The sequence below is a fragment of the Engystomops pustulosus genome, chromosome 4, assembly GCF_040894005.1.
Source record: "Engystomops pustulosus chromosome 4, aEngPut4.maternal, whole genome shotgun sequence".
In the NCBI taxonomy this organism is placed as follows: domain Eukaryota; kingdom Metazoa; phylum Chordata; class Amphibia; order Anura; family Leptodactylidae; genus Engystomops; species Engystomops pustulosus.
The window spans coordinates 124469952-124614130 of NC_092414.1; the positions used below are offsets into that span (position 1 = coordinate 124469952).

At 41.0% G+C, this 144179-nt stretch overlaps 1 protein-coding gene across 3 annotated transcripts; it reads left to right on the forward strand.

Annotated features, from left to right (window-relative positions):
- Positions 1-20919: 20919 nt before the first annotated feature.
- FAM107B (family with sequence similarity 107 member B) lies at positions 20920-109523 on the forward strand. 3 transcript variants are annotated; one of them, XM_072147313.1, is made up of 4 exons: positions 20920-20981; positions 103087-103270; positions 104296-104446; positions 105390-109523. In XM_072147313.1, exons 2-4 carry the CDS (start codon positions 103143-103145, stop codon positions 105504-105506), a joined length of 396 nt encoding a protein of 131 aa, XP_072003414.1. In that variant the 5' UTR covers positions 20920-20981; positions 103087-103142; the 3' UTR covers positions 105507-109523. The 3 variants fall into 3 exon arrangements, with proteins under 3 accessions (XP_072003414.1, XP_072003413.1, XP_072003412.1); XM_072147312.1 differs by lacking the exon at positions 20920-20981 and adding an exon at positions 68249-68380; XM_072147311.1 differs by lacking the exon at positions 20920-20981 and adding an exon at positions 100066-100177.
- The last annotated feature ends 34656 nt before the right edge of the window (positions 109524-144179 follow it).

A 144179-nucleotide genomic window follows, 5' to 3' on the forward strand; every position in this document is an offset into this window, starting at 1 on the left:
GTAAACACTGGCGGATTTTGGCCAGTGACCCCTCCGACATTCCGGAGTTCAAAAATCCTCCACTTCTGTCATACAGACGGTCCAAAAACATCAGGGACCGCCTGGTAAAGTCAGATGTTGGCCCTTTGAGGAAAACTATACAGAAAACCCTAACTGGCGCATCCAGAGTGGGTAGTTTCCCCTGCCGCTCATGTGTCAATTGCTCACACATTATTAAAGGAAACAATTTTACTCACAATAATGTCACATACAAAATCAAACATTATCTGGACTGCAAGAGTGACTTTGTGATTTACAAGTTGTCATGCCCATGTAACCTTATTTACGTGGGAGAAACCACTCTTGACCTAAAAACCAGACTGACACAACACAGATACACCATCCGGAAAAAGAGACTTGATCTACCAGTGAGTAGACACTTCTCCGAAAAGGGCCACAAAGAATGTGACTTGAAATGTCAAATAATTGACCACATCCCCCCCCCCCTAGGAGAGGGGGAAATAGGGAATCCATATTAAGGAAAAAAGAACTAGAGTGGATATACCGCTTACAGTCATTACAACCACAGGGGCTAAATATTGAATTTAACCTAACCAATATCATCTAATATGCTTAACTATACAGGTTGATGTCCCTCAGTACACCTTGATATGTCCTTACTTGGCTTCTCCAAAAGTAATAAGTGAATTTATGTAGGGGTTATCCCCCTCCTGACCCTACTATACTAATCTTGTACTTTTGTTTGTTCTACTCTAGATCCTCCTACGGTTGGACCCGGAGACCCCACACGTCTGTAAAATTTCTCGACAATTCAAATTGGTGCCGGCTGCATCGAAAACTTCCTCCCGGAATTCTAGTGACCTCTTCTTCCTACTGTTCTTCTCCTCCTTATTACGCTCGCTGATAGTGAGAACCGATGGGACGATAAGGAGACACATGCGGAACTGCCAACTCGCGGCTCTGTAGTGCTTCATTAGTCCCAGCATCTACACATTGTTCACACAGTGTGTGTCCGGTTCTTGCTGCGACTTCTACTTATACAGACCTGGTCTCATGTTTTCCTCTTGCAATAGGAACCGACGGGACGATAAGCGGGTACATAGGGAGCTGCCACTTAGCGGCTCCTCAATGTCCCACTTGTCCCATAATTACTCACTGTTCACACAGTGGGTTCCGGTCTCCATAATAATTCTTTTATACTTACCTATATACAGCACTTCTATTCTTCTTTTTGGTTCCCTGAACCAACATGGCCGCCCAGCTCCGATGAGGTGCCGTGCGCATGCGCGGCTTGCGGCCGATCAGGTGACACACCTGACTTCCGGTTTCCACCGGAAGTGACATACGAGGCGCTGTTTTCCCGGGTTTGGTATGTTTTCCTTAGCAGCTACAGCCTAATTTGCATGAATTTGATCAATGACGATGGGGCGGTCCTATACTAGTAGCGAACTACTACTGTTTTTAAAATACACTGCACTTTAATGTTTTCACTGTAGCACTTGCACTTTACTTGTATATATCCATCTATGATGTATCACATTATTGTATAAAGAAAATTATATCTGTATTTATTCATGGCACAAACAATTGTCTGACCAATCAGAAAGTGGGTTGGTCCATATATAGAAATGCTGGTCACTATGTTGTATGCTTGAAAAAGGTGGATACACCGAAATGTCGCATCTGAAATAAAGATCACCCTGATTTAAAATCTACCTACTGGAGTGCTGCTGCCTTCCTCGTATATACCACTTGGTCTTTGCCACGGACATGCAGATTTTTGCACCCAGGCCTCCCGGTTGTGCTGCCTTGGACTTCTCTTGTTTTACATATCTATCTATCTATCTATCTATCTATCCATCCATCCATCCATCCATCTCAAATCTATCTCTCTATCTCTTGATTTAGTTGCAAATCCTTACAAAATACACAGAAAGAGATGCAATTAACGGCCCCAAAGTAACATACAAAAATACAACAGTTTATTAGTAAAAGTCATAAAAACATCTAAAAAGGTCCATGTTATTGCACCTAATTTTGTACAATCAATGTATACAAGTAGAGCAAAACAATGTATTCTCACAGCATCACAGTCGCCCGGCGGACGGAGGTCTAGAAAAATGCAGGGATGGCAAACTCCATGCGCATCCTCACTTCGAAGTGACTTCCTCAGGGGTAATTGTCACTTTGTAGTGACGATACAAGTGGGGTTTGCCTCCCCTGCACCCACCTAGACTTCCACCATGCATGTCAGCCTGACCGACCATGATGCTGTGAGAATACATAGTACATGTGTACTATGTGCAGTGTAGTGTGCAGGCGGCGCCAGATTCAGGATTTCTGGCACACGTTCTTCATGAATCTGGTGCCCCCTGCACTTCTTTGACAGACTGCACCAACTTTTTTGGTGCACTTTTAACATGGGGCGTATGACACATTTTTATTGGACTTCTATTGGATCAGTAAATGCAGGGACTATTTTAGCACAGCAGGTGGAAGGAGACTGAAGGCTGAGCTCTCTGTAGCACTGAGTTGTGCAATAACTGCCGCTGTCAGTGCTGTGCATGTGCCTGGCTAGGCCCCTCCCACATCTGCTTTTGTGTGGAGCAGTATAGAGGCTGAACAAGCATCATAATAACAAATAGAAAGGTATCTTTAATTCCAGGTAACCATTACAAATAGATTTTTGAAATATTTTAACCTCTTTGACAGCTTTTTGTAGTCAATTGTTTCGTGGCATAACCCCTTTAACTTACAAATACTGTAAGAGGTCTTATACTAACAATGTCCTTTTGTTGCCTATAACAAACAAACAAATCTCAGCTCTCATATTAATGACCTATATCAAAATAGAAGCTATGCTGTGATTAGTTGCTATCCAGGCTAACTACCACATGAGCCAACAAGCAATGGCTTCTATAGTTTGGCATTAAATTACTAAGTGTATTTTGGAGCGCAGGTTCAAAATCTTCACTCAAAACATAGTCCATAACGTTCTTAGAATCACCGGGAGCATCTGTGCAAAATTTGTTGATTGTAAATGTGATGGTGCAGATTCCTTTTAGTGGACACCCGCACACACATACACTGAGCTTTATATATTAGATTTTCCATATTGTCAAGAGAGTCAATACACCACTGCACACTTTTAGGTCCTGAAGCCCTCTTCAGCTACAAAACTTGGTAGGATATGACATTTGGAAACTTTCTCAATTCTAGCCAGTTCTTTTTGCCAGAGGACCCTAGTATGTTAGACTGATGCCGCATTGTATTTCAGGTATTGAATGTAAAGTAGTTTGGAATTAAAGTGAAATTCCAAAAAGATTTGGGGATGTATCATAAATATGTAAAATAAGATCACAATGTGGGGAATCTATTAAGATTGTCATTTTTGACACCAGTCTTTATATTATACTTCCTGTGCCGCTCTGCAGACTGGATCTACTAAGAGATTCTGGCCTCTCGGCAGATCCAGAAGCAATTTCCTGTTTAGTCCAGGTCTGACCTGGGGGAGATTTTGGGTACAGACTCCTGTGGAGACTATAGTAAATATGTTGGCCTGGGGATTCCTGCCCACCAAACAATTTGGGCATACCAGTGCGGAATTCCAACAAAGGAAACGGGGCTTGTTACATGCATTCTCTGCCAAAAAACTCATCTCCTCTAATGTCACAACTGATTCAGATATTAAAAGTCTATTGCCACTTCTCCATGATTTTTGTCAGTGCTAAGTAAAGATTTGTCAAAATCATTGGTGGAATCAGAATGATGTAATCTCCCATTCATTCTGGTAAACACTTGTAGCCTACAGCCATAGGGGCCATTTATCTGTGTGTGCTCTATACTTACCGTATATACTCGTGTATAAGCCGAGTTTTTCAGCACAAAAAATGTGCTGAAAAACGTTCACTCGGCTTATAGACGAGTCTATAACAAAAAAAATTACCCACTTAAAAAAAAATAAACTTAAATACTCACCCTCCGATGTCAGCGCGGCTCCCCGATGTCGGCGCGGCTTACCGATGTCCCCGATGTCTTGCTGTATACTACTAGGGGCTGCTGTATACTACTAGAGGCTGCTAAATACTACATGGGGGCTGGCAGGCTGTATACTACTTGGGGCTGGCAGGCTGTATACTACTGGGGGGGTTTGACCAATGCATTTCCCACCCTCGGCTTATACTCGAGTCAGTAGTTTTTCCCAGTTTTTGGTGGTAAAATTAGGGGTCTCGGCTTATACTCGGGTCGGCTTTTACTCGAGTATATACAGTATTTCCACATCTAATCTAAAGGGAATATAGGGCCCACATGGGTGTAATATTAAGGCTATGCCCTGACACAGGGTATATCAATAAAGAAAATAACTAATATTGCAAATTTTATAGATTTGATACATTTCATAGCATAATGTCTATACTACTGATCTGGATAGGTTGGTAAGTTGGTCTATTGCAAACCAACAACAGCATACTGCAGCTCACAATTACAAGTAAATTTCAAGGGGCTATATACATACTTGCAAAGGATCTTCTACTTTTCAAGCCACCACCCTTGTCTTAGAAGTTACTAACTTCTGTCTATAAAATACACTAAACTAGACTATTTCCTTTTAGGAAAATACATTCAGGCAAAATGAAATTATGTATTACTGTGAACTAAAGTATAGCCTTTACTTGACAAAAGAAGAATTTTTGAAGGTAGTTATAGAAAATAGCTACCTGTAATTTTCACAACGTATGATTACATTTCCGATGTAAAAGTCACATATTGTATATATAGCCAAGCAATGAGAGCTATGTGATAGTATGCTTTGCTAACCCTTCTGTCTGCTAAATTATGTAATTTATTATAACTGATATAATTACTTGTAAACTGAAGCCATACTATTAACTCCTAAATGACCAGGCTTGTATCTACTAAAGTTGTGTACTATGTAATCTTCAAGGTAATGGGGTAGCATTGTAGTTTAAGGGATTCATGACAATCCTAAACAAAAATTGTGGAAAAAATTGGGTGAAATTCAATCTTTGCAAGGGTTGAGTTCCACTTTCTTCTGTAGCAAAATCACAACATTAAGGCTCCCACATTGCCGGGTACAGGATTCCTTGCACAGAGTCCTTTCTTACCCTTTAATCATGATTACAGTTTGGCACTGATGTATAGTATAGTATTAAGCACCTTTCCTGTCTGCTATCAAAAGACAGAAAGACATCAAAATTAGGTTAAAAGAATTACTTTAGATTGGCAGTTTTGGACTCCAGTCCCCTGTTTGTAACACTTATGGTACCGCAGTGGTTTTATCAAATTCTGATGACATCTTTTAAACCAAGATCCACAAGGACTTTTGGTGGTGGAAAACTTTAAGGTTATATGGCAGAACTCAAATACTGATATAAGTAATAAGTCACTGGGGAAAATATATCACCACATTGTCTAGTTTCTTGTTCTATTTTTTGAGACAGGCCTCAACTAAAACAGAAAAAAGTCTCAAAAAGTAGAACAAGAAACCAGACAACGTAATGATCAATCCCACCCACCACATTTTGCAGCACACAGTTGACACAAGAATTTATGAAAGGATGAGTCGGAAGAAGATATTACATGAAAATTACATATGTGTGTAATGTTTAGATCTTGTACAGATTTAAAGCATGTGATATAAGTTCCAAACTAAGTTATTTGCTTCAGATTAGTAGCTCTGGACAGTTAAAGTGTAACTAAATGTTTGACGAATTTATTTAAGAACTGAATAAAGCAGTTGATAACAACCATAATAATATTAATAACAATTATCACATTTGGTAATATACTTCATTAAGTAAAGCAGCTTCTCTGTGACTTTTTCTGCTTCGTTCTTTGTGCTGTAGACAGCTGAGCTCTCAGCCCCCACCTTTGTGCTCCTATACAGCTCCCTTCTCCTGCTCCTCCAAAGAGCTCACAGCCTGGTGAGCTGACATCACTGATTTCTCTGAGCGCCCCAAATGACTTGTCTACTTTATTCTTTGGGTCGGTACGATCATGGGGATACCAAATCTGTATTCTTCATTTTGCCATGTTCTGGCACTAATAACTTTTTCATACTTCAGTGTACGGGGCTGTTTGTTGCGTCATTATTTGCAACTTTTGATGTTTTCAATGCTACCCTTTTTAGGACTACACAGCCTTTTGATCACTTTTTATAGAATTTTATGATATTTAGCAAAATGGCAAAAAAGTGTCATTTTCGACTTTTGGTGCTATTTTTTGTTAAACGCCAGGAATAACCCTTATTATATTTTAATAGATTAGACATTTTGGGACGCGGGGATACCTAACATGTTTATAATTTTTACTGTTTATTTATATTTATTTCAGTTCTAGGGAAAGGGGGTGGGGTAATTTGAATGTTTAGAGTTTTTTAAATTTACTATGGAGTGTGCAAGAGGCACCATATTCATGAATCTAAATCTTCAATTGTGGCGCAGACACAATTGTGGGGCATGTCACACAGAACTGTGGCACACTTTCCAATGAAGCAAAAACACACCCCTTTTGGTGGACATTTTTCCTATCTTATCAGACACAGTGCAGAGTCAGGTAGAAAACTGGCACAAAGGCTTTAATAAATTTGGGTCTATGTCTAAAAACAGTAGGCGATTACTAGCAATGTCCCCTCTTCCTTGTGCGGCACTGGCCAAATGCAGTCGAAAATCTTCTTAAAGGCTGCATTCTGATGGCCACTGGGGGATGTATTTATGGACGATGTATATGTACGTCGGATATAGGTTCCCCATAGGCCGGCAATGGGCGGCACCTTACCGTTCCATAGCTGGGGAAAATATAGGACATGTCCTATCTTTCCCAGGAATACAGTGCGTGCGCCATGTATCTGTATGGAGAGGGGCCTGGGGGCTACGGCATGGCAGGCACAGGTTTGTCTGAATTTAGCCTAAATTGTATACATTCATGCCAACTATAAAACCCATCCGAATTTGTAACATATTTCAATCTGTTAAAAAAAAGCTGAATATATGCCACAATTCTCATCCGTTGTTTTTGGTTGATGCCACCATCTTGGGCATTGAAAGAAACATGAGCTGGAAGGTGATAATCTGCTTCATAACAATACTGGTAATGATTTATAGGGTATTATTTATTATGTGCCCTGTAGTATGATAAATAACTCCCTATAAATCATTACTAGTATGTTGTGAATGATAGCCCCGCCTCTGCTCTTGCGCAGCCCGATACATCAAGGGGCTCCGGCCTCTTGCTGTATACTGCGGCATCCCCACAGCATTTATTTCTACACCAGGCCCTGTGAAAATTTGCCAGTTGCAGCGAGTGCACAGCTGTGTGGACAGTAACGCCCTGCGTCAGGTGAAAATAATCTCAAATGCTAGCAATAAGCTAACATTCGCTATTATTTCAGGGCTTCTACGCCACTCTTGTGACGCAGAGGCCTTGTTAAATATCCCCTATTGGGTCAATGTCTGTTGACAGGTTCCCTTTAATATTCAAAGTAACTATTGCAGTCAGTGGGGCACATGTATCATAAGTCTGGCTTTTTCCATCTGTGTTTTGAGATTTTTCTTGGCTTTTCTGCTGGTGTGATGTATCTTAACAGTTTTTCCTTATTGATAAATGTGGCGTTTGGACTGTAGTGAATATGAATGTAGCCTCCAAAAGTCACAAACATTTCCTCTAATTTCTACGCCTGGTCAGGGGCAGCCGTAGATTTGGGAACACTGCAGAAAACTAGACAAAGGCGAACTTTGAAGGAAGACCGTTTTAGGCCCATGAAAAAGTCGCAAATGAGCACAAGTCTTAAAAATGAAAGAAAAAGGCAAGCCTAAAGTTTGATACATGTGCCCCAGTCACTGACTAAGGTAAATAGTACAAACTATTAATGGACTTCATGACAGTAGAACAATGGCACTCAGAGTAGATCAATATTTTATTTCCATGATGTAATGACCACACTTGCATATCATTGAAAAGTGAACTGAATGCATGCAAAGTATTTCTATCCAGGTAAGACAAATTTGTATGTATGCTTTGAAATGGAACAAAATGGTAACTGTATCTATGTTAAGTGTTTATAGACATCCATTTGTTAATTGAAAGCACATTTAATTCCATTTTACATTGTAAATGCCCACATTGATCTATAATTGTACATATCAGCTGATGATATAAATGCCTGGAATGAGCAACTGTAAATGTATTGAAGAATGTGATAGTACTGAAGATAGTAGTGAATGTAGAAGCTTGACATTACTATTAAATTGATTAATAGTTCTATACGTATTGAGCTATAATTCACCTTAATATTTGCTCTTCTTCCTCCGCCTGCCAAATATCCAGGAATAATGAGATTTTCAGGATAGGCAATTGGCCATATTCACGACTTTAAAAAGAACCTGTCATCAGGGACCTGACAAATCATGAAATCGTAAAATCCAAGAAAATGGCGCAGATAAATTTTTTCACCAATTTCACTACATTTGGAATATTTTTCCTGCTTCCCAGTGCATGGCATGGAATATTAAAAACAGTCACTATGATGTGCAATTTTTTACACAGAAAACAAGCCCTCACACAGCTCTTTACATAGAAAAATAAAAAAGTTATGGATTTTTGAAGGGAGGGGGGAGTGTAAAATGAAATTGCAAAAGCCAAAAAGGACCTGGTCGTTAAGGGGTTGAAAATATACTTTTATAGCTCAGAGGTTTGTGCTATGGTTATTGGACAGCTGTAGGTAGGTGCAAGATATGATTAGTATAGCCTTTGTGACTTCACATCTGTTTCTGTGGGTTCACAAAAGCAAACCTTGTTACATACCTCAGCAACTGCAATCCATCTTTTTCTGTATCAGTAGTAAGATTGACTATTGTCCAATGATCATAAAAATGTCCTGCTGAAGAAACCATCTGGTGACTAACCAGTTCATGTCATTAAAGGGATATTCCCACAAAGACAAGATTCTTAAATATACAGGCAGTCCCCTACTTAAGGACACCCGACTTACAGTCAACCCCTCTGCCCACTGTGACCCCTGGTGAATGCTTTACTATAGTCCCAGACTGCAATGATCAGCTGTAAGGTGTCTGTAATGAAGCTTTATTCATAGTTCTTGCTCCACTAATAGCAAATAATTTTGAAACTCAAATTGTCACTGAGGCGAAAAAATTTTTGTCTGGAACTACAATCATAAAATATACAGTTTCAACTTACATACAAATTCAACTTAAGAACAAACCTATGGAACCAATCTTGTACATATCCTCGGGATAACAAAATAACACATTCTCTAGTTCATTGTTATTAACCCCTTCCCGACGAGCCCTCTCCATAGCCGGTAAGTCTTTGCTGCATATTGCAGCATAGGCTTACCGGTAACACCTGCGATCGGTGCTAGCACCGATCGCGGGTGCTTTCACGGCGATCGCCGCCGGCAATGCTGCCGGAGGCTTTAAAAAGATGGCGCCGCATGGGCGCCGCCATCTTGCCGCGGATCACCGCTCCCCGATGACGTCACGGGGAGCGGTGATCCGTTGCCATGACAGCATCGGGTCTCACGAAGGCCCGATGCTGTCTCGTTTTAACCCATTCATTACAATGTGCTATCAGCACATTGTATTGAATGAGGAGTAAAATCCCCATATACTGCCATATTGCAGTATGGCAGTATATGGTAGGATCGATCAGACAACCTAGGGTTAAAGTACCCTAGGGAGTCTGAAAAATAGTTAAAGTAAAAGTAAAAAAAAGTTAAAAAAAAAAAATTATATTAAAAAAACCTAAAAATTCAAATCACCCCCCTTTCCCTAGAACTGATATTAATATTAATAAACAGTAAAAATCATAAACACATTAGGTACCGCCGCGTCCGAAAATGTCCAATCTATCAAAATATAATAACGGGTTTTCACTGCGTTTAACCCTGTAACGGAAAATAGCGTCCAAAGTCAAAAATGACATTTTTTTGCCATTTTGGAAAATATAAAAATATTAATAAAAAGTGATCAAAAGGTCGTACAGTCCTAAAAATGATAGCAATGAAAACGTCATCAAAAGTCGCAAAAAATGACACCACCCACAGCTCTGTACACCAAAGTATGAAAAAGTTATTAGCGCCAGAAGATGGCAAAATCAAAAAAAAAAAATTTGTACAGGAGGTTTTAATTTTTTTAAATGTATGAAAACATTATAAAACCTGTACAAATGTGGTATCCCTGTGATCGTAGCAACCCAAAGAATAAAATAGACCTGTCATTTGGGGCACACAGTGAAAGCTGTAAAATCCAAGCCCACAAGAAAACGTCGCAAATGTGTTTTTTCACCATTTTCACTGCATTTGGAATTTTTTTCCCGCTTCCCAGTACGCGCCATGGAATATTAAATACCGCCACTACGAAGTGCAATTTGTTACGCAGAAAATAAGCCATAACAGAGCTCTTTATGTGGAAAAATAAAAAAGTTATAGATTTTTGAAGGTGGGGAGTGAAAAATGGAAGTGAAAAAACTAAAAAAGGCCAAGTCGTTAAGGGGTTAACAAAAATACAGCAATTCACACATATAACCTCTAACAGTCCTCTATCAGTCTCTATCAGAGCATCTCTGGGGAGACTTGAAAATGACTGTCCACCAACGCTCACCATCCAACCTGATAGGATCTACAAGGAAGAACGACAGAGGATCCCCAAATCCAGGTGTGAAAAACATGCATAATTCCCAAGAAAACTCATGTCTGTACTAGCTCAAAACGTGCTTCTACTCAATACTGAGCAAAGGGGCTGAATACTTAGGGCAATGTGATATTTCAGTTTTTCTTGTTTAATAACTTAGAAAAAATATCTATATTTCAGTTTTTTTCTGTCAAGATGGGGGGCAGCGTGTACATTAATGAGCAAAAAAGTGGACATTCATACACACACTCACATACATACACTCAGCTTTCTATGTTAGATATATGTATGTATACATATATATATATATATATATATATATATATTTGGAAGCATATGTTCACATCTAAGCTAATTATTAACAAAAATTTTCCTTTAAACTACATAACCATATTTTCCGAAAGATCAACAATATTACATTTTTGAGGGTCTAAAATCCAGAACCCCCACTAATGTACTGCTCAAAGCGCCACTTCCACTAAATAGGCCTACGTCATCATGATCATTAGTCAAAAAGCCTGTGTGCAGCTCAGTCTCATTAAAGTGATTGAGGCTGTGCTGAGATACAAAGCACAGTCTATATGCAATGTATAGTACTGGTAAGGAGTATTCATCCATATTCTGCTGCCTCTTCATAAAGCTGATTGTTGGGGTTGCTTGCTGTAAGAAAAGTTATTTTTGACTTCCAATGGCATGTATAGTTATGTTCATTGTTCAAAATGCCTATTTGCAGTGAATTAGGCTGAGCTGTATAACAAGCACAGTCACCAAGAATGTACAGTTATGTACTAAGGAGTCAAGAGGCTGCAGTAGACTAAGGATATGTTTTAAATTTTTTTTGGCAAATTATCAGTGGTAGGAATCATTACCAGCAGTAAGCAGCCAGGAAAAAAAGATTGTGCATTATTTCTTCCACACTGTCATTCTCCCGTTGCTTTAATTGTATTCAGGAGCCAGCATTGTTTACGGCACATTACTCAGGAAAAGTCCATTATTGGAATAAATTATTTCCAGTTATTTTTCTATGTCTTACTAGGAGCTGTCTGATTTATTTAGCGCATATTATTTGGCTATAAATTATGGATAATGAGAATATTCATGCTTTCAACATTGTTCAACATCATCAAAGCCATTTAACAGCAACTGCGGACGTCTTGAAAGTGTGTTAGATTTTTGTTGTTTATGAAATATAAATGAAGTTATGGGACCCAATGCTCCATGAATAATATTATCACACAATGCTTTCAGACTCTGCATTATTTAATGTATGTCTTATCTAGTTCAACGCATGGTACCTGAACTTCATGTAATCTTATTACAGAAGTGTCAAATGTAAGGGGATTGTTGTTACCATTCACCTGTCGTTCACTCAGGAGTAACTAAGGATAAGAATAGGCTAAGTTGTAACCAGCAGAAATGTATTTCTAGTTTGTGGATATAACGAGTTGTTAACTAGAAGGAGCCGCTCATCTTATTTCCATTATGATGAAATTTATCCAGGATAGTGACATTAAGGCCTCATGCACATGAATGTAATAGGGACCGTGATCAGGCCCCACAACGTGTAGCTGGATAATAATAAATAATAATAATAATCTTTATTTATATAGCGCTATCAAATTCCGTAGCGCTTTACAAATCATAGGGGACATATACAACTATATTACATTACAAAGAACAAACAGTCATATGGAACAATAGGAGTCAGAGCTTACAGACTATGAGGATGAGGGGGTGACACAAGAGGTTGTATAATGGTCCAGCCATTCTTCATAAGGGACCAATATAAAATAATTTAATAAATAATTTACTAAACAACGATGTTGCTGCTTGAACCAGCCATCAGCCGCCATCTTATTTACAGGGTCCTAGGTGAAAGAGACTGCAGAGAAGCCTGGAGCTTGGTATATATCAGCTGTTTGCCAGATAACAGATGGGAGATAGGACATAGGATGGATTAGTAAAGGGAGAGTTGACATTTCAAGCAGTTAGCGAGTGTGATAGGCTTGCCTAAAGAGATGGGTTTTAAGAGCACGTTTGAAGCTTTGGAGGGTGGGTATTAGTCTCAGAGTCTGGGGAAGGGCATTCCAGAGAATTGGTGCAACTCGGGAGAAGTCCTGGAGACGTGCATGGGAGGTTCGAATTAAGGTAGAGATTAATCTAATGTCACTGGCAGATCGAAGAGCACGGGAAGGGCGATAGACTGAGATGAGAGAAGAGAGATAGGGAGGTGCAGCATTATTCAGAGCTTTGTGGATGAGGGTTATTATTTTAAAGTGAATACGGAAGGTAGCCAGTGCAGTGATTGGCACAAACTGGAGGCATCCGTGTAGCGTTTGGCCTGAAAGACGAGCCTGGCTGCTGCATTAAGAATAGATTGAAGAGGAGAGAGTTTAGTGAGTGGGAGGCCGATTAGTAAGGAGTTACAGTAGTCTAGTCGAGAGTGAATAAGTGCAACAATTAGCATTTTAGAAGTTTCAAATGTCAGAAACGGACGGATTCTGGAGATGTTTCTGAGATGCATACGGCAAGAGCGAGCAAGAGATTAATATATGGTGAAAAGGAAAGGTCAGAGTCCAGCACAACCCCAAGACAGCGGGCCTGCTGCCTCGGTGCTATAGTGATCCCACAGACCGAGATGGAGAGGTCAGGGTTGGTTTGGTTACTAGATGATGGAAAGACAAGAAGTTCAGTCTTAGAAAGATTAAGTTTCAAGAAGAGAGAGGACATGATGTTAGAGACAGCAGAGAGACATTTACTAGTGTTCTGGATTAAGGCAGGGGTGATGTTACGTGCAGAAGTATATAGCTGGGTGTCATCAGCATAGAGATGATACTGGAAACCAAATCTGCTGATGGTTTGTCCAATGGGGGCAGTGTAGAGAGAGAAGAGAAGAGGACCTAGGACTGATCCCTGAGGAACCCCGACACTGAGAGGAAGATGAGAAGAGAAAGATCCAGAAAAGGAGACACTGAAAGTGCGGTCAGAGAGATAGGAAGAAAACCAAGAGAGTGCAGTGTCCTTTAGGCCAATGGAGTGAAGCATCCTAAGGAGGAGGTGGTGGTCCACAGTATCGAACGCTGCCGATAGATCCAGGAGAATGAGGAGAGAATAGTCACCTTTGGATTTTGCAGTGAGGAGATCATTGGAGACTTTAGAAAGAGCAGTTTCAGTGGAATACATAGAGCGGAAACCAGATTGTAGGGGGTCAAGGAGGGAGTTAGCTGAGAGATAGCGGGTCAGTCGAGAATAGACCAAGCGTTCCAGGAGTTTGGAGATGAAAGGGAGGTTAGAAACTGGTCGGTAGTTAGTAGCATTGGATGGGTCCAGTGAAGGTTTCTTTAGTAAAGGGGTAACAATAGCATGCTTGAAAGAAGAGGGGACAACACCAGAAGAGAGAGAGAGTGGCAATATTTACTCATTTACTTATTGAATATTGATGTATTATGATATGTATACCCACTATTGTTATCTGTACACCATAATTGGACCACGATGTCACATTATGAATTGTTTTTTATGTATGTTCACTGATGATGTCACATCCTGCGGGGGATATAAACCCGCCCTGTAACACTGATACCATTACTTGAAAATGGCTACATTGAGATAGCTGAAACGTTGTAACCTCCACCGGTGAAATAAACACCTGTTTGTCACAGAGTGCTGCTTTCCTATTCTTTGCTTACTGGATGTTTGGGATCCTTGAGTCGGACCTTTACAAGCCTGCACCCTACCTTCGGATATAATCCGTATTCACAGTGTCGCTTCACCCCTCCAATTGCTAGAAGAGAGAGAGATTGAAAATTTTAGTTAGGTGAGAAGTGACTGCTGGGGAGAGAGACTGTACCAGATGTGAGGAGATGGGGTCACTGATGCAGGTAGTAGGCCGAGCAGAGGAAAGGAGCCTAGACACTTCTTCCTCTGTGACTGGCTCAAAGGAAGAGAGTGAATAAGATAAGGTACCGGAGGGAAGGGGATTGGAGGGGTGAGTGGATTGAGCAATTATTTCCTGGCGGATACAATCAATTTTATCCTTAAAATAGGTGGCAAGATCTTCAGCCCCAAGGTCTGTGACAGGTGGCTGCACCTTTGGTGTTAGTAAGGAGTGAAGGGTATCAAAGAGCCTTTTGGGGTTGTTAGAGAGAGAGGATATGAGATTAGTAAAATAGACCTGTTTAGCAAGGTGAAGGGCAGAGTTATAAGTTTTTAGCATAAATTTGAAGTGAAGAAAGTCTGCAGATGTGCACGATTTTCTCCACAGACGCTCAGCAATCCTGGAGCACTGCCGAAGGAAACGAGTTTGTTCAGTGTGCCAAGGTTGCCTGCGTGTGTGTTGAAAATTTCGGATAGTGAGTGGTGCCATCTCATCTAGGGCGCTTCTGACAGTGTGATTATAGTGGTTAGTATCCAGGTTTGGACAGGTGAAAGAGGAGATGGGGGACAGTGCAGTCTGTAAGTTTTCTGTGAGTTGATGAGTATCTATTGCACGTGGGTTCCGGTATGAATGATGAGTGGAAGGTTTCTGAGAATGAGAAGGATTATTGAAAGTAAAAGAAAGGAGAATCTGGTCTGAAAGTGGAAAGGAGGAATTGGTAAAATCAGATATTGAAGATGGTCGGAAGAAGACCAAATCGAGGATGTTTCCCTCACTATGAGTGGGGGAAACGCAGAGTTGTGAAAGACCGAGATAAGTAGTCAGTGCTAAGAGCTGAGAGGCAGGAGGGGAAATGGGAGTGTTAACAGGGATGTTGAAGTCTCCCATGATGATGGTTGGAATGTCACAGGATAGAAAATGAGAGAGCCAAGAAGCAAAGTGGTCAAGAAACTGATAGGGTGAGCCAGGGGGACGGTATACTACAGCCACACGAAGAGAGAATGGGCGGAAAAGTCTAAGAGTGTGGACCTCAAAAGATGGGAAAGTAAGAGAGGGTACAGGAGGAATGACCTGGAAAGTGCATTGCGGAGAGAGGAGTATGCCTACCCCACCTCCCTGCCTATTCTCAGGTCTGGAACAGTGAGAAAAATGTAAACCACCATAAGACAATGCCGCAACGGAGGCAGAGTCATCCTGCTGGATTCATGTTTCCGTAATGGCAAGCATGTCAAAAGACTTAGAAAGAAAGAGGTCATGAACTGATTCTAGTTTATTACACACAGAGCTGGCGTTCCATAGGGCACATTTAAAAGGGGTTACAGGTGGAGGAGGAGAAGAGGGGATACACTGAATCTTTATAAGGTTAGCAGGGTTTCTGTGTGAAGTGTTAAAATAAGCAGAAGGTGGGCCTGGGTTAGGAGAGATGTCCCCTGCAGCAAGCAGACGGAGAATGAGAAGAGACAAAAGATGCTTTAGAGATTTATAAGAAGTTATTTCTTGCTTCACAGCAGAAGACTGTGATAAGTTAGTCTGGTTACATAAAGTATAGAGTGTGTGAGTGGTAAAGAAAGGTGAGTGAAGAAGGGAGGCATGGATATGGATAGTTGGTACTGGGGGAATAGATGGACGGTGGGCAAGTAAAACAACCATAGCAAACAGAGAGAAAATGGAAAACATTTTGAGACAAACATAATTGTTCATTTTTCTCTGCCATCTTACCTGTCTCCTGCCCTGTCTAACTGTAATGTCAAACTGCAGTTTCATACTTATCAGAATATTATTGTACTTAGCAGAATATTATGCTAAGCAAACAAGGAATGCAAGCAACCTGGAATGCAAGCATCCTATACTATCACTAAATTTATATCCAGAGAAGACAAGAGACCAGGCCCTCATTTAGCTCACGGTCTCCACATACGCCTATGGCACCAAGTCACGATGTGATGAGCACAAGTTGCCTCACAACACCGTGACCATGTACAAAAAATTATAGGATATGTCCTATATTTTCTAGTATTATGGCGGCGCATGCTGGGCTTTCTTTCTTCGTGTGCATGAGGCCTAAACAAGTATCAGTAATGTGTGAGAGGTTTTAACATGATATGAAAAACATTATAAATAACATTTTAATATTAGTGGTGCAATTCTGCATTGCATCAAAGATCCTTGAATTAATTTACACAATGTTACCCTCATTTATTAAAGCGTTTGCACCAGTTCTTTTTTAATGGCTTTTAACCCTTTCAGGACCTGGCCCTTTTTTGTTTTTTCATTTTCATTTTTTACTCCCCATGATCAAAAATCCATAACTTTTTTATTTTTCCATGTAAAGAGCTGTGTGACGGCTTATTTTCTGCGTAACAAATTGCACTTCATAGAGATGGTATTGAATATTCCATGCCGTGTACTAGGAAGCGGGAAAAAAATTCCAAATGCAGTGAAATTGGTAAAAAAACGCATTTGTGCCGCCTTCTTGTGGGCTTGGATCTTACGGATTTCACTGTGCGCCTCAAATGACATGTCTACTCTATTCTTTGGGTCGGTACGATTACGGGGATACCAAATTTGTATAGGTTTTATAATGTTTTCATACATTTAAAAAAATTAAAACCTCCTGTACAAAAATTTTTGGGGGGATTTTGCCATCTTCTGGCGCTAATAACTTTTTTATACTTTGGTGTACTGAGCTGTGGGTGGTGTCGTTTTTTGCGGATTTTGATGACGTTTACAATGTTATCAATTTTAGGACTGTACGACCTTGTGATCACTTTTTATAGAATTTTTTAATTTTTTTAAATGACAAAAAAAGTGCCATTTTCGAATTTGGGCGCGATTTTCCGTTACGGGATTAAACGCAGTGAAAAACCGTTATCATATTTTGATAGATCGGGCATTTTCGGACGCGGCGATACCTAATGTGTTTATGATTTTTACTGTTTATTTATATTTATATCAGTTCTAGGGAAAGGGGGGTGATTTGAGTTTTTAGGGTTTTTTATTATAATTTTTTTTTTTTTAACTTTTTTTTATTTTTATTTTTAGTACTTTTCAGACTCCCTAGGGTACTTTAACCCTAGGGGGTCTGCACGATCCTTTCATATACTGCCATACTACAGTATGGCAGTATATGGGGATTTTACTCCTCATACATTACAATGTGCTGATAGCACATTGTAATGCATGGGTTAACCAGAAGTAGCCTCGGGTCTTCGCGAGACCCGAGGTTACCATGGCGACGGATCGCCGCTCCCCGATGACGTCACGGGGAGCGGCGATCCTCGAAAAGATGGCGGCGCCCACGCGCCGCCATGCTTTTAAAGCCGCCGGCAGCATTGCCGGCGGCGATCGAGGTGAAAACACCCGCGATCGGTGCTAGCACCGATCGCGGGTGTTACCGGTAAGCCTTTGCTGCAATATGCAGCAAAGACTTACCGGCTATGGAGAGGGCTCAGCGCGTGAGCCCTCTCCATGCACCCGTGGCCGACCCGTGACGTGCTATTACGTCACGGGTCGTGAAAGGGTTAAATGTGGCCACGTCATGCATTGTTTTGCTACACCCTGGAAGGGTTAGGCTGGAAGGACAGACAGACCGATTTGGCAAACTCTGTGCAGCACTGCATAATCTGTGTGTGCTATATAAATAACGGAATTATTATTATTATTAAACACCCTACCATGTTGTCCCTACCTAATTGCCCTACCTAACCTAATGGGAACAGATGTTACACCTACCTGCTCATGATGCTCTTGCAACAATTAAAATGGAAGACAACTGTCTGAGCAGTAGTGGACGCATGCACGGGGATGTGTGTGTATGAGCCTATCATAGTAAAAGTTCATCTGTACTAGCAGCTGCAAAAACAGATAGTACATGTGCAGGAGCCCTTACCTTTCACCACCTCCTCCAACTTCAGCTTTTTGCATCAGTTAATAGGTGTTGCTCCAAAGATGTGTCTGTAATTTTCCTTTGCAATCAATCTTTTTTTCCAGGATATGTATAAATAAATTCAAGACTCTGTGTTATGATTCTGGTTGCCAAAAAGGCTGTGTCTCCACAGTGTCTGACAGTAAGTATTGTTTGATCAATCTCAGGCTTGTTTAGAGACACAACCCTAAATTACCAAAATCTGTAACTACAAATCAACTTGAAAATTAGTAAAACTCTTTCATGTGAAAATGTTTGCTGATAAAGGTTGTAGCTATAGGGAGTACAGAGGTATCAGGTACTACCAGACTCTGAAGCCTGAGGGGCACAAGGCTGCCCGACCATTTAAGGAGATTCCAGTGTTAAAAACACTACATAAGTGCAGGATTTGCAGAATCCCCATTGTAAATTAGATTTCTATTTGTTTTAAAGCAGCTTTGTAGATTTGTACAATATATAAGAAATTGCCGCATTCAGCAGTCAGATGTTTTTATGCAATGTTTGCTTAAAAAAACAGAAATAAGCTAAATGCTTCTAATGCAAGAGTAGCAGTATACCCAGTATGTCCCTAATATTAGAAATATTTCTATCCCTTTAGTATTTTGAATTGCAGTTTTGGAAGCCAAAAGAATGAGTGGCATCAAAAAAGTACAATAAGAAAACCTGGCCTCTATGCTTCCCTTCCTACCCCAACATAATTGGGGTTTGAAAATTGCTCCCACAAGATCTGCAAATGTGATAGCAATATAAGACTACAAACAGATGTATGTCTGATTTTCATGGCCCGCAAACCACTGTCCTACTGCAAACATGGCCAGGAGTAGGGCATACCGTATATACCCGAGTATAAGCTGACCCAAGTGTAAGCCGAGACTCCTAATTTTACCATAAAATACTGGGAAAACCTATTGACTCGAGTATAAGCCGAGGGTGGGAAATGCATTGGTCACAGACCCCCCAGTATATAGCCAGCCAGCCCCCAGTAGTATACAGCCTGCCCAGCTTGCCCCCAGTAGTATACAGACAGCCCAGCTTGCCCCCAGTAGTATACAGCCAGCCCAGTCTGCCCCCAGTAGTATACGGCCTGCCCCCAGTAGTATACAGCATGCCCCCTGTAGTGTACAGCCTGCCCAGCTTGCCCCCTGTAGTATACAGCCAGACCAGCTTGCCCCCAGTAGTATACAGCCAGCCCAGCTTGCCCCCAGTAGTATACAGCCAGCCCAGCCTGCCCCCGGTAGTATACAGCCTGCCCCCCGGTAGTATACAGCCTGCCCCCAGTAGTATACAGCTTGCCCCAGTAGTATACAGCTTGCCCCCAGTAGTATACAGCCACCCCAGCTTGCCCCCAGTAGTATACAATTTGCCCCCAGTAGTATACAGCCTGCCCCCAGTAGTATACAGCCTGCCCCCAGTAGTATACAGCCTGCCCCCAGTAGTATACAGCTTGCCCCCAGTAGTATACTGCTTGCCCCCAGTAATATACAGCCACCCCAGCCTGCCCCCAGTAGTATACAGCTTGCCCCCAGTAGTATACAGCCTGCCCCCAGTAGTATACAGCCTGCCCCCAGTAGTATACAGCCTGCCCCCAGCAGTATACAGCATGCCCCCAGTAGTATACAGCCTGCCCAGCATTAAAAAAATAAATAAACTTATATACTCACCCTCCGGTGGCCCCGATGTGCAGCGCTGCTCCCCTGATGTCAGTGCGGCTCCTCTTCTGGCTTCCGCTCCCGTCTTCTTTCTTCTGCTGAGCGCCGCCATTGCTCTCCCCCGGCCGGCAGGGGCATAGTATGACGCGCCGCTGCTGACATCATACTAGGCAGGCGGCGCGGACATCGGGGGAGCAGCGCTGCACATCGGGGCCACCGAAGGGTGAGTATATAAGTTTATTATTTTTTAAGTATTTTTTACTCTGCATTGACTCGTGTATAAGCCGAGGGAACGTTTTTCAGCACATTTTTTGTGCTGAAAAACTCGGCTTATACACGAGTATATATGGTACTCCCTAAATTGTGGCCCAGGCAGTCAGCTCATGGGACTATCAAACAATGGCCAAGTGTAAGCCCATAATAAGATATGGAGACATGTGCTAGCCGTTGAAACAATGCAAAAAGCATGTTATTGTGCATGTAGCCTAACATCTAAATTCACAAATGAATTGCTCAGGTTCCATTACACATTCTGTTATTAATAGCGGAAAATCTTTTAGTAACAAAAAGTAACTAAAGTTCTATGGGGAACGATTGGTGAATGGAAGACCTTCTGTTTTTAGTTTACGTTATAAACTCCTTACATGAGAGTATAACAGAAATCCCAGGCACACGATTAAAGATTTGTTTTTTCCATTTCTAAACAAGTAGTTGTAAATAAATCACAAACATGCTATTTTTTTTTTACATCAGATATAATTAGTATAATTTTCCCTTCTATCTTCCCTTCTAGCATGGCCAAAGAGAGGAGTCTATCAGTAAACTGGATGGACCAGTTTCTGGTGGAGACGCCTTATCAGGTAAGACATTGTTAAGGCTTCTTATCTGCCATTTCCGCTCTGCTATTCGCTGAATGTGGGATTGGCTCTGTTACTGTCAAGTTAAAAGACTTGTATATCTTTATTTGACTAGAAGAGACATGTGTATGACAGATGACATATAACAGGTTTGAACAAGGCAATTACCTCACAAACCTAGTAGTTTACAAGTGATAGAATTTACTGTTCTTTGAACTATAGTAGAATTCAGTATGATAAACTTTTAATGAAAAATGGATGATGACCCTCCACTTCTTATAAAGACTGCTGAGTTTGCCCATATACTAACTCAAATATCTCATGATTCTGGAGTAAAATTTTCTGCATTAGCTCACAAGCTTACAAATCACAAGGTTATTGGCACATTATCAATATAAAGAAAAAAGATTGGTACTCATTAGAGATGAGCGAACATGCTCGTCCGAGCTTGATGCTCGTTCGAGCATTAGCGTACTCGAAACTGCTCGTTGCTCGGACGAATACTTCGCCCGCTCGAGAAAATGGCAGCTCCCGCCGTTTTGCTTTTTGGCGGCCAGAAACAGAGCCAATCACAAGCCAGGAGACTCTGCACTCCACCCAGCATGACGTGGTACCCTTACACGTCGATAGCAGTGGTTGACTGGCCAGATCAGGTGACCCTGGGATAGACTAGCCGCTGCCCGCGCTGCTCGGATCATTCTGTGTCTGGATGCCGCTAGGGAGAGAGCTGCTGCTGGTCAGGGAAAGCGTTAGGGTGTTCTATTAGCTTACTGTTAGGCAGGAGTGATTCTCCAAGAACCCAACAGCCCTTCTTAGGGCTACAATAACGTTCTACTTTTTTTTTTTTTTTTTTGCATCTAGTACCATTTTGTGAGGAATTAGCAGGGGGACTTGCTACCGTTGTGTTTAGCTCTTAGTGGCACACATATCCACCTCAAACACCAAAGTGGGAAAATTTAGTAGGGGTTGGATTTCAATTAGGCACAGTCTGCCATTTTTCCTTTTTTATTTTACGTTTATTTTGTTTAATAACTCAGTGTCATCTCATCTGGCATAGTAGTGTGCTTTCATACTTGGCTAGAAAATAGCCATAGGAGAATCCAAACGGCTTACGCCTACAGTAGCGTTATATATTTGATTTCTGGTTGATCTGCTGGTGGCTGTACTTGCTGCAGTGCATCTACTAGCCAATTGTCAGCAATTTGTAGTGAGACTTGCGACCGCTGTGTTTTGCGTTTAGTGACGCACATATCCATTGCAAAGACCGAAGTGGGAAAATTTAGTAGGGGTTGGATTTCAATTAGGCACAGTCTGCCATTTGTCCTTTTTTATTTTACGTTTATTTTGTTTAATAACTCAGCGTCATCTCATCTGGCATAGTAGTGTGCTTTCATACTTGGCTAGAAAATAGCCATAGGAGAATCCAAACGGCTTACGCCTACAGTAGCGTTATATATTTGATTTCTGGTTGATCTGCTGGTGGCTGTACTTGCTGCAGTGCATCTACTAGCCAATTGTGAGCAATTTGTAGTGAGACTTGCGACCGCTGTGTTTTGCGCTTAGTGACGCACATATCCATTGCAAAGACCGAAGTGGGAAAATTTAGTAGGGGTTGGATTTCAATTAGGCACAGTCTGCCATTTGTCCTTTTTTATTTTACGTTTATTTTGTTTAATAACTCAGCGTCATCTCATCTGGCATAGTAGTGTGCTTTCATACTTGGCTAGAAAATAGCCATAGGAGAATCCAAACGGCTTACGCCTACAGTAGCGTTATATATTTGATTTCTGGTTGATCTGCTGGTGGCTGTACTTGCTGCAGTGCATCTACTAGCCAATTGTGAGCAATTTGTAGTGAGACTTGCCACCGCTGTGTTTTGCGCTTAGTGACGCACATATCCATTGCAAAGACCGAAGTGGGAAAATTTAGTAGGGGTTGGATTTCAATTAGGCACAGTCTGCCATTTGTCCTTTTTTATTTTACGTTTATTTTGTTTAATAACTCAGCGTCATCTCATCTGGCATAGTAGTGTGCTTTCATACTTGGCTAGAAAATAGCCATAGGAGAATCCAAACGGCTTACGCCTACAGTAGCGTTATATATTTGATTTCTGGTTGATCTGCTGGTGGCTGTACTTGCTGCAGTGCATCTACTAGCCAATTGTCAGCAATTTGTAGTGAGACTTGCGACCGCTGTGTTTTGCGCTTAGTGACGCACATATCCATTGCAAAGACCGAAGTGGGAAAATTTAGTAGGGGTTGGATTTCAATTAGGCACAGTCTGCCATTTGTCCTTTTTTATTTTACGTTTATTTTGTTTAATAACTCGGTGTCATCTCATCTGGCATAGTAGTGTGCTTTCATACTTGGCTAGAAAATAGCCATAGCAATAGGATAGCATTGTTTGGTTTTAAAAACTCAAAAACACAAAAAAAAAAAAAACACAAAAAAAAGTTAAAAAAAAATTAAAGCTATAACTCTCATTTTAAAAATGTTTAACCCGAGGGCTAGGGGTAGAGGACGAGGGCGGGGACGTGGGCGTCCAACTACTGCAGGGGTCAGAGGCCGTGGTCCTGGCCGGGGTGAGACACCACCTGCTTATGAGGGAGCAGGGGAACGCCGCAGAGCTACACTCCCTAGGTTCATGTCTGAAGTTACTGGGTCTCGTGGTAGAGCACTGTTGAGGCCAGAACAGTGCGAACAGGTGATGTCGTGGATTGCTGACAATGCTTCGAGCAATTTGTCCACCAGTCAGTCTTCCACGCAGTCCACCCATGTCACCGAAATCGCCACTCCTCCAGCTCCTGCACCTCAGCCTCCTCCCCCCCAGTCTGCCCCCTCCCAGGAAAATTTGGCATTTGAACCGGCATACTCTGAGGAACTGTTTTCTGGACCCTTCCCACAGTCACAAACCACTTGTCCGGTTGCTGCTGAGCAATTTTCCGATGCCCAGGTTTTCCACCAGTCACAGTCTGTGGGTGATGATGACCTTCTTGACGTAGTGGAAGTGTGTAAAGAGGTGTCCGACGATGAGGAGACACGGTTGTCAGACAGTGGGGAAGTTGTTGTCAGGGCAGGAAGTCCGAGGGGGGAGCAGACTGAGGGATCGGAGGATGATGAGGTGACAGACCCAAGCTGGGTTGAGAGGCCGGGTGAACACAGTGCTTCTGAGACGGAGGAGAGTCCTCGACCAAAACAGGTTGGAAGAGGCAGTGGTGGGGCCAGACGGAGAGGCAGGGCCAGAGCTGGTGCATCAGCGCCAAATGTGTCAACTAGTGAAGCTCCCGTGGCGAGGGCTCTTGCGGCGAGGGCTAGATCTTCAGAAGTCTGGAGGTTCTTTAAGGAAACACCGGATGACCGACGGACTGTGGTGTGCAACATTTGCCAAACCAGGCTCAGCAGGGGTTCCACCACTACTAGCTTAACTACCACCAGTATGCGCAGGCATATGAATGCTAAACACCCCACTCAGTGGCAACAAGCCCGTTCACCTCCGGCCGTGCACACCACTGCTCCTTCCCCTGTGTCAGCTGATAGTCAGCCCCCTGCCCAGGACCCTGCCACAAAAACCCCATCGTCGCCTCCACGATCCTCCACAGCATCCACCAGCGTTCAGCTCTCCATACCCCAGACGCTGGAGCGGAAACGCAAATATAGTGCAACCCACCCGCACGCCCAAGCCCTTAATGTGCACATCTCCAGATTGCTTAGCCTGGAGATGCTGCCCTATAGGCTAGTAGAGACCGAGGCCTTTCGCAACCTCATGGCGGCGGCCGCCCCTCGGTATTCGGTCCCCAGCCGCCACTACTTTTCCCGATATGCCGTCCCAGCCCTGCACCAGCACGTGTCAGACAACATCACCCGTGCCCTGACCAACGCCGTTTCTGACAAGGTCCACCTGACCACGGACACGTGGACGAGTGCTGCCGGGCAGGGCCACTATATATCGCTGACGGCACATTGGGTTAACTTGGTGGAGGCTGGGACCGAGTCTGACCCTGGGGCTGGTCATATACTGCCGACGCCGAGGATTGCGGGGCCTACCTCGGTCCAGGTGTTTCAGGCCTACTATGCCTCCTCCTCCTCCCACCCCTCCTCCACCTCCTCCTCCGAACTACCATCCGTGGGCACGGCGCCATCAGTCGGTAGCTCTAGGCACAGCAGCAGTGCCGTTGCTAAGCGACAGCAGGCGGTGCTCAAACTGCTGAGCCTAGGCGATAAAAGGCACACCGCCCAAGTGCTATTACAGGGCATCACGGCGCAGACTGATCTGTGGCTGGCACCGCTGAACCTGAAGCCAGGCATGGTTGTGTGTGACAACGGCCGTAACCTGGTGGCGGCTCTGCAACTCGGCAGACTGACACATGTGCCATGCCTGGCCCATGTGTTAAATCTGATAGTTCAGCGTTTCCTCAAGACATACCCCAATCTGTCAGATTTGCTCACGAAGGTGCGCCGCATCTGTGCGCATTTCAGGAAGTCCAGCACAGATGCTGCCACTCTCAGGGCAGCGCAGCGCCGCCTCCAACTGCCCGCTCACCGACTGTTGTGCGACGTGCCCACGAGGTGGAATTCAACACTGACCATGTTATCCAGAGTTTACCAGCAGCGCCGAGCCATTGTAGACTGCCAGATGTCAACTTCCACCAGAACTGGTAGTCAGGTCAGTCAGCTTCCTCAAGTCTACAATGAGGAGTGGACGTGGATGTCTGATATCTGTCAGGTGCTGAGTAACTTTGAGGAGTCAACACAGATGGTCAGTGGCGATGCCGCCATCATCAGCCTCACCATCCCGCTGCTTGGCCTGTTGAAAAACTCTCTGATCAGCATGAAGTCGGAAGCTTTGCGCTCGTCACAAGAGACGGGGGAAGAAGATTCCCTTGTTGATAGCCAAAGCACCCTTAGGTCTGTTTCTCAGCGCATATCGGAGGAGGTGGAGGTGGAGGAGGATGAGGAGGAAGAGGAGGAGAATGTTGGCGAGACACAAGAGGGGACCATTGTTGAGTCCTTTACTGTTCAGCGTGTATGGGCAGAAGAAGAGGAGTTGGAGGAGTTGGAGGAGGAGGAAATGGACAGTCAGGCCAGTGAGGGGAGTGAATTCTTACGCGTTGGTACTCTGGCGCATATGGCAGATTTCATGCTAGGCTGCCTATCCCGTGACCCTCGCGTTCAAAGAATTTATTCCAGCACCGATTACTGGGTGTTCACTCTCCTGGACCCACGGTACAAGCAAAATCTTTCCACTCTCATCCCTGCAGAGGAAAGGAGTGTGAGAATGCATGAATACCAGCAGGCCCTGGTGCACAAGCTGAAACAGTATTTCCCTTCTGACAGCGCTAGCGGCAGAGTGCGTAGTTCTGCGGGACAAGTAGCGAGGGAGAGTAGGCGAGCAGGCAGCTTGTCCAGCACTGGCAAGGGTACGCTTTACAAGGCTTTTGCCAGCTTTATGTCACCCCAGCAAGACACTGTCACCTGTCCCCAGTCTCGGCAGAGTAGGGCTGATCTTTACAGAAAGATGGTGAGGGAGTACGTAGCTGACCATACCATCGTCCTAAATGATCACACAGCTCCCTACAACTACTGGGTTTCAAAGCTGGACATGTGGCACGAACTGGCGCTGTACGCCTTGGAGGTTCTTGCCTGCCCTGCCGCTAGCGTCTTGTCCGAGCGGGTTTTCAGTGCAGCTGGTGGCATCATCACCGATAAGCGTACACGCCTGTCGACTGACAGCGCTGACAGGCTGACGCTTATTAAGATGAATAAAGCCTGGATTTCTCATAATTTCCAATCTCCACCAGGTGAAGGAAGCTCAACCTGAATAATTGATCCACTCCTCCTCCTCCTCATTTTCCTCCTTCTCCTCCTCTTTGTACAGTAAAGCAGAGGAAACTGGCTATTTTTTGACAGGGCCCACTGGCTCTTGCTATAGTACTTTATGCATTTAATTTTTCTGGAGGGCCACCGACCCGGTCCTCTGTTTTAAACAATTTTTGGGAGTGCCACATACAGGCACTCAATCTATTCAATTTTTCTGGAGGGCCACCGACCCGTTCCTCTGTTTTAAACAATTTTTGGGAGTTCCACATACAGGCACTCAATCTATTCTATTTTTCTGGAGGGCCACCTACCTGCTCCTCTGGTTTGAAAACTTTTTGGGACTGCCACATACAGGCACTCAATCGATTCCATTTTTCTGGAGGGCCACCTACCTGCTCCTCTGGTTTGAAAACTTTTTGGGACTGCCACATACAGGCACTCAATCTATTCTATTTTTCTGGAGGGCCACCTACCTGCTCCTCTGGTTTGAAAACTTTTTGGGACTGCCACATACAGGCACTCAATCTATTCAATTTTTCTGGAGGGCCACCTACCTGCTCCTCTGGTTTGAAAACTTTTTGGGACTGCCACATACAGGCACTCAATCTATTCAATTTTTCTGGAGGGCCACCTACCTGCTCCTCTGGTTTGAAAACTTTTTGGGACTGCCACATACAGGCACTCAATCTATTCAATTTTTCTGGAGGGCCACCTACCTGCTCCTCTGGTTTGAAAACTTTTTGGGACTGCCACATACAGGCACTCAATCTATTCAATTTTTCTGGAGGGCCACCTACCTGCTCCTCTGGTTTGAAAACTTTTTGGGACTGCCACATACAGGCACTCAATCTATTCAATTTTTCTGGAGGGCCACCTACCTGCTCCTCTGGTTTGAAAACTTTTTGGGACTGCCACATACAGGCACTCAATCTATTCTATTTTTCTGGAGGGCCACCTACCTGCTCCTCTGGTTTGAAAAATTTTTGGGACTGCCACATACAGGCACTATCCAAATTAAATTGTCTCCATAGCAGCCTCCACACGTTGTCTCCATTGCTACCTCCAAAAGTCGTCCATATAGCTGCCTCCATACATCGTCCCTTTATCAAACGAGGTGTGTCAGGCAGAAATTTGGGTTGTTTTCATGGATTCCACATCAAAGTTGTTAACTTTGTCGCCACCCAGCTGTGTTATCCACAAAATATACTAATAAACTTTTATCATTTACCAATATTATTGCAGCGCTTCTTGCGCATCTGTTTACATTCCCCTCACCCGCCATATCCTAAACTTATAAGAACGCTACTACACTTGATCTTATACAAAAGGTTCTTAGAAGTGCTGTTTGGGGAGTAGCCTAGAGACAGGGGCTTGGATTGGCGAAAGCTCGCCTGGCAGCGGAGCGCCAACTCCATGCCAAGATCCAACTAACATAGTTTTAACTGCAGAACCTTTAATCTACTACTAGTTCACTGCCTCCATACATGGTCGACTTATCAAACGAGCTGTGTCAGGCAGAATTTTGGGTTGTTTTCATGGCTTCCATGTTAACTTTGTCGCCACCCTGCTGTGTAATCCACAAAATATACTGGCAAACTTTTATCATGTACCGATATTATTTGAGCGCTTCTTGCTCACCTCCTTTGGTTCCTCTCTGCCACCCATTGGTTTGAAGCCTGAGTCCATTTAGGGTATGTCGCCATGCCACTCTCTAGCCTGCTGCCGCTGCCTCTGCATGCCATCCCCTATAGTGTCAGGGTCAATTATTGCATGTTTTAGATGCTATCTAGCTTCATTCTGTCACTCTGTCATGGCCATGCTGTTGCCCATAATTTTGGCATAATGGTGCGATTTCCGTGGTGTTTCCATCCTTTTCTGAGGTTCCCAGGTGTTTGGCCAAGCTTCCCTGTGCAGAGCCTTGGTCCCCTTGAAAAATGCTCGAGTCTCCCATTGACTTCAATGGGGTTCGTTATTCGAGACGAGCACTCGAGCATCGGGAAAAGTTCGTCTCGAATAACGAGTACCCGAGCATTTTAGTGCTCGCTCATCTCTAGTACTCATATATCAATATTGTTGTGTTCATTATAATTAATGAATTCATTCAATTTAGTATAAAATATTGTGAAGGTAATATATCATATTGTAATAGGGTATTGTGACAATTCAGCAGCTCATTTATGTGACGGCAGTGTGTAAACGCAGCCTTGAAAACATTTTAAGGAGTGAGAATTTATAAACAGAATCAATATTTACTTACTATGTTAGTTTTTACATAATTTCTCATGTTTTAGGAACTTTAATTTTATAAAATGATGTCAATGGCGTGGATCCTCAGTGTGAGTCTTTTATTGTTGCTATCTAGTAACAATAATGTGAGATCACACAACAGACCAATACATTTTAAGCTTTTTATATTTTATATAATAATATATTTAATATATAATATATTTTATATTATGTGTCATAAAGTATATATCCAATTAGTAGAGAACCAATGGTTTGGAAAGTTGAAATCAAACTTGTGGTTGGCCAGACTATCTAAAATGTATGAGCAGTTACAGGGGAGATCTGGTAAACATGCATGAGCTGTCAGCACACAGGGGAAACTGCTATAATATGATTGTAGAAATTTTCATGAACTGTCATTTTGATTTACAAAAATTGATAGACCACAGTATGATACGAATGTATGTTTATACCACTATTCTTAAAAGCATATAGTAAAAAAAAAATATCTCTGTAATGCTGAACTCCAAAGTATCATCTCTTTTCCACTACCGGATGAATTTGATGGACTATAAGTAGACTTATAAGCAACTGGAAAGCAGCTGATTTGTGGCGATAGGTCCATCCTATGTGTAAGATGACAATTCATTTACTTGGTACCTCTAATGGGATCTCATTTATAGACTGTGTGTTGCTTCAGGTCTTATTAGGAGAAGAATGTTTTGTTTCATCTAATAAGAAATACATAGTACAATTGTTTCAAATGTTTTATTCAATACAGACTTGTGAAATAATGTGATTAGATACAGATTTTGGTTTACTGGATTAGAGGTATTATAGTAGTTTGCCTCCAATGACATTTATTTTATCTATGGGGCAGTGGCGTAACTAGGAGAGACTGGGCCCCCTAGCAGGCTACTGCATGGGGCCCCCCTTCCCACTTAGTATACTCACATATAAATACACTCATGTGCATATACACACACATACAGTGTATACAGACACCATATACACATCACAGATGTTATATACAGATTATGCTGGACAATGTTCAGTACAATATGGATATAATGGTGCACGTCCTCCATTCTTTATTGTGTCAGGTCACATGACAGGGCCCCCTGACACTGCGGGCCCCATAGCGGCTGCTATGACTGCTACCGCTGTAGTTATGCCCCTGCTATGGGGAGTTCCAGCTAGTATACATGCTTAATTTGCTTCTATGTGTCTGCAGTAGAAAGAAGCATTGGCTGAGCAAGGACTTCAATGCTCCATCCACACTGGGTATCTGGAGAGACCAATCTACAGCTTATTTCCCTTTGCCATTCATTACACTTGCACTCCCAGGCTAAGCTGAAAATGCATTGGCCCACATCTATCAAAAATAGTGCAATCTGCCTGTAGAGTGTTCTTCATGAATCTGGCGTCCCCTGCACTGCTCTGGAGGTGCGCACCCTTTTTTTTAGTTCACTTTGTTCATGCTGTACAATTGTGATGAACTTTGTACAGAATTGTGGCACACAGTCAGAATAAGCACTAACACCCCACTTTTGGGGCACAAAACTGGCACAGACACTTTATAAATACATGTACAAGTAGTTGGCACGTTCTTTCTAGTGCAAAGTCAGACAAAAAAACTGGTGCAAACACTTTAATAAATGTGGGCTATGGTGTCTAGGGAAATTGGCAGACGAACATCACCCCTGGGTGAATTTTTGTTCGTGGGTTCTGTTTAGTAACACCCATCTCACCTTTTAGATAGGAGGAAAGGTATTTTATGTTTTTCCTCAAAGGACATATTATTTTCATTTGTTCCCATAAAGGTGTGTTCTCAATATTTATAATTAGACTTAGAATTAGTATCGCACCAGCTGGTGTTTGTAAAATGACTTCAGTGCACTCCCTGCTGTACTCTGGCATCTGTTTCTGTTTACCTTCTGTTTACAAAGAATCTGAAAATTTGGGTAAAACTGCACCACATGAAATACCAGTGAGTAGTGGGCTATTACCTAATTTTAAACAGTAATGCTGGTGGTAATCATTCAGCCATGTCACACTTTCCTCCACTGACCCTTTCTGACCTCAGGCCTGATAACATGATAACAAAGTGTATATGATCTCTCCTAATCTTCTGTTCTGTGTACTGCTGAGCATATTAATGCATTATTTGGCAGTGTGGCTAACAGCTAGGATGATGCAGTTTGCTTGTTCATATCCCATGGTGTTAGTGCTAAAAATGTTATTGAATACAAATAATTAATAAAACTTCCCATAAGCCCCAACAACATATAAAGATACATCTAATGTGAAAAAACTAAAAATCATAAAACAAACTTTGTATATATAGTATCACTGTGTCTGTAGAATAACAGTTAAAAACCCACCAAAAATGATGATTTTTACCTGCAATAAAAAGTGATCAAAAAACATATCTACTTCAGAATGATACTGGTGCAAAGTACTACATATCCCACAAAAAAACAAGGCATCAACCAGCTCTGTAGCCAAAAACAAATAAGAGTGTTAAAATGTGTATTAAAAACCTATAGCCTACAAAACCTTATAGCCTACAAAAGGGCGTCAATGTTCTGCAGGACAAAACTGGCAGCTGCAGGGCGCTCCGTCCCTTCTGCGGCTCGCTGTGCGCCCATACAAGAAACCTCCTCATGTGGCATGCTTCCTTACTCGGGAGAAATTGCATAACAAATTTTAAGGTGGGTTTTCTCTTTTTATGTGTAAATTTTAGGGCTAAATTAATGTATTTACTGACAAAATTCTAAATATTACCTTATTGTTTTAATTATTATGCAGCGTTCAAAGGGTTATAAATGTTCCCAAAAGCAGTTTTTAGTAGTTTGAGGGATGTAATTTTGAAAATAGGGGAGGGGGGGGGGTTCATAGGGGGAATATAATAATTTATATTTCAAACTCATTTTTAAAAAAAATTATACCAAAAATTTTGAAATTTTGGAAAAAAAATTAAAATCTCTGTTCAATTTGTAAGTTGTCTTCTGTCAGATATAAATAAAAAAGACTTTTAAAAAATGATGAAAACATAAAATTGAGCTATGGGAAATGTTAGTAAGTAACTCATTTCATTGGTATTGGTATTACTTCTGTGAAGAAAAACAGAATCTGGAACACTAAGTAATGAGTTACTGAGCTTAAAACCCCCCCACAATTTTAGACTATTAACAGCAGCACAAACAGTTATTCCTGAGGAAAAAAAACCTTTTCGTTTGAACACTTCTAACAGGAAAAGAATGACACTTCCCCAGATGAAAAACAGGAAGATTGTTTACACAAAGTCCACGGAAATTGATAACGTCCTACACTTTCTGGTGTTTATTTTGCAGTTGGGAATGGAAACCTTGAAGTTCATACACAAATGAAGAAAAAACTGTGTGTACAATCTTTAGTGATGATGATATGAGCATTATTTATGCAGGGGCAGATTTGCCATTTCTGGGGTCTCAAGCATAGGACAAGGGGACATTAATACACAGCTGCGTTATGAATAGCAGAGAAAGGAGTCTGCTGCCTACAGGAGCACTGATGAGCTGAGTAGAAAACAAGGAGCAAAGAGCCCACCAGGCCAGCAGGCTACAGACCTCAAAACCAGATAAAAGTAAAAAAAATATCCTTCAGTATTCAATTCAATATCACAAAGTGACATTATGGAAGGAGGAGATTGGCACCAGTATGTTGCTGCTGTTTAACCCCTTAACGCTGAAGCCACTTTTCACCTTCCTGACACGGCCCATTTTTTAAAATCTGACATGTGTCTATTTAAGTGGTTATAACTTTGGAACGCTTTAACATATCCAGTTGATTTTGAGATTGTTTTTTCGTGACACATTGTACTTCATGCTGGTTGAGAAATTTAATCAATATATTTAGTATTTATTTATGAAATAAATGGAAATTTGGCAAAAATTTTGAGAAAAACAATGTTTTCCAAATTCAAAATGTTCTGCTTTTTGGAAAGTTGGTCATATCACTAAAATAACTTGATAACTAACATTTTCCATATGTCTGCTTTAACTTGGCATCATTTTTCAAACATCTTTTCCTTTATTTAGGATGTTAGGAGGCTTATAACTTTAGGTGCAATTTTTCAGATTTTCACGAAAATCATCAAAACCTACTTTTGGAGGGTCAATTTAGTTAGAAGTGACTTTATAAGGCCTACTTGACAGAAAACCCCCACAAATTACACCATTTTAGAAACTACACCCCTCAAAATATTCAAAACAACCTTTGGGAATTTTGTTAACCCTTTGAGCGTTTCATGAGGGTGAAAGATAAATGAAAGTGAAATTAGAGAAATGTAATTTTATCTCACTATAGATTCATTGAACACTAAAATTTGCACCTTCACAATGGGTTAAAAAGGAAAATGCATTTTACAATGTTGAGGGCAATTCCTCTTGAGCATGCCAATACCCATTTTGTCACTGTACCCTGCTGTACGGGCACAGGGGGGCACTTGGAATGGAAAGAGCGTTGTTTCGTTTTTGCAGGGCAAATATGGCTGAAAAAGTTTTCATGTGTCAGGATGCATTTGGAGAGCCATAATGGTACCAAAACAGAGGAAAGCCCCAACATGAGACACCATTTTGGAAAGTACACCCCTTGGAGAGTTTAGCAACGTGTAATTTGTGTATTTTCCCCAACAGGTGTTTGATTCAATTAGGCCCCAAAAGTGAAAAAAGGTGAAAATTTTCTCAAAAAAGTTACTTTTACCCCAAATTTTTGTAAGCCACAAGGGATAAAAGATGAAACAACCCCCATAAATGTGTAGAACTATTTCTCCTAAGCACAGAACTGCACCACTTTTGCATATAAAGTGTTGTATGGGTACACAGTAGGGCTCAGAAGGGAAAGAGGGGCTTTGGCCTTTTAGAAGCCAGATTTGATAATCATCCTTTACATGTGTCAGGATGCATTTGGAGAGCCCTAGTGGTACCAAAACAGAGGGGAACCCCAACAAGTGTCACCATTTTGGAAAGTGCACCCTTTGGAGAATTCAGCAAGGTGTGATATGTGTATTTTCCCCTACAGGTGTTTGCTTCAATTAGGTCCCTAAAAGGAAAAAGGTGAACATTTTCCCAAAAAAGTCACTTTTACGGCTAATTTTTGTATCCCATAAGGCATTAAAGATGAAACAACCCCAAAAAATGTGTACTAGCATTTCTCCCGAGTATAAAATTGCCCCACACATGCAAATGAAATGTTGTATGGGTACGCAGTGAAGCTCAGAAGGGAAAGAGGGGCGTTGGCCTTTAAGAAGCCAAATTTGACAGACATCCTTTACATATGTCAGGATGCATTTAGAGAGCCGTAGTGGTACCAAAACAGAGCGGAACCCCAACAAGTATCACCATTTTGGAAAGCACACCCCTTAGAGAATTTAGCAAGGTATAATATGTGTATTTGTCCGTAAAGGTGTTTGATTTAATTAGGACTTAAATAGATAAAAGGTGAACATTTTCCTATAAAGGTCATTTTACTCCTAATTTTTTATAGCCACAAGGGATAAAAATATGTAATAACCCCTCAAAATGTGTAAACCTATTTCTCTCGAGTGTAGAAGTACCCCACATGTGTATATAAAATGTTGTATGGGCGCACAGTAAAAGGAAAGGGGAATGTTTGCCTTTTAGAAGCCAAATTTGACAGAGATGTTTGACATGCATTTGGAGAACCCTAGTGGTATAAAACAGAGAAGAATCCGAAAAGTGACCCTAATCTTTGAATGCACACCCCTTAGAGAATTTTGCAATGTGTAATATATGTATTTGCCCCTACAGGTGAATGATCCAATTAGGCCCTAATCATTAAAAAGGTGAAAATTTTCCTATAAATGTCACTTTACCCCTAATTTATGTAAGCCACAAGGGATAATATATTAAATAACCCCAAAAAAGGTGTAAAACTATTTCTCCCGAGTGTAGAAGTACCCAACATGTGCATATAAAATGCTTTATGGGGGTACAGTAGAGGAAAAGAGGGATGTTTGTCTTTTAGAGGCCAAATTTGCAAGAAATCCTTCACATGTGTCAGGATACATTTGGAGAGCCGTAGTGGTACCAAAACAGAGGAAAACCCGAAAAGTGACCCTAATTGTTGAATGTTCACCCCTTGGGGAATTTAGCAAGGTGTAATATGTGGTGTAGTGTAATACACGTGGTGAAATTAGCATTTTGAACATATAGGTGGTTTCCAAATATGATGTGCAATGGAGTCCAAGATGGAAATTGCAATTATTTCTGGAAAGTTCAGTGCCCGCTATGTGGCGCCCCTTATGAAATAATGGAGGGGTATAGGGAGCAACGGGACATAACAGTTGTTACAATTATTCATTTTACTGAAATTAATTCACAATAGGTTGGGCGTGAATTATGAATGTGTTGCGTATAAGGAGGTAGAATATATCAAGGGACCAACTAAACTTTTGTCACTCTGGAGTTGTCGCAGGTCTCTTAGTAGTATATAGTGTCCATCCTAACTCCTCTTTTGGAACAGACTCTTTATTGAGTCCTACCTTTAGAAGCAGCAGAATTCACCGGGAAAATGCTGTCCTGGCAAAACACAGGAACATCTAAACCAGAGGTACTGGGGCCCCGTCCTTCTTGTCCCAATATTAGTTTCCTAATATGTTCCTCTTGAAAACGGAGAAATGATACGGCAGGACCTGCACATTGGAACAGCTTGTAAGAGTTGTACAGCATCATCTGTACAATGTGCACAGCCAGCGCTTTTCTTCGTTTTAGTAGGGAAATTATCGCCAAGTGTTGCTCTTATTCACCCTAGCGATGCCCATTGTGACGAATATTGCTGCTTTTGGCTGGACCAAATCGACCAGCCAATAGCGGCAAACATGGACAGAGGGGGGCAACAAAACCCCTCTGGACCGCAAGGCAAAATTGGTGGCTGTCAGGAACAGCCGCCACCCTGCCCCGATCACCGTGTCTACAGACATGGTGACCGGTATTACTGACGTCATAAGTAAATTCGCTGCTATTGGCTCGTCTGAATTGATGAGCCAATAGCAGCGATAATAAACTGGGGGTGTGTGGGGGGAACGTAACCCTTCTGGTCCATGGGGCAGGATGGATGGCTGTGAGGAACAGCCGCCGTCTTACCCCGATCAGTGAACAGCCGCCGTCTTACCCTGACCGGTGTTGGAAAGTCACTACTCGCCGCACCGTTCTATAACAACGCTCGTTGGGAATAGGCTATACAATCTTTATTTATTTTTTAAGCAATTTAGACAAATAAGGGCTTATTTTTTGCGAGACGAGATGCACTGTAAAAAAAACTTAATTTTAGTGGGTTTTTAGCTTATTGAAGCAATTTTATTAACTTTTTACGTGTGGAGGAAAATAAAATCTTCAATTCTTGTTTTGGATTTTTAGCATTTTTTTTGGGGGGGTGTTCACTGTAGCATAACAATAATATATTATCTTTATTCTACGGATCACTACGATTACGGTGATACCTCATTTATATAGTTTTATTTTTATTTGTCCAATTTTATTGAAGGAAAACTAGAATAGAAAAAATTGCATTTGTTTTAGTATTGCCATTTTTATAGCGGCATAATTATAGTATTTTTTGGTTTACGGAGCTGTTTGTAAGCTTATTTTTTGCGTGACAAGTTGCTCTTTTTATTGGTATCATTTTGGTGCTTGTAACTTTTTCGGATCACTTTTTAGAACATTTTTTGTAAAGCAATTTGATAAAAAGTTTTAATTTTTGGCAAGTTTTTGGGTTTTTTTTTTTACCACGTTCACCGAGCGGGTCCAATTATGATTAGGATTTATTGTACAGATTGTTACGGACGCGGCGATACCAAATAAGTGGGGGTTTTTCGTGATTTAGTGTTTTTTATACTTTATTACTTGTGTAAAGGGAAATGTGGTGTTTGGGGGGACTTTCACTTTCTTTTATTATTTATTTTTATTGTAAAAAAGCTTTATTTATTTATTTTTACTTTTTTTACAGTAATTGACATCTAAGCTTGAACAAGTGATCTTCTGATCACTTGTTCAAGCTTTTTTTACAGGTTACACAGTGCAATACAGATGTATTGCACTGTGTAATGTAAGACACTGAGCATGCTGCGCATGCCCAGTGTCTTACAGCCGGGTCCTGCCAGAAGGCAGGACCCGGCTTCCGGATCAAGATCTCGCAGCCCCGGGCACCGGCAGTCCCGGGGCTGCGATCGGAGGAGCGGACCCCCCCGGTAAGCGCCGCGGGGGGGTCCGATTCAGTTTTTAGTACCTTTAAATGCCTCTAACACGCCGCGGTCAGCGCGACCGCGGCGTGTTAGGGGTTAACACCCGCGATCGGAGAAATCTCCGATCGCGGGTGTTAGAGGCGGGTGTCAGCTATAATATATAGCCGACACCCGCAGCTTCTGGCGCCGGCTCCGTTCAGGAGCCGGCGCCAGAAGCTTGACGTAATAGTACTGCATTTTGCGGGAACGCACCTCCCGCGATGCAGTACTATTACGTCAAATGTCGGGAAGGGGTTAAATGTTGTGACAATTGTGACATTTAAAAGGTTAATACCCTTGTTCTTTGTCAAAACCAATTGCAGGTGTGAACATATGCTGTATAATTCACCAGACACATGTCTTCAAAGAAATAGACCATTTGAAAAAAAAAACACCTAGAAATAATTCACCTCCGCTCCTCTTGATGTTGATCCTGTCACTATCCTCCACTAGTTTTGACACACCAGGATCACCTAAAAAAGAAAGTTATAGGTAGCAGCCTGGAGCACTGGGACAAGATGTCAGGCACTCTGGGCTGCTAATTATGCATGCCTCCGCACCTCTCTCCCATGCTAGGAGAGGGAGGTGAAATCACATGAGGGGCGTGAATTAATGCATCATCTCCCTTTTCCATGCTCCCAGCATGGGAGAGGAAGGAACAGGGGCATGCAAAATTAGCAGCCCGGAGCGCCGGACATCTTGTCCTCACGCTCTGTGCTACTAATTATAAGTTTGTTTTCTAGGTGATCCTGGCTTGTCAAGATTAGTGGAGAACAGCATTGGGATCAACATCAAGAGGGGTGGAAGCGAGTATATCTAAGAATTTTTTGTATTTACAAATGGTTGATTTCCTTTAAATGGTTAGGAATTTGCCATGTAGATAGATCTCCTGCTGGAATAAACTGTTTAACATTTTCATTTATCAGCCTGTTGGAGACAAAATGGATAATATATAAATGTTGTTTTTAGGATGATAAATAAATGTGTATACCAAGAGTTTCCCCCAGTGTACTGTATATTATTTAATTAGAGCTCAAATGCAGTGAATACAGAATTAAGCTAGTAAGAAGAGAATTTACTTGACCTGTGTGACCTCTACCGCAGTGTGTTAGAATGTGTAGTTTTGATGAATATCCTATAATCTTTTAGGGCATCGACATAGGCTCATTTTTAAACCATAAATGTTGTAATATTCGGCAAAATAGACCTAATTCCAGTGTAATATTTCAGACAGGATGAAAGAAAAGCTTATATTGTAAAATCACAATGATGGAAAATTCTCTCTGTGAATGGCGCTGTAGGTTTGTGGGAAACAGTCTTGTGGTAATGTTCCTATGCAGCCTGGAGGATGCTGGATAATCTGACACAGCTGCGAACATGCAAATAGAAGCTCCGAGCTACATCAGGAAAAGAGGTCACCCTAGGTCTAATGCTGTTCAAAGCTCCGGTCAGGTTGAAAACATTGTTTCAAGCTCCATTTCCGTTACTATATGTACACTTCCTTTTCTATTAGGCGTTTGTACACATTAGAAACCCAAATCAATTTGCTATAAAGCATAACTCAAACAGTAGCTACCTGTTATAATATTGAATGTACCTAATTAAAATGTACAGTACATTGACATTTACAATAATATTAATAGCATTTATAACCACAGCAGATTATTTTAGGGAACTATTCTAGGCTTGTAAAAATCCCCAGGAAATCTATAGAAATTGATGTAGGTCATAGAAACTACACGCACCAATATCTCCACTTTGTAAGAATGTAGCATTATTGATGGTTTGCAAGGTATGTTCAGTGGAGAACATTATCGATTCAGTCTCATTTCCTTTTTTCTGTGCATGACCACATATAGTATACACGCTCACGTGTATATTTATTATAGATCAGAAAGTGGATTCTCTCACATCTATTCTGTAAACAAAGGATCACAATATAAGTTGGTACAACCACTTTAACCCAACTGGGCAAATGTATGCTTGGGGCAATCACCGGCATGGTAAATGGCACAACATTTAAAACACAAAAACCAAAACCAGAATTGCAGTTTATTGTCTATCTTCCAACAGTAAGGGTTCAAGAAAAGTTATTCAACAAGCTTATGTTATTCAAGCTTTATGTACCACATACATGATGCCAATTAAAAAATGCAACTGGTGCTCTAAAACACAATCCCTTATCTAATGTAAGTAGATAAGGGATTGTGGGGGGTAATGTAATGGGCTTAGGATGTAGTTTAACCAATCCTGATTTTGGCTACATAACTGATGCAAAAACTAATGAAACAAGATGTGAACATGTGAACTGGGCCTAAGCGCCCAGGAAATGGGGTGAGTGCTAGCCAATTTTCCAGCAACTAGCAGACGTTCTATTTTACTTCTATGAGCTTATGCATATGGCGGTGGATTATAAACTGCTGGTCAAAAGACGGAGCAAGTTCTATTCCTGGCCAAGTTTAACATTTAAAGTTACAATATTGAGATCAAACACTAGCGGAGGTCAGGGGTCACTTATCCCTATCTGAGGGATTGCTAGTGTGAAACAGCAAATAATCCTGAAGCAAACTGTCGAACAAATGGTAAATGTGGTTCCTTATTCACAACTTTATAGTTCAACTGTGTTTCAGCAGGAAAGTTTGGGCTTACTCCAGAATATATGTGAGGTATAACTCTTCTGAGAGGAATCTCGATTAGGGTAGTCAAATAACTGTGTAACTATAGACATAGCCAAAAAGTCATGCTGCATGTTTGCCTTCTTTCTTTGGTGCAGACCAGTCAGATTATGCTTTCCCTTGGTGATGTCATAGTAGCAGAGAAGGCTGAGAGACCAGTGATGGGACCATTGCCAAGACTCACCATCTGTTGCTATGATAGGACCTCAGGTCTGCCAGCAACTGCAGCATGTGGAAAGGATGCAAAGGAAGCAGGGAAAGGATGTTTTCACAATCTGCTGTCCATCCTTTTCAAAGGGGAAGGGAATGCAGACTCTCATATGAGAGTATCTATATTAATAGTAAATATACTATATGGTACATATATTATATATCAGATAGTATTTGGATTTTTCAGAAGAAAAATATAACAATACATGGTTTGATGAACAACAATGATGAATAAGAATTTATGTGCTAACTACATGACTGCAGGGCAGCTAATATCAAAAGTTTAGGAAATAAAAGGGATTCCTTAGGTCATTTATGTGTATCAGTCTTGATTTTATTGCTCCTTTAATGTCATATATAGTTCTCTTTTTACAAATCCAACTATTAGCCATAACATTAAAACCAGTCAAATCGTGAATAACATTGTTTGCTTTGTAAAAATGGCATCAGTCATCAAAGGGATTTATCAAGAGAACAGCCACTTCTTGATGTTGATTTGATGGGAGACGTTACAATGGAACAGTGTAAAAATGTGAGTGAAACAGATAAAATTGTGACAATCAGAACATCTCTTGTGAGCAGGTCTGGTGAGGTGTCTGTGTTACGCAGCGGGAGGTCAACAGACTGTATCAGGGGCGTAACTAGAAGACAGTGGGTACCATAGCAGATTTAAGAATTGGCCCCCTATTACCTCTTAAACACACATTAAAATACATATATTCAGGATATACACATACAGCATATACACACCATATACACACAAATGCATCATAAACATACATACAGTATACACACACCACACATACATACAGCACATATACACACACATACAGTACCATACACACCCATGGAGCACACATACAGCAATTAAACGCATGCATACAATATTATATACAGACATATATCATATACACACACATACATTATATACACACACATACAGCATAGACCTAATACAAGCCCAATATCCCAGATGCTGGACCCCCTTGCACTGTGGACCCCATAGTGGCTGCTATGGCTTCTACCAATGTAGTTATACCCCTGCACTGTATATCAGGGTTGGCTCTAGTACTATGTATAACATTTCATTACTTTATTCTACCTTGGTAAAAACATTCAGATAGGTAACTTCAAAAACATCAGAGCAAATTGTCCTTAGTTAAAGTGTTTTATACCTCTTGTGTTGCACCCTCATCCTCATAGACTGTAAGCTCTTGTGAGCAGGGCCCTCACTCCTATTGTTTCCTATGATGTAAATTATGTAAAATGTTAAAGAAGATTAATGATAACCATGGTTCATATTGAATAAATAGATCACTACACTAATTAGAATTTGGACATCTATATTGCTCACTATAATTGGGGAACATAAAAATATTCAGAAAGGGGCAAATTATGGACCAAATCAGGAGGCTGTGAGTGGGAACCAAAGTGTCTTTTGCAATACACTTGTTTAGGGGACCAAAGACACACAGATCTTCATATTAATATTAAAGATTTATTGCAACAATATAGTGTGCAGGACATGTCATTTACATATCCATATGGTGTATTAGTAGTTTTTGTCATGTGCCAACTAAATGTACAGCTGGGGGCCATAGTGAAATGCACTGCAGGTAGCATTAGTGATATTCACGTATATACTGTATATACACTATGAATTCTTATTGGAGTAGAAAATATTAAGCATTCTTTATTTTGTTGCTTAGCTGTTAATGGTGCCTATGTGCTAAACTAATTGAAAACCCGGAAGATTCAGTATTTCCTTCTCTCTCCCTTTCTCCTCTTTGTTCTTTTTTATTAATAACCCAAGAAATTGTAATGTACAATTCACCCAGTGCTGATGTATTTTCGGTGACCAGGTCTCACAACTGCTGCACATGAGATCTTGTATCAATTAGTCATCTGTTCTGGCAAGTGCTCTAAAGACAAGAGGGACTAGTCTTCCTATGCTGCACAGCTGTGACACATTGCTTGCCAGAACAAGCGTGGACACTGTCTGGGATAATTTACTTCATTCCAGGGATTTTTCCTTAGTGAATCCATGTTCCCCAAATAGCAAAATTACTGTGTAAAAATATTAATGGGGTATTTATCAAGATGTCCATTGAAAAGCATATGCAATGTGTTATATAATGGCATCTGAGGCCCGGGGCTTGGCATCTAAGAATGTCTAGTAGTGCTAGTAGAGCTTATTTTTGTTAGTGTTTTAAACCGCGGTATCGCGGTTTAAAACACTTTTTAAACTGTATAGCCGGCGCAGGGAGGTACGCGCTCGGCGCTTACCATGCGCGTGGCTCTCCTTCACTTCCTATGTAGCCGCGCGCACGGTCGCGCGCATGGTAAGCGCCGAGCGCGTACCTCCCTGCGCCGGCTATACAGTTTAAAAAGTGTTTTAAACCGCAATACCGCGGTTTAAAACACTAACAAAAATAAGCTCCGGCACCAGCTCAGCCTGAGCTGGTGCTCGGTGTTTTCCTCTGAAACCTGCCACTTCAAGTGGTTTCCTTTAACAACTAAGAAATAAGGCCTTATAATAGAAAACTTTAAATATATAACCAATAAACACTTTTGTGTGTCAGATAGTTACAGATTTACAGAAATACCAAAAGTGTTGATAATTAAAAATGATTTATCCCATGGAAAATTTTTTTTTGTTGAAACATAAGCATTGCCTACAGTTACCTGTTATTAACTCAACTGCAAGTGACATATGTAGATAGACAGAACAAAGAGCAGTAACTTTTTGGCAACCACATGGGACTAAAATTGATCACCCTCCTACTGTGACAGTAAGGTGTTTTGTTTAAAGGAGTTGCGCCAACTATTTAAGCTATCAACGGGATAAGGGGTAACAAGCTGATTGCGGGAGTCCGTCTCCCGGGACCTTCATTGTTTGGGAGAACAGAACCCCCTCAAAACAGACAATGCAGACAGGTTGAGCAATCGCCCTGTCGTGCCATTCAATTGTACGGGAGTGCCGGAAATTGCAGAGAGCAATGTTTGATTATCATTCATTGTCTGGGAGTGCTAGAGATAGACAAACTCTGTCCAACAATACCACATAAATGAATGCAGTGGCATGATGCATAATGTGACGCTGCACTCATTAGTGAGAATGTGACCTCCATTCTTCAGATTGCTGTGTGCCTGTTCTCAAGATCCATGTGCCCTTGTGGCACATAGTTATAATGGGAAGCCTATCTGTATTCATTCTAACCATTAAACTGCTGACAGGTTTCCCTGCAAATTATTCTCTGCCAATCATGCTATAATTATGAATTGACTTTATGGCTTGGGGAGGGGGGGGGGGGGTTTCTTGTCTGTCTGGGACACCAAATTTTCTTGACCTGCTATTGACAGTGAGGCCAACAGCTGCCACCCAGAGACCACAAAGTAGGTGACAGTCTGTCACAGTGATAATACAGTTTATTGTTTTTAAAAACATTCTCTCAATAATCTCATCAGAGGGGACAACCATATTTTGCTTTACCAGAAACTCTGATCTTGGGCATTTAACCACTAAGATTATCACAATTACTGTTTTAGTGTATACACCACCATGTATAAAATGAAATCAATAATACATATGTAGCAAAAATGGCACGAATAAAAATATCAGAAAAAATAAAGAACTAAATATTATTATTGTACAAAGGTAGTACCCATTTAGAAAAGAAAGGAAAATGGAAGTTAACCAATGAGATACCTTAAATGCTTTCTGAGATGATACTATTAAATGCTGACACTGATTTTAAAAAGTCAAGGCATTTGGTATGTGAAAGCACAAACCCAAAAACAAAGTTGGTCAATGAGAGCTATAACAGCCTGGTCATGAAGTAATAAAAGACAACCATCAACCCCTCCCTTATTAGCTTATATCATTATATATTTTCCAAGTTTCTGGAAGCCGAGCTCTAGGCTGTTGTTATATGGATCCCTTATACTAAAGGGTTTCAGTTTCTGTGCCAGCCAGTGCCATAGAATCTGTTCTGTGTAATCTAATTAGGAGATATTACAAATTCAGTTATGTTTAGAACATTGCATTCTTTAGTGCAGCATTAGGCTCAAGCAACATTTACAAGATGGTGTATAGGTTACATAGTGCATTTTCCATATTAAATGCAACAATATACAGTAAATACACTATGCTTTTCTTTCTTCCATGTTCATATTATCTGTCATAGTCACTTGCTATGAGTTTCTAGGCATTCTTGGCTAAATTTCATGCACCAGTCAAAAAACACAAGCTATGTGTTATACTGAAAGAGGAAGTGACACAATACAGAGTTGGTTTATGTTGCCATCTAATTACATAATCAAATTTGTAGATCATTTTTTAGACTGAAGGAAAGCTATCAGGTATGTATCTTTATGAATGTATGTCTATATAGTACAGTATGTTAAGCTACTCTTTTAGGGTACGTAATAACCAGGTTTAAACACTCTAGTAATGATTATAACACCTACATTACATATATTAAGATATATAGAGGGATGAAGAACAATTCATAAATAGATGATGTGAAATAATGGAAATTCAATGTTAGGAGGCAAAATAAAGTTTTAGTTTTACCATGGAAACTCACTAATGTTTCACTAATCATCTAGTACTCAAGCATGGGCAAGTTACAACTGGCGAATGATTCTCATTATATGGAAAAATAACCATTACAGATGTTAAAACCCTTATTTAGGATTTATGTAATAGAATATAACTATGTTTAAAAAAGGCTATTATTTTACTATTATTACATAACTACTTAATCCTAATTATATGTAGCTGAATACTGCTTATAGCAGTTTCCGTCACTAGCTGTACAGCGCTGCATCCATGTGCACCATATGATGACAAAGCTTTCTTAACCCCTTAAGGACGCAGGGTTTTTTCGCTCATTTCTCGCTCTCCACCTTAAAAAATCCATAACTTTTTCATTTTTACGTGTACAGACCTGTGTGAGGGCTTATTTTGTGCGTAACAAATTTTACATTCCCGTATTGTTATTTATTTTGACATGCCGTGTACTGCGAAGCTGAAAAAAAATTCCAAATGTGGAAAAATTGAAAAAAAACGTCACATTCTTGTGGGCTTAGTTTTTATGACTTTGACTGTGCACTCAAAATAACAGCTCAGCTTTATTCTTTGGTTCGGTGCGATCACGGTGATACCAAATTTATATAGGTTTTATTGTGTTTTAATACATTTTCAAAAATTAAACGAATGTGTACAAAAAAGAAAAAAAATCTGAAGCTAATAACTTTTTCATACTTTGGCGCACGGAAATGTGTGAGGGGTCATTTTTTGCGAAATGAGCCGACGTTTTCATTGCTACCAATGGTAGGTCTGTGCGACATATTGATCATTTTTTATTCCATTTTTTATGTGAAGTAAAAAGGTGTAAAAGTCACATTTCGGACATTTGGGCGCCATTTCCCGTCTCGGAGGTCACCGCCGGCCGTAACCGTTTTTATATTTTGTTAGATTGGGCGTTTTGGGACGCGGCGATACCTAATGTGTCTGTGATTTTTACTGTTTATTATGTTTTATATCAGTTCTAGGGAAAGGGGGGTGATTTTAATTTTTAATATTTTATAATTTTTTTTTATTTTTTTAACTTTTTTTTTTCACAATTTTTTAGACCATCTAGGGTACATTAACCCTAGATGGTCAGATCGTTCCTACCATATACTGCAATACTTCTGTATCGCAGTATATGGAATTTCTGCACACTATACATTACAATGAGCCACAGGCTCATTATAATGGATATGCAGAAGCCATGTATCCTTGGGTCAAACGAAGACCCGAGGCTACCATGGCAACCGATCGCCGTCTTTTAAATACCGCCGGCGACTTTGCCGGCGGCAACGGAGGGGTTAATAGCCGCGATCGGTGCAAGCACCGACCGCGGTTATTAGCGGTGGGGGTGTGCTGCAATATGCAAAAACCCCCACCTTTGTATGAAGAGGACTCAGCCCGTGAGCCCTCTTCATACACTCCTTATACCTCTGCGCCGTAGAGCTACGGCGCAGAGCGTTAAGGGGTTAAAGCTGTCATAAAAAATTAATAAATGCTTGGATTCACTATCCACAGTGCTCCAGTAAAATGTTTTATTCTCTAAGTATGTTTGTTTTATATAATGCAGCCAATATTACCTAGTTTTGTTGCATCTTTCTACCTGAAAGTTATTTAAAGGGAAAAGGTCACCAAATTTTTCACAAATACAGCTAGTGGCAAGTTCCCATAGACCCCTTTTTTAACTGACACCCTTCTTTAAGCTAAAATTGTTTCCCTCATATCCCCATATAATCAACTTTATAATTTTATCTGGTTTCCAGTGATTTCTATAGCGAGTTGAGGGGAGTGTGGCCTCCTTGAGCCAGCAACTCATATTATTATTATTATCCCCATGCTTTCTCAGCAGTAATGTAACCAGGATGTGACCAGGGTAACATCATCTCAGGTCCTTTAGTCTCCTAACATTACACCATGCATATATCTGATCACATGAAATCACAGCATAGGCTTCCTCTTGCTGTAATTATTCATGCATTCCTGCCTTTCTCCTTCTCCCCCACATCCCGCCCAAGAGCTGGTGATGTAAACCGTCTCTCAGGAATTCCTACGTGTGTTTGGTCTGTATTTCCAATGTACACCAGCTCTTGGCCAGGATGAGGGGGAGGGAATGAATGTATGAAGAGGAGTTAAAAATTACACAAGGTGAAACAAGCAAAGGCTACTGTGATGTAGACAGTAGCCCTTGAGACTAATTACCATATTTGTACTTTCTTCAAAGTGCAGCATCTTGAGAATATCCTGATTCAGCCGACACACGCCCACCAATAAGTGTGCTTAGCTTCATTTTTGTGTCTCATGGTGTACCATTTCCTTTACTCTTGCCTATGGTTAGGACACCATGAGAATGATGACATGTTTCCTTTAACTGTTTCTCTCAAGATTGTGGTTCATTAGAGCTGACCACACAACAAGAGGAGTTTACTGCAGATTTTCCTGCTATATTTAGTTCTGCTATATTTCTGAAACATTGATGATCTATATGTGTTCAATCTGTCGTCATGCAGAAGGGCGAGTAAGACTGAAAGAGAAGCAAAGAGATAAGGGTGTGTCAAGAGCTGTGTGTGTCATATAGCAGTGGTGAAGAATTTTCTCAACTATTTCCTGTGAACTGAAACTCATGTGTATTTGTATTATACCTTATGTGAAAGCATTTTTATTTTCTTCATTAAATGCATCTAACAGACACAGCATCAGATGTAATTCCAGGAGAAGTGAACACAGTGAACAAATAACTAGATGTACAAATGCTACAACACTCCTAGGAACAACATGTAGTGTTAGGTTTAGCTTAGCACTGCAGCAATATATAAAGAACTTGGGCAGATTTGTGCCAAGTTGCTCATCTTGCTAGGGGAAAATGATGGCACTGGGTGATAGGTCATTTACCTATGCCAGAAAGAAAAAAACCTAGGAAAGTGGTGCAAATATTACCTGATCCCATTTGCAAAATTCTGAAACGGCACTACCAACATTTCTGCCTGCTGTAGCTAAAGCCTTTTTTAGGCCCTGTCATTAACTTGCTGACAAGCTCTTGCCTTCAACTAGAACCCCTGTGAGCCAAATAAACACGCTCACACAGAATCAGATGCTGAAATAATTCAAAATGGGACCTGAGGGCTACATTAAAAAGTTTGGGCTTAGCGGGGGAGAATACTGGTTGACCTGTCTCTACTCTGAGATGTAATTTCAGTAGTCTGAAAATGTACAGCACATATTCAGGGGTATCTGTTCCCTTGTTAGAAAAGTCTGAGTCTAATGGTAAATACTTTTAAATTTTCCCATAAATTTTCCCATCAAAAGGGATACAAAACACTACCACAGCCTTGCACAGATGTAAATAAACACTCAAAAGAGCAATTTCAGTAGGACTGTCCTATCCATAGGCACCATAAACTTCAGAGGGGGTTCAGACCCTCCAGTGCTTGAAAGATATCTTTCTCTAGATATTTAGTCAGACTATGTTTTTTTATCAATGATCAGTAATACTTCATCTCTACCGCACTGACCAAAACAGAAAACATGTGTAGCTGTTCACTCAACAATAAAATCTGAGATGGTGTGAAAGAGTATAAAGTGCTGTACACAATATTAGTGTTACTTGAGAGATGGTTTGGGGCTGTTAGATGCTCTGTAAGGTACCAAATAAGTCTCATCAAACACAGGGTGGACTCCTGGGGGTCAGAGCCTCAGTGGCAGCATTAAAAATTCAGAAACTAAAACAGTCTCCTGTTCCCTAAAATATCCTCTAGTTAATCATTTTACAGAAGCAGTCATGTAAATTTTGTGAATATATACACGTTATTTCAGGTTCAAGCAGGTGATACAAAACTAGGCGAATAGTAGTCTTATATGTTGATTTATATTTTGTATGTTTTTATGTACCATATATACTCGAGTATAAGCCTAGTTTTTCAGCACAAAAAATGTGCTGAAAACCCAAACTCGGCTTATACTCGAGTTAAAGAAATATATCAAAACTAACCTTTCCAGCTTCCCCCGCTGCTGGCTATATACTGGGGCAGGGTGCTGGCTATATACTGGGGCAGGGGGCTGGCTATATACTGGGGCAGGGGGCTGGCTATATACTGGGGGATATGGGCTGGCAGGCTATATACTGGGGGATATGGGCTGGCAGGCTATATATTGGGAGGCAGGTGCTGGCTATATACTATGGGGCAGAGTCCGGCAAGCTATATAATGGGGAGGCTGTGACCAATGCATTTCCCACCCTCGGCTTATACTCGAATCAATAGGTTTTCCCAGGTTTTTGTGGTAAAATTAAAGGCCTTGGCTTATACTTGGGTCGGCTTATACTCGAGTATATGTGGTAGATAATATTGTGGCATTCTGGCCCAGGTGTACATTTCACTTCATGACTTCTGAAATTCAGGATACACTGGACCTGTACGGTATTTGTATTTTTATGTATTTTTACTAGCTAGGACACTATTACTAGTTAGGACATTATTATTATTATTATTATTATTATTATTATACCAATCAGCTCCCTCATAATAATATATAAAACCCCCCTATGGAATCATTACACACAGCCCCCCTCACCCCCATGGATTCCTTATGTGCTGCTCTGGGCCCCGGAACTTGCCCTGGTAGGCCCAGTGCTGGCGCCGGCCCTGGTCAAACGTGCAGCTGAGTAAAGAGTTCATTTTAAAGCAATGTACATGTGTCCATCAGTACGTAGCAGGGATAAAGCAAAGCAAGGCTGCAGGACTGTCGTTTATCTGAAAGAGCAAAAGGTTTCTCATTTAAAAGCACAAGAATTTACAACTTGTTTTATCTTGCTGTCAGCTACACTCATATGCTTGGCATTGTGTGTATGAAATCTCCAAGGGCTTGGTAGGGAGACAGCTAAAGAAATGGATTACATTATTTCCACACAGTAAATTTACACAGCAGCTTGCTGTACTTTACAGTTTACATTGCACTGTTTACTTTTGCTACATTACATGACATAACCTTGCTACTGTTAGTTCATTAACCCCCACTACTTTACAGCAGTTTAATGTGTAAAGAAGAAATGTGATGTGTTTGGTAATAACACTTCAAGACGAGGTTCAGCTATTAGTCTTATGTTATGGTAAGTCCATTAAGGAACAGAATTGCTGCAAATTTTACCAGTTTTACAGATTTATGCAGAAATGGCATAACTAACAGGGTAACAGGCACAGTATAGATATGTGGCACATCAACAAAGGGCGCCCATTTACCTTATAGGAAATTAGTGATGACAATAAAAGGGGGCATGCAAAATGTAATATTACATTCATGTGTGAATTAGTCATGCCTTTACTGCAGCATTAAATGGGTTATTCAGGTCTTTAAAATATTTTTTATATTGCCCAGGGGGCGCAGGGACTTTTTTTTTTTTTTATGACTTTATTTTTATTTGTTTTTTTTAAATTTAATACAAAGAACAACACATATGTGTATCATCTTGAGTGTCATGACATTAAGAAACGTGATACATTGTTGACATATGATACATTGCATATGTAGTATAAACATATATGAACAAATAAAAGAAAAGGTAACAGTGCCTGCTGTTTAATGTACATTAAAGGTATTTGTTTCGGAGTTATACAACATATATAATAAAAGAAATCAGGTTATGTTAAGGTCTGTGCTTGGAGACATAGTCCATCCAGTCCCCCCACTTTTTTGCAAAAGATTTTTCATTTCCTTTATGGTATGCTAGTAGGGATTCCAAATTATAGTTGCTTTGTACCACAGATAAAATCTGGTGAATAGAGGGTACTGTTGTTGAGTTCCAGTTTTTGGCTATTAGGTTCCTTGTGGAATTAAGCATATGTATGATAGTGGTAAGATGAGAAGGGGGTAGTTCTTCTAATCTTAATGATAAGAGGGCTACTTCTGGGCCCCAGGGTATGTGGTATGGAATGATTTCTGTCAGTTTTTTATAGATTAAATTCCAAAGGGCTTGAATCAGGTCGCATGACCACCATACGTGTAATAAAGGCGCGGGGACTTTTAAGATAATAAAAAGCTTTTACTCACCTCTCTCCCCGCTCCTGTACACTCATGTTGCAGCCCATCACTACGGGGGCCAGTGGTGCCATCCCGACCACTGCTGAATTCCAGTGTATATTCCAGTATTGCTACATCATTGTGGTTATATCCCTGCACTGTGACTTGGCTGTTACTATATTATTATTATTCCTGGAAGATGACACAATGGGACAGATTTACTTACCCGGCCCATTCGCGATCCAGCGGCTCGTTCTGTGTGGTGGATTCGGGTCTGCCGGCAATTCACTAAGGCAGTTCCTCTGACGTCCACCAGGTGTCGCTGCTGCGCTGAAGTTCCCTGAGGTCTGCCAGAGTGCACCATCCTATACTTGGCGAAGGTAAGCGCGGGTCCTGCAACACTTTTTTTTTTCCAAATGCGGCGGTTTCTCCGAATCCATCGGGTTATCGTTCGGCCACGCCCCCCAATTTCCATCACGTGCATGCCGGCGCCGATGCGGCACAATCCGATCGCGTGCACCAAAAACCCGGGGCAATACAGGGAAAAACGGCGCAAATATTCGGGCAACACGTCGGGAAAACGCGAATCGGGGCCTTAGTAAATGACCCCCGATGTGTATTCCTGTACTGTGACATAATTCCTCTACTGTGATATTATTGTTAATATATCATTATTTCTGTACTGTGACATTACAATGTGCATTCCTGTATTGTAACCAAAATAATCTTATTTGGTTCAGATGATGCCGAGTGTGTGTGTCAGCAATCTGGTGAGGACTAAAAAGGCAACCGTCAAGCATGGTCATGGTTTGGTGCTGCAAGAGCACTACTGGCAGTGGGGAGCAACAGTTCATTGATGGAACCATGAATGCCAACATGTACTAGCACTTACTGAAGCAGAGCATGATCCCATTTGGAAATTATTTTGCAGGGCAATATTCCAACATGATAAGACCTCAAACACAACTTCATTGCCTTATTAAAGGAACTAATGGTAGAAGTGCTGTAGTAGCCAAGCATGTCTCCAGGCCTAAACTCTACTGAGCATCTGTGGATTATCCTCAAACAGAATATCTACAATTTCCAGAAAACCCTATCAAAATTTAAGGTCAACTTTACTTAAAGGAAACCTACCACCACAAATCTACCTATAAAGGTAGATCGGGTGGTAGGTGAATCAATGGGACGTGAGGATAGCCCTTTTAAGGGCTAATCCTCACGTCCCCGCACTGTTTTATAAACTTTTATTACATCAATATGTTAATTTACTTATGCGGCTACCGGGGCGTGGAGTAGCCGCATATGAGATTACACGAGGCGGCTACTCCACGCCCCGGTAGCCACATTACCCCTCCTACTCACCATGTTCGGCGCGCAGCTGCTCGTAGCTGCGCGCCCTCGTCCGCCGATCCTGACGTCTGCGCATGCGCAGAACAGCAGGCCCGCGCCTGCGCGGTCACTGCTCTGAAGCCGGGGCTGCGCAGGCGCGGGCCTGCTGTTCTGCGCATGCGCAGACGGCAGGATCGGCGGACGAGGGCGCGCAGCTACGAGCAGCTGCGCGCCGAACATGGTGAGTAGGAGGGGTAATGTGGCTACCGGGGCGTGGAGTAGCCGCCTCGTGTAACCTCAGATGCGGCTACTCCACGCCCCAGTAGCCGCATAAGTAAATTAACATATTGATGTAATAAAAGTTTATAAAACAGTGCGGGGACGTGAGGATTAGCCCTTAAAAGGGCTATCCTCACGTCCCATTGATTCACCTACCACCTGATCTACCTTTATAGGTAGATTTGTGGTGGTAGGTGCCCTTTAAATTTAGTTGGAAATCAAGCTATATAACAAAGAAAATAGGAATGGATCATAATCTGAAGACATTTCAGCTTAGTCATTTTAATTTAGTTCACTTCCTCTAATTTTAAGTTGGCACCATTGCAGGATCAATAATTCAAAACAATTTACTTTGGCCAGATCTCTCCCAGAATGTTAAAAGCTAAGTTAATCTACAGTTCTACTAAATTAATGTATCAACTATAGAGGATGAGGAGAGAAGCCATTTATAGGGCTGTATTGTATTGAACTATTGTTTAGTTGAGGAGCAAGCTGCATTTTCAGGGATTTACAGAACTCTGATATTTTGCGGTAAGTTATACTATGTACTAGTATCCAGGGCCGGTTCTAGACAAAGTGGGGCCCTGGGCAAAACTAAAAGTGGGGCCCCAAAATAAAACTATTTTATGACCAGTCACAGTCAGCAAGAGGCTCCTTTAGTATGGTAAAACAAACTGTAATTTGGGAGAATTTTATAGGAGATAGATAAATGATAGGGAGATTTATGGGCAGCATGGTGGCTCCGTGATTAGCACTACAGCCTTGCAGCGCTGGTCAACATCTGCAAAGATTTTGTATGTTCTGTCTGCGTGGGTTTCCTCCGGGTCCTCCGGTTTCCTCCCACACTCCAAAAAATTACTGGTAGGTTGATTAGACTGTGAGGCCCATTGGGGAGAGGGACCGATATTTTCTGAAAGCAGACACTTGCCCCATTTTCAAAATTGCATCAAAGATTTTATAGACATAGGTGCCTTCATGCAATTTTGATTCCAATTGAAACATTTTATTAAAAATACTTAAAATTTTACTTTGATGGCAAAAAATTTGATCCAAACAGAAAATGTTTACCTTCACATCTCCTAAATGTAATACATGGACATTTGTAGAGTTCACAAATGTGCCCTATTGATATGTTCACATAAATAAATCCACATAATATCACTAAAACTGTAATAAATAGATATCTGCTTTTCAGCTAGACATTTTTAGACAGTCACAACCTGCAAAATATATCAATAAAACAGAATAAAAAGTAAAGGCGCCATAAAACCTATATAATTTTGAAAGCAGACAACCAGGCGATGCATTTGGCAATTAACATTCAAAATTTCCTCTAAAATATGTACAAATCCAGAATACTTATATAAAGAAAATCTACTTTCCTAAAACAGTAAGATGCAAGGAGAGCATACAGACCCCACATGTGTATATTCACCAAAATATGCAGCAAAGGGAACTGCAGAAAATTCACACAGACGTATCATTGTCTGTTCCTTAGACAATGGTAACCCAAATAAATAACTATATATCCATAAACCCCTCTAATGAGATAACAAAAGTCACGTTTAGATGTGCGCCATTGTATTAGCTGCACAATAACAGAACCCTCCGCACTTCATAAGAATGAGAGTGAGAACGTCATAACATGGGTGTAAATAATGGAGGATGATGGGAAATAAAAACTTTATTCCAGGACAAGTGTGTGTTTTTGGTGTTACATATAGCTTTATGGACATGTTCTGGTCGCGGTGTAGTCACATTAGGCAAGAAGATTGAATGTTCATCGTATCAGTCAATTTTCCCAACAAAAAATAACTATCACAAAATAAGGGAATAAGAGAGAAAGGGACACATTTATCACTTTTGTGCGCCTAAGTGTAGTAGTTGCGCCTAAATTCTGGCGCACTGTATTGGGAGAATTATCACAAGCTACAACCATCTGTGATAAGTATATTTTTTGCCTCTTATTAATCACTTTACTTTAACACAGTTTAGACACAATTTTGGCGCAGTTTAGGCGCAATGTTAGATTCAGGCACTGCTACAAGCTCCTCTCTGCTTCTCCCACATCCCAGCATGAAGATAACACTCACAGCAGCACCCAGGTGTGTGACACCCAGCACCCAGTGATCTCCTCAGCAGTGGCTTCTCCTGGAGGGGATCCCCAAGTGCTGGTCTCCTGCTGCACCCCTGTAATTCTGCACAGTATCCCCCTCAGACACACTGGTGATACTGTGCAGAATTACATTGGGGACACTTGTCTGTAGTATCTGCAACAATCTGTAATGTTCTCTTCTCTGTTGCTGTGAGCTCAGGAGTTTGCAGAATGTTTTGTAAATAGAAGGTGATGAACTGTAAATAGAGTCTGCAGCTCCTGTCTGCAGAGTATCTCATGTCTGTATGATCTGTTCTAGTGTCTGCAGTGTCTGTATTATCTGTACTAGTGTCTGTAGTGTCTGTACTAGTGTCTGTAGTGTATGTAATGTCTGTATTATCTGTTCTAGTGTCTGGCAGAGCTTCGCTGCTAGAAATGAGCTGTTCTGCACAGGGGCTCAGTGCTTTCTTATCAGTTAACGCCACCTTCGGGCTGGAGTGTTTTTGCGCCCGTTTTTGCGCCTAAATGAAAAATCGCAAGTGCTGATTATCATTACCCCTGAGGAAGCCTGCATAGACAAGCGATACGCGTGGGGAATCCTTTCTCCAGCTCCCTCCCTGACTACACCATGCACTTTAGGTAATTATTTCTACTGTTATCTTTATGGCTAAACCACTCTGTCTACATTGTGCTGTACATTTTGCACATGGTAACACTAAACTGTTGTTGGTGGTTTTGAGTCATACCAGGCTTTATACCCTGGAACATATATTATATTTATATATTCTGTTGCACTGAGATCAGGGATGCTTGCTGGACTGTAGCACATGCAGTGCTTTTTAATAGCTTTTATGTATATTTTTTGACTCAATAAAGTTTCATATGTTTGCATACATCCTGCTTTGCTTTTGTGGTCTATGATGATTATCATTAGGCGCAGCAAAACATCTGGATTGCTAGGATAAATGAGGGAAAGCTGGTTATTTTTGCTGCGCAGCTAGTTTGGCGTTTAGTCGCAAAAATGGCACAAAAACGGTGCGCTTGAATGTAAAGGCGCAAAAACAACAGAAAAAAACGATTGATAAATGTGGCCCAAAGTGTGTTCTTAGATAGTTCTGCATAGAGAAGGGTTAAAAACATGAATATTAGTTGATATTATCCCTTCTCAAAATGTAGCAACATATAAAGTGAATATTTCCATTATCTGTGAGGTTCAGCAGCTCCTGTGTGCAGCAAATGCTCCCTGCAGCCTGATGGCTAAGAATCTGGATTGGGGGGGGGGGGGGTTCATTTCAGGGGGCTGTATCTCTGGCTCTGTGACACATAGAACCTCACTTCTTTTTTCCTATGAAAGAAGAGAGTCTCCTCTTTTATATGAAAATGTGTGTTTCTAAAATGTAGGAAAATGGAGATATTAACTGTTAAACTGCCGTTGAGAGTGATTTTTATATATAAAAATGGCACCTGATATTCTCACTTTAAACCTGAATATCTCTGGATCCATAGCATCTAGAAACAAAATTCAAGATTCATTTGAAAGAAGAGATTCCCTTTCTCCCAGGGGCCCTGGGCAATTGCCACCTTTGCCTACCCATAGCGCCGGCCCTGCTAGTATCTAACAGTATCTAAAGAGAGACAGATCAGAGAAGAGAGACGATGAGATCCATGAGATGCATATTAAACACAATGACAGCTACACACACACTGTCAGAGCTTATGTGCCTCCCTCCCCTGGATAAAGAACTTATCGGCCTGTAGCTTGTAGTTCTCCTCTGGCTGCTGATGCTGGCAGGAAATCAGCATCCGTGTATCAGTGACAGTTCCATCCTATAATGTAAGGGGAGGGGCCCCTGCAGAGAGCAGAAAATATCTCAGCTCTATGGTGTCAGACAGAAAAGCAAAATTGCTGCAGGCCCTAAATTCAGTAGTTACAGGGTAGGAAACTAGGGGCAACTGAAATTGTTTACACCAGGACTGATAAAGACACGTTGGAATTATATGAGGAAATTCTGTATTTTTGTTAATAACAGTGAATTAGAGAATGTGTTATTTTGTTATCCTGAGTGCATTTAAGAAACTTATCTTTCTGGGAATACCCCTTTAATACACCTAGGTTTCAAAATATTTAAGAGGACCCCCAAGTTTTCAAATTTCAATCAACCTATTTACCTCTTTATGCAAGAAAGAGTGGTTGTTTAGGCTCACTCAGGCTACACAGTCCAAATACGACAACAAAATTCAACACCTCTAACAATTCCACCTCTTCTCATCTTGAATTATCTGGACATTGAATTAAGTGTCCAACTTTTGTATCATGAATCAGGGTCTAGCTGAGGTATATTAGTTTTATATGTATATTGAATGCACTGCACACCAATCCATCATCCCATCCTACCTTCTCATCAGAAAAAAAATTTGCTCTTGATTTAAAGTTGGCGGCCATGTTATGGACATAGCCTAAATGATAGGCCCCCTCACCCATTTCTTGCTGGGGGATATGTCTTTGTCCTTTCTTTAGTTGTCCTGACCCTGCCTGCATATATATATATATATATATATATATATATACTGCATATACAGTACAGACAAAAAGATTGGACACACCTTCTCCTTCAAAGAGTTTACTGTATTTTTTATGTATTTCATGTATTTTTATTAAATTAACACACGTGGAATGATATACTTAAAAAGTGTGAAACAACAGAAAATATGTCTTATATTCTAAGTTCCTCAAAGTAGCCACCTTTTGCTTTGATTACTGCTTTATACACTCTTGGCATTTTCTTGAGGAGCTTCAAAAGGTAGTGACCTGAAATGGTATTCCAACTATCTTGAAGGAGTTCTCAGGGATGCTTAGCACTTGTTGGCTCTTTTGTCTTCACTCTGTTGGTCCAACTAAGTGCAAACCGGATGGAATAGCATGCCACTGCAAGATACTGTGGTAACCATGCTGGTTCAGTATACCTTCAATTTTGAATAATAATAATAATAACAGTGTCACCAGCAAAGCACCCCCACACCATCACACCTCGTCCTCCATGCTTCACAGTGGGAGCCAGGCATGTAGATTCCATTCATTCACCTTTTCTGCGTCACACAAAGACACGGTGGTTGGCCCCAAAGATCTCAAATTTGGACTCAACAGACCAAAGCACAGATTTCCACTGGTGTAATGTCCATTCCTTGTGTTCTTTAGCTCAAACAAGTCTGTGTATTCACCTGACTTCTGTACAACACAACTGATGGTTCCAACCCCATCTATAAGGCAAGAAATCCCACTTATTAAACCTGACAGAGCACATCTGTAATGTGAAAACCTTTTCTGGTGACTACCTCTTGAAGCTCATCGAGAGAATGCCAAGAGTGTGCAAAGCATTGAACAAAGCAAAAGGTGGCTACTTTGTACAACCTACAATATAAGACATATTTTCAGTTGTTTAAAACTTTTTTGTTTATATAATTCTACATGTGTTAATTCATAGCTTTGATGCCTTCTTTGTAAATCAACAATTCTTATAGTCATGAAAATACAGAAAACTCTTTGAATGATAATGTGTGTCCAAACTTTTGGTCTGTACTATATAATATATATATATATATATATATATATATATATATATATATATATATATATTATTGCCAGCAGTTATAACAGTAAATGAAAAATTACTGCAGATACACAATATTCCTAAAGACTGCATTAAATTAGATTAATATTCTGTAGATAAAACTTGGCTGGCTTTGCTCATCACATTACTAGCTGACAGGACCACTATGAGTTGACGTTTTATTCTGTTCCTATTGAGCTGACGCCATAAGACTTGAGCACTTGGATTTGTTCTACTGTTGCTGAGGCTTCTAGGTATTTTTTGTGAATATGGCAATACAGGAGAATCAAGTGAGATTTCAATACTAGACTTACTGGCATTAAATAATATAAAACATTCCAGACCATACAAGCAGCACTATATGCCATGATGTGCAAGACTAATTTACCTCTTACATCATAAATCTTCTTACATGTGCTCAAGGCAATCAAAGTAATGCATTAATGGCAATGTGCCAAACCCCAGATTGCTCTATTTATATTAAAAGCTCTATTTCTAATAATAGTGTACACATGTACTATTAGGAGGGTATCCATTGATGAGTATCCTCTTCTGCTTATGGTTTGGATACCATTAGACAACTATATGACTATAAGCAGGAAATATCATAAATCTATTATGGATTAAATCACATTTCTAATATATATACATTTGCTTTGTACCAGACCTGAGCTCTGTCATCAAAACTGCCACATAAAATATGTCCTATTGCATTGATACCCTTGTAGGTCAGTCAATACTTAGAGCAATCAGTGTTTCTGAAAAATTAGATTTTTCTGTTGGTAAGGAAATTCTAACTGGGAAGGATCAGGGATATACAGTGTATCGTAATTATTAATAAGTACCAAGGTTCATAGGTTCATACAGCTACATGGTGAATCTGATATAAATGAAGAGTTTATTTTCCAAAAAAAGTCCAATGTTCCTTTATAGCAGGAGATTCTTTCTTATTTACCTTCAGGAATGTGAGGGGTGCACCCACAACCTTGAGACTTAGGGGGTCTATTAATTCTCTTCCTAATTTGGGAAGGCCAGTACTATAAAATATATCTCCTGATCTTAATTTGCTCTATTGCTTTGCAAAGGGCCAAGGAATGTGATTTAATAAATCAATAGAGAAATTCTTTATTCTTGTATGTTCCTTTATGTTTATTTAAATTATTGCACATCAGAATATTAGAATATTCTGTTGCCTCTACATATAACATCAAAGCCCTGAAAATGTATGTCAGTAATCAGTGTGCCTAATCCCTAATTTATGTAGCAACAGTCAGCAGATCATTGTACTGTACTATATTGTTCTCTTACTGTTGTACAAACATACAGTATGCAGTTGTACTTGTCCATGCACAATATAGGCTTGCATTTAGCTATTTGCTAAAGGAATAGAGTATTTGCTGTTGTACTCAATTATATAAACATCTTATATATAAAGCTACTGTTTATGTATCCAAAAGGGAATTTGGCAGAGCATAACATCTATAAAATACATATGTAAATTGTATATTATAATAGTAGAGACTGTCCCACCTCCAGGTGGGAAAAGGTGAGAGAATTAATCCATGGCACTTCCATTTCATAAAACTATAATGGAGTCAGTTGAGCTTTTGTCCTCTAGTGCTTCCTGATGGATGCAACGTATACTGGCAGACGGAGGCAAAAAAGTATGCCAATGTCTGCCAGTATAAGTCTATAGACGAGTTAAAGGGAACCTGTCAGCATATATTGACCTAATAATCGACCACCAATATGATGTGAAGCAGCTTAAATGGGTTATACAGGTTTTAAAAATTACTGAAGGCAGGGCTGGGGAGGGCTATTTAAAAATAATAAACCTGCACTTACCTCCTCCGGCGCCGCCGATGTCCCACGCCGCAGTCCCTTCGATCCGTACCCCTGTTTCCCTGTTTGGAAGCCGCACACAGGGAGCTTCCGGTCCAAGATGTGGCTGGCTCCTCCCATCCGTCCCTATCTCTCAGCGTTGTAAGCGCTGGGAGATGGTGTCGGATGGCAGCTTCCGGCCAGCCGGAAGCTCCTCGTGCACCCTTGTAATGAAACCGGGCCACAGAGAAGACCGGCCACCGCGCTGGACATCGGCGGCTCCAGACGAGGTAAGTACATGTTTATTATTTTTTAAATAGCCCTCCCCAGCCCTGCCCTCAGTAATTTTTCAAACACGGATAACCCCTTTAACACCATCCAGATAATACTTTTTACTTGGTCCACTATATTGGCATCACTCAGAAAATCATCTTTGCAGTGAGATGTAAAATAGTTGTATAAAGTTATGGAGATAGAGAGTTCAGCACTGAAGTGAAGCTCTCCTCACCTCAGAACGCCCCCTCTGCTATGACATAATAACACCAGACTTCAAAGAGAGCCCATTAGTGAGCTCCCTTGATGTAGGGCCATCAAACAAATCAGAAAGGGCATTCAATCTGAGGCAGGGAGATCTTTACTTCACTGCTAAACTTTCCACCTACTTGACTTTTTACAACCAAATTACAAAAGTCAGCAAACAGGGTAAGAAAATACAATTCAAACACAGAATAAATATACAAATATGGTGACTTAAAGTGGACAATTTCTCTAATGCCCACAGTTTCCTATTACTCAATTATATTAGTTTTATATCTCTGTCAGACGGGTGGAGCCTGTCCGCTACAGCCCATGACCACCAATCTGATAGCAGAGTCTCATTAGCATAGTTAGAGTGGGTACGGAAAGTATTCAGAACCCTATAAGTATTTCAATTATTAACCCCATAGCGCAATAAGACGTACCTGTACGTTTTATTGCGCATGGGGTAGTATGAAGAGGGTTCACGGGCTGAGCCCTCTTCATACACGCCGGGTGCTTGCTTCACAATGAAGCAAGCACCCGTCGCTAACATCCGCGATCGGTGCTTGTACCGATCGCGGGTGTTAACCCTTTCATCGCCGCCGGCAAAGCTGCCGGCGGCATTAACGAGCCGGCTCCGATCGCCGCTCCCCGTGACGTCATCGGGGAGCGGTGATCCGTTGCCATGACAGCCTCGGATCACACAATGATCCGAGGCTATCATGTTTTAGACCATCTATTACAATGTGTGATCTGCACATTGTAATAGATGGTGTGCAAAATCCCCATATACTGCCATACTGTAGTATGGCAATATATGGTAGGATCAATCAGACAACCTAGGGTTAAAGTACCCTAGGGAGTCTGAAAAATAGTAAAAAATTTTAATAAAAAAAAATAAAAAATAAAAAATTATATAAAAAAAACCTAAAAATTCAAATCACCCCCCTTTCCCTAGAACTGATATAAATATAAATAAACAGTAAAAATCATAAACACATTAGGTATCGCCGCGTCCGAAAATGCCCGATCTATCAAAATATAGGAATGTTTTTTTTTACTGCGTTTAACCCTGTAACGGAAAATAGTGCTCAAAGTCGCAAATGGCATTTTTTTGCCATTTTGAAAAATATAAAAAATTCAATAAAAAGTGATCAAAAGGTCGTACAATTCTAAAAATAAAAGCATTGAAAACGTCATCAAAAGTTGCAAAAAATGACATCACCCACAGCTCCATACACCAAAGTATGAAAAAGTTATTAGCGCAAGAAGACGGCAAAATGAAGAATTTTTTTTTGTACAGGAGGTTTTAATTTTTGTAAATGTATGAAAACATTATAAAACCTGTACAAATTTGGTATCCATGTGATCGTATTGACCCAATGAAGAAATTAAACATGTCATTTGGAGCGCACAGTGAAAGACGTAAAATCCATGCCCACAAGAAATCCTTGCAAATGCGTTTTTTCACCATTTTCACTGCATTCAGAATTTTTTTCCCGCTTCCCAGTATATGGCATAGACAATTAAATGCCATCACTATGAAGTGCAATTTGTTATGCAGAAAACAAGCCATGACACAGCTCTCTACATGGAAAAATAAAAAGTTATGGATTTTTGAAGGTGGGGTGTGAAAAATAAAGACGCAAAAACGAAAAAGGGCCTGGTCCTTAAGGGGTTAATGCTCATTTTGTATACTCTGCACCCCATCTTGACAGAGAAAAAACAAATGTAGATTTTTTGCTAATTTATCAAACAAAAAAACCCTGAAATATCCCTTTCTGAATATTGAGTTTAACCGGTTAAGGACCGGGCCCTTTCCTGTTTTTTCATGTACATTTTTCACTCCCCACCTTCAAAAATCTATAACTTTTTTATTTTTACACGTAAAGAGCTGTGTGACGGCTTGTTTTCTGCGTAACAAATTGCACTTCATAGTGATGGTATTAAATATTCCATGCCATGTACTCGGAAGCGGGAAAAAAATTCCAAATGCAGTGAAAATGGTGAAAAAACGCATTTGCGCCATTTTCTTGTGGGCTTGGATATTACGTCTTTCACTGAGCGCCCCAAATGACATGTCTAATTGATTCTTTGGGTCGGTACGATTAAGGGGATACCAAATTTGTATAGGTTTTATAATGTTTTCATACATTTACAAAAATTAAAACCTCCTGTACAAAAATTATTTTTTTGATTTTGCCAAATTCTGGCGCTAATAACTTTTTTATACTTTGGTGTAGGGAGCTGTGGGTGGTGCCATTTTTTGAGAAATTTTATAATATTTTCAATGATATCATTTTTAGGACTGTACGACCTTTTGATCACTTTTTATAGATTTTTTTATATTTTTCAAAATGGCAAAAAAGTGCCATTTTCGACTTTGGGCGCTATTTTCTGTTACGGGGTTAAACGCATTGAAAAAACATTATCATATTTTGATAGATCGGGCATTTTCGGACGGCAGCTTTGCCGGCAGCCATCGCTGTGAAAACACCCGCGATCGGTGCTAGCAATATGCAGCAAAGACTTACCGGCTATGGAGAGAGCTCAGCCCGTGAGCCCTCTCCATGCAGCGCGACCCGACCGCCGCCGTGAATACACGGCGGGCGGTCGCAAACTGGTTAAGGACCTTCTGAGCTGGTACAGCCATGAGTCTTCTTGGGAAAGATGCAACAAGTATTTCACATCGGGATTGGGGCAGGTCTGCCGCTGCCGTTCTTCCTTGCAGATCCTCTCCAGTTCCCTCAGGTTGGATTGTAAACGCCATTTTCAAGTGTCCCCTGAGATGCTCAGTTAGGTTTAGGTCAGAGCTCTGGCTGGGCCAGACAGGAATGGTCACAGATTTTTTCTGAAGCCACTGCTTTGTTATTTTATCTGTGTGCTTAGGCTACATTCACACGATGTATGCCCGCCGTACCGCCCCTCTCCATAGGGAGATACAGCGCACGGCGCCGTAATACGGGAAAATATAGGACATGCCCTATCTTTTCCTGTGCTACGGAGCGGTACGGTGCCGCACGTGTGCTGCACCGTACCGCTCCCGTACAGGGCCGTGAGCCCATAGGAGTGTATGGGGGACGTATATCGGCCGTATATACGTCGGCCGTATATACGTCCCCCATACGTTAGTGTGAATGTAGCCTTAGGCCCCTTCTACACTGGCGTTTTTCACGCGCGAGTTCTGCGCGTGCATTTGACGCTCAGAACTCGCATTGCACTCTGTCCCATTGTATTCAATGGGTCTTTCTCCATTTGCGTGGTTTTCAACGCGCGTGCTTGCGTTCGTTTGCACGCGCGTCAAAATCGCAGCATGCTCTATTTTTGCGATTCACGCGCATTTTTCACGCCCCATTCAAGTCTATGGGGACGTATCAAAAACGCATTGCACTCGCAAACATTGCAAGTGCAATGCGAGTGCAATGCGTTTTAAACGTAAGGGTTGCTAGGTGACCAGTATAACAGTATTTCCCCTGCTCGCGAACGATCATTTAATTAAAAAAACACAATGAAGAACAGTGAAGAATAGAATAAAAACAGTGAACACAGTGAACACAGTGAACACAGGATCATTTAAGATAAAAACACAGTGCAGAACACAGTGCAGAATAGATTACAGATGTTCGGCACATCTGCTTACTTGTCGGGAGATACGCGCGGAGCGGTGCGAACAAAATAGCATGTGAAGAACAATATATATGTGTGAAGAAGACATTGCAGATGTATGGAAACATCTGCAATGTGTTCTTTACACACATATATATTGTTCTTCACATGCTATTTTGTTCGCACCGCTCCGCGCGTATCTCCCGACAAGTAAGCAGATGTGCCGAACATCTGTAATCTATTCTGCACTGTGTTCTGCACTGTGTTTTTATCTTAAATGATCCTGTGTTCACTGTGTTCACTGTGTTCACTGTTTTTATTCTATTCTTCACTGTTCTTCACATCTGCTAAATTGTCGGGAGATAATATACGCGCGGAACAGTGAAGAATAGATCGCAGATGTTTGCAAATTATCAGAAGACATTATTTTTCAATTAAATAACACATTTTAATCCCAAATCATGGTCCCTTTGAAAACTGCTCGAGTCTCCCATTGAAACGCGCGTCAAAAATGCGCCGAAAACGCAAAAACAACGCTAACAACACGCGCGTGAAAAACGCAAAAACGCAAATTACTCCAAGGAAAAATGGAACAAAAACGCAGCCAAAACGTCAGTTTTTCACGCATTGCACCCTGACGTGAAACGCAACGCTAGTGTGCAAGAGGCCTTAGGGTTATTATATTGTGGGAAGGAGAACCTTTTGACCAGCCTGAGGTCCAGAGCATTCTGGAAGAGGTTTTCATCCAGGATATCTCTGTACTTGGCCCCATTCCTTTTTCCTCCAATTGCAACCAGTAGTCATGTCCCTGCAGCTGAAAAACACTCCCATAACACGATGCTGCCACCACCATGTTTCACTGTTGATGAGCAGTGACTGCTTTTCGACACTCATACTACTGTCCTCTTGAAACAGTGCAGGTGGTAGCTGAGGGGAGGATACTGTGTAGGTTAATAAATACTTTGAAAAATAGCTCCCATCCCATGCATGAAACTGTGGTGGCATTGGGAAGCACCTTCAGTGACCGACTGCTTCAACCCAAGTGTGAAAGGGAATGTTATCTTCCCCGCTGCCATCAGGCTGTTCAACCAACAAGGCCTCAACGGAAGTAACCTGTGCTCACCACCTAACCAGTCCTGCTGGTCCCATCCACAGACTGAATATCAAACTGCCGTTCATTACTTGTCTTCTTCCCTAATTTTATTGTTCTCTCATTGTTTGTACTGTGTACTCTCTGTACTAGCTCTGCTGCTGTAACCTTGGGAATTGCCCCACTGTGGGACTAATAAAGGATTATTTTATGTTATCTTAGAATTAACACCAAAATGTCTAATCAGACATGGCACACTCGGCCATAAAGCCCTGACTGGTGCAGGGTTGCAGTGATAGTTGACTTTGTGAAACTTTCTCCCATCTCTCTACTGCATCTATGGGGGGTCAGCCACAGTGATCTTGGGGTTCTTCTTTACCTCTATCACCAAGACTTTCCTTCCACGATTGATTAATTTCAATGCTCCTATAGACTTGAATAAAGAGTGGCCACACCAATGTATAGATGTAATTAATATTATTCCCAAGAATAAACTTTTAAGTAGGTGCTATTCCACCCATCTGACAGTGGAGAGAGCCTAATTACAGTGGGTACAGAACGTATTCAGATCCCTTAAAATTTTTCACTCTGTTTCATTGCAGCCAATAGGTAAGCAAAAACAAGTTCTAATTTTTGTTCATTAATGTACACACTGCATCCCATCTTGACAGAAATAAACTGAAATGTAGATATTTTTGCTAATTTATTAAACAAGAAAAACTGAAATATCACATGGTCATAAGCATTCAGACCCTTTGCTGTCCATTGTGTGAGGAAAAGACAATGTCATAATCGCTCAGATAGGTAACAGTGTTCACAAGTTATAACCATATAAAGCGACGCAAGTCAGAATCTAAAAAATGGGACTGAGCCTTAAGCTACAAAATGGCTGCGTCCTTAAGGGGTTAAGGATGTACGCTTGTACATATGACCCCCATACGCTTGGTGAATACTTGTACATATGACCCCCATACAGTGGGTGAATACTTGTACATATGACCCCCATACGGTTGGTGAATACTTGTACATATGACCCCCATACGGTGGGTGAATACTTGTACATATGACCCCCATACGGTGGGTGAATGCTTGTACATATGACCCCCATACGGTTGGTGAATACTTGTACATATGACCCCCATACGGTTGGTGAATACTTGTACATATGACCCCCATACGGTGGGTGAATACTTGTACATATGACCCCCATACGATCGGTAAATTCTTGTACATATGACCCCCATACGGTTGGTGAATACTTCTACATATGACCCCCATACAGTGGGTGAATACTTGTACATATGACCCCCATACGGTTGGTGAATACTTGTACATATGACCCCCATACGGTGGGTAAATACTTGTACATATGACCCCCATACGGTGGGTGAATACTTATACATATGACCTCCATACGGTGGGTGAATACTTGTACATATGACCTCCATACGGTGGGTGAATACGTGTACATATGACCTCCATACGGTGGGTGAATACTTGTACATATGACCCCCATACGGTGGGTAAATACTTGTACATATGACCCCCATACGGTCGGTGAATACTTATACATATGACCTCCATACGGTGGGTGAATACTTGTACATATGACCTCCATACGGTGGGTGAATACGTGTACATATGACCTCCATACGGTGGGTGAATACTTGTACATATGACCTCCATACGGTGGGTAAATACTTGTACATATGACCCCCATACGGTGCGTGAATACGTGTACATATGACCCCCATACGGTTGGTGAATACTTGTACATATGACCCCCATACAGTGGGTGAATACTTGTACATATGACCTCCATACGGTGGGTGAATACGTGTACATATGACCCCCATACGGTGGGTGAATACTTGTACATATGACCCCCATACGGTGCGTGAATACGTGTACATATGACCCCCATACGGTTGGTGAATACTTGTACATATGACCCCCATACAGTGGGTGAATACTTGTACATATGACCTCCATACGGTGGGTGAATACGTGTACATATGACCTCCATACGGTGGGTGAATACTTGTACATATGACCTCCATACGATCGGTAAATACTTGTACATATGACCCCCATACGGTGGGTGAATACGTGTACATATGACCCCCATACGGTGGGTAAATACTTGTACATATGACCCCCATACGGTCGGTGAATACTTATACATATGACCTCCATACGGTGGGTGAATACTTGTACATATGACCTCCATACGGTGGGTGAATACGTGTACATATGACCTCCATACGGTGGGTGAATACTTGTACATATGACCTCCATACGGTGGGTAAATACTTGTACATATGACCCCCATACGGTGCGTGAATACGTGTACATATGACCCCCATACGGTTGGTGAATACTTGTACATATGACCCCCATACAGTGGGTGAATACTTGTACATATGACCTCCATACGGTGGGTGAATACGTGTACATATGACCTCCATACGGTGGGTGAATACGTGTACATATGACCTCCATACGGTGGGTGAATACTTGTACATATGACCTCCATACGGTCGGTAAATACTTGTACATATGACCCCCATACGGTGGGTGAATACGTGTACATATGACCCCCATACGGTTGGTGAATACTTGTACATATGACCCCCATACGGTGGGTGAATACGTGTACATATGACCTCCATACGGTCGGTAAATACTTGTACATATGACCCCCATACGGTGGGTGAATACGTGTACATATGACCCCCATACAGTGGGTGAATACTTGTACATATGACCCCCATATGGTGGGTGAATAGAGCCTAACTAAGGTCGCAGACACAACACAAGTTTAGCTCCATCCCCTGAGAGAAATAGTGACTGTAAGTGGCAGGGCACAGCCTGATAGATGCATTTGGCAGCATGAGCGGTCAGCCATGCAGAAGACTAGACATGTTTATTATTTACAGCCCGGGGCCTTTCAGGCTGGAGACGGGCGGGGGCACAGCCGCCCCTCATACAATGCCATGAGGCAGATTAGAGCTGAGGTAAATGAGTTACAGACATCACAACACGCAGGGGTTCTGCTGCTGATGGGAACACTACAGCCTAGCCGGGGGGCGGTGCCAGTGGGGGCGGGGCCGGGAACTCCCTCTCCTCCCCTTGGAGTTGCTGCGTGAGGTTATTGTGAGGAGCAGAAGTGTCCGGGCGGGGGAAGGAAGAAGCGGACACATCAGGGCTGCAGCGGGTGACACGGTCCCGCTGCCCGAGCACACAGGCAGCACGGGAGGTATGTGAGCCGGGACACTCGGAGGATTAGTATGGAGTCATTGTAGGGATGGTCGGGATGACGGCGATGCATTGTACATATGCTGTAGATTGGATGAAGCAGAGCTGTGTGTATAGTGAGAACACATGGTGGAGGTAATGACATGTTCAGCTCTGCTACATGTGCTTTTGATTACCCGGGGGCTCACATATGCTGCGGGCACATGTCATGCAGTGTGAGGTGAGGAAACTTTGTGCTGTGTGAACAGAGATGTTATCAGAAGGGCAGGAGCCCCTCCATGCCAGAGTCTGCCCCGCTATGCTGTAGTGTAGGGGAGCTATTACTATGTGCTGGGGACATGTGCTATGACACCCCCTGCTGCACTCATGTGACTGTCCACTGGTTGCAGAGCTGGACGTGACACATCAGATGGATCATGTCTTATCCCTTTTCTACACACTTGTCTTGTGTCATTCTCAGATCATTACTCCATAATGTAGATCATTAGTAAAGCCCCCAGAACTGTTTCCAGCACCACAAAGTTTTGCATGTATAACTATGGATTTCTTTGGGGCCCCCTATAATAAAATACTAATAACCCAGAATTGTAGTGCATAGTATGTATCATCTCCATTTCATGCACTGAGGTGGCCTTACAGTCAGATGGTGTCATAGGACTTCTCGGATTTACCATTGAAGGTGTATCTGTGTGATCAGCATCTACTCAGTATCTGTGAGCTGCATTGATCTGTCATTGGCTGGGGTGAGCTGCAGTTCAGGAATGGCTGGGAAGGGACAGCATAGCTTCTAACCCCTATCATTGTATATCTAAAGGAAAGGAAGTACTGGGGCAAAGCATTTTATTTAGAAAATTAAACTTCTACTTTTTAAAAATATTTTTAGTAAAACATCCTCTGTTTTGTGGCCACTGCAGTGTCATCTGTTTCACACCTTCTTGATAAACGTTGCGGCGCATTGCAACAAGTGTGTGACTGTGTGTCCTGTCTTTCCTTATGAGTGCAACCTCCAGCCCAAAATATTTCTTCTTTGCTAGAAACTTTTACAATGGTAACTAAAGTCTACTGTAGTATATCTGTCATATGTCATTAAACTTATTTTTTCAGAGACTTCAGTTTGAGTCATCAGAGCATTGTGCTTTGCAGTTTTCATCTACTTCAGGTTATTGTAGCATTGAGGCCAGTCATTACTTGCTGACGTAATACTTCATACAAGAGCCCTGCCTAAAGATTGTTTGGCTAAAACTCAATGTATAGTTTTAACAGTGGGAATTTATGTGTTTTTGCCCTTGTTTTTTTTTCTTTCTTTCCTCATAACGTCATATCAGCAAAAAGTAAACAATATACATTCCCTTTGATGTTTTGGACCTGGATGGGCAACACATCTGTCCTTGCCTAAGGTTATAAGCTGGTATGTGTATTCTTGACATAGCATGTGCAATTTCTGGGAAGATCTGACAACCTATGCTACAAAGTCATTTCCATATGTTTAATTCTTAAAGGCCACAGTCACATGTTGCGAGGCGGCACAGTCGGTGCTGTCACCGATCGTGGATGTTACCGTTGCAATGTGCAGCAAATGCTCACTGGGTATGGAGAGGTCTCAGCCTGTGAGCCCTCTCCAAACAACCGCAGCCAACACATCACGTAGTAATATGTCACACCTATTTCGTTAAGGGGTTAAAAAGTGATAAAAAGAGTTGGTACTATTTTGGAGAAAGTCCAATCTAACCATTATCATATCTCACAATAAAGAAACCCTAAAATGCTGCATTCACTGAGGAATACAAAAGCTTATAGCTTTTAGAATATGGCGAAATATTACCGTATATACTCGAGTATAAGCCGACCCGAGTATAAGCCGAGACCCCTAATTTCAACACAAAAAACTCGGAAAACCTATTGACTCGAGTATAAGCCGAGGGTGGGAAATGCATTGGTTACAGCCTCCCAGTATATAGTCTGCCAGCCCCTGTAGCATACAGCCTGCCCAACCCCTGTAGCACACAGCCTGCCCATCCCCTGTAGTAGGACCTATGGGTGACGTCAGAAAGGTGAGTTTTGTCTTTATGTTTTTAGTTGACTCGAGTATAAGCCGAGTTAGGGTTTTTGAGCACAAATTTTGTGCTGAAAAACTAGGCTTATACTCGAGTATATAAGGCAGTGATGGCGAACCTTTTAGAGACCGAGTGCCCAAATTACAACCATGACCCACTTATTTATCGCAAAGTGCCAACACAGAAATTTACTTAGTGATTTAAACGCCCTTCTCTGTCAAGGCTTTCATTGATACCAGCACCCTGAGGACACCAATGAAGCAGAAAATAGAAGAAATTTGGATGATTATTGTAGCTTTCCTCTAGAGCTACAATGATAACCCAGATCTGTCCACAAATTCCCACTCCTCCAGTATTCCCAGGTAGCTCTGTCACTTTAAAATAGCTCTATGCACAGTAAGTCCTGGGCTGTCTGGGACTGCAGGAAGATACCTGGAGTCATCTCTGGTGATGGCCTGAGTGCCCACAGAAAGGGCTCTGAGTGCCACCTCTGGCACCAGTGCCATAGGTTAGCCATCACTGATATAAGGTATTATTTTTTTGTTGTTTTCCTTGCTAAATTTGAAAAATATAAGAGAACTTGTACATTTATGGTGTTTGGTTAATAGTATGAACCTACAGAATAATTTTACCATGTCTTTTATACATATCTTTTGTATGGTGAACTGTGTATATTTAATTAAAAAACAATTGGCAGAATATGCCTGTGTCAGATAAAAAGAAAAAAGTTGGAAGTTGAGCATGGGAAAAATGAAAAAAGTGCTCTGTCCTGAAGACCAATGTTAAAAACAATTTGTGTCTATTGAAGATGTGCTACTTTCATTCATAAACTTTCATGTTTCCAGTTGGTAGGGTCAGTGCATATTCACATTTCCATAGTCTGTAAAATGTTGTATGTAAGAAGTTGTCATGTGGCCCTATTTTAAATTTTTTTTTTTTTAATTGAGTAAACATGTTTATGGAAGCCTCTCACTGCTGGTAAATGTTTTTTTTTCCTGCAGAACTTTTATGTAACTACTGGTTTTAACTGTGGAAAAACTTTTGCACATGATTTGCTGGAAACCTCTTTCGAGACTTTAGTTTTCACATAGGGTATTTACCCCAATGAACTTTCATCTGTGTGTTGAACACATTTAATTTTTTTCTAGAATTCTGTACTTCTTGATTTGTTGGTGCTCATGGATTATTGCCATCATTTTTGAACGATGGAGCTACTTTCAGGTTCCTGCAGTTTACAGCCCACAAGTCTTAACCATGTATTTTGCTAAAAAGTCCACAACTCTGTTGTGCAGAAGATAAACTTTGAAATCGTGCCTGGCTACGTGCCAGGCATGCACCAATACTTGAGTTATGTGCGCATTTCAGTGAGCAGTCCGAGTTCCAGAGTCTTCATTGTAAACAGTCCGTATACCGCTCGTGAGTTTGCTCTAGCACATGCATAGACACTCAGTGAAGTAGAGGTGTAGAGTCCACTGCTTTTTGCACTCCCAACTGTCCACTATCTTTGACATTGCTCTCTTGCTCGCTGGACTACTGCTCCTCTGATCTTTGTGACAGCCCATCGCATACCTGCACACTATCACAGTCGACTAGCTGAGTGACGCCCCGGCGGTGCAGTAGTGTATGGCATGCCTGGTGGGCCTCTGAAGGCGGCCGGGTACGTGCTAAACAATTGTTGTGATCAGAGGAGCTGTGTGCATGCGCAAGTACTCCAGTGAGGAGTACAAACTGCCATCAGGAGGGGTTGCTTGACTGCTCATCCACCTTCTTGACTGGAGAGGGAAGGAATAAAAGTACTTTTTAAAAGCATGCCACAATGTTGAGAAACTATAAAATCACCTTCTGCAGACCATTTGTGGTTCTATGGAGGTGACAGGTTCTCCGTTGAATACCATGTGGATAAGAGAAGTTCCAGCATGTGTTTTCAGACCTGCCACTGGTACTGCTAAACCAATCCAAGTCAGGATTTGCGGGACTTTGTTTGGTATAAGGTCATGAATTTATGCATTTTAGAGGTTGGTATATCGAAATTTCTTTAAGTTTTCCATTCTTTTATAAAACTTAGTGGTTCTTTAAAGTATGAAATAGCATTTCCATGCCGTAACTTGTTCTGCTTCCAAAGTGCCAACACTACAGTGGAAACTTTACACAAGCCTAAAATGTTGACTAACTGCAGTCTGTTATAACGGAGATCTTTGGAAATACAGTGATGCTAGAATAGGATCTTTTTATCAAGTTCTTCTATTCAACACATTTTCAGGAATTTTGATAGTTTTTTAAAAAAAACATTTTCTCCTGTGTTTCATAAATTCTATATCTTGCAGTTATTAATCTGACACTAGCCTTGGTAGTAATCTGACACTTGGTAATTCTGTAGGGGAATTCTATGCAGCAAATGATGACTGTAGTCTGTTTTAAAGGGAACCTTTCACAGCAATGCAGCTGGTGGCAGGTTCCCATAGAGACCTACTAACTAACTGACAACCGTCTTTTAGCTAAAATTGTTTCTCTCAGATTTTACCTGTTATCCAGGTAATAAGCCATCAGCTTATTAACACCTCCACAGAGCACAGAGCATGCCCAGAAATCTCTCCATAGACTACAATAAGTCTGCTCCAGCCTATTGCTGCCATTGACCATGAGGTTGGTGTAAAGCATATCACTAAATTCTGTTTCTAGACCTCAGGCAAAATGGAAGCTCCCATAATTATGAACAGAAAATAGATTAAAAAAAATTCTATAATCACAAAATAATAATAGATTAGAAAAAGTGTTTTTCACTTCGTTACTTAAAGGGAACCCATCATCAAGTTTTACAAATTGTCTAGAATTCCCTCTTTTTCTTTGTTTACCTTTAAGAAATTCCCCCCGAAAGTAAGGCAAATATGACTCTTCTCATCCTATTTTTACACGAGATGTGTCAAGTTTAGTAGTTGCAAGGGTAGTGTCACTTCAGAAATTGGTTCTATAGTGCCAAGAAACATTTTTTTTTTTGTTATTAAAGGGGATTGCCTCCCCTCATTACCTCATGTTTTTGTAATGTGTGATTTACCAATATACATCTATTAAAAGTTCTGTACCGCTTTCTTGATAAAGTGAAGCCTCCTGACTTTTACTCCATCAGCCACACATTCCTGTCCATAAAATTGATGCAAATGGAGGGTCATTTGATCCTATCTGTACATAAATAATCACCCTACCAGGACCTTGATCATATATGTGTATATATACTACTAGCATTCAGATATTGAGGGCATATTCTGAGGATAGGCCATCAAAACACCTTTTGTGTTTAGCCTGTCAGGATTTTGTTGGGAAACTGGGAACCGCCGATATTAGTTTTGCCATTGCTGGTGCTGTTCCCACCATGGATGTAGTCTGCCATAGTGAATGAGCAGTGTTTATACTGGCGCCTGCATTACTTGTCTAGCATGGCACAATGTATGATTAATTTGTGTCACACAAGTATTTGTACGTTAGATTTCTTTCCAGTCCATCGAGCGGTGGCCAAAAAAGCAGATTAATGAATTACAATATCCTGCCGTACCTATTATACAAACTGATAAGATGGATAACAAACACAGGGCTGTAGGAAGCAATAAAACTTTTCTGCAGACATTGTTAATGGGTTTCCCTATGCTGTTGTTTTTGGGCTGTTCAGAGTCGGGGAGCCCCAAACACATTGCAAGGAGGCTTTATGTGAATATAACTGAGGTTTCATCTTGTATTAATTAATGCAATTTCAGTGTTTTTGTGGTAATATAGTTTTTGTAGTTGCGTAACTGCCCCCTTTGCAATAGTGCATGTTCTGACATGGTTTTATCCAGGCACACGAGGGACTGAATTGCTGTGATAGGGGACATAATTTAATCTTTGCGTTGCAAGAGGTAAACTCTACACAGAATCTGCAAAAATAATCAACCACAATCCAAGAATAAATCATTTTATACAGCATGTGGATGAGAACTGTAGAAATCCAATCCACTATGCTGTAGATTGTCCTGTATATGACATACATGTTTCAGCAATCAATATGCTGTACAGATGCGTTTTAGGAAAAACACTCTAGGCGTACTGTAGAGAGTAAAATGATCTATAAATTGTACATTCCTAGTTACAGGGTAAGCCTGTTCTATGTTACATAGTCTTATTTTTTGTCTTTCTTTTTGTAATAGAAAATAATGTATTTACCTATCTATAGTAACAGCTACACATGGTACCTACACACCCGGATTATCGTTGAGGAACAAATGGCACAAAGTAAATTGTAAAGCTTTGGCTTGGTTCACATCTTGTTTTGCTTTCAGTAGTAAGTATATGTTTGGAGGATTCCGTTTAAAGGAAACCTACCACCAGGGATCTACCTATTAAGGTAGATCTGATGCCAGGTTCCTCTAATCTATAGGAGTACAGCATAGCCCTTTTTAGTGCTAATCCTTTTGTTGCCGAATCTTTTATAATTTTTAAATTCCCCTAATGATGAGTAGCCGGAGCTGATGCTACATGAAGCGGCTACTCCATGCCCCAGTAGCCTCTTGCGTTCCGCCTGCCAATCTAGCTTCAGTGCACATGCAGCTTCGCCACGAAGTGGGATAGCTGCACTGTGTAGCCTAAGCTCCTCCACGTCCCAGTATCCATTTTAAAAAATGTGCATATTAGGAGCATTAAAAATTATAAGATTTGGGCAACTAGAGGATTAGCCCTAAAAAGGGCCACACTACTATAGATAAGTGGAACCTGCCACCGGATCTACCTTAATGAGTAGATCTGTGATGGTAGGTTTCCTTTAAGCATTCCACTTAAAGAGGACATGTCACCTATAAAGAAGGCACTAGGAACTGCTTACCAAAGTAAGCAGCTCCTAGCACTAGCCCATTTTTAGTCGTGATAAACTGCTAGCTTTATCTTAACCCTCCGATAAAGTTAGCAGACATTGCCGCGATGTACAATAGGAACACCGGACCGCGCTTAAAGAGGTCCAGTGTATTCCTGAGGGGGGTCGGGACTGCCGCATGAAGCCTGGCAGTCACCGCCGGCCTATGGAGTGGGATGGGAGGTCCGGGGAAGAGGCACGCCTCGGACCGTTCTTTCATGAATACGCAGGACCGCTTTGAGCGTGGTATGGCGTTCCTATTTGCGGCAGTCTCTGCTAGCTTTATCACTGCTAAAAATGGGCTGCTCCTAGTGCCTTTTTTACAGGAGACAGGTCCTCTTTAATACTTACTGATTTGTACTGATTAATACTGATTTGTAAAGCGCTACGTAATATGATGGCGCTATATAAATAAAGATTATTATTATTATTATTATTACTTACATAGTGGGATATGTTGTCATATGCCCCCACTACGCTCCAGAAAATCTGCAACAGGTTACTGGGACTCTTCTAAGGTCTCCGTTTCACAGTGGTTGGGGATGCATGCCTTATAACGCCATCTGTCTCCCATAGGCAATTATGGACCCCAGGTTGAAATGGTGTCAATATATATAAATTCCATCCTGATTCGAGCTGTATACTTGCCAGACAATCCGAAAGGGCATTGTTTGGGCTTCTATATGTATATTTGTCAGGAGCTTTCCTGAAGTTCATGCTGAATATGTGAATGTAACGTAATGCACTTCATTTACTTTGGCCAATTTATAATCTTTATCTTTTGCATTTTTGACCCCTTAACCCCGAAGCCACTTTTCACCTTCCTGACACGGCCCATTTTTTTCAAATCTACCCTGTGTCACTATAAGTGGTTATAACGTGGGAACGCTTTAACATATCCAAGTGATTTTGAAATTGGATTGTTTTCTCATGACACATTGTACTTCATGTTAGTTACAAAATTTTGGTGGTATGTTTTGCATTTATTTATGAAAAAAAAAAGATATTTGGTGAAAATTTGGAAAAATTCTCAATTTTCGAAATTCAAAATGTTCTACTTTTTCCACACATGAGTCATAACACCAGAAAACGTAATAACTGACATTCACCAAATGTCTACTTTATGCCTCCGTGGTTTTTGATACATACTATCATTTTTGTAAGATGTTATGGGGCTTTGAACGTCAGGTGCGATTTTTCACATTTTCATAAAAAAAAAGCTAAATCCTGCTATTGAGGGACCTGCTCAGGTTTGAAGAGAGGCCTAAATAAAAGTAATACCCCATAAATCACCCCATTATAGAAACTACACCCCTCAACGTACGTAAAACAACTTTTATGAAATCGGATGCAATTTTGAAATTAATTTTTTTTTTTTTTTTTTACTTTTATTTTAATTAAGTTTTTCATAAAATGTACAAATTCTCAGTGGATAAAATACCAAAACGCTCCACAAAATTTGATACCCAATCTCTCCCGTGTATAATAATACCCCATATGTGGTGGTAACCTGCTGTATGGGCACACGGCAGGGCATCGAAGGGAAGCTGCGCCATTCAGAGCAGATTATGCATTGTCACTTTATAATGGCTATACAATCTTTATTTTTTTTGGCAATTTGGACATATAAGGGCTTATTTTTTGCGACATGAGATGCACTTTACAAATACTTCATTTTAGTGGGTCTGTAGCTTTTTGATGAGATTTTATTAACTCTTAGGCTATATTCACACGAACGTATGGGGGACGTATATACGGCCGATATACGTCCCCCATACACTTCTATGGGCGCACGGCACCCTACGGGAGCGGTACGGTGCAGCACACGTGCGGCACCATACCGTTCCGTACCCGGGAAAAAGATAGGACATGTCCTATCTTTTCCCGTAATACGGCGCCGTGCGCCATAGGTTGCTATGGAGAGGGGCGGGGGTGAGCTGCGCTCACCTCCTCCTCCTCTCCCCGTACACTGCCGTTGCCCGCTACGGTACGGTACGGGCGGGCAACGGCAGTGTGAATATAGCCTTAATGTATGGAGGAAAAGAAAATTGTCAATTTTGGGTTCTTTATTTTGTATATTTTGGGGGTCGTACACCATACACTAAATACTATAATATTTTTATTCTCTAGATCACTAGGATTACGGTGATGCCTCATTTATATAGTTTTTTTATATATTTTACAATTTTACAGGAAAAAAATGAATATAAAGAAAATCTCATTTGTTTTTGCATCGCCATCTTTTCGGAGATATAACTTTAATATTTTTTGGTTGACAGTGCTAGTTTAGGGCTTATTTTTTTACGTGTGGAGTTGTCCTTTTTAGTGGTACCATTTTGGTGCACATAACTTTTTTTTTTTTATCACTTTTTGGAACATGTGAAGGGATTTTATGAAAATGTACATTTTTGGAGAGTTTTTCGCGTTTTGTTTTTATGGCGTTCACCGTACGGGTCTAATAATGTTTCTGACTTATTGTACAGATTGTTACGGATGCGGCGATACCAAATATGTGGGGTATTTTGGTGATTTTCAGGTTTTTTCACTTTATTAGTGTGTTTTAGGGGACTTTAACTTTATTTAATTCATTCTTTTTATTCAAAAGTGTGTTGAATTAGTGTTTTTTACTTTTTTTCTTTACTTTTACAGGTAAGCTTGAACAAGTGATCCACTGATTGCTATTCTTCACCTAATACAGATGTATTACACTGTATTATGTGACACGCTGAGCTGCGCATGCTCAGAGTGTCACAGCCGGGTCCTGCCAGAACGCAGGATCCGGCTCCCGGAAGGAGGATCGCACAGCCCCGGGCACCGGCAGTCTCAGGGCTGCGGTCGGAGCAGCCCCCCCCCCCCCCCCCCAGTAAGCGCCGCGGGGTTGTCCGATTCCTGCTAAATGCCCCTGACACGCCGTTGGCAGCGCGACCGCGGCGTGTTAGGGGTTAACAACAGCGATCAGAGAAATCTTCAGGAGCCGGCACTAGAACCTTGACGTACTATTACTGCATTTTGCGGGAACGCACCTCCCGCCATGCAGTAATAGTACGTCAAATGTTGGGAAGGTGTTAAGGGAGTCTAACAGAAATTTTGACCATGCTAGGTAGTAGCCCTGGAGATCTGTGTAGCCATACTTTTTTGTTTTATTATAGGAGCAAGAAAAATGAATTTATATTCCAGGATTAGAACTTGACTTGGTGCACTGGGAGAGTCTCCTTTGTTAGATTTCTTCACTTCACACGGCAGAAGTAGAGCAGAGTAAGAGCAGTAGTAGGCTTCTGGTTAGATATTATAGCAGGGGGGGGGGAAACTGTGGAGTAGTCTAATACAGAGATAAAAAGAGTTGTTTGAGAAGACCTTTGCTTAAAGTCCAGCTACAATCCTGAAATATAAATCCATTTTTCATAATCCTGCTAATACTAACACACAGGTATAATTACACAGAGCTCAGGGATTGTACCTAATACTATTTGCAGCTTTATATGGTCAAAACTGCTTCTAGACCTTCTTTAAAAGCAATTGCATATTCTACAGTTACTTCCTAGATATGTAATTCTCTCTACTTTAAAGATTGTAGGAAAATTTGACTTCAAATAAATAATGTCTTAGGAAAAACTTACGGGAATTTTACCCATGTGGCTACCTAAGCTTATTTTATTAAACTGATGTTTTCTGTGTGTTTCTAGCAATCGCATTTAGTTCTAGATATTGGAAAAGCTGCCCGTGTCTGGCCGTCGGTTTGACCTCACGCCGCATTTAACGCTGATCCTGAGCATGGCATTCTGAGCATAGTTGGACTGAGAGAAAAGCATTTTGCATGGTAAATGCAGTGTATGATCCAGCACTGTGATACCCGTGGTAAATTAAACAGCTGTGGTTTCCTTCCATTTTTCCTTGTGTTTAGAGAGAACTCCTACAATGTTGCCTTCTTGTCACACTATGGGGGACATGTATCACTCCTATTGCTTTCTTTTTTTGTGAGACTTTTCAGTTTGATACTTTTTAGGTGCAGAATCGAGCAGCCGACCAAGGTTGGCTACCTCATTACCTGCAGTAGCCATATTTATCTTTGTAGCCCAGGTGTTTAATTAACTTGTGAGATTTTTGGCCTCTGACATTGTCTTCCTTTCGGTAAACTACTATTTGGGACTGAAAAATTGCCCACCACGAAAAGTCTCAAAAGTGAGACTAAACAGGCAACTCATCACATGTATCACAAAGGGGAAAAAAACATTGCATTGATTAAGTAGGCCAACTACGGGAAACTTGATAAAGTGGCAGCTGAAAAACTATGATGCATGTGCCACTATGGCTTACATTTTGCTCAGCTGGTACAGATGAAAGGTTACCACTTTGTTTATTGATCTTAAAGTAACCTTCAAATGTTCCCTTGAATTGATTTTCTTATGATGTTTTCTTGAATGTGTGTTAATAGAAACCCATGTAATATTTACATAAAAACATGAAGTTTGTCAGGCATAGCGCTCCTGGAATGGCTGCTAAAACTGCATCTGTGGGCCCGACACTTGCCTGGGTACTGGCGCTGGTCCTTCAACTGTGTGTGTGTGCTTTGCCTTCATGTATGCATATATACATTTACACATACAAACATACATGCGTAGATAAGGTAGGTTATTTCAGTTGTTATTGAGATGACCCTGAATAGCCATCAATTAGATAAGTTTCAGATAATCTACTTTAATAAACGGCTGCAGTCCAGCACATACTATTAGCTGACTATGCAATTCTTCCACAAGGTCACATTCACCTTCTGTGTCAAATGTTAGTTGCTTTACAATGTACTATGTACAGAATTTATCGCATCTAGTTTATGTGATCAGGAAATGACCGCACACTTAGTATATGCAAACCTATGACCGTTTTTTTTTTAACATTAGGACTCCATTAGGCATGTGTGTTAACATCTACAGAAAACCTTTCAAAAACACTTCCTTTTAATCAAGACCCCTTATACAGACCACCATATATCTAGACCATTACGTTTGATAATAACACCCCTTAAAAGACTACCTTTAAGTGTGTTTTTATTTGACCCTTTATAAGAATAACATCCTTTACAGCCACAATAATTTTAGAGAATGTCCATTTAACTTGTCATGATGATACTTATTGATCAGACTATGAATAACATTTTTATTTTTGGAGAGCACTAGATGATGCCTATCACTTTCAATCAATGCACTTCTAACTATGTAAAAGGATTCATCTGATGAAATAAGATATCCTTGCTGTTAAAATACTAGTAAACATGGAAAGTGTCCCCAAAGGTTGGGTGAATAACAGAAAAGTATCCATTGGCTGGGGTTTACAGACCTTACATAACTTATGTATATAGATCTCTTGTGCATTAGATAATGCTACAGCAGTGCCAGGTTATTGGGTGATATTTGCTGTTCTATTGGAGGTCAGGGTGTGATTGAGCTCTGTTATAAGATATGGAATGTGATCTTTTGAGTTAAAAGCTGAAACAATCCTGACAGGACTGCGGGAAAAGACCATGAGTCCTCTCTACTCTGCTCACATGCAGTGGTTGTCCGCCTCATCCACACACACACAGGGATCGCTGTTGATCAGCCTTTGAGGCTGGGATAATGTAGACTTGCTTTCTCTTCTAGCAGTTCTGTCAGGTTTTACTTTGTTCCTTGTTGAGATATCTTTCTGCAAGTCATAACTTCATACACCACACAGCTTCTCTACCTTGTACCATTTTAGGCATTAGGGGACACTTGTTGACCTCTGTACTTGTGATAGCTGGGGTTTCTTTGGGTCCATAGCTCAGTTATCATCAGACATTTTCTGTATTGCTCGGAGATCAATTGGAGAAATCAATTGGGAGTAAAAACATCCATGCTGAACTCATAAATTAGGAAACCCCCACTGCATATTTAGTCATGTTTTTAGTCTGTTCTTTATTACTCTCATTGGGGGAAATAACCCTTTATCACACGGAGTGTGCTCTATTTTGAGGCAGACACAATCGACTTTGGTGCTCTTGCCCTTAAATCTTTGATCTTTGATGCAACAAGGAAGCAGAGGGACCAGGACAGGGAATTTGTATGTTTACAAGGTCATGCAGTGAAGAAAAAGGGTTTGCCCATGAAAGACAGTTTTCAAATGTTAATCCCACTAGTGATATTTACACAATAAAGACCATTTTTAACTTCCTTACTTACAATTTTATACAGTTTTATCAGTGTTTTGGCTCCTATAACTCAGTGATGGTCAGGGTAAAATTCCAGAGTGTGGGCGGGGACTCTCTAAGCAGACACTTCATGATTCCTCTGTGCTAACAATGTGCTTAGATTATCGAGGTTCAGGGTTAAGCTACACTTTTTTTATTTAGCTTCTGAACATTCTACTAGTATCTGACACATAGAAAAAAAATAGATGATGAGATCCATGAGATGATGGCTATATAGCTTTGCTAACTCACCTATAACATGCAGTCAGTCCATTTACCTCCCTCCCGGATAAGGACCTTGTAGAGTAAGTCTCTGCATGATACTTGCTGGCAGGAAGTGCCTGCCTGTGATCTAGTCTTGTAATGCAGGAGGAGAGGCAGGAGGCAGAGAGCACTGCAGCGTGCAGACATGAGAAGCTATTCATGACAAGAATCTGACCATAGTCAGAAGATTTACAGTCAGATCCAGGGACAACCAAATTGTAAACACTAGGACTGATAGACAGGTTCAAATTCTATCCTGTGAAATACTGCTGGGTATATTTAAGAATCTTGTCTTTGCGGGAATACCCCTTTAATGGCAACCATGACATATGAACAGAATGAATGTTATGCATTTGCTGTCTACAATTATTATGGATGTATAGAATTTAGTTTTATTTTAGGGCCCCACTTTGTCTAAAATTGGAATTGAATGTCATAAATCTGAAATTCACCTGTAATCTCATTCTCAGGGGTATAGAATAGAGCAGTGATGGCGAACCTTTTGGAGACAGAGTGCCCAAACTACAACCAAAATCTACTTGAAGTACCATGAAGTGCCAACATGGCATTTTAAGCAGTAACTTATTGCTACCTGTTCTTCCACATCTTTCAATCGTATCTGCCACCTGAGGCAACCAATACAGTTGAAAGAAGGAGGGCAAATTCAGACTCTCATTGTAGCTTCTTTCCAGGGTCTCTCTGTAGAGGAAGAATGGTGGGTCCAGAATGAGAACCTCTAAAGATATTGCAGTTCTGTCAACACCTTCTCACTTTTCCCCCAGTTCCAAACAGTCAATGAAGGGTCAGTTTATTTGGTGAACTTTGTCCTGGAGTGATGGTCTGAGTGCCCACAGAAAGGGCTCTGAGTGCCACCTCTGGCACCCGTGCCATAGGTTCGCCACCACTGGAATAGAGTATGTGTAGGGAATGTGACAGAGAATTTGCTCTTATAAATAATGTGGTGTTGCCTAATAAAATATATTTGCAGTAACAGTCTGCAGAAATGGCTTAAAGGGTTATTCCGTCTGTGAAATTCATGGCATATCCACAGAATGGTGTAAATGTCTGATATTTTCAGCTTCCCCACCTATCTTGATAATGGCGGTGCCTAAACCCCTGTCTTGTGGCAGCTATGAATAGAGATTTGGTTTTGGGTGCCCAGCTTCCACAATTCACTTCTATGCACATTATACTAACCTAAGACTATGGAAATGGATTGAACTGCTTTCTGTCAACTGAAAAAGTGACTAATAGTAACAAGTAATGATTCATCTGAAGTGGGACCACCTCTTCCAGTAACGTTCCGCTGGGACAGGGGGCGAGCAGAGTACATCCTCATAATACATGTGGATGTGTAACGAGAATCTCTGTGCAAGAACCTGCAGTCCTCCATCAGTCATTCAGAGGACAAGGGGTTTTCTCTATCAGTCTTACAGCCGTGTGATTTCATTTAGTTTTAGATGAGACTCGATCATCACTTACCACAGAGAGGGTATGTTGTGTCTGGTATCTGTCCTAGATACAATCATATAGTTTGGGATGGACATTTTAATGAAGTGTGCATGTATTATGAGATTAGACCATGGATACAGCCACAAGGTACAAGAAAATGGAAATGAGAAAAAAAACCTGTTGAAAACAATCAATATAGCAAACCCCTGTGGCCATCTATTCTGAGTGCACTTAGAAAAGCACTTGTGTCAGTAACAGGGATGCTTGTGGTTTACTAATGCTTTTTTTTCCATTTCCATGTAGCGAATTGAACAAATACGCATTCACTTAAAGGAAGTTTTTTTTTTTTTGTTTTACAAATTCTATTTTTCATAGTAGGGTACATGGATGCGGTACATTATTCCCTATTAAACCTCCTACATGATGGCTCCTCTTTATGTCTTCCTCGTATGGAGGCGTTCTTACAGCAAGGCATGTATGTGGTGCCTGCATCACAAGGGAACGGCACAGTCACAAGATGAGATGGAATATGTAATCTGAGCATTGAATGCCTGTTGCACTCGGGTGTTTTTGCTTGGAACCTATTAACAAGTGGGCTTCTTAGAGAAACCGGCTTATTAAATATAAAGACCTTTTATAGTGTATAATAGAATTCCATTATTCTGACATCTGCTAATTCTAATAATCGAGCAACAAAAATTTTGCACATAGCAGACCATTTAATGTATCTGAGCAGTTAGTGAGCTGTTCTATGAGTGTCTTCATATGCAGAATAATTTTCAGGGTGCGTCCACACATTCAGGTTTTCAGATCCAGTTTTTGAAGCCAAAGGCAGGTGCAAATCATAATGTATAGACACTCCTCCTCCTCTATTTTCACTACAAAAAAGACATCAAAAACTGCATCTAAAAACCATGATGCACCCTCACCATCATGGGCCTTAGTGTATGGGTTATAGTAAATTGGCATTGCTTATTAACTCTAATTTCATTTACACCAATCCTATTATCAACCTTTTTACCATCACATAAATTATGTATAATGTTAATGGCAATCTACATAGCAGCACTGTAAAAAGATAGAAGCCAGACAAAAGTAAAGATTCTGTGGGGAACGTTCATCAAAGGGGTTTTCCCACGAACAAAAGTTAGGCCCTATCCTGTAGATAGGGCCTGACTTGCTGATCAGAGGGGGTCTCAGTGCCGAGACTCCCACAGATCATGAGCCAGTGATCAAATGGGGTCCTACGTACCTCTGTTGGACCCCTTGTTGCTCCGTCAGAGTAATTGGAGCACCGTTCTGCTCCATTAATCTCTATGAAGCTGACGGAGATAATCGAGCGCCATAGAGATTAATGGAGCAGAATGGTCATGCACAGTCTTCTGCTCCATTACTCTGACGGAGCGACGAGGGGTCCAATGGAGGTATGTGGGACCCCGTTGGACTACTCGTGTTCGTGATCTGTGGGTGTCTGAGCACTGAGACGCCCTCTGATCAGCAAGTTATCACGCGATAGGGCCTAACTTTTGTTTGTGAGAAAACCCCTTTTAATTTCTTTTGCCACTTTTTAAAGTCTTTGTTGTTTTTATTTTTTTGCAACTTTTTAGGTGCTTTTATGGAGCTAAGCATGGGGTCAGTTGTTCTTAATTGGAAATAAACATTACATCCACAACTATTTACCAAGATCCATAAAACTTGGGGATAGAATATGTGTATGAAGGAATGAATCTATTTGTAAGCAGGACCCTCATTCATATTGTTTCATATGATTGTTATTCCCCTGCAATGTCTTATTTCGATTGTACACCTGTTCTGTAGAGCACTGTGGAATATGATGGCGCAATCTAAATACAGATTTATTTATTATTATTATAATTTTTTTTATTGCTGGTTATACTTTGTGAGATGGAGCCACAAGTTTGAGACGCTGGATGCATACAGCACAATTACTTGATATTGGTAGACTTGAAGAGTTTCACCGGTATCTGAGTGACGTTGGTGTCAAACGTTTGTGCAGCAAAAATTTTCGTTTGTGCCGCTATCGTTTTTTAAATTTAAATGAGTTTCCAGAGGTCATCAGAGGTCAACCAGCCCCCTCCCCCCCCCCCCCCACATTGCCCAAACCAAACAAAGCTGGTGCCAATCAATTCTGCTACGTTTGTGCTGCTCAAATTTTTGTTTGTGCTGCTTTTGTTTTTGTTTTGAATATGTGAATAAAAAATGAAAGGTCAAAAGTTCAAGCAGCCCCCCCACATTAACCGAATCGAATAAAACTGGTATCAAACGTTAGTGCTATGTTTGTGCTGGTTTGTGCAGCAAATATTTTCGTTTATGCCGAAATCATTTTTAATATATTCATACTTTTTTCCAGAGGTCATCAGAGTTCATTTCTTCCAAAGTACAATGTGTTTGCTAGCTCCCCGTGGTGATCAAACCAGGGAAGTGTCACTAGGTTTTGTTTTTTGCCAGTTCATCCTAAACACCTTTTAACCTATGTAAACACCTGAACATACCTTAAAAATAATAGCGGCACAAATGAAGATTTTTGCTGCACAAACATAGCACTAACATTTGACACCAGTTTTGTTTGATTTGGTTAATGTGGGGGGGCTAGTTGAACTTTTGACCTTTTAATTTTTTGTTCTTTTATTCAAAACAAAAGCAGCACAAACAAAAATTTGAGCAGCACAAACGTAGCAGAATTGTTCGGCACCAGTTTGGTTTGGGCAATGTGGGGGGGGGGGCTGGTTGACCTCTGATGACCTCTGGAAACTTTCATGAATATCTTAAAAACGATAGCGGCACAAAAGAAAATTTCTGCTGCACAAACGTAGCACAAACGTTTGACACCAATTTTGTTTGATTTGGACAAGGTGGTGGGGGGGCCAACTTCACTCAGGTTTCACCGGTCACTGTACCTATTTGTTTATTGTTATCCTGTTAAAAAATCCATGATAATACCACTAGCTCTTAAAAATGTTGTTTCTTGATGTTTGGTAGCATAGTTGCTGTGTCCCGATACTGCTGCCCTCAAAGATGGCTGCACCGCTCAGTTGTTATACTACAAATCCCCTGATGCATTTCCACTTTCCTGCCGGCAGTGCTCATTCACATTGCGCACTGCGCAGCATTTGGTTGTGTACCTACAATAACAGCGAGCGCATGTGTGATCCCTCCTATAAGCAACTTCCTACATCACTCTGCCTCTGAATGAGGACCATGTGGTTGCATATAGCATATGGCAGTGGTGGCGAACCTATGGCACAAGTGCCAGAGGCGGCACTCCAAGCTCTTTCTGTGGGCACCCGGGCCATGGCCTCAGCACACCAGACAGGACTCAAAGAATTTTCCTGTAGTTCCAAGCAACTTTAAAATATCACTGAAAGCAGCATCTTTTTAGTAACTTACTTGGCTACTTTGGACTGTAGGAAGAGGGAGAATGTGTAGACAGGGCCTGATTATCTCTGAAGGACTTCCTGCTGGCCCCATGATTCTCTGTGTACAGAGGGACACTGAAAAGAAGCTAAAATGATGCAAATTTTCCCTCCTTTCTTTCTACTGTGTTGGTGTCCTCAGGAGGTCAGGAAGATTGAACGTTGCTGAAGAATAGGGAGCAATAAGATACTGCTCTAATTTTGGTGGGCACCTCACGATAAATGAAGGGGATTTGGGTTTGCAGTTTGGGCACTTGGTCACTAAAAGGTTCGCCATGACTGGCATATGGGCTTGTTCACCACAACCAGAGGTTTGAGTGGTCACCCAAGCCAGGAGAAAAGGGAGAGAACACGGCACATGTGCGACAGATGATGGGAAATTGTATGCTGGAAATTGATTAAAACAGAAAGGGAGATCTGTTTAAAATGATTTTAAAAAATTCCATATTTGTAATGTGTACATTGATTTAATTGTGTGAAGGGAAACTTTGCCAGTGGAGAACCCCTTTAATGTTATCATTGCATTGAGAAAGATTGTGATAAGTAATTGTCCTTGTGTACAAGCAGGGTCTCCAGACTTTGTCATGTTGAGAATTCTTATAGCCCTTGTAGTCATTTTGAACGTCTGGAACTAATTGAAGAGTCTGTGGGAATGGTGTGAGGTCTACATAAAGAATGTTTACGTGGGAACCAACAGATATTCTCAACAGACCTGCAATTTCACTGATCAATAGCGGGCACAAAGATTAGACATCACTTTTCAAGTTCAGCAGTTGAAATAAGTCAGCATAGATTCATCTAGAAAAGTGTTTCCTGGAACTTTAGTGAGTAAGTGTTTAGTGGAGTCTTGAAGATTTCAGTGACATGACTAACTTTTTCCATTTTCCTTGAACTGCTTCCCGGTGACAGACGGGAAGGATATTGGTCATAAGAGCTGGATGGATTCACATCTGCATGGTTTCTGTGCTGTACAAATTTTGCTGAACTTTTTCTCACTGTTTAGAATAGATTTACTTGGCACTCATATCTACCTTTTCTAGCATATGACATGTTTAATCTTGTATTAACCTACTGGTATGACTCTAGAATGAAAACCAATACTGTACTGAAAATATTTTATCACCCCATGAAAGAAGATTGTATGATGGAATTCATGATGATGAGTAATTCCATGTTAAGCTGAAATTAAAAAAATTTATAATAAAATAATTTCATGCATAGTAGTTTTCCATTGAAAACATAATGAACTAAATAATTATCGTATTTGTATAATAATAGCACTAAAAAATAAAATTAATTTCTCTAACAAAAAAAGTCCTCATGCTGTTGCTCAGACAGAGAATGTTACAATTCTTGGAATGTGATGATAAAAAATTCTAATAATTGCTTGTTCATTAATAGTTCTAAGGGGTTAAATCCAGCCTGCAGACTGTTTATCAATGTGTGTTTTTGCAGAACATCAGTCTAGAGATAGTGGAAAGCTATTCCTTTGTTGTCTGTGATTTCAGTTTTTTTTTTACTTGTGTCATGGTTAGTATGTATTGCTAGTACTGCTTACTCTTTACATCTTCATCTTCCTTATTAAACCGTTGTATTAATTATTCTTGACATGACTAATTGGTTGAGGTTATTGGGATTGTTGGCAGGAGGGTTGTCTTTGTATATAACTTGACAGAATTGATTTCCCATGACCTTGGAAAATGGAGAATTCTGCTGTTCAGTATGCACCCATTTTTTAACATAAATTATATTGAGAATAAAATAAAATACTGCAATTTTTTTTTTAAGTTTTGACCTAAATTATAAACTAAGTTATGCCGATAATTCGTGTAAAATATGTTCTAAAGGCAGTTTGTCATTGTTGCTGTAAATAATAATTGGATATTACTGTATGGTACTATAAATTTGAAACTATTGCCATGTTAACAAACACAATTTTGAAGATTTGGAACAATGTCCCATTCCTATAACTATACAATACCTAGTCTAATTTTTGGGGAGGGGACAATACCTTTAGTTATGAATTGTCCTCAGTCCCTGACTATCAAGATTGTGCCTGTAAGGATCAACAATATTTTGCAGTTTAGATGTTCTCTTGCCATGTGATGGCTACAACCTATTTTAAAATGAACCTTTCACAGCAATACAGCTAGTGGCAGGTTCCCATAGAGAGCTATTAACTAACTGACAACCTTCTTTTAGCTAAAATTGTTTCCCTCAGATCACCATATAACCAACTTTATAATTTTACCTGTTATCCAGGAATATCTATAGCGAGTCAAGGGGGGCATGGCCTCCTCTGACTTTTATCTAGCAGCTACTCCCCATGCTTTCTCGGCATTCAGCAGTAATGTCATGTGACCAGGGTGACATCATCTCGGGTCCTTTCGCCTCATAACATTAGCAAACTGTACACCATGCTTATATCTGATCACATGAAATCACAGTATGTCTCAATGGACTTGTACTCCTCTCCAGTTTTCCGGAGGAATCCTTGGACAGACTTTAACACCGCCAGCAGTCATTATTCTTGTATGTCCTTGGATTTTCACTCTATTTTCACTAGTTTATGTGAATGCCTCTGGCTCACTGCTGCCCTCTTGGATACCACATTTGACCTAGACCTGTTAATGCTTACACTATTATGATTGGATGGTCTAAGTATCAAATCGTTTATAGTGTCATCGTATATGTCATCGCTCTACAAATCAATGGTCTGGCAAAAGTACTAAACCCAGGTATGTGTTAGATTGAACTTGTGCATCTATTCTAATTACCATGCTTAAAAAAAAAATATATATATATATTTTCGTATATCAAGTACTTGTTTTACAGCACTGGATACTTTTTTGGTTTCAAATAAAGTCCTTAACAAAGTAGTTTAAGATCATGGGAAATGGCACAGCAGCTGTGACCCATGAAGTAATGTCTCTAAAGTCTTTCAGACTACAGTAATTGAGCATATTTTTTCAGAGTACTTGTTGACATGGTCTATTTTTAGAACAAACTGTTTTTGTGTATATAGGGTTTAGTAATAGGCGCCTCGGGACTGCCCTTGCATACAGTTTAATCGTCCCATGAATACACATGGATGGATATAGACAATGTTATATTAACACCCTTTCTGTAATGGGAGTGGTGGACACTGGGTAAAGTAGGAAACAGCTTGGAGCCCAAAGCCCAACCTTTGATCTTCCTGCGTAGTAAAAAAAATGTGTCAGCAAACTTTGTACAATTGTCGGTTATGTTAGCAACAATTTCTTTAATTAGCGAACATTCCTTGGAATGAGCTGGAATGTAGCAGGAAGAAAAGCTAATTTCTATGTGTAGTGTCCAAATTAGGTAACTGTATATCAGCTCCTTCCCAAATCAATGCTAGATTAGCTGCAGTAGCGCGCATCAGCCACTACACAGAGAATGGAGCTTTCGTTCCAGCACCATTCTCTGTTTCGATTCAACTGCTAGAGGCAATGAGGATCTTTAGACCTCCACTGATACTGATCACTTTTTTTATAGGTAGCTCATTAACATATTAGTGCTGGAAAACCTTTTTAATCAGGTGTCCATAGCTATTCCTCCTTTAATGGAGCCTGTACATGATGTAACAAATTGTCTTGTGGCATGGGGTGTGCACAAGTTTCCCATCTACACTTATACTTTCTTTGTGACAGAACAGCATGTTAAAGTGCCCCATGGGGCTAGATTATTAAGCAAACAGACAAATCAAAGGTCAATATATTCATCCTGTTCCACACCCACAGAATAAATTTATAAGAGAAGAAGCTCCATAGTAATCTGAGAATGCATATGTTTACTAAATCAGACATGTCTGGAGAGGTGACAGATCCTCCTAAAGGCCTAGGGCCGGGAAAACAAAAAAAGAAGACTTACACTGAAACTGTTTGTCAGAGCACAGCTGTGAAGTATACAGACAATAAAAAGTACAAAAGCTCCTGCAAACACCAAGGGTTGGGGAGGAAATAGGCCGTCTCTTTACACATTCCATAGTCTGCCATTTCTAACATACAGAGTGTAATACAGTTCAGTATGATGGATTGTAGAAAGCCCGGTACCTGTGATATTACTGACCCACGGAATAAAGATGTGTATTTTGGTCCACACAGTGAGTTTTATAAAAACAAAGGTCATAAAAAATGGCGCAGACATGTTGATTTTTTTTTTTTCTTTTGTCAACTGTACTGCATTTCATTTTTTTTTTTTTTTAGCTGCTCACTACATTGCATTTGAATATTAAAGAACATCTGCTATTAGTTTTACTACAAACTTCTTGTAATATTATTATTATGTTTTAATAATAATATCTATTACAGCCCATAATAATAATCTTATAATAATAATAATAATAATAATAATAATAATAATGAGTCCTATAAATGAGGACAATCAATCTGGGGGGCTCTGATGATGTATCCTATAGAGCCTTGTGTTATAAATTATTCACTCCCCTGTGAAATAGGGGGGTGAATAAATTTATAAGACGATTTTCAAGCAGAGATGGGGCTAGTTGCCTTTAATATCTGGTCCATGCATCGTAGTGACCATATAACAAAGAAAAAACTGAAAGTTCAATATGTATATTTAGGACACAAAATATTTTATTTAAATATTATAAACATTACATGAGGTCAAAAACACTTAAAGCCAGAGCATACTGGACACAGATAAACAAACACATTCCCAGGCCAAATGTGGTAAAATATGTAGATATCTGAGATAATGTACCAGAAGCATCCTCCAAAGGATATATTATATTATATTCTTCTAAGTATCCATAAAAGGAATAAATAATAATTTTACTGTTATTAGACTCTAGCTCCAATAATATTATTATTTATTCCTTTTATGGAAACTTATTAGAATATATATATCTTTTAGAGGCTGCTTCTGGTACATTATTTCAGATATCTACATTTGTTACCACATTTGGCCTGGGATTGTATTCATCTGTGTCCAGTATGCTCTGGATTTTTAAGTGTTTTTAACCTCATGTAATGTTAAATAAAATATTTGTGTCCTAAATATACATATACATCGAACTTTGTGTTTTTTTTTTTTTTCTAAATTATAAGAAGAGGCACTCCGGTGACGTACCTGGAGCACCCCAGACTCCTTACCATAATTGTTGCAAATCTTTCTTACCGAAGTTGCAGCATATAGAGTTATAAGAAAGATGCTCAGGAACTGGTTAGTAGCACTAGTCTACTAGACTAGATGTCCTTTTAAATGCTGCTGCTGGGAAATGCAGCAGAAAACAGTCCTTATAGTGGCTTTTAGTATGCAGGAAGTGTAAAGCCGAGGCAAAGATGATAAAAGGGTCTGGTCATGAAGGGGTTAATTGTAGAAGGCTTTACTTAATTTTGGTTTCTTTTATTGGTGGTTTACAGATAGGAGATGTTGAAATGATAGTTGCAGGTTGTATGTAAGGATATAGAAATTGATGAGGACAACATAATTATTATTTAGGTTCACAGACATAAGCGGAGTAGAATGAAGGTGTGTGGTTTGTCTCATGGTTGTATGTAACGAAACTCGACTTGGTCACAACATTTATTTTCTTATGAAGACATTTTGTGCTGCCTTGTTAATTTTCAATAAAATAATTTCCCCACTGTGTTCTCATCATATATATTTCATACACTGTAGCAGAGGGGAAGCTGCTAGGATGTCATTTTCTAGAGAAATGTAACCTTGTGGTTACAGCTTCCTTCTGTCAGTTAGGATACAGATCTGTGTGTAAGCATATTGATAATCTCAACCAAAGTTTCCTTTTCCTGTGCTATTGCTGGTTTTAATAATGCTTCTGTGTCAGGCTGTGTTTATATAATAGTAAATGAGAAAATGATGTCCCATATTTGATCATTTTCTCTCGTTAAGTGTATTTGTGCAAATATTTTTTAGAACCTATAAGGACAATAGAAGTAGCTACATAGACAAAGTAGGGGTATTTTATCATACGTGTCTGGTGCACCAGGATTTGATGGAAACCCTATCCTTTCGCTGTGCATGATATATCAGAAGGCTCCGACCTTCTGATATATTGGATAGGGCCTGGCATAGAATTGCACTTGCCTTCATTCATTAAAGGGGTATTCCCACGAAGACAAGTTTCTTGTATGGACTCAGGATAACAAAATAACACATCTCTGTGAAATGCTGCATTTTTGTTAAAAACAGTGAATTGGAGAATAAGTCCAACCTGTCTCTTATCGGTCCTGTTGTACACAATTTCAGTTGACCCTGGATACGACCCTGTAACTACAGACTTGGCGATGCGCCGCCATTGTGGATTTGTGTGTGAGATTGTGGAGCGGAGATTTCTGTCTTTCTGTGTGTGCCTGAAGCCACGCCTCCTGCACTGAGCTCAGAGACGCTCACTGATTACCTCCTGCCAGGAGATTGTGAGCAGAGAGAGGCTGCAAGCTACAAGGAGAGAAGTGATCCGGGGGAAGGGTGAGTCATGCACATATCTGTGAGATGTAGCAGAGCTCATAGTGTAAATATCTGTCAGTCTGTGTCTGGCAGCCTCTGTAAAAGGCATCATGCATCTCATGCATCTCTGAACTGTCTTATCTCCTTCTATTTGTCAGTGTGTTAGTACAGAAGCCAGATAAAGGTGTATTTACACCTGTACCCTGATAATGTAACCACATTGTCACCCCACAAAACTAGATGGATAATACAGTAATGTGTTTTCTTATAGAGTCCCCACCCACACCCTTGAATCTTGCACTGAGCAGCCTAGAGAGTGATAGGAGCTAAAACAGAAATAACACTGAATAAAATTGTAATGTAAGGGGTTAAAGTGATCTTTATTGTGTTACCATCAATTTTCTTTTGTGGGAGAAACCCCTTTAAGGCCTTAATGGGCACAGTCTATAGCGAGTGCACAGGTGCAGGGCACAAATTTAGAGCGCCAGCCTACTCTGCCCCCAGGCAGGTCCCCTGTATATCCAAAGTTGGTGTGGAGATGACATAAAGGGGGAAATAGTCACAATTCCTGCTGGTTCACGAGGAATTTTGATCATTTCAGGGCTTGTGTGCTAGAAAAGTCCTAGCACCTCCTATATCATTATCAATAATATTGCAGTATATCAAAACTTTGATGGGCTGGATGGGGAACATCACTACAGATGCCCCTATTTTTATGTGTAAATGGGTTAGTTTTCACATAAGAGGGAATTCTAGAACCTGAGAGTGCTAGTAATTTAGTGTAGTAAAAAACTGGAGTTCCTTTTTAACTCCTTCATGACCGCCCATGGTAAATATAAATTAGGCGGTCGTGAAGGAGCGTTTGGAGAGGGCTCACAGGCGGAGCCATCTCCATATGCAGTGGGTGTCTGTTATATTACACAGCTGACACCTGCCATGTATTGTTGCAGTAGGTTCTTGCAATGATCGCAACAGTTGACCTTTTATGCACCTAACAGGTATGCTGCTGTGCACCGCCATCTTTAAATGGCAGTCAGCGCATTCCGGGACGTCATTGAAGGGTGCTGATTGGTGAATTCTATTTTACTAATTGAGGCTGACTGTAATCTAGAAGCATTATATCTACAGTATACTGAAATACTGTTGTATTGCAGTATATAGTATGTGATCAGACCCCCTAGAGTTAAAGTACCCTAGGGGGCTGAAATTATAGTAAAAATAAAATTAAACAAAAGTTTAAAAAACATGAAAAAAACCCCACCCCAGAACACGTATTAATAAACAAGTAAAATCATAAACATATTCGATATTGCTGCATTCCAAAATGTCTGATCTATTAAAATATAAAAACAATTATGTGCTGGCGTTGGGACCCAGGGCAGTGTAGCAACCTAGGCAGTGAGTACAGAACAGCTGATATGTACTCGCCACTCTCTCACTCTGGGCACTTGACTTTCATCGGTCCTGAATATTGGCATGCTGATACAGTTTGTGCACATGTATCTATATTTATGTTATGGTTCAAACTCCTTGTACTTTGTACAAGACTGTAGATGATGATGTTGTTGTTAAAATAAACTGCTGCTTACTTCTAGTTACTTCATTTAATTTCCTTGGCTGCACATTTACTGTCATCACCATCCTAATTGATTGGACTTTAGTAATTGGCGTTGCCTTTCCCAAGTCATTATGTAACTTCCCCTCTAGCTCGCCGTTTGCAGAAGAATGTTCTTAAGTGTTACTATTGCCCATGAGCATTCCATATAAGTGATTCATGGCAATGAGCTAGCCTCCTGTCTGCTTTTTCCTTTGTTTTCAGAAAGTGAAAATCCAGCTATTAAGGTTTTCAATAGCAATTCCTGTAAGAAAACACATGCCTGTACTTGAGCATTCCATCTCACATTTGTAGGATCTCAAGTAATCTGACGTCATGTCACATTCTGTATTCAACAGTAGATTTTTTGTTAAAGGGAACCTGTCACCAGGGACCTCATTTTCACTAAAGACCGGTTACAGAAGCCCATTACAGCTGCATAGCAAATATGCCTTTCTGCTTTCTCTAAGCATTTGCATTACAATATAATTTTGTGTTATAACTTGCATTGCGCCCTGACAGAATCCTCTGTGTAGGATTGGGCTTTGGTTTTGATGCATTTCAAAATCACATGTGACTTGTCTGTCCTGTAGACTGCTCAGCTCTTGGTGGAGGAACGGTACAGGAGCACAGTGTGGTGAGATTACATCAGTGGGGGAGGGAGGAGCTGTACAGAAGCACAAAAGTGGGATCTGAGAACTAAGGAGTGAGCAGCACAGACAAGTCACATATTGTCTTCTGAAATGCATCCAAACCAAAACCCGAGCCCTGGTACTACACTTAGGATTCTGTCAGGATGCAAGGTAAGTTATAACACATAATTATGTTGTAATGCAAATACTTAGAGAAAGCAGAAAGACATATTTGCAATGCAGCTGTAATGGCTTTCTGCAACCTGTTTTTGGTGAAAACGAGGTCCCTGGTGACAGGTTCCCTTTAAATTGTTTCATTTGCAAAAATTCTCTGACTGTATCTCATAGGCCAGTGATGGCGAACCTTTTAGAGATCGAGTGTCCAAACTACAACCAAACCCAATTATTTAAATGCAAAGTGCCAACAGGGCAATTTAAGCAGGAACTTGTTTCTACCTGTTTTGTCACTGCTTTTAATTGTATCTGGGTCCTGAGGACACCATTATAGTTGAAAGAAAGAGGAGGAATTCAGATTATCATTGTAGCTTCTTTCCGGGGTCCCCTGAAAAGGAAGAACTGCGGGGCCCAGAGCAGGAGCTCCAATAATATCGCAGCCTTGTCTGCACCTCCTTGCTTCTCCTGTAGTTATAGGCAGCTAAGGATAGCCCTGATCACAGCACATCCTGGGTGGCCAGGAGGAGGTTTCCAGAGTCCTATCTGGAAGCTCTGTGCTGGGGTGATAGCCTGGGTGCCCACAGAGAGAGCTCCGAGTGCCACCTTTGGCACCTGTGCCATAGGTTCGCCACCACTGTCATAGGCTGTACTCATAAAAATTATGGAACTTCAGAAATAATTTTGTGGAGTGACAGGTATGGATTAATAAAGATGTATGGATAACAGTAATCAACATGAAAAGTCAAGCCATAGAACAGGTCGAAGTTTATAGATAATGAGAAGTATCCACCGAAAATCAGGCCAGCACTGTGTGAAGGATCAAGTCCTAAATTTGGGTGCACACTTGAGGCTAGGCTAAACTTCTCTGTCTAGTACAACCACATGAAGAGATTCCAAGGAAGTAGTTGGCTTTTATTCACCTACCTCCTGCCTGCTCAGGCTGAGATTTTAAGACGCTGAACTGTCAAGCAAAAAGGAGGAATTTTTAAAGGGGTGGTCACTATTCAATAACTCTCTTCCATAAGACATGTCTCTACAGGTTTATGTACCTGTGTCATTGCCCCTGTGAGAGCTTCAGTCTTTATTGTATTGCTCTCTCTATCTCTCTAGATAGATAGATAGAAATATATATAATATATATATATATATATATGTGTGTATATATATATATATATATATATATATATAATATTTCTCACTCATTCAGTCTGTCAGTATTGGCAGCCTCCAGTGTGGTTTTTTTTTTTTTTTCTTTTCTCTGTCCGTCTCACTGACAGACACAGGGAGAGGGGAGGGAGGAGCAGGATGAGTCATTATCTCCTGCTACTGGTCCCTCCTATTTATCAGTGCAGAGACAAGGATCCACAGAGAGTTTACATATATCACTAAAGTATGATGGATGATGATTCAATTGATGAACATTCAGGGATTTTTATTAACACCGTAAAGGCACATGGGCAATTATTGTAAGAGTGGTGAACTCCTTTAACTGGCAGCCTGGAGAAAACATGACTTTTCAAAATATGACTCTTCTATGCTCATCTGCATATCAGATAAACAGCTCTCATTACGGTATAGTGCCTTAGGTGATATCAGGGGTTCTTTTAAGCTTTTACCAGCGGGTAATACAGGTGTGAGGGGTAAAATTCTGGTGACGGTCATCTTTAACCCCTATGGGACTCGGCCTCTTTTGGCCTTAAGGACGCGGTCCCATTTTTCAAATCTGCCCTGTGTCACTATAAGTGCTTTTAGCTTTGGAACGCTATGAGATTGTTTTCTCGTGACACATTGTACTTCAAATTAGTTTAAAAATTTGGATGATATCTTTTGTGTTTAGTTATGAAAAAAAAAAAATTGGCAAAGATTTGGAGAAATTCTTTATTTTCAAAGTTCTAAATTCTCTACTTTTGATGCAGATAGTCATAGCATCCAAATAAATTCATAACTTACATTTCCCAAATGTCTGCTTTATGTTGGCATGGTTTATGAAGATTCCACATATTTTACTAGAATGTTATGAGGCTCAGAATTTGGGTGCCATTTTTCAGATTTTTGGGAAAATCGCCAAAACTAATATTTAGATGGACCTGCTCAACTTTTAATTTACTGTGAGAGGCCTAAATAATAGCTAGAATTGTTTATGACCCCATTATGGAAACTACACACCTCAACGTATGAAAAACCACTTTTAAGAAGTTTGTTAACCCTTTATGTGTTTTATAGGGGTTAAAACAAAATGGAGGTGTGGTCTACAAATTGTATTGTATTTTTTGACAATACATTCATTTTGGGTGGAAAATAAAACATTTGAAATGGATTAAAAAAGCTCACCAAAGTTTGATACCCAATTTCTCACGAATACACTGATGCGCCATATGTGGTGGTTACCTGCTGTATGGGCGCACGGCCGGGCATAGAAGGGAAGGAGGCGCCATGCAGATCAGATTTGCTATGGCACATTGTACAGGCTTTTTTTGTTTTTTTATTGTGGACCTACAGGGGCTTATTTTTTTGCCCACGTGAGATGCACTTTTCTGCTACATAATTTTGGGGCATCTATAGCTAATTAGTGAGATTTTATTCTCTTTGTTGGTGGAGGAAATGAAAATCATCAATTTTTAGGAACATTTTTTCTGTGTTTTTTTTTTTGTTTGTTTGTTTTTTTTTTGCCTGTTTACCATACCGTAAAAATTGTATATTATTTTTATTCTATGGGTCACCACGATTACAAAAAGACCTCATTTTTACTGAATAGAAAGTAATTTGGCAAAAATGTTAGTTTTAGCATCACCGACTTTCATATGCTTTTTTATTAACTTTTTTATTTTTCGGCTTACAAATCTGGTTAAGGGCTTATTTTTTGCGAGAAGGATTGTTATTTTTAGTGGTCTTATTTTAGAGTGCGTAACCTTTTTAAAATCACTTTTTAGAGCATTTTTTAAAGGCTATTAATTAAAAATCATCTTTTTTTTTGAGAGTTCTTTTGAGGTTGTTTTTTACGAGGTTCACTTTGCGGGTACAATAATGATTCTGTTTTATTATGCAGATTGTCACGGATGTAGCGATACCAAATATGTGGGGGTTTTGTGTATTTTATTCAATTATATGGAATAAAAACTAATTTGGAGAAAATTTTGTTCATTTTTGTATCACCATCTTTTCATATGCAGAACTTTTTTATTTTTCGGCTGACAAATCTGGTTAGGGGCTTATTTTATGCGAGAAGAGTTGTTCTTTTTAGTGGTCTCATTTTAGAGTCTGTAACTTTTTAAAATCGCTTTTTAGTGTATTTTTATTTTAAAGGAATTAATTAGAAATTATCTTTTTTCGGAACGTTTTTTGCGTTTACCGTGCAGGTCCAGTAACGATTCTGTTTTATTATATAGATTGTTACGGACGTGGCAATACCAAATAACGTAGATACTCGAGTATAAGCTGACCCAAGTATAAGCCGAGGCTCCTAATTTTACCACAAAAACCTGGTAAAACCTATATTTTTTTTACTCGAGTATAATCAGAGTTTGGGTTTTCAGCACATTTTTTTTGTGCTGAAAAACTAGGCTTATACTCGAGTATATATGGTATGTGGCGGTTTTTTGTGTGTTTGAGTTTTTTATAGTTAAGTGTTTTTATGGGAAAGTGACATTTTAGGGGCTTATATTTTAATGTATTTTATTTTTTATTTATTCTATGTGTTACCTTTTTGTATCTTTCACTTTTTTTTACTTTTACATAGTTGAACTTGAACCAGTGATGCTCTGATCGCTGGTTCAAGTCCAATACACTGCTCTACAATACTTCTTCATTGTAGAGCAGCGTAAACTGTCTGAGTATGCAGACACATGCTCAGACAGTTTACAGTCAGTTCCGGAAGGGATATGACTGGCAGGGACATCGGGCAGCCCCGGAGCATTAGGCAGACTTCGGGGCTGCCCAGAATAGGATCGGATCCCCCATGCCGCTTACGGGGGATAGCAGAAACACCCTTTCACGCCGCAGTCATGCATGCCGGTTCCTATCGCGGGTGTGTACTGACAGCCGCTGCATCTGGTACTGACTCCGTTTGTGAGCCAGTGCCAGAAGCAGGACGTTATAGTGCGTCCTGGTGCTCTAAGTATCTAGCCACTGGGACGTATTATAACGTCCAGGTGTGCCTAGGGGTTACATATAAGTTTTTCTGTGTAAAGCTGTACCGTTGCTACAACCTGCAAGTTTTTATACTTCTATACTGTACTTTATACTTTTGGCAGTCCTTTGTAGTCAATATTATTCCTGATTGGTCTTGCATGTGTTAAAAATCTTTCAAGTGCCCATTTTTTTTTTTTTTTTTTTTAATCAAAGATGTTTGGCCCCTTTTTATGGCATGGTCTGCCTTCCTGAAGTATTTATATCAGTATTTCTTGAATCATTAAGTTCTCTGCTATCACAAGGACCTACTTTACCCAGGAAGTTTGTGCATTGCACAATAATGTAGCTGTTAAGGTCGTGATTGTATTCCTTAAAAGGTGACATGTACTTGTGTCAGTTTAATAAGTAACTGACATCTGATATATATGAGCAACACAACAAAAAGAAACCAAGTTCCACTGCTGTACGGATCGTGCTTGACCCTGGCTGTCGAATTCACATTTTACTAAAATGTCTGTGCTGTACTGGTATACCCATGAGGAAGGTATGTGTATACTGGCATCAAGTAGCTTCTACATTTTATAAAGAGTTTTATTAGTGACCGCTTGGGGAACTTTAGGGACATTGTGACAGGCTGAGTTCTACTTCGCACCCAGAAAATAAATTTTGCAACTATACATTAGACCTTTCAATGAACATCAGTCATTAGAAAAGCAATATATTATAAATTGTCACTTTCACAGAAGAGTCATTTTTACACCTCTGGATTTCCTTGAATCTTGATCAGGGGGGGGGAGAAGGGCACAAATCTCGGGCATTATTCAGATTTCTGAATGTGATGACTTTGTAGCCAATGCACACTGCATAGGAGGAATGACTATTAACATCGTTCTGCACATGGGCAGCTTGCTCTATGTTAAGACATTGGGGCAATGTGCTGCTGAACATCATGCCTATATAAATGATCACATCTACTGATTGGGGACCTGTTTACCATAGGCACATATTGGGCAACCATTTCTGTAACCTCTTGTTTCCAATCAGTGGCCTATGTAATAGGATTTTAGGGCTCATTCAGACGTATGTGTCCATTACATGTCTGCTGTATGATGTCAGCGTGCAGTCTGTTTTATATCCACATGTGGTTTTTTTTTTTTTTCACATCAATTTATCATCCGTATGTCATACATTGTTGTACATTAATACATTGTGGACGTGAAAAAAGTGATAGTTTACTAATGTATTTTCTGGTTGCTTAAAAACATGTCATATTGATTTTTTCTTTTTTTTTTGTGGATCCAATGATTCTATGGAGCTCCATTGTCTGCATGAGAGAAAAAAATATTGCACATATTTTTTCTCAGTCTGCACATCTGCGATAAAAAGAAAATGGAAATGTGAGCAGACCCATAGAAATCAATGGCTCAGATAGCATACTGATGTTATTGGTTACATTTCTTTAGAGTGGTTGAGAATAACTGATGTAAGGACTAAGATACACAACAGAACTTTATAGCATACAACATGAGAAAACTTGTGGGAAAATTATTTTACAGCAATAAATAATTTGACTTTAGACGGTCACCTAAGAGTGTTAGGATTTGTTTACCCTCTTTTGTTGTTGTCAAAGGAGCTTGCTCAATGGGGATCTTGAAATATGACATAATGGGGTTCTTTTTATTGAAAAAAAAAAACACACAACTGGGACCAAGAAGATTGACACATTTATTTTGAATAAATAAAACTTTACTCTGTTCTCTCTGAATAGTCCAGTTTGCAGAAGGAGATTTTGCAAGCGCTTGCAACACTTTGTGATAACTTTATCTTGTGATTTCCAGACCGACAAATGACTCAATCTTGTAGGTGACCTGTCCATGTTTGATCACCTCCACATCTGTGTCATGATTATTATATTGCCTCTTTATCATACTGCTGTTAATTTGAGGTTAAAGAGAAGCATTCACCTCTCCTGACATGCCTGCAAGTAAATACTTGAATTCAATTTCTACTACAATGACTATTTTCCATAATTTAACTTGTTATACATTGTAGAAATCTATAAATAAACAAATTGGTTGTCCCCACTTGTTGGGGGTAAGACTGACACTGGCAAATCAGTAGTGTTGTTACCAGACCAGGTAGAGAAATCTTTTGAAAGATCGGCAATGACATTTACTTTGTCAAATTATTCCCAGTTGTGACAGAATGTTATATGAAGAAACATTGCTGCACAGTAGTTCACATGATTTCACAGGGAATAAAACTATTTACTAAAACACTTCCAGGGGTCATTAGATCTTTTTTACTCCATGTCTTACTGTTCAAATCTCCCTGCAATAATGTTTTTAGAGGAAGCTATTAGTGTCTGTAATGGCGCCTATAAACCTGTTGTAGGTAGATCTTTACAATTCTTGGTTGTAAATAACATATGCTTCTGTGCAGTAATATAGTATATAAAACTATTGTAGGAAGCTAAACCGATCTCTTCTGTAATACATACATGAAGAAAGCCCTTTACCTTCTTTCTGTTTGGAAATATTATAGAATTAACAGGTCATTGATATTAAAGAGAACCCGTCATGCACAATAACCCCTCTAATCTAAATATATTTTCATAAACTGCCATTAGAGAGCATTGCCTCTATCCCTACATTGTCCCTATACATGCCTGTAAACCTAAGCAATGAGGTCCTAAAGCTGTATGCAAATGACCTGTGAAATGTCCAGTGAGTCATTAGCATATTCAAGCTGTCCAGCTTATTCATGAGTGGGAGGCACAGCCACACCCCCAGTGCTTAATTGACAGCCTGTGTAATGCTGTGATGGCTGCTACATGTGCTTGCTGGTGGCCACACTCCCTGCAGCCTGTGTGTGTATAGGAGAGATACAACAGCTCCAGGCAGCCATGTGTATAGGAGAACATGTCAGGTACTTGTGTAGCTGATGTCTGTGTATCACATGTCAGCAGATGCACTAACTATGCTTTACTATACATTCCTCCCCCTGCTCATGTCTGTGTGTAGAGGGGAGGGGGAACATGGGTGACATCACTGCCTCTGACCATGTGACCGGCCTCATTTACATAATAAAGAAATTATGATTTTACATTATGATTAATGTATGAAATAACTAGATAAAGGCTGGGATGGGATCCCTGTGAGCTGCTCCAACAGGTTGTGGTGAGAGGACTAGTGACAGACCTGATGACAGGTGTCCTTTAAAGGAAACCAGACCCTGGGCACCATTTATTGCAGAATTGTAGATTCAATTTTTATTGCCCAAGTCAAGCACAGCAAGTTTATATTTTAGACCATTATCACCAAATATAACCGTTTTGACAAAGAGTTCCAAAGGTTACTATAAAATGATATAATATAAATTTTCTCATTTGTAACTTGTGTTTGTCATTCTATGAAAATAAAGTTATTAACCTGACTTGTGTTATTCTTCTAGGTGACAGTCTGACTGATTTGGAGTGTGGGGACGCTTACCTGGTTGTAAAGAGCATTATGGCTGAGCCGGACTATATTGAATCAGATAATCCAGAACTTATAAAGCCACATAAATTAGTAAACCCAGTAAAAGGGTCCAGAAACCACCAGGATCTTCACAGAGAATTGTTAATGAACCAAAAAAGGTAATGAGAGAAGCACAAGTTAATGTGTTTGTTTAGGGTTCTGAAGTTTTTTGCAGTCAGTCTGGGAGGGGAACTGTGCTAAATGGATGATGGTGATCAAACAAGTGGCATGCAACTGTGACTGCATACGAATCCATCTTTGTGAGCTAGAGAGCCTTCCAGGATCTCCACCAACTCTTAACACTTTGCATACACCAAATTGTGTGCTGTTCAGTTCCTTTGTTTCTAAGCAATCAGTGCCATTAACTGCAGCCTTAAGTATGCTATAGGCCAGTGATGGCGAACCATTTGGAGTGCCCAAACTATTACCAAAATCCACTTATTCACCGTGAAGTGCCAACATGGCATTTTAAGCAGTAACTTACTTCTACCTGTTCACATCTTTCAATCATATCAGCCCCTTGAGGCCACCAATACAGTTGAAAGAAGTAGGGCAAATTCAGACTCTCATTATAGCTTCTCTCCAGGGTCTCTCTGTAGAGAAAGAATGGTGGGTCCAGCAGGTTGAACTTCACAGATAATGCGGTTCTGTCACACCTTCTCACTTTTCCCAGAGTTCCAAACAGTCAATGAAGTGTCGCTTAAGTTGCCTGGGACTGCAGGAGGATTTGGTCCTATTTGGTGAACTCTGTCCTGGGGCGATGGTCTAAGTGCCCACAGAAATGGCTCTGAGTGTCACCTCCGGCAGCCGTGCCATAGGTTCGCTACCACTGCTATAGGCTCTCTAACAGGGGGACAGACCTTTACTGGAGCTAAAAATAAAGCACCAACCTCTTGTGAACAGGCAGTCATAGAGACATAACTGTGCAGGAATTAGTTTATTATAATCTTTAAATTGTGCCAACCTATTCCACGGTGCTTTACAGATCAGGGGGTACATATTCAGACTAAATAAGACCTTAACGATTAATACATGTTAAAAGATGCAAAGAATTGGAGTTCATACTCTAAATAAAGCCAAAGAAGCCAATATTAAAGAAGACTTGTTACCACCTTCATTAATTCACACTATCTTATGTTTTTAGAGGTCTCTCGCCCCAGAATAAACCAGAGCTTCAAAAAGTGATGGAAAAAAGGAAAAGAGATCAAGTTATTAAACAGCAAAAAGAAGAAGCTGAACAGAAAAAGTCCGATTTTGAACTAGAACTTCAGAAGCGACATCAGAAACTGGAAGAGGTAAATCATTCACCTACACATCTTGGGGGACTGGGTGTGAAGAAAGTTGGAGCATGCACACCGATGCAACATTCATATAGGGCACTTCTCTAGATTCCTGTGGATTCCTGGGCAGACTTCTGCCAATCCATGGACTCCCAAGTGAACTGGTTTGGGGCGCGGCTACTCAGCTCCAATGGAGGTTGAGATGAGAGGAGCAAGTGATCCTCACCTCTCCCAACAGGCCGCAATCCGGGGGAAGTTTATAGCACATGGAAGTGTGCGCTTAGCCTAAAGGGGAATCTGTCGTGATTCAGGCCCAAAAACTGCCACTAATCTTCTATCCAGTAGAGTGACAGGATCACAATGATGGCGATTTAGCGTTATGTTGGAATAAATTCTAAAACTCTGTATTATCATGGACCTGCAAGACCTAAAAGGGAGTGGAGAAGAGTCACTAGGGCCTGGTCCCAGGGGTTGAATGTTGCCCCTTGGGGCAGGTAGATTATCATATATGGACATCTAGGTGGCAGGTACTTGAAGGTGTGGTAATTTATGACATACTAGTCTAGTGGGACACAATTTAAGCCAGGAAAGGCCAGCATTACTCTTCTCCAACCCCAAGACTCTTAACAGATCAAAGTTCTGTATTCTAGAAGATTAAGCATAATGCAGAAAAAGACATCACTGTGATCCTGGAACTCAAGGTGGGAAATTAGAATAAACTAATCCATTGCACTTTTTATATATTATATGCTGTGATGAAAGTACTGAAACTTTTGCTCTCAAAGAGGTATTGAAGTGTTAGATTATCCAAACTGTGAATGACTGTCACTAGACTCCACTTTCCTGCACCTTCCATCTTGACAGATTGTAGTAGCAGGTTTAGGTTTACAAATGTACTAAGCCTTAACAGGGATCAATTTTGTTAGAACTATTTTTATTTTTTTTACCTTCCTTACAGATGGAAATGGAAAAGAATAAGACTGAAGAAGAACAAGAAAACAAACCAGAGTTTCTCAAAGTCAAAGGCAACCTTCGTAAAATGAATCAGGAAATCTCCAACTCTAATAGTTCTTAGACCCAGGGACATGAAGGGCTTTCTAATTCACTGTGGAAATGCAGTTTCACTGGATTTAAGATGGATCTTTTGTTGGAGGCTTGCCTTAATGGATATTTTCAAAGTGAACATTTTATCCTTAAAGCTTTTTGGGACCTAACCAGTAGAAACACTTTCCAAAAGGCTAAGACTGCTAATTGTGGAGCGTGAATACAGAGCTGCCAGCTGACAAAGTGACCTTTTAATTGAAATAAAGCTGTAATGAATGGTTTGTTTAGAAGTGCAAAGAGCTGCATTGCAGAGGGCGATCCTCTTTGCACTCTTGCATCCCCTATGTTTTAAGCTAGTTTTTGCAGCGTTATGTCTTGTCTTAATGTCTTGAATTAAAATATTTTTTTATGCTAAGGAAAAGGCCTGAAAGCAACTCTTACCCTTAAGTGTTCCTAGGATTGAGGTAGATCTGCTACACTGGTTTCATACTGAAGTCTTAAGACAAATGTTACAGTATATTGAGTGGTGTGGTTTCACCTTCTGAATATTACCTTGAATAAATAAAAGGGCATCATGTACATTTTTTTTTCTTTTTAATAAACTTTTTTCATATATATTTTACTTGACTTCCATTTTCCTATTTTGCAGTAATAGATTATTAGTTGGCCAAATGGTGGTACTGCTGATTTTTTTTTATATATTCCCTGACTTCCTTTTACCTCTGACCACTACTCTTTCTTACCCTAGATAATGTATCTATCGATCTCTTTAGTCTGGGGAAGTGTATGTCCCTTTATCATCAGTACCAATTGGTGATTGTTTTCTAGATAGTAATGAAAGGTCTTGTTTAAAATTTCTATCTAGGGATAATTGCATGACGGCCTATACTATTTTGCTACTTGCTATTTTATTAAGTAATGCATCGATTGTGGTTAACAATCGATGCAAAATGCATCTTTTGCCTCATGTTTTTCTCTTCTATGGCAGTTGGGGTAGTCTTGGAATGTAATTTGCAAGAGGATTTTTGGCCCTATGATATTTTATATTTTTGGATTTATTATGAATCCAAAAGTAAACCTAACTACTCCTATGCATTCTGTGTCTCCTTGAACAGACAATCATCTTGTTGATATTTTTTGAATTGCTGACCATAAATTTCCAGGAACTTTCTAGAGTTGAGTAGAGTGAACATAGACATGGTCACCCCTAACTTTCCTTCTATTTATACTAGCAATATTTTGGGCAATCCTATTTTGGTTAGAGGTCAGATTTTTCTTGTTCAGTTTGTAGGGTGCAATATGTGTTGGGTTTAGCATACTGTGCTCTGTACTGTTTACTTGATCCTTGCAGACTTGAACACGGTTGGTCAAATTGCTGGTATTCTGTGTATAAAGTGTTTTTTTTTTTTGTTTTTTTTTATATAGGTAAGTGGAAAGCCAAGTTTTTATCTCTCCGTGTGCCATAGATTTTGAGAGCGTTTGTTTTATCCTCATGTGTTGTAGCCAGTCTACATTTTCACATTTACTGAAACTTACAGTGCCATTTGCATATTTGAGGTGTGGTAGGAGGAAATAGCTTTCCATTTTGTACATATTTTGCTTATTTTACACTCTAACCTTTTTTTTTATAGTTTCTTTTCATCCTTTTGTTTGTTTCCTGAGGTCTGTATTACTCACTTATACATAGGTGTGTGTAGATAGTTCCTCACCACCTACAGTAGTTCACTTGTATTTGTCAATGTTTTACCATGCGCTCAGTCCTAGGTTTTTATAGTTTATTTACCCAACCAGTTGTGATTGTAGATTATAGGATGAACCTGTGGGTTATTAGCTTCTGTGTACTGGAAATATTCGCTCCACTAGAGAATTTTTTTTCTTTTTATTTAAACAGCAAAGCTGTGAATTCTTTTAGGAAGTCAGATCTATAAGATCTTGACTTTCTTTTCATTAGGATGTTATTCTGCTTCCTTATAGAGATGTGAAGTCCTCAACCTCTTTAGCAATGTGAGTGTCCACCTCCTTAATTCTCTGCTGTTTTACATTTTAACACATTCTTATAGGAGGTCCTTTAATATTTTGTTACAAAGCCCTAAATCCTTTTTATAGTGACAATAAATAAATTGTTTAATCTATGACCAAAAGCTGAACCTTGGGAGTTAGACTTCCTGCACACGGGACAATTTTTGTTGGGACACAGCCATTGGTCCCATGGACTGTTATTTGCATCATGTTTGTCATTTGCAGGTGAGTGCCGTTCACATATCGATGACAATAATAACACTGTATGGGCCACAATATTTGCAGGAATAGGACCTGCCCTATCTTTTGCGGACTAGGCAGTCAGCTTATGCATGGGGTATAATTCACTGCCGTGTGCATGAGGACCTAATGGCTATGTTCATAGCGTTCAATATGGATAGATATAGGTATACACAAATATACAAAATAGATTATTAAAGGATATCTACTATCAGGGTCATGGATTATAAACCAAGCAGACTTATATGTTGGTGTGTATGTCGTCATCGTCCCAGCCCCCCCCCCCCAATTCGGATCTGCTGTTCTTTTAGCTTATTATGCCCTTGTTTTTACAAGAAAAGGCTTTATAAATTATGCAAATGATCCTGAGGGGCTCTGGGCTCCATATGTGTTTTTGGTAAAAACCAGGGCATAAGAAGCTAAAAGAAGATCCTGCCAGAGGGGAACACACTAGGATGTAAGTGTGTTTGGTTTACCACCCTTCATCCCAGTGGTAGATTTCCTTTTGACTGAATATATTAGGCACTTTGACTCCACCAGAATTCCAATCAACTTGTGGCTGTTAAGGCGATTTTAAGCTTTGTAACAGAAAACTAGAGTTGTCCCTTCTATAAGGATCTCATAAGCAGATTATAATCTTCAGTATAACTGGGTATATTGGCTTAAAAATACCACATGTCAATTTTTTCCACCCACTAAACTGGACAGAATATATGAAGCGCATCCGCCTCATGCACACAAACATGTTATAGGTCCATGTGCGAGCCATTTTTGTGCTGTAAAGGCCCATTAATTTACTGCACGCTGTGTGTGCACATTGCCGTTGGCGAGCTGACTGCCCTTGCCACAAGTTAAAGGGTAGGTCCTTTTCCTGTCTGTCTTTGCGGCTTGGGCAGTCATTTTCTGTTGACATGGGCAGTGTGCTGTAGTGCTCACACATCTGTGTTATATAGGCCGCAAACGAGAAAGCACGTTCCCTGGTTTGTAGCTTGTGTGCATGAAGCCTAAGGTTGATTATATAGCATAGTAGCTTTGCAGAAATTAATCTATAGGTATCTCCTCTCCAATATCATTTGATTATTATAAACTTAATGGAGGCTGAGGACCCAAAGTGACTCTGGGTAAAACTAATTCAATGTTATACCTAGTGGGCAGATTGAGGTGGCGGAGCATGGCATAGGAAGTCGCTGGAAGTTATCTGATACTTGGGCTATTTGACTCAGGTTTCTTATGTAGAGCTCTAAGAATCATTTCGTCTAATGTACCATATTGAAAACAACTGCCACCAATTATTGTCCATTGACCACATCAATGTTTATTTCCGCAAATAAAAATGTTTCTTTTATATAAAATAAAGTTTCTGTCTCAGGGGAACTGTTTTTACTCAACCCATTCTATTCAGTTATTAAAGTAATTAGTCACTAATGAATATTGAGTTACATTCCTTTTTGAGAAACCTACTTACCATAAGTGGAATTCGATTGATTCAGGTCGATTTTGAACTATTTTTTTATTCACCGACATGAGGCAAATGTGAAGTTTATTATTATTATTTTTTTTTGTTTGCATTTTGGATATGTATATGCCTCTTCTTTTGAATAGGAATCTATTTTCATTGCAATTTTAAGAATCTTGTTCTTTACTAGTTTATATAAAGGGAGCCTATTTTATTTTCCATTTTACTATTTTATATTTGCTGTAATATAATTGTTTTATTGTGTTATGATACGAGGGTTGTAAATCTCAGAACCAAATCTATGCTTAATAAAGTGACATGCTGTGCTATGCATCTTTTGTCTCAAGAATTTCAATCCTTAACTCCTGTTTGCTTATGTTTCATGATATCTTTATTGAAATGGGGCTTTTCTAGACAGCTGTTATGTTATGTCTTAAAAGCTGAAAATCCTGTTATGATCACAGGTAAAATGATTCTATTGTCAGCATTCTAGGTCATAGATTCCTAGATCGTTAGAAGCGGAGACATAAAATATGGCCTGATTATGGCCATCTACATGAGATCTAATATACAAACATACTAGTTATGTAAATCATTCACACAAAAATATTTGACATGGGTCAGAAAGGAAATCAATCTCATTCTATGGATTGTCTTTGGAGGCCACTTTTAAAGTTTTAAATGCCATATATCCTCCAGAGAGAATTTTGGGTAAGTAATATGCAAGGGTGAGAAAATGGAAAACAATACCTCCAGTACTACATCAAATAAGACCAATCCCTATGTCTGACTTTCAGGAAGTGTCAGACATAATATAATGGCCAAAACAATTAACTGTAGACAAAGCTGTTTAAAAACCAATGTAACAAGGTAACATCTTGGGTTGCAAAGAAACTGCAATAAACATAAGACTTTATCTTGTGAACATCGAGTTTGTGTGCAAACTGTCCATAAATTCACAGTTGTGTAATTAGGAAGAAACCCTCAACATTTGATTATACAGTGGGATACTGTGCAGCCATCTGTTGTAGGTATACAACAAGAATCTTCCCGAATTGGGGCCCCTTTACACAACCATTTTTAGGATGCGTGCTATCCGTTTTTTCAACCACTAGTACATGACCCATGTACAGGCAGTACCACCTGTATGTGTGAACCACCGCTACAAATTAGAGCAATTCCTACACTTATCGGCGTTTGCGGCTTGGGCAGTCATTGTCACGTGATCGGAACTCCCACACCCCGATGTTGCGCAAGCCGCAAACTGTCCATTGATCGAATATTTGTGGCCCGAACAAGTGCACACATTTGAGTAAAAGTACGCTTATACACACAACTGAAGGTAAAAAAAAAAAAAAAGTCACAAGTGCAAATCTTGAATCAAATCCAGCTTCCAGATGCAAACAACCCAAAGAGGCACCCAAGGCTAATTAGTATATTTTTAAGTCATTTATTAAGGCAATAGTGTTTTAATCTGGCCTAGATATCACGGATCAATAAGAAAACAAGTGTAGTGTGGTTTAAATCCTGCCTATCCAAGTGGTAGTTTTCCTTCAAGGAGACTTTGTCATGAAAGACAACCTCTGCTGGCACTTGGAGACTTAGTCATTGATGCTCCACTAGGGGTTGCCTTACAAGGTAGCCAAGAGGCAATGTTTTCCTTGTCCTGTTCCAGAAAATTGCATGTTTCCTAGATGCAAAACCAAATCACCTGCTCATTGTAAATACCCCACACAGGCTGTCAAGCAGGATAAGGTTCGAGAACAGCCTTTAATAGGGAAGTTTGTTTCTGTTTATTAGGTGACAAACAAACTGCAAATCTTCCATTCCACACAAAGATACATTTGACACATCTTGCTATACACTTTTCATGTAGGCTAGCTCACCAATATATTGCAAATTAAGATATATGGCAAAGCAAATCTGGTAGAATTTATCTTGAAACCATCTAATGAATAGTAGAAAGTGTCTGAAGCTTAACAAATAAAGCATGTTGAATGCACAACACATAAATCGGTATTCCAGGAATCGGCATAATTCCCCTGAGCAGAAAAATGCTGTTGACATAGACTAATGAAGAATTAAAATGCTACTGGCCCTTTAATCAGTCCGTTAATTTCCTCCGTGCGGTCTGTTGTGGAGCGGACACAGGACAGAAGATGGCCGCTGGTCACATGTGCAGGAGGAGCAGTGTGTAGGAGGAGTTACTGAGAACTAAAGGATCTTGGGACTTAGTTTCCAGTGGCAGCCATCTTGGTAATAAATCTGCCTACTTAAAATTTTGTGAATCATAAATTCAAACTATTTTGTCTCCATTTTGTGTCTCAAGTTTTGTTACTTTCATTTATTTATGGCATCATGGGTTTTTGTATGAGACGTTCATATTCCCGAAATACCCCTTTAAGGGCATCTACCACCAGGATGATGTATGCAAATGAGCCTGAGGTGTTACAGTGCATACGGTTTTTCATCTTGGTGGTAGATGTCCTTTAAAGGAAATCTACGTTTGGAAAGATTCCCTGTGGTATATTCCCAGTCTCTGCAGACGTTCTATCCCGTATTTGAAGTTTTAATACTTAAATATGCAAATGTATTTCAGATGCTACTGGGGGCGTGAAGTAGCCTCAGACCGCTCCAGGGGCGAAGGCTACTCCATGTTCTCAGTAGCCACCACAGACCCACCTCTACACACTCCGGACCGTTCTTCTGGCACCTCCGGTTATGATCGGGCTCTGTGCAAGTGCAGTAGCTCCACTTCAGGCGCAGAGTTTCCACACTGCCAGGGATGTGCCACCTGCGGGGAAGCTCTGCGCATGAAGAGAAGCTGCTGTGCTTGTGCAGTGCTCGATTGCTGCCAGAGATACACCAAGAGAACTGGCTGGAGCACGCAAAGGCGGGTCTGTAGTGGCTACTGGGGGCGTAGAGTAGCTTTTGACCTTGGAGCTGCCACTCACCCAGTAGTCTCTGAAATTAATTACCATATTTAGGGATTGAACCTCATTTCTGCAACAACTGCATCAAAGAATGAGTGAAAAACAGGATGCAGCTGCTGCAGGGATGGGGAATCTTTCAGAAAGTAGATTCTCCATAATATATTTCCTTTACTTGTGTATTAGGTGAATCTACTTCTTTGTGTATTTTGTGAATTAACACAAGGAAACGCGCATAGGATTATGCATAAGTGCATATGGCTGCAGCCCTGCCAACCACAGTGACCAACGGCTACACAATGTTGCAGGAAAAACTGAGATATTATAACATCACACAGAAATTGTCACTTTGCAGATCATGTGTTGACTGTTTACATCCCATTACTAATCTGAGTCTTGTTCATAGCTGACAAGTCTGTCAGTGTAGCTACAACTCTGCAAGCTAAATCCATCAAGTTGTAGAATATAACTAAGAAAATAGTTTCATATCATTTAATTTCCCTGTTTGGGGATATCAACAATACATGATCTATTAAAATCCTAAAGAAATGGCGCCATCTTGTGGTAAAGAAAAAAAACTCATGAACCATGAAATGTTTAATACTGAATTTTAGCTTTGCTAAATTTTAGCAGTTTTTTTATAACCTCATGAAAATTTCTAGAAAGGAATACATATGACTGCAATTTGTGATTAGGCTCCAAAGGATGGAAACAGTCAACACAGATGTGACAATTTCTGTGTGATGTTGTATTATCTCAGATCTTCCTGCAACATCGTGTAGCCGTTGGCCACTGTGGTTGGCAGGATTTAAGCCTTGTACATGGCGTAATCTACACCTCTCCATAGAAAGCCAAGCCAAGTGGCCGCGTGCACCATCCGGCAAAAGGTAGGACATGTCCTATCTTTTGACTTTTGAGGCACGGGTGCCAGGTTGAGGTTGTGACCCAGTACCATAGACCTTTATTGTGGTGTGGCCAGATCACGGCCACAATTATGGTTGTGTGCATGTAGCCTAAAGGTCCAAACACATATATACAATTGAGAGAAACTCCTCCCCTCTATATGCAATTCATATGCAGTGTGTGAAAGCGACCTTTTGGAAATATTTTGTCAGCCAACATTTGCGCTGAGATTCTATTACCCTGAAACTTAATTTCTCCCAAAAGAAGATAACTACCCATCAATGAAGAAACATTTGAAGAATTGTCCTGTTATTTGCTGTTAAGCTCAATATTTAAATTGCTATTATGTATCAGTGCCTTTTGAGTTCATATTTGGAAAGCCTTTTAGCAAAGGATAAAACTTTTTTTTATTTTTTATCCACAGGCAAATAAGTTATGCAAATATATAAGCTTGCTTTTCTTCTCTTCTTTCTCTGTCTGTCCTCATTTAATACTTTTATCCTATAAGCTTTCTGAACAGCAGAGCACTATTTATATGCTTCCCAGGAGATTGGGATTATAATTTATTCTTCTGGGGCTTGGAAACAATGATACAATAATTAGACTTGTTTTTATAGACTACATAAGGTTGTCATTTGTTACTGAATCTTATGTAATGTTCATTTACTGTGAAATGAAATCTATTAATAAAATATTATGCTGTTTATTTGGTCTCCTTTGTGAATTTAGAATGAAATTATAGGTAGTTCAGCAGATACAAAATCTCTTATGCTATGTGCGGCACGTGTACTAACTAATGTCACATTATCATCGCTGCATAGACCTACGCGGTAGCCCCTAATGGTGGCCACATACCGTGGAATACATGAATTGGATCTATGTAGGAGATGGGAGGACACTTAAACATATGCACGTGCTGATTACATGTCAAACTAAAAGGAATTTTTTTAGACATTGGATGAATTAATTATGAATTGATTATTATCTATTATACTATTTTACATATATGAATTTCTTTACTGGCGCTATGATTATATTGGGGTTGTCCACCATCAGCAAATAATTGGTATTGTTTGTGTGAGGATAAAGACATAGTTTTCCTCTTATACAAATCACTGGTCAGACCACACATGGAATATTGTGTACAGTTTTGGGCACCAGTGTATAAAAAGGATATAGTAGAGCTGGAACGGGTGCAGAGGAGAGCAACCAAGATTATTAGGGGAATGGGGGGACTAGAATACACTTACAGATTGCAAAATATGGGAATATTCAGTTTAGAAAAAAGACGACTGAGGGGAGACCTCATTACAATGTACAAATACCTGAACAGACAGTACAAGGATCTCTCCAAAGATCTTTTTATACCTAGGCCTGTGACCAGGACAAGGGGGCATCCTCTACGCCTAGAGGAGAGGCGATTCTACCATCAACATAGACAAAGGTTCTTTACTGTAAGAGCAGTGAGACTGTGGAACTCTCTGCCGCAGGAGGTTGTTATGGCGGACTCTATGTACACGTTCAAGAGAGGCCTGGATGCCTTTCTGGAGAGCAAAAATATCATAGTATATAAGGCCGGAAAAAGATGCTAGTCCATCACGTCCAACCTTTTCCCCATAACCTGTGATATTTTTTCTCTCCAGAAAGGCATCCAGGCCTCTCTTGAACATATACATAGAGTCCGCCATAACAACCTCCTGCGGCAGAGAGTTCCATAGTCTCACTGCTCTTACAGTAGAGAACCTTTGTCTATGTTGATGATAGATCCTTGTACTGTCCGTTCAGGTATTTGTACATTGTAATGAGGTCTCCCCTCAGTCGTCTTTTTTCTAAACTGAATAATCCCAAATTTTGTAATCTGTCATTGTATTCTGATCCCCACATTCCCCTAATAATCCTGGTTGCTCTCCTCTGCACCCGTTCCAGCTCTACTATATCCTTTTTATACACTGGTGCCCAAAACTGTACACAATATTCCATGTGTGGTCTGCCAGGGATTTGTATAAGAGCAAAATTATGTCTTTATCATGAGAATCTATTCCCCTTGTGATACATCCCATAATTTTATTTGCTTTAGCAGCAGCCGCCTGGCACTGGTCACTTCAATTAAGTTTACTATCCACCAATACCCCCTAGTCCTTTTCAGCTCCAGTTTTAGAACTGTTTAGAACATAATTATACTTTTTGTTTCAATGGTCCAAGTGCATAACTTTACATTTATCTACATTAAACCTCATCAACCATTTCTCTGCCAACTCCTCAAGCTTCCACAAATCCCTCAGTAAAACTATCTACCTCAGTATGTATTACTTTACACAGCTTAGTATCATCTGCAAATATTGAAACTTGACTGTGTAAACCCACTACAAGGTCATTAATAAAAATATTAAAAAGAAGTGGCCCCAATACTGACCCCGGTAGCACTGCACTGGTAACATCAACCTAATCTGGGAATGTGCCATTAATGATGACCATCTTTTTTCTATCACTAAGCCAATTACTTACCCAAATACACAGATTTTCCCCTAGTCCCAGAAGTGTCATTTTATGTACCAATCTTTTATGCGGTACAGTGTCAAATGCCTTTGAAAAGTCCAGATATACAACATAAGGAATATCACGGGTTATGGGGGAAAAACATTTGTTTAATTCTTAAACGTTGGACTTGATGGACTTGTATAGTATATATTATGATACTATGAAAAGTTATACAATTTTCTAGTATACTTTCTGTATTAATTCCTCATGATTTTCAATATCTCTGGTTGCTGTCCTTCTATAGAAAGCTTCTATGCTTAATTTACAGTGCATAGAAATCTGCCCATGGTCATGTGATGGACATGGTGCTTCGTGACTAAGCCATTTTAGGGCTTAAGGACCAAGCCTGATTTTTAAAATCTGCCCTGTGTCATTATATGAGGTTATTCATGAGGGAGAGGAGAAAAGAAAGTCCAATAGCCGGCACTGCTCACACCAAATTAACAAACACCTTCTGCAGACCAAAGGCAGGAGACTGGGCTTTAGGGAAATCAAAGCAGTCCGGGGTGCACGTCCAATATATGCAGACAAATGAGGCAAAAAAAGAGAGGAAAATGCAGCACTCACCGGAATGATGTTAAAAATATGAGGTTATACCTTTATAACACTTCAACATATCCAGGGGATTTTGAGATTGTTTTCTCATTACACATTGTACTTCAAATTAATACAAAAATTTGGATGATATCTTTTGTGTTTAGTTATGAAAAGAATAGAGATTTGCCACACATTTAAATATTATTCATTTTCAAAGTTCTAAATTTTCTGCTTTTCAGGCAGATAGTCATAGCACCCAAGTAACTTTATAACTAACATTTCCCAAATGTCTGCTTCATATTGGCATGGCTTTTTTTTCTAGATTGTAAGCAGGTTCAGAATTTTGGGGAGGTTTTAAGAAGTGTGTTAACCCTTTTATAGGTGGAGGTGTAATTTACAAAATGGAAATTTTTTTTAGACAATACATTAATTTTGGCAAAAAAATAAACTGTCACAATGTATTAAGTGACAAAAAAAGGTTGATACCCAATTTCTCCCCAGTACAAGGATGCCCCATATGTGGTGGTGACTTCTGTACAGGCACACGGGCATAGAAGGGAAGGAGCGACATTCAGATGAGATTTGCATTATCACATTTTACAGGCCATAAAATGTTTTTATTTTTTTCTGGACATGTGGAGGATTATTTTTTTGTCGGCGGAGATCAACTTTTCACATAGCTTTTTATGGTTAACTTATTTTGCAAAATATAGAACTCATTTTGTAAGAAATTTGCATGTATTAAATTTGCTTTGTATGCAGACCTGTTTTAGGGTTTTTTATTTGCAGGACAAGCTGTACTTTTTCTTGGTATCATGTCAGGGTAAATGTTACTTTTTGATCACTTTTTATCTTGTTTTTACAAGGTCAGATGTGCACATTTCATAATAATGTGAACATTTTAACATAATATTGCTTTTTTTTACGGCATTCAGCGTGTTTTATTTTGTCCTAGGGTGGGACATGAACAAGTGATCATTTGCAATATTGATCTGCAATACTAATGAATTCAGCACAATCTAACAGGCATTTACTGCTGGCATCCCTAGACGCCTCCGTCACCCTGACCGCAGCGTCTATAGTGTTACATAGCTGGGATCCCGATTGTCGCAATCCCAGCTGTTACAGTGGGAACCCAGCTATCACATACTGCCAAGATCCCATGGTGATCTCCCAGGCTCAGCTTCTGAGCCTGGCTGTCACCATGAAGTAACTCTACGTCAAGGTGCATCCTATGACATAGAGTTACGTCAGGGGTTTGGAAGAGGTTAAACAGTGAGATTTTGGTTCACATATTATTTAGTTCCATAATCTGCAGTGCTTTACAGACATTGTCATCACTCACTATTAAATTTCCATATTATTAAGTACATAGAGTGTGGAGGACACAGAGTACCGGACACAAACCCAGACAAGCAGATTAAGGGAGATATATCATATGCTGGCACCCTGCCTATTACTACAATTAGGCCCCTTGAACTCATCAGGCGACCGCCAAGCAAAAATTACACCAGGACCGACCTGGCATTGTTTTGTGCAAAAACCTGCAAACGAATGCTAGAATGTCCCGTGCCCCTCTATGCCCCCTCCACACCCACAAGGTAGCGTTGTCGCTGTAAGAATTGCAATTTTACTGCCTGCAGAAAACTGGCGTAGAAGCACATAAAAGTTAGATTGCAGGTCAAAAGAGAGATCCAGCTTCCTTAAAACATCATGCTTTAATGATTAACACATCTAAAAAATACAAAACACAAAGGTGATAAATAAAATTTAGCACTTTAAAATTGCACGCGTTTTTGATCAGATTCCTTTGTCAAGCAAGGCAGTGTTTCATCAAGACATATTCATGCAAAACAGAGGAAACTTCCCTGCCATTTCATCTACATGTGATTCATTAACCCTCCAAACACTTAAATGCATATATACAGTATATATATGTTTTTATTTTAAAAAACATAAAATATGAATTGACATAAATATTCAGGCCCTTTCTCAAGCACCTTGGGCAGTGATTATAGTCTCCATTGTTCTTCTATGATGCACACAGTCTGTACACCTTAATTTGTTGACATTTTCATATTCTTTTTGGCTATTCATCTCTTATCTGTGTAGCACTGCATAATCTGTGTGCGCTTTATAAAAAAAGGAATTATTATTATTATTGCCATCAACTGTGTCAGCATGGAGGGGGGTCTCTCTGAATTTGATTGTGAAGTTAGGGCTTGATCTGCATCACTAAAGGGACATTTACAGAGTTGTCCTATAAACACTTCTGTGTTTTTATAACTGTGAGCTTAGGGTCACTATCTTGCTGCAAATTGAACCTTTGGCCCAGTCCAAGGTCCACAACACTTTGGATCAGGTTTTCATTAAAAGTGTATTTGTAATTTGCTTCATTCAACGTTCCCTCAAACTTGTCCAGTTTCCCTGTTCCAGCCTCTGAATAACCACTCTACAGCATAGTGTTTTCACCACCATGCTTCATTGAAGGGATGAACAACATTTTTAAAGTCAAAAAGATAAATTTTGGTTTAATCAGACCAGGTGATCTTGTTTCTCACAGTCTGAGAGTCCTTTATGTGATTTTTAGAAAACTTCAGATGGACTTTTATGTGTATTTTACTAAGTGCAGGATTTTTTTCTGCCCACTCTACCATAAAATAACCAAGATTGATGGGGTGCTTAACGGGTTAAGGACCGGCCCTTTCTTGTTTTTTCATGTCCATTTTTCAATCCCCACCTTCAAAAATCTATAACTTTTTTATTTTTACCCGTAAAGAGCTGTTTTTTGCGTAACAAATTGCACTTCATAGTGATGGTATTAAATATTCCATGCCATGTACTCGGAAGCGGGAAAAAAAATTCCAAATGCAGTGAAAATGGTGAAAAAATGCATTTGCGCCATTTTCTTGTGGGCTTGGATATTACGTCTTTCACTGAGCGCCCCAATTGACATGTCTACTTTATTCTTTGGGTTGGTACGATTAAGGGGATACCAAATTTGTATAGGTTTTATAATGTTTTCATACATTTACAAAAATTAAATTCTCCTGTACTAAAATAATTTTTTTTATTTTGCCAACTTCTGGCGCTTATAACTTTTTTATACTTTGGTGTACGGAGCTGTGGGTGGTGTCATTTTTTGCGAAATTTGATAATATTTTCAATAATATTTTTAGGACTGTACGACCTTTTGATCACTTTTTATAGATTTATAGATTATAGATTTTATAGGCGCTATTTTCCGTTACGGGGTTAAACGCATTGAAAAACCGTTATCATATTTTGATAGATCGGGCATTTTCGGACGCGTCGATACCTGATGTGTTTATGATTTTTACTGTTTATTTATATTTATGTCAGTTCTAGGGAAAGGGGGGTGATTTGAAATTTTAGGTTTCTTTATTATAATTTTTTTTTTAACTTTTTTTATTTTTACTATTTTTCAGACTCCCTAGGGTACTTTAACCCTAGGTTGTCTGATCGATCCTATCATATACTGCCATACTACAGTATGGCAGTATATGGGGATTTTTCTCCTCATTCATTACAATGTGCTATCAGCACATTGTAATGAAGGGGTTAAAACGAAATAGCCTCGGGTCTTCTGAAGACCCGAGGCTACCATGGAGTTGGATTGCCACCCCCCGATGACGTCACATGGAGCGGCGATCCCAGGTAAGATGGCGGCGCCCATGCTCCTCTATCTTTTTTTTGAGGCTGCCGGCAGCCATCGCTGTGAAAACACCCGCGATCGGTGCTAGCAATATGCAGCAAAAACTTACCGGCTATGGAGAGGGCTCAGCCCATGAGCCCTCTCCATGTAGCGCGACCCGACCGCCGCAAATACACGGCGGGCGGTCGCGAACTGGTTAATGATGGTTGACCTTCTGGGAGTTTTCCTCATCTGCATAGAGGATCTGTGGAGCTCAACCAGAGTGACCATTGTATTTCAGGAACTTCTCTTAGAGATCTATTTCCCTGATTATTTGGTGACAAGGGTCAGACAGTAGGTGTTCTCTTTAAGGAGAGATCGTCAATTAAGGCCACCATAAAGGCATGTGGTACTGGTACTGAGGAGACCCAACCAGGTCGAAACAGTGCTGTCTAGGAGGCATTGTTTTCCATATAACACCTTGGAAAACATATTTGCATTTTTCCCACAATTCCCTAGTGGAGCATCTATGGCTTTCAGTCTCCACAGGCCTTTAAGGTGGCCTTAATTGGCAATCTCTCCTTAAGGAGAAAACCTACTGTCTGACCCTAGTCCATAGGCTCTCACACAGCCAACTCAGTTCCCTACGCTGTACTGAGGAGACCCAACCAGGTCGAAAAAGTGCTGTCTGCAGTTGGGAGTCTGTTCCTTCTGGAATGGATATACTGGTTTGGCTTAATCCCACACCATGCTTTTAGACTTCTTGTAGGTCATACTTGGTGTTAACGGGGCTGCCTTTCATGGTAGCTAAAGGAGGCACTGTTTTCCATTTAACACCTTGGAAAACATATTTGCATTATTCCCAGTACTTGATGACATGGCCAGCTCAAGTTTCTATTGGCTGTTCTAAATTATGGAGGCCTACTTTTGCTTTAAAGGGGTATTCCAGGAATAAGCTTAATTCATATAAAAATGGGTACTCAAAATATAAGCTAGTGTGTAATTAGTTGTTATTTAAAATTGTGCTCCCCTTAGCAGAAGAATTAAAATGCTACTGGCCCTTTAATCAGTCCGTTAATTTCCCCCGCGCTGTCCGTTGTGAATCAGACACAGAACAGAAGATGGCCGCTGGTCACATGTCCACATCACATGTTCTGCACCTGCCTGGGCAGGTCATGTGATCACCACTACGTTTGGCTGTAGTCGGTTGGTTGCAATGCATCCAGTACGGCCAGTGTTGAGCTGATGGCAGTTACACATCATTACTATGGTAACGGAGAAAGAAAACCTGTTACATCATCACAGGGAGCAGAGCATAAGAGGCAGGAGGAGTTACTGAGAACTAAAGGATCATGGGACTTGTAGTTTCTAGTGGCGGCCATCTTAGTGATAACTCCACCTACTTGTAAATCATAAAATCAAAAATTTTAAGCTCAGTTTTGTGACGGATGAAATTGAGTATTGTTGTACTTATTTATTTATATCATCATGGGCTGTATGATGCAAGGATGCCCATCCGGGCAATGTGAGCAGTCTGTGGGATCAGACAAGCATATGAGTCCATTTCAAAGGTCTGCACAAATTCATGGATAGAAATAATAAAGGTGATTTTTCTTTACAAAATAATATTTCTCTACAATATGCTGCCAACATATTATAAAGCTTGGGGACATGGTGGAATCTTTGGAATATTATTTTTCTATAGATAAGCTTCTAGCTTTTTTGGAAAGTTCCTGAATCCTTCCATTGTTTATTGATTGTTACAACGTACCACATTCTGCTAGATCATAATGTATACTGTAGTTAACCCCTTAAGGACGCAGCCATTTTACAGCTTAAGGCTCAGCCCCATTTTTTGGATTCTGACTTGGGTCACTTTATATGGTTATAACTTTTGAACACTGTTACTTATCAAAGCGATTCTGAGATTGTTTTTTCCCCACATGTTGTACTTCATTTTAGTGGTAAATGTTGGCTGATAAGTTTTGCGTTTATTTTCCAAAAAAAGAAAAAATGCTGAATTTTTAGAAAAATCTCACTTTTTTGAAATTCAAAATCATTACATTTTCAGGTAGATAGATTTACCACCTAAATAAGTTCCTGAATAACATTTCCCATATGTCTACTTTACATTTTCATAATTTTTGAAATGTCTGGATAATATATTTTGATGTCGCTCGGCTTACAAATCGAATAGCGATTTCCCGTATTTTCAGAATTTACTCTTTTGCGGATAAATACAGTTTTGAATGAAATGTTACATATTTAGTATCAAAACCCCCGTATATAATCAACCCATTTTCAAATCTGCACCCCTCAAACTATCAGAAACAGCTTTTAGGAAGATTGTTAACCCCTTGAGATCTTCATAGTAATTGAATCAAAATGGAGGTGAAATTTAGATTGGTCAAATTGTTCCGGTTATATGCTCATTTAGCCCTAAAATTTACACATTTCCAAAAGATAAAGATAGAAAACCCACCATACAATTTGTTCTGCAATTTCTCCCGAGTGCAGAGACCCCCCACATGTGGACGTTACTTGTTTTATGGGCGCACAGTGAGGCGCAGAATGGAAGGAGGGACCTGCAGCTGCCAGGATTTTAGTTTCCTCTTTGGTCCCTTTTGTAGGCTATAAATTTTCGCTTTTTCGTTATTGGGGCCATGTGCTGGCATTTTTTTTTTTTGCGGGATGAGATGCTTTTTCCAGTGTTGCCATTTTGGGGTTGGTATCACCTATTGTTGAAAATTTAGGAACTCGTTTTTGAGGGTATGAGTAGAAAAGCATCAATTCTGTACTGGATTTTTGACTTTTTTTTTTTTCGTGTTCACCGTTTAGCCTAATAATCATGTTAGCTTTATTCTATGGGACGATACGATTACGGGGATACCAGACTTGAATATATTTTCTTACATTTTACTAAATTTGTCAAATAAAACCGTAATGTGGGAAAAAATCGATCATTTTTGCATTGCTGTCTTCCAAGTGGCATAACATTTTTACTTTTTTGACTTGGGAGCTGGTTGATGGCTTTTTTTTTTGCGGGACATGCTGTACTTTGCAGCAGTATCATTATGGAGTACATATGTTTTTTTGATCACTTTTGAGGGCATTTTTTGTAAGATTGAATAGGTAAAAATGTTAATTTTTGGTGGGTTTTCAATAGTTTTTTTTAACGGCGTTCATCGTACGGGTTCAATAATGATTTACTTGTATTCTACGGGTTGTTACGGACGCGGTGATATTATATATGTGGGGTTTTTGTTATGATTTAGACTTTTTTGGGGTTATATGTCTCTTTATATGTTATGTGGCTTATGGGCATTTTTATTGATTTATTACTTTATTTTTTATTGAATAACATTTTTTTTTACTTTTTCACTTTTTCCACCATGGGAAATGACCAAGCAATCATCTGATTGCTTGTTCATGATAATACTCTGCAATAATCATGTATTGCAGGGTATTATCAGTGTTAGCCTATGCACTTGCATAGGCTGGCACTATGCCAGTAAGATGACGTCACAGATGCCATCTTACTGGCAGTGCCTGCAGGCAGTGCTGGGGACCAGATCGGACCCCAGCACTTCCATAGCAGCGATCGGTGCCCCCCGAAAACGGTTCCGGGGGGCCGATCGTGGGGGAAAGACCCCCCAGAGACATGTTAGATGCCCGACCGCGGGTGTTACACTGGGCTGCCGGCTATTAGTTACAGCCGGCACCCCATGTTTTCCGATGCCGGTTCGCCTCTGATCCAGAGCCGAGCCGGCATAAGCGCCGTGGCGGATATATCCGCCACTGAGCGCTAAGTCACTGCGCTCCGTGGCGTATATATCCGCCACGGAGCGTGAAGGGGTTAATAGGTGAGATTTATTTTGACTGTTATTTGGACTTTACTAAATACCCTCTGATGTTTTGTATAATATATATATATATATATATATATATATATATATATATATACAGTATATAATATACAAAATTCCAGAGCTGCACAACAGATGAAAAGATAGCTGCATAGCCGTAGGTTCCATGGCGTGAATCCCAATAATATGTTCAAGCAGGTCCGCCATCTTGGGGGTCTAGTGTGACTGTGTTCGAGGGCCCCCCTAAAAGGGGGGCAAGAGGGGCTAACAGTACCCACTAAACCCCCAAACCCGGGCCCTATATTAGAAAAATAAATCTATACTCACCTTTCAGCTTCTTCTCCCCGGCTCCGCGGCTCTGTCTTCTGCTCTTCTGGCCCGGGCGCATCAATATGACGCAGCAGTGTCACAGCCACGTGATGTCATATTGTATGCACCACATGGGCCCTTACATTATGATGTCCCGTGTCTGCGACACTGCCACGTCAAAGTGCGCCCGGGCCAGAGGAGCAGAAGACGGAGCCATGAGAAGATGGAGCCATGGGGCCGGAAACATTTCATTAAGGTGGGAATCTGGCAGGACATTTAATTAAGGGAGGAGTCTGGCAGGACATTTCATTAAGGGGGGCATCTGGGGTGGATATTTCATTAAGGGGGGCATCTGGCAGGACATTTAATTAAGGGAGGAGTCTGGCAGGACATTTCATTAAGGGGGGCATCTGGGGTGGACATTTCATTAAGGGGGGCATCTGGCAGGACATTTCATTAAGGGAGGAGTCTTTCAGGACATTTCATTAAAGGGGGCATCTGGCTGCACATTTCATTAAAGGGGGGCATCTGTCGGGACATTTCATTAAAGGAGGAGTCTGGCAGGGCATTTCATTAAAGGCAGGCATCTGGCATGACATTTCATTAAAGGGGGCATCTGGCAGGACATTTCATTAAAGGGAGGGGTCTGGCAGGACATTTTATTAAAGGGAGGCATCTGGGGTGGATATTTCATTAAGAGGGGGATCTGGCAGGACATTTCATTAAAGGGGGGCATCTGGGGTCGACATTTCATTAAAGGGGCGTCTGGCAGGACATTTCAATAAAGGGAGGCATCTGGTGTGGATATTTCATTAAGGGGGGATCTGGCAGGACATTTAATTAAAGGGGGGCATCTGGGGTCGACATTTCATTAAAGGGGGGCATCTGGGGTGGACATTTGAGTAAAGGGGGCATTTGGTAGGACATTTCATTAAAGGGGGCATCTGGCAGGCCATTTCATTAAAGGGGGGCATCTGGGGTGGACATTTAATTTTAGGGGGGCATCTGGGATGGACATTTCATTAAAGGGGGGCATCTGGCAGGACATTCTATTAAAGGGGGCATCTGGGATGGACATTTCATTAAAGGGGGGCATCTGGCAGGGCATTTCATTAAAGGGGGGCATCTGGCAGGACATTTCATTAAAGGGGGGCATCTGGGGTGGACATTTAATTTTAGGGGGGCATCTGGGATGGATATTTCATTAAAGGGGGGCATCTGGGATGGACATTTCATTAAAGGGGGCATGTGTGGTGGACATTTCATTAAAGGGAGCATCTGGCAGGACATTTTATTAAAGGGGGCATCTGGGGTGGACATTTCATTAAAGGGGGCATCTGGCAGGACATTTCATTAAAGGGGGGCATCTGGGGTGGACATTTCATTAAAGGGGGTCTGGCAGGACTTATTAAAGGGGGTATCTGGCAGGTCATTTCATTAAAGGGGGATCTGGGGTGGAAATTTAATTAAAGGGAGCATCTGGCAGGACATTTCATTAAAGGGGGGCATCTGGGTTGACATTTAATTAAAGGGGGGCACCTAGCAGGACATTTCATTAAAGGGGGCATCTAGAGGGGACATTTTATTAAATGGGGGTATCTGTTGTGAACTGGGTGGGGCTGACTGTGGACTGGTGGGGCTATCTATATACCCAGGGGACATGTGCTGGGGCTGTCTATATACTGAGTGGGCACACACAGGGGCTATCTATATACTTAGGGGACATGTGCAGGGGCTATCTATATACTGAGTGGGCACGTGCAGAGTCTAGCTTGTCATGGCTCAAAAATGTTTTGTAAAAAGGCAGCACTCTGGATTGTGTTTAAAAAGACGAGGGGGCACTGTCTCCGTCTGGAAAAATCAAGGTTTAATCACCAGAGGTGACAGGGCTTTTTTACTGTGAGAACTGTCAATCTGTGGAATAGCCTGCCTCAGGCGCTGGTCACAGCAGGGACAGCAGAGAGCTTCAAGAAGGGTCTAGATCCCTTCCTCATCCAATCCCTACTCTTCCTTGGTTTAACTTGATGGACATGTGTCTATTTTCAACCATATAAACTATGATACTATGAAAAGTGGGGAGAATATTTATTCCATTACAAAATCAATGGAATAAAGACTTACCTCACTTTTTAAACACAATTCGAAGGGCTGCCTATTCTTGATTGTGTATTATACATAATTTATGCATATCGTTATACATAGATTTCATATAAAGTATACTTTGTTGTTTTCTTTCCAATGCTCTTGTTTCTTACTAAGCGTGTAACAGTATTTGGTGAGGCAGACTGATGACACTTCAAACACAATGCTCTATGTCCCATGTTATACAAACATGAAAGAGCAGCTTATTCCGTCTCCTGGGAGGGTCTTTGTTTAGCAATCTGCATACAAGTCCTTGCAAAAAACTGATCTCCTAGGAGCCGATTTAAAGCACTGTGTGATATTTTGACGGGTGATTTCTTCTGAATAAGACACCCTGCCTTCAAAACATAATAAAACCTTTTGCACAGAAACTTCTACATAGATACATTATCAGAACCAATCTTACTACAAAGATACATTACAACAACCAAGATTACTACATGTATAGATACATTACCAAAAACAATTTTAATAAATAAAAACAGCAATGGATCGAAGTTTACTACAAAGTTACAATACCAGAAAAAAGAATTCTACAAACATACGGTATCCCAACCAAGATTACTATAGATATAGTAGGAGTAATACCTGGTATCTGCAGTGTAACCAAGCTAACTACCTACATTCAGAACCAGAACCGAGATTACTGCAAACATTCAGTATGTAACCAAAACCAGAAGTAATACCTAGAATCGGCAGTGGAACCAAGCTGACTGCCTAGATTCAGGACCAGAACCAAGATTACTGCAAACATACTGTATGTAACCAGAACCAGAAGTAATACCTAGAATCGGCAGTGGAACCAAGCTGACTGCCTAGATTCAGGACCAGAACCAAGATTACTGCAAACATACAGTATGTAACCATAACCAGAAGTAATACCTAGAATCGGCAGTGGAACCAAGCTGACTGCCTAGATTCAGGACCAGAACCAAGATTACTACAGATATACAGTATGTTACCAGAAACAGGACTAATACCTAATAAATTTAATTTAATCAGACGAACACAACTTTTCTCAGAACTTTTCTTAGCCTCAGAAAAAATTGAAGAAAATTGTGAAGGTTAAAAAAAACATGTCCCCAAAACCAATGTCTTCAGACATTTTTCTGCTATCCACAGGACAGGGGATGCATTTCTTATTGCATGTAACCCCTGGAACCCCATTAATCAGTAGAAAGGGTAACCTCATGTCTGTGTAAATCAGTATTTCCAGGATCAGTTGTTCTGTACACGGTCCTGGAAGTCCTATTGAAATCAATGATTTGCAGTATTAATTCATCTTAGAATCCATTCATTTTGATAGAAACTTCATAATAAATCAAAGGGTTATAATGAATTAATTTACAAATAGATCTGTGATGGAACATATTGGCTTTTAATTAAGTCCTTTAGGTTTTCTTATATTTATGGTGGTGAGAAGAAGCTTCTGTACTCTTCAGAACTGTTTAATAAATACTTGGTCTCCTGTCAATGAAAAACGGTGTGAATAAAGCTACTATATAGCGGACTCCTCTATTACGTGAACACATGTATTTCATGCGGATATGTACTACTTTAGCCCTTGTACAGCAACTTCTCCAAAACAATTTTTTTTACTGGGGTGTGAGAACTTTATTGTATGCACCAAGAATTAATTAAACAGTCCTGAGCAAAGTTTCATCTTCAGACAATTGTGTCACTCTAAGAAACAATGCTTGTATACCCACGGCTTTTGTCCTTTTTTGAAGTTTGAGACAAGAATTCCTTTATTCACGTAGATGATCTTTTCGGAAAATTAGACAGAAATAAATTAAAAAAGAATGTTTATAGATCTACCTGGGGGGAAACAAGAAATCCAATTAGAGGATCTTGGCAGCACAGTCAAGTTTTTCTGGACTGATGATTCTAAGAGAGAAAAACAGTTTTCTGCTTTTGGCACTTTTAACCAAGCAGCTTGAAGTGAAGTATAAGTTAAGATTTCAAACTAAATGAAATAATGATAAATACTTGAAGGAGACTTCTGAGACATTGTAAGAATATAATTACTATACACAAAGTGTAACTTGCTTCTCTCTCAAAAATACTGTGTGTCCATTTGCCATATCAGCTATATAGACATCACAAAGGATCCTCTAATTTAATGTAATAATTAGCTTATTCGGTAGCCACATATATCATTCAGCATGGAAAGCTTCACTGTAAAAACTACCCTTTATCTAGTGTAGTTGAGCTTTGAAAATGGTATGAAATTGAATGGTATGAAAGGTCAGGGCTAGTGGACCCACTGAACCACCACGAGTGATGACGAGCCGACTCCTGGGAGCAGAGTCTGAGTAGCATCCGGTTTTCACAAGAGCCCACTGCAAAGTGGGTTGGACTTCCTGGGGAGGGATACCACCAAGGCACTCCACAGGCACGACTTTGCTCACAGTGGTGGCCAAGGCGAGGTACAGAATCGTAAGGCTGAGATGGAGTCGTGGACCGGCTGGAGGTCAGGACAGGCTGCATGGGATTGGAGTCAGGAACAAGGCAAAAGGTAAGTGCTGGCAGCAGAAAGCTAAGTCAGGAACAGAATCGAGGTCAAAATGGGAAATCACTATAAATGCACAGGGAAACAGGAGTCAAGCTTTTTCTAGAGCATGATGAATCAAAGATCCGGCAGGGGACACAGGAAGGGCTGCAAGTTTAACAGGGAAGGCGTGGAGTCCGCCACTGCAGCGAGGTAAGATAAGCACGCTGCAGCCATGCTCCAGGGGCACAGGGAGGCACATGGGTGTGCCTGCGACCCAGGATATGGGTCGCAGGCGCACCTGTGACAATATAACTACCTTTCCACTACATTATACTCTCCAATAGAAATGTCTGCATGTAACTTTATTTAAACCAGGATAAAAATGTTGCCTGCATTTAAATAAGGGTTATCTCTAATGTAAGTAAGGAGTAAGGAGTTTTCCAGGTTTACATCTATGATATTATTATTTATATATCTGAGTATTAGACCTTGCTAACTGTGGCAACTATAGAGGTCACATAGCTCATAGTGGAGGGGGCACTGTTCAACACTTTGATACAATTAATGCATAGTAAATATTTCAGCTTTACTCTGTGCACTGAGATTTATGACACAAGCTGTCAGAACTGACCCCACCCCTTAGGAGTTCATTAACCTCATAAGGTTAGAAGGAGGTCATTCTTTAGTTAAGTTATTGAGGCTTTAGAGCAGGGATCAGGAACCTTTTTGGCTGAGAGAGCCAAGAAGGCCACATATTTTAAAATTTTATTCAGTAAGAGCCATACAATATCCACATGCCCCAAGTAGATAGGTAGTCCCGGTGTCACTGCTGCCCCTGTGATCTACGTCTCGGATTGCAGGCACACCCGTGCCCCTCTCTGTGGCGGCTCCCCTTTCCGAGCTCACTCAACTCACCAGTCTCCGGCTCACGTCCCGGCTAGCCAGCGCATACGCTGACACAGATTGAAAGGGCCAGTGCGCCACTGATTGGCGCTTCCCACTTCCCTGGTTCCTATAAAGACTGGCGGCTCCAAGCATTCCCCGTCAGATCTTAATGTGGAAAGCTCCCTCATAGGTATGAAGCACTGTTTCCTTCCCAAGTGTTGACCTCCCATTGTGACCGTGGACCTGTTCCTGATTCTGCTCCTTCGCTGTCAGCCCTGATCTCTTGCTCCATCCCGACCTTGCGTCATTGCCACCTGCCTTGACCGTCTGCCTGTTCTTGACCAAGAGACTGCCTCGTGATACTGTACCTCGACCTTGGCTGCCAGCATGGACAAGTCATGCCTGTGGAACACCCTGATGGTACCACGCTGCAGCAAGACCATACTGCTTTGCGTCAGGCTCTGGTGAAGACCAGGTGCCACTTAGATTCCGGTTCCAGGTGTCTGCTTACATCATTGTCCGTGGTGGTCAACGGGGTTCACTACTCCAAATCCTGACACCCACCATATGCATCCCAGTAGAAATTTAGTCACAGCAAAAAAAAAAAAAAGAATATTCACTTACCAGCGCTCCCTGCAGCCAGCTCCTCATCACTCCCATGGCGCCTGGGTTGTACAAAGAACATAGGCATACGGCAGCCATCACTATTTATTAAAGATCTGTCTGAGAGCCAGATGCAGCCAACAAAAGAGCCATATCTGGCTCCCGAGCCATAGGTTCCCTACCCCTGCTTTAGAGTAATATGCAGATGTAAAGGTTACTGCATTCTCACTACAGTCTGAGAACAGGTTGCATGAATGTAACTGGATCATAGTCACTTCTCAGTGTATAGCTGGTTTTATTTGTTGTTTGTGACATATTCTTTGGATATGCTGTGTCTGCATTAAGAATACAATTTAAATGTGCTTTCTACTGCAATAAGATAAATTCACCAACACACTTTACAGAGAACTGCAACACACCTTTAAGGGACACTGTTCTAGGAGCTAGAACCATGGTATCATTATAAAGACAATATTGTGCTGGAACTACCATAATGAAGTGCTTAGAACAGGGATCAGGAACCTTTTTGGCTGAGAGAGCCAAGAAGGCCACATATTTTAAAATTTTATTCAGTAAGAGCCATACAATATCCACATGCCCCAAGTAGATAGGTAGTCCCGGTGTCACTGCTGCCCCTGTGATCTACGTCTCGGATTGCAGGCACACCCGTGCCCCTCTCTGTGGCGGCTCCCCTTTCCGAGCTCACTCAACTCACCAGTCTCCGGCTCACGTCCCGGCTAGCCAGCGCATACGCTGACACAGATTGAAAGGGCCAGTGCGCCACTGATTGGCGCTTCCCACTTCCCTGGTTCCTATAAAGACTGGCGGCTCCAAGCATTCCCCGTCAGATCTTAATGTGGAAAGCTCCCTCATAGGTATGAAGCACTGTTTCCTTCCCAAGTGTTGACCTCCCATTGTGACCGTGGACCTGTTCCTGATTCTGCTCCTTCGCTGTCAGCCCTGATCTCTTGCTCCATCCCGACCTTGCGTCATTGCCACCTGCCTTGACCGTCTGCCTGTTCTTGACCAAGAGACTGCCTCGTGATACTGTACCTCGACCTTGGCTGCCAGCATGGACAAGTCATGCCTGTGAAACACCCTGATGGTACCACGCTGCAGCAAGACCATACTGCTTTGCGGCAGGCTCTGGTGAAGACCAGGTGCCACTTAGATTCCGGTTCCAGGTGTCTGCTTACATCATTGTCCGTGGTGGTCAACGGGGTTCACTACTCCAAATCCTGACACCCACCATATGCATCCCAGTAGAAATTTAGTCACAGCAAAAAAAAAAAAAAAGAATATTCACTTACCAGCGCTCCCTGCAGCCAGCTCCTCATCACTCCCATGGCGCCTGGGTTGTACAAAGGACATAGGCATACGGCAGCCATCACTATTTATTAAAGATCTGTCTGAGAGCCAGATGCAGCCAACAAAAGAGCCATATCTGGCTCCCGAGCCATAGGTTCCCTACCCCTGGCTTAGAAAGACAACATTCTTATTTTTACAATGACACTGACACTGTTCTTTCTTCTTTGTTGTGACTCTCCCTTTTGGATTCTGATTTTGTACTATCTTGTTGTAGCCTGTACTACTTATTTCTCAGTCTTGTTTTGCATCTGCACTGTGGCTTAGAGTTGGTCTAGTGATGAGCAGATCTGAACACTAGAAATTGGGGAACGGGTCTGAGTTTAGCTCAAACCCCCGATCTTGCTGCCCCCGATCTCGAGCATTAGCTCTTTAAATGCCTCTGGAAAAGCTGCAGGTTAAAGTTGTCTAGTAGTTGCATAACCCCCTTAACAAAAGGGAGAACATTTAGTTTATAGTAGGTATTTGGGTCACCCGAGAATTTGACGCCCTCATGTTGTAACTTAGTGGGGAAGATTTATCACTGCTTCTGAGCCAAAACTATATCAGGACCTGGAATATTGTTGCCTGGTGGCCATGTCGCCTGCCAGATTCATCAAGAGGCCTAAACTTCAAGATGTATCCAGTGCAGAAAGGGGGGGGGGCTGTCTGCTATCATATGCCGATCCAGGAGCATGTTGAATCTCCTCCCATGGAATATATGTTGCAGGATATTAATATTCAGTATCTCAGATTTGTGTAAATTCACTAAAATACACTAAGTAGTTAAGCATCTCAAAAGTATCTTCAAATATAGAGAGTCAATCCTGCATGTTTTTTTATTAAGGAGACCACAGCACTTCTAAACACTGGGCTCAGGATAAAAAGGCAGGACAGAGAACACTAAAACCAGCCCTGTAATATCACTGCATGCTCGCCTCTGCATATCCTAAATCAGTGATGGCGAACCTTTTATAGAGTGCCCAGACTACAACATAATTCCACTTATTTATCGCAAAGTGCCAACAAGGCAATTTAAACAGTAACTTCTTTCTCCATTCTCTGTCATAGCTTTCAATCGTATCAGTATCATGAGAACTCCAATACAGTAGATTCTGCTAAATAGGGCAAATTTTCCGACCTAGGGCAGGAACTAAAATGATAATGTAGATCTGCCCACCCCTTTCCCATTTCTCCTGTACTCTAAAATAGCACTGAGCGCAGCAAGTCCTGGGCTGTCTGGGAATCCATGAAGATAAGCAAGAAAGAGAAAAAAGTTTTTTGTGTGTGCTCACCCTTCTGTTGAGTCGTCCCAATTGATGGCCATTCTGGATGATAGAGACTCCTGGTCTGGATCCAAGGTGATAAATTGCAAAAAATAAGGGAAAAATATAAAGGAAATCCACACAGGCAACTGTTAAAAGTGAAAAATCTTCGTAGAGAGCTTTATTAATTACATATTAAAAATGTGACATCACGATAGAAAAGGGGAGAGCATGGTAGGTGACGCGTTTCGAACAAAAGATGTCCTTAGTCATACCCATTAGCATTATATATGTTAGTGGTGGCAATTGAACATATTCCTCCAACTAAACGAGGAGGCAATCGTAAAAAGACACTTCACATGCGCGAAGCGTATTGGATTTTGCTATTAGACACAAACGATCACCTAATGGTATGAATTTCAGGAACAATCTTATGTTTATCTACTAATATTTCTACTCATAGTTACATTTTGTTTACACATTTGTACACTTACCAGCGGCTCAACATACATGAGGTCCTCCCCCAGCGATCATGTGACTCTCCTACCTGACACCCCCCCTCCCGCCTCTTACCAGACTTCCGGTGGCGTTCTCCTCTAATGCATAAAAGGTATTTGCAACATCATTTCTAATGGGTATGACTAAGGACATCTTTTGTCCAAAACGCGTCACCTACCATGCTCTCCCCTTTTCTATTGTGATGTCACATTTTTAATATGTAATTAATAAAGCTCTCTACGAAGATTTTTCACTTTTAACAGTTGACTGTGCGGATTTCCTTTATATTTTTCCCTTATTTTTTGCAGTCCATGAAGATACCTTGCATCCTCTTTGGTGATGGCCTGGGTGCCCAAAGAGAGGGTTCTGAGAGCCACCTCTGGCACCCGTGCCATAGGTTTGCCACCACTGTCCTAGGTGATACGGGACAACCACAAAGACGGTCCATCCCTACACCAAAGTGCAGACACAAAACAAGACAAACATATAACAGTGGTAAAAAAAATTATGTGGCACAGCTGAGATAGCATATAAAGTATAGTATTATATAGTATTGTATTATTGTACACAGTAGGATATTTAATAAAATGAGCCAAATATCAATATACCAGAAGTACAGACATATTGCAAGCAGGCACAGACAAGAGAGCTAGCAAGAAGATGCAGAGAACCGGGCAAGGTAGATTCATCGAGAAGTCCAGCCAGATAGAATTCAACATCTCATGCTAATGTTCTACCTGGCGGAATTTAAGTCTTTCTTGTCTAAAATTAGACTGTCAAACTTGGAAGACAGCAATAGTGACTGCCTTCCATATTGCTATATATTCTTTACTTGTATGATTGGTGGACTCACAGTTCTATAAATAATTAAAATTATTATAGAATAAATTTATAAATACAGAACTTGACATTAACATTTCTGTTACATGCACTGAGCTTAAGAGAACAGTCGCACAAGGAATCTGATAAACATGCTTTACAGTAAAGGCTTGAAAAATGTTGCATCTTGCCAAATACTTAAGATGATGAAATTGTCAACAAGTGACAAAGATCTTTTGGAAATCTTATTTGACCTTAAAACATGCAAAATGTCTTCACTTGGGGCAATTCTAATTCTATAAAGCAATAATGAGAACTTGTGGTGCTAAATGTCACTTGTACTTTCTGTGTACTTCCAAAAATAAAGGCCAAGGGAAATGAATGGCGCTGTATTCCTCTGAGCTTGGTGTACTTTCTGTCAGGAAGAAGCCTTTCAAATTCTAGAGGTTTGTTATCTCTTGGAACAAATTGGCATGAGTCACTTGAATTGAGACTTTAATGAAAGCTATTTTTTTCTGTGATGTTTGCTAAATGTGAAAGCCCAAGATCTGGAAGAGAATTTAAATTGGTTTCTAATCTTATCTCTAAAACCTAAAGGGATGTTCATAATTCTTGCTTTCAGCTAAACTTGTGCTGCCTGCGGATGTCTTACTTTGTTAGCAAATGAAAAAGTCTTAAGTTCCTAAAAACTAAAATATTCTCCTATTTTACTTCTCAATAAAAAGGAAAACTTGCATTTACATCATTGTCCTGAGCTGGTACAAAGACCAAATTATGCAAATAATTGTGATCGCTTATATACTCTTTTTCTGGTGTACCAGCCGTGACATAATTTCAAGTGAATTCCTAGTGAACTGCCAGGCATTGTGATTATTTTACCCTTGGGCTTGGAAGGGTGTGAAGGGTGCATGGTTGGTGACGGAGTAGGCGAATGCGGGTGCTCTTGCACACGCATCTGCGCACTTGCTATTGCCTGCAACCATTGAAGTTTGCGTGGTCACTGGTAATAGCACAATAGCTCACAGACAGCCAGAACCTCCTGATTTATCTGGTGGTGCCAGAGGAGGATTGTTACCATGATAAATATCTCTTTATCTTCCCTGTCTTGAATGGAAAACTAGACAAAGCACTCAAACATGAATAACCCCAATATCCTAATATTCCTCCTTTAACCTGATTTTTTCTCTGATCTTATTTAGACATCTCAGATTTTACTTAAAACTTAAAAAAATAGGTAGAAATAAGGTCAGTATATTTATTCAATCAGCAAACCATCAAGGCTTGTTATATGCTGTCAGATTTTGATTACAGCACCTTGACGAAGCATCAGCGAAACGTGCGTCGGGGTGTTGTTTACTGGCCCCTTAGGATTCCCCACTGAGCCTATCATCATGCTTTCGGGTAAGCACTAATTGTATATATGTATTGTGGGAGCCGGAAGGTACCTACGGTCTCCACTTCACATAGGACCGATACAGGTCAACTAATTGTTTACATTCCTGTCTGCATCTTACTATTTGTCAGACTTGTAGTCTGTACTGTTATTTACTGACTTTTAGGCTCTGGGGAAGGGGGGTTCTTCTGAGGGTGATTGTGTTTCCTATGGTTGCCCCATTTCCATCAGGGGCCACTTGTTTCTCCCCTTTTTTCTTCCCTATCACGTGATATATACTTTGTATTGTTTGCATCATTACTTTAGTAAAATATATTTAGCATTTTTATGGATGGCTCTTTACTAGAGATGAGCGAACATACTCGTCCGAGCTTGATGCTCGTTCGAGCATTAGCGTACTCGAAACTGCTCGTTGCTCGGACGAATACTTCGCCCGCTCGAGAAAATGGCAGCTCTCGCCGTTTTGCTTTTTGGCGGCCAGAAACAGAGCCAATCACAAGCCAGGAGACTCTGCACTCCACCCAGCATGACGTGGTACCCTTACACGTCGATAGCAGTGGTTGGCTGGCCAGATCAGGTGACCCTGGGATAGACTAGCCGCTGCCCGCGCTGCTCGGATCATTCTGTGTCTGGATGCCGCTAGGGAGAGAGCTGCTGCTGGTTAGGGAAAGCGTTAGGGTGTTCTATTAGAATAGTGTTAGGCAGGAGTGATTCAACAAGAACCCAACAGCCCTTCTTAGGGCTACAATAACGTTATACTTTTTTTTTTTGTTTGCTTGTGGCTGGACTTGCTGGCACTAGTAGTGCAGCTAGTACCATATTGTGAGGAATTTGCAGGGGGACTTGCTACCGTTGTGTTTAGCTCTTAGTGACACACATATCCACCTCAAACACCAAAGTGGGAAAATTTATTAGGGGTTTGATTTCAATTAGGCACAGTCTGGCAGTTTCTTTTTATTTTACGTTTATTTTTTCATAACTCAGCGTCATCTCATCAGTGTGCTTTCATACTTGGCTAGAAAATAGCCAAAGGAGAATCCAAACGGCTTACTTACGCCTACAATAGCGTTATATATATTTTATTTCTGGTTGATCTGCTGGTGGCTGTCCTTGCTGCAGTGCATCTACAAGCCAATTGTGAGGAATTTGGAGTGAGACTTGCGACCGCTGTGTTTAGCGCTTAGTGACGCACATATCCATCGCAAAGACCGAAGTGGGAAAATTTATTAGGGGTTGGATTTCAATTAGGCACAGTCTGGCAGTTTCTTTTTATTTTACGTTTATTTTTTCATAACTCAGCGTCATCTCATCAGTGTGCTTTCATACTTGGCTAGCAAATAGCCAAAGGAGAATCCAAACGGCTTACTTATGCCAACAATAGCGTTATATATATATTTTATTTCTGGTTGATCTGCTGGTGGCTGTCCTTGCTGCAGTGCATATACTAGCCAATTGTGAGGAATTTGGAGTGAGACTTGCGACCGCTGTGTTTAGCGCTTAGTGACGCACATATCCATCGCAAAGACCGAAGTGGGAAAATTTATTAGGGGTTGGATTTCAATTAGGCACAGTCTGGCAGTTTCTTTTTATTTTACGTTTATTTTTTCATAACTCAGCGTCATCTCATCAGTGTGCTTTCATACTTGGCTAGAAAATAGCCAAAGGAGAATCCAAACGGCTTACTTACGCCTACAATAGCGTTATATATATTTTATTTCTGGTTGATCTGCTGGTGGCTGTCCTTGCTGCAGTGCATATACTAGCCAATTGTGAGGAATTTGGAGTGAGACTTGCGACCGCTGTGTTTAGCGCTTAGTGACGCACATATCCATCGCAAAGACCGAAGTGGGAAAATTTATTAGGGGTTGGATTTCAATTAGGCACAGTCTGGCAGTTTCTTTTTATTTTACGTTTATTTTTTCATAACTCAGCGTCATCTCATCAGTGTGCTTTCATACTTGGCTAGAAAGTAGCCAAAGGAGAATCCAAACGGCTTACTTACGCCTACAATAGCGTTATATATATTTTATTTCTGGTTGATCTGCTGGTGGCTGTCCTTGCTGCAGTGCATATACTAGCCAATTGTGAGGAATTTGGAGTGAGACTTGCGACCGCTGTGTTTAGCGCTTAGTGACACACATATCCATCGCAAAGACCGAAGTGGGAAAATTTATTAGGGGTTGGATTTCAATTAGGCATAGTCTGGCAGTTTCTTTTTATTTTACGTTTATTTTTTCATAACTCAGCATCATCTCATCAGTGTGCTTTCATACTTGGCTAGAAAATAGCCAAAGGAGAATCCAAACGGCTTACTTACGCCTACAATAGCGTTATATATATTTTATTTCTGGTTGATCTGCTGGTGGCTGTCCTTGCTGCAGTGCATATACTAGCCAATTGTGAGGAATTTGGAGTGAGACTTGCGACCGCTGTGTTTAGCGCTTAGTGACGCACATATCCATCGCAAAGACCGAAGTGGGAAAATTTATTAGGGGTTGGATTTCAATTAGGCACAATCTGCCATTTCCTTTTTATTTTACGTTTATTTTTTCATAACTCAGCGTCACCTCATCTGGCATAGCAGTGTGCTTTCATACTTGGCTAGAAAATAGCCATAGCAATAGGATAGCATTGTTTGGTTTTAAAAACTAAAAAACACAAAAAAAAACTAAAAAACACAAAAAAACACAAAAAAAAGTTAAAAAAAATATTAAAGTTATAACTTTCATTTTCAAAATGTTTAACCCGAGGGCTAGGGGTAGAGGACGAGGGCGGGGACGTGGGCGTCCAACTACTGCAGGGGTCAGAGGCCGTGGTCCTGGGTGGGGTGAGACACCACCTGCTGATGAGGGAGCAGGGGAACGCCGCAGACCTACACTCCCTAGGTTCATGTCTGAAGTTACTGGGACTCGTGGTAGAGCACTGTTGAGGCCAGAACAGTGCGAACAGGTGATGTCGTGGATTGCCGACAATGCTTCGAGCAATTTGTCCACCAGTCAGTCTTCCACGCAGTCCACCCATGTCACCGAAATCGGCACTCCTCCAGCTCCTGCACCTCAGCCTCCTCCCCCCCAGTCTGCCCCCTCCCATGAAAATTTGGCATTTGAACCGGCATACTCTGAGGAACTTTTTTCTGGACCCTTCCCACAGTCACAAACCACTTGTCCGGTTGCTGCTGAGCAATTTTCCGATGCCCAGGTTTTCCACCAGTCGCAGTCTGTGGGTGATGATGACCTTCTTGACGTAGTGGAAGAAGTGTGTAAAGAGGTGTCCGATGATGAGGAGACACGGTTGTCAGACAGTGGTGAAGTTGTTGTCAGGGCAGGAAGTCCGAGGGGGGAGCAGACTGAGGGATCGGAGGATGATGAGGTGACAGACCCAAGCTGGGTTGAGAGGCCGGGTGAACACAGTGCTTCTGAGACGGAGGAGAGTCCTCGACCAGAACAGGTTGGAAGAGGCAGTGGTGGGGCCAGACGGAGAGGCAGGGCCAGAGCAGGTGCATCAGCGCCAAATGTGTCACGTAGTGAAGCTCCCGTGGCGAGGGCTCCCGCGGCGAGGGCTAGATTTTCAGAAGTCTGGAGGTTCTTTAAGGAAACACCGGATGACCGATGGACTGTGGTGTGCAACCTTTGCCAAACCAGGATCAGCAGGGGTTCCACCACTACTAGCTTAACTACCACCAGTATGCGCAGGCATATGAATGCTAAACACCCCACTCAGTGGCACCAAGCCCGTTCACCTCCGGCCGTGCACACCACTGCTCCTTCCCCTGTGTCAGCTGATAGTCAGCCCCCTGCCCAGGACCCTGGCACAAAAACCCCATCGTCGCCTCCACGATCCTCCACAGCATCCACCAGCGTTCAGCTCTCCATACCCCAGATGCTGGAGCGGAAACGGAAATATAGTGCAACCCACCCGCACGCCCAAGCCCTTAATGTCCACATCTCCAGATTGCTTAGCCTGGAGATGCTGCCCTATAGGCTAGCAGAGACCGAGGCCTTTCGCAACCTCATGGCGGCGGCCGCCGCTCGGTATTCGGTCCCCAGCCTCCACTACTTTTCCCGATGTGCCGTCCCAGCCCTGCACCAGCACGTGCCAGACAACATCATCCGTGCCCTGACCAACGCCGTTTCTGACAAGGTCCACCTGACCACGGACACGTGGACGAGTGCTGCCGGGCAGGGCCACTATATATCGCTGACGGCACATTGGGTTAACTTGGTGGAGGCTGGGACCGAGTCTGACCCTGCGGCTGGTCATATACTGCCGACGCCGAGGATTGCGGGGCCTACCTCGGTCCAGGTCTTTCAGGCCTACTATGCCTCCTCCTCCTCCCACCCCTCCTCCACCTCCTCCTCCGAACTACCATCCGTGGGCATGGCGCCATCAGTCGGTAGCTCTAGGCACAGCAGCAGTGCCGTCGCTAAGCGACAGCAGGCGGTGCTCAAACTGCTGAGCCTAGGCGATAAAAGGCACACCGCCCAAGAGCTATTACAGGGCATCACGGCACAGACTGATCTGTGGCTGGCACCGCTGAACCTGAAGCCAGGCATGGTTGTGTGTGACAACGGCCGTAACCTGGTGGCGGCTCTGCAACTCGGCAGACTGACACATGTGCCATGCCTGGCCCATGTGTTAAATCTGATAGTTCAGCGTTTCCTCAAGACATACCCCAATCTGTCTGATTTGCTCACGAAGGTGCGCCGCATCTGTGCGCATTTCAGGAAGTCCAGCACAGATGCTGCCACTCTCAGGGCAGCGCAGCGCCGCCTCCAACTGCCCGCTCACCGACTGTTGTGCGACGTGCCCACGAGGTGGAATTCAACATTAACCATGTTATCCAGAGTTTACCAGCAGCGCAGAGCGATTGTAGACTGCCAGATGTCAACTTCCACCAGAACTGGTAGTCAGGTCAGTCAGCTTCCTCAAGTCTACAATGAGGAGTGGACGTGGATGTCTGATATCTGTCAGGTGCTGAGTAACTTTGAGGAGTCAACACAGATGGTCAGTGGCGATGCCGCCATCATCAGCCTCACCATCCCGCTGCTTGGCCTGTTGAAAAACTCTCTGATCAGCATGAAGTCGGAAGCTTTGCGCTCGTCACAAGAGACGGGGGAAGAAGATTCCCTTGTTGATAGCCAAAGCACCCTTAGGTCTGTTTCTCAGCGCATATCGGAGGAGGTGGAGGTGGAGGAGGATGAGGAGGAAGAGGAGGAGAATGTTGGCGAGACACAAGTGGGGACCATTGTTGAGTCCTTCACTATTCAGCGTGTATGGGCAGAAGAAGAGGAGTTGGAGGAGGAGGAAATGGACAGTCAGGCCAGTGAGGGGAGTGAATTCTTACGCGTTGGTACTCTGGCGCATATGGCAGATTTCATGCTAGGCTGCCTATCCCGTGACCCTCGCGTTCAAAGAATTTATTCCAGCACCGATTACTGGGTATTCACTCTCCTGGACCCATGGTACAAGCAAAATCTTTCCACTCTCATCCCTGGAGAGGAAAGGAGTGTGAGAATGCATGAATGCCAGCAGGCCCTGGTGCACAAGCTGAAACACTATTTCCCTTATGACAGCGCTAGCGTCAGAGTGCGTAGTTCTGCGGGACAAGTAGCGAGGGAGAGTAGGCGAGCAGGCAGCTTGTCCAGCACTGGCAAGGGTACGCTTTACAAGGCTTTTGCCAGCTTTATGTCACCCCAGCAAGACACTGTCACCTGTCCCCAGTCTCGGCAGAGTAGGGCTGATCTTTACAGAAAGATGGTGAGGGAGTACGTAGCTGACCATACCATCGTCCTAAATGATCACACAGCTCCCTACAACTACTGGGTTTCAAAGCTGGACATGTGGCACGAACTGGCGCTGTACGCCTTGGAGGTTCTTGCCTGCCCTGCCGCTAGCGTGTTGTCTGAGCGGGTTTTCAGTGCAGCTGGTGGCATCATCACCGATAAGCGTACACGCCTGTCGACTGACAGCGCTGACAGGCTGACGCTTATTAAGATGAATAAAGCCTGGATTTCTCATAATTTCCAATCTCCACCAGGTGAAGGAAGCTCAACCTGAATAATTTATCCACTCCTCCTCCTGCTCATTTTCCTCCTTCTCCTCCTCTTTGTACACTAAAGCAGAGGAAACTGGCTATTTTTTGACAGGGCCCACTGGCTCTAGCTATAGTACTTTATGCATTTAATTTTTCTGGAGGGCCACCTACCCGGTCCTCTGTTTTAAACAATTTTTGGGAGTGCCACATACAGGCACTCAATCTATTTAATTTTTCTGGAGGGCCACCTACCTGCTCCTCTGGTTTGAAAACTTTTTTGGACTGCCACATACAGGCACTCAATCTATTTCATTTTTCTGGAGGGCCACCTACCTGCTCCTCTGGTTTGAAAACTTTTTTAGACTGCCACATACAGGCACTCAATCTATTTATTTTTTCTGGAGGGCCACCTACCTGCTCCTCTGGTTTGAAAACTTTTTTGGACTGCCACATACAGGCACTCAATCTATTCAATTTTTCTGGAGGGCCACCTACCTGCTCCTCTGGTTTGAAAACTTTTTTGGACTGCCACATACAGGCACTCAATCTATTTCATTTTTCTGGAGGGCCACCTACCTTCTCCTCTGGTTTGAAAACTTTTTTGGACTGCCACATACAGGCACTCAATCTATTTCATTTTTCTGGAGGGCCACCTACCTGCTCCTCTGGTTTGAAAACTTTTTTGGACTGCCACATACAGGCACTATCCAAATTAAATTGTCTCCATAGCAGCCTCCACACGTTGTCTCCATTGCTACCTCCAAAAGTCGTCCATATAGCTGCCTCCATACATCGTCCCCTTATCAAACGAGGTGTGTCAGGCAGAAATTTGGGTTGTTTTCATGGATTCCACATCAAAGTTGTTAACTTTGTCGCCACCCTGCTGTGTTATCCACAAAATATACTGGCAAAATTTTACCATTTACGGATATTATTTCAGCGCTTCTTGCGCATCTGTTTACATTCCCCTCACCCGCCATATCCTAAACTTATAAGAACGCTACTACACTTAACTTGGTGCAGGCTGGGACCCAGGGGCTGGTCATATACTGCCGACGCTGAGGATTGCGGGGCCTACCTCGGTCCAGGTCTCAAAGGCCTACTATACCTCCTCCTCCTCCCACCCCTCCTCCACCTCCTCCTCCGAATTACCATCCGTGGCCATGGCGCCATCAGTCGGTAGCTCTAGGCACAGCAGCAGTGCCGTCGCTAAGCGACAGCAGGCGGTGCTCAAACTGCTGAGCCTAGGCGATAAAAGGCACACCGCCCAAGAGCTATTACAGGCCATTCCACCTCAAACTTGTTAACTTTGTCGCCACCCTGCTGTGTAATCCACAAAATATACTGGCAAACTTTTATCATTTACCGATATTATTTCAGCGCTTCTTGCGCATCTGTTTACATTCCCCTCACCCGCCATATCCCAAACTTATAAGAACGCTACTACACTTGATCTTATACAAAAGGTTCTTAGAAGTGCTGTTTGGGGAGTAGCCTAGAGACAGGGGCTTGGATTGGCGAAAGCTCGCCTGGCAGCGGAGCGCCAGCTCCATGCCAAGATCCAACTAACATAGTTTTAACTGCAGCACCTTTAATCTACTACTAGTTCACTGCCTCCATACATGGTCCCCTTATCAAACGAGCTGTGTCAGGCAGAATTTTGGGTTGTTTTCATGGCTTCCACAACAAACTTGTTAACTTTGTCGCCACCCTGCTGTGTAATCCACAAAATATACTGGCAAACTTTTATCATTTACCAATATTATTTCAGCGCTTCTTGCGCATCTGTTTACATTCCCCTCACCCGCCATATCCTAAACTTATAAGAACGCTACTACACTTGATCTTATACAAAAGGTTCTTAGAAGTGCTGTTTGGGGAGTAGCCTAGAGACAGGGGCTTGGATTGGCGAAAGCTCGCCTGGCAGCGGAGCGCCAGCTCCATGCCAAGATCCAACTAACATAGTTTTAACTGCAGCACCTTTAATCTACTACTAGTTCACTGCCTCCATACATGGTCCCCTTATCAAACGAGCTGTGTCAGGCAGAATTTTGGGTTGTTTTCATGGCTTCCATGTTAACTTTGTCGCCACCCTGCTGTGTAATCCACAAAATATACTGGCAAACTTTTATCATGTACCGATATTATTTGAGCGCTTCTTGCTCACCTCCTTTGGTTCCTCTCTGCCACCCATTGGTTTGAATCCTGAGTCCATTTAGGGTATGTCGCCATGCCACTCTCTAGCCTGCCGCTGCTGCCGCTGCCTCTGCATGCCGTCCCCTATAGTGTCAGGGTCAATTATTGCATGTTTTAGATGCTATCTAGCTTCATTCTGTCACTCTGTCATGGCCATGCTGTTGCCCATAATTTTGGCATAATGGTGCGATTAAGCAGCCTCAGAGGCATCCATGCATGCTGCCCCTGCTGTTTCCTGTCCATTTCCGTGGTGTTTCCATCCTTTTCTGAGGTTCCCAGGTGTTTGGCCAAGCTTCCCTGTGCAGAGCCTTGGTCCCCTTGAAAAATGCTCGAGTCTCCCATTGACTTCAATGGGGCTCGTTATTCGAGACGAGCACTCGAGCATCGGGAAAAGTTCGTCTCGAATAACGAGTACCCGAGCATTTTAGTGCTCGCACATCTCTACTCTTTACCGCTCTCTTTGCTTGAGTTGTGTATTAAAACTTAAAAAATAGGTAGAAATAAGGTCAGTATATTTATTCAATCAGCAAACCATCAAGGCTGGTTTTATGCTGTCAGATCTTGATTACAGCACCTTG

Excerpts from the sequence above, each read along its gene's own strand:
- FAM107B (XM_072147311.1), top strand. The coding sequence starts at position 100,144 with ATGTCTGTGCTGTACTGGTATACCCATGAGGAAG. Across the intron at positions 103,271-104,295 it reads TTGTTAATGAACCAAAAAAG|AGGTCTCTCGCCCCAGAATA; the intron begins GTAATGAGAGAA and ends TTATGTTTTTAG. Across the intron at positions 104,447-105,389 it reads GACATCAGAAACTGGAAGAG|ATGGAAATGGAAAAGAATAA; the intron begins GTAAATCATTCA and ends CCTTCCTTACAG.